The 136181-nt window shown below is 39.6% G+C and overlaps 1 long non-coding RNA gene across 1 annotated transcript; it reads left to right on the top strand.

Moving 5' to 3' along the window:
* The first annotated feature begins 24174 nt into the window (after nt 1–24174).
* Nucleotides 24175–113214, top strand: LOC138918197 (uncharacterized). Its single transcript, XR_011427218.1, has 4 exons — nt 24175–24270; nt 96346–96433; nt 101038–101135; nt 105898–113214. It is a non-coding gene; the product is annotated as an uncharacterized lncRNA (long non-coding RNA).
* The last annotated feature ends 22967 nt before the right edge of the window (nt 113215–136181 follow it).

The raw sequence follows: 136181 nt of genomic DNA, 5'->3' as shown, positions 1-136181 counted from the left end.
TCTTGGCTGTGGCAGTTTCTTAGACTTTCCTTGCTTTTGATGACCTTGAAAATTTTGAGGAGTACTTGTTAGGTATTTTGTAGGCTGCCCTTCAGTTGGGATTTGTCTGATATTTCTCTCATGATTAGACTAGGGTTATAAGTTTTGGGGTGGAAGAGCACAGAGGTGAAGCAACATTGTCTTCACGTCGTATCAAGGGTGTGTGTGACATGACTTGTCACTGTTGATATGAACCTTGATCACCTGCTTGAGTTGGTGTTTGCCAGGTAACTCCATTGTGAAGTTCCTCTCCCCTCACCTCTTTCATGTTTTACTCTTTGGAAGGAAGTCACTATGTGCAGCCTACACTTATGGAATGGGGAGTGATGCTCTTCCTTCTTTAGGATGGAGTATCTACATACATTTTTTTGAATTCTGCACAGGAGTTTTCTCTGCGTTTATTTATTCCATCATTATTTATATCACTATAGACTCATAGTATATATCTGTGAGTATATCACTATGGACTCATAAAATAGATTTATTTTATACTTTGGGTTATAATCTAATACTACTTTATTTTGTAGCTTAAATTGTTCAAGTTTTGGGCATTGGGAACTCTTTCAGCTGGTTTTGGTGTTCCTTAGACACACTCCTATTATTGTGGGCTTTTTGGAATACTGTTTTACTTTCTGGCTATTTTTTTGTTATGTAAGGATACTGTGTTTATTGCAACCATTGATAGTTCAATATATTATAAACCCTAAGATAAAAAAAAAAGAAATAAGACAAAATAAAAAACCCCCCCAAATACCTGAAATGTCCAAGTTGGAAAAATTATTCTACTATCTTGTCATGTTTTCCTTGGCCTCTGGCCATTCCTGGTGGAAAAGCCACGTTTGGGTCTCTGTTGCAACTGTGCAACTGTGCCTTCGTGGTGTGAAAGCTGCTGTAGACAATATGCAAATGGATGAGAGGGGGCTGTTTTCCGAGAAAACTCTGCTCATATAAAGTAGCTGGTGGTCTGGGTTTGGTCAGTGGGCTGCAGTTTACCAATCCTAGTTAAGAGAACTGCCTCTCCTGACCTGAGTTCAAGTCTTGTCATTTACTGACTGTGTGGTCATAGGCAAGTAATTTAACTCCCAATAACTTCCAACAGCCTCCCACATTCCTCAGCTCAATGAGGGTGTAATGACAGTATTAATTCCGGTCCCCTATGGTGTTTAGGATTTAAATGACATAAGTAGAACACTTAGCTCAATGCCTAGTACATGCCTCTTAGCTATTATTAGAGTAATTACATAATTTACTGCAAAAACAGAACTCAGGAAGGAAAGGGGGTGATATTAATAATTATGCTGGGACAAAGGTGTAAAGAGAGATGGTCCAGGGTCTGTGCAAGAATGTGTGGCCTCTCTAGCTATTGTTATTAGGACCCTCTCTCTCACCTGCTAATGCCTCTAATTTTCTGCAAATGTTATGTCCTCCTGCTTCCTATGGCAGGACCCAGCCCAGGCTGGGAAATTACCCTTTCTTCTTTCTTTGACCTCGGGAAATGACCTGATTAGATGAGTCTTGGACCATATTACTTGATCTGACTCAGCTTAGATACTTCATGTTAAATTGTGGTGAGTTTCCCCTCTAAGAATTGGCATTTTGCAATTAAACGTGATGCTTTACACGTGGTAGACTTTATGGTAGCAATTCTTTTACCTTTTTTCCCCTTTTGCTTGTACTGAAAATTTCTCAGCTCTCCTCTTGGATCTCCATTTGTCATTTGCTTTAACCTGTGGTTACCAATAGCCTTTTAGTCTTTGCCTCATGTGCCTGATCACCTTGTTCTGCCCCGGCTTCTCTACCTACTTACCCTTGTTGGGAAGAGTCTGTCATTTCCAGGAGATATAAGTCTTTTTGCTGCAATTGGTTGCTCCTCTTCTCTTGGCGTACAGAGAGGAAACAGAAGACTGGCTTAGAGAGGAAGAGACAGCATCTGCCATATTTGTCAGTCTTGACCCTGTGAGAGAAGGAGCTGGGTACTCACTAGAATGCAGGTTTCTGGGTAGCCCCTGACTCACTGCCTTAGATTCCCTTAGCAGTGATGCTCAGGAATCAGTGTTTCACCAAGTACGCCTGAGGATTCTCATGCACTTGCAAGCTGGAGAACCACAGCATTAGAGAATGTCTGAAAAAGGAGTGCAAATTACAAAAAGCTGTCTGGCTTTTATCTGGCATGTTATTTTGTGGAGAACTATCTCTGAGATCAAAGATCTTTCTTCCATGCCAGAAACTGTGACTAAAGCTCTGACCCAAGTGAGCTTTCAAGACATTTTCTCTCTGATTACCTTCATCTTTCCCTTTTCTCGACTCTCTGGTAGCCAAGGGAGGTTTGAAAGAGTCATCTCATCGGACAGGGAGAAAATAGTTGGGAATGGGGTTTCCTAGAGGCTTTGAAGGGGTGGGGGAGCAGAGGGCTGAAAAAGTCCTCCAAAGTGGGGGTGACTGTGAGGGTGATGGAGGGTCAAGGGTAGGGAAGCTGCATAGAGGAGAGTCCAGAGGGTCAGAGAAGGTGGAGTTCAGGGAGAGAGGCAGATGGAGTTGAGCCTGTCAACAAAGCACATGCTCACAGAGATTGAAGGACACGTTGAAATCATCCTTGGAGAAGTTTCTCTAGCAGGATTCAGAAGGACAGCAGAGAATTATCGAGGGTTTTATTTAAGGCAAACGTTGGTTAGTAATCAATAAATATTTGCCTAGATTTTCTTTCCATGGTATTTATTCAAAGTGCAGTTATTTTAAAATAGGAATTTCAAATACGTTTTGCGGTTTAACTGGCAGAGATTTTCAAAGTGTTTAAGTTGAATAACGTCTGTGTTCATGTGTAACAGCAATTCTTGGTCACATTTGTAATGAGTCCCTTACTCATGCATGTACTGGGCTAGGCGCTCTTGGGGAGACACCAAAAGCATAACCCCTTGTCTTCAGAGAGCTTTTGTTCTTAGAGGGCAATCAAAAAAATGCACACATGAAAAATGACGTGCTAATAAAGCATATGGGCTTGTTAAATGCCTCATCCTTCTCATAGGTGCCTCAGAGGGTTTGGCTTCTTGAATGAGGGGGTTTGGGATAGGCCTCAAAGGAAGAATATGATGAAATAAGGGAAAAGGAAAGCAGCATTTAGTTGAGTATATTGTCGAGAAGGTGTGGGGTGAAAATGTGCATGGTTGGTCTGAGGAAGAACAAGTTGCTCCATCTGGTCAACACTGTAGATTGTATCCGGGGAGAGAGGGAGATTGTGTGAAACATCAGCTTGGAGTCAGATTATAAAGGGCCTTAAAAGCCAGACTGCATATTCTGTTGAAGGTCCTAGGGAGTTATAAGTGATTTTGATATTAGAAGAGTAATATGGTAAAAATTGTATTTAAAAAACTTTTATTGATTATATTTTTCGGGGCGGATTGGAGCTTGAACTCACCAGGGGGAGGGAGGTGAGTTAAGAGGATTTTTGAGAATGTGAGTACAATAAGAATCTGACAAAGGTGACCGCTGTGGGAATGCAGAGAAGAAATGAAAGAAAAGACATTGCAGAAGAATGACCCGAGTCCCCGGCTCTGTGCTAGGGCCCTTGCATGGTTTACCTTATTCCATCCCCTCAAGAATTTTATGAGGTATCATTTTTATCCCTATTCTAGGAGTGAGGAAGCTGAGGCACGTAAAAGTTAAGTTACATGTCCAAAGACACACAGCTGGTGAGTACAGGGTATAGGACTGTGCTGTCCACTATGGTGGTCACTAGCCCCATGAGGCTATGTAAATTTAAATTAATTAAAATTAGATATTTAAAAATTAGATCCTCTGATGCCTGCACCACATTTCAAATGCCCAATAGCTAAATGTGGCTAGTAGCTGCGGTATTGGACAACACAGATCTAGGACATTTCTGTTAGTCCAGAAAGTTCTATCAGGCAGATTTGAACATAGGCATTCTAACTCCTGAGCTCATGTTCTTAAACAATTAATTCTACCACCTGCCATTAACAAAAAACTCTGGGGTTTCTAATTGGATAGCTAGACCGTTGTGGGGAGAGTCTGTTGGGACTAGTACAACATTTTAGTGTTTTTTTTCAATATATTAATGAACTTTATTATAAGCCTGTGATGTTAAGTTCTTTCCAGTGTGTTATGTTAGCTTAAATTATATCGGGGGAAAATAAGCTTGTATTAATTCAGGACAGTGTACCTCTACATGATAACAATACGCCTTAGTCTCCTGAGAGGTACAGATGACAATCTGTGTGTAGTTGGGGCCTCACTTCTAATGTGAAGATTCCATTTGGCAAATTTGCAGCTTGAAAGCACAGCATAATCATGGTTATAAGTCCTGTCCCCTCTCAGGTTTCTCCTTAAGTGGCTCTTCAGCTACGTTCTCCACTTTTAAATGGACTTCAAAAGCATACTGAAAAGATAAGATGTCTTCCTTCCCTGAGCGCAATATTGCGAAAGCAAGGATGCCAATTACATTGCTGTGTGATACAGGATCTGGGATATTGTTAAACTGTGGAGACATTTATTTCCTTATTTCAAATGAAAATGGAGAATCTCTCTCCTATTAGGGGGCATATAATTCCTTAGATATTAGGATAGTGATCTTGCATTGCCTGTAAATAGGCATTTAGCCAAAATTTTTTATCAACTCAAAACATTAGGTCTCAGGGAGGCTGAACCTTTTTCTTAAAGAGAGTGGCTGGGAGGGCCTTATCAGAATGTTGAGCGTGAGTTGTTTTGCTAGGTGATATCGTGCTGCCCCCTCTGGTTTGCATGTACAAGAATATTAAGCCTATAATAATTTTGGGGGGGGAAGGGTCCCCTCAACTGTGCTTTCTGCTAATTACTACAAGACAATCATGCAAAATGTTGAACTTCACGAATGTATTTTTGCAAGACTGGCTTCTCTGTTTTCATTACTTCTCTTCGGCACAACCCTTCCCCAAGCTCTTCAGACTGTACTACTGGGGTGTGTGATTCTTTGTGTAGCTTTGTAGCAGAGTTATAACAAGACCAGTTTATGAGTGCGAACTGTGAGAATGCTGACTTTCTACCTTTGGGAAGCTTCAAAACACTTCCTGAGAAATAACCTTTCTCCATCTTTCTTTCTCTCAAGGTTCAGATTATGTTCAAGTTTAAAGGTCACTTTGCAGTATAACTTTGGTTGAGTCCTGGACCGTCATTTAATATTTATCAAGCATCAACTTATTGACAAAAGTGAGTTGTGGTCATAAAAAAACGGACCGCTGTTTTGCCTTTGGTTTGTTTCTGGATTCATCCATGTTCTTTTACTCCCTCACAAACATGGGAGGTTTATTTGGGCCTCCACCTCATACTGAGAGGAGGGTCCTGGACTCAGGATGAAGACAGTATGGGGGTTTTCCATTTTGTTCCATGCCTGAAACTAGAGTTTTTATTAGGAAGCCATTGTTCAGAAATCTTGCAATGGATCTATTTTTTTTTTGTTAAATTGGCTTATATGAATATATGTAGTTGTTCAACTTAAAGAATTTTAAGGGGTTCCATTGTTTTGTAAGAAACAAAATAACGTGCCTGATCCTAAACAATTTGCTTTGATTTTGGTGGATTCAGGTGAAGAATAATGCTCTTCCTTGGTTGCTGATCCAAGGGAGACCCGGAAGACAGTCTGTTTTTCTGAGTAGTGGGAGGTGCACAGGATCCTTTCTAGGCTGTTAAAGGTATTTCCATCACGGGTCAGGATGCCATGCAGTGAGCACCATTACCAAACCCTACACTGCCATCTTGGAAAAGGAAAACAAGCCATGATTGTGTGTGATCTAAAATTTGGGGAGAATCAGAAAATTGGGAATCTAAGAGCTGCTTCATTGCTACCCAGAACAGTTTCCTTTTTCTTTTCTTTTGTACTTCTTCAGTGAGACTTGTAAGAGTGTAGTTTACTATACATCAAAATCTATTAAAAAATTTATCTACCTCTATTTCCCTCTGACATCCATTGTCTAACCACCAACCATTGAGAAACCCAGAGACCAGCAATGGTAACATTAGTGAAATTAGTTAACCCCTCAGATTCTTTGTCAGAAAAATGGGATGAAAATAATATTGATCTGATTGTGTGTGTATCAGTCAGTTGGGGCTATCATAACAGGATACCACAGACTGGGGGCTTAAACAACAGAAATTTATTTTCTCACATCCTTGGGGGCTGGAAGTCCAAGATCAAGGTGCTGGTGGGGTTGATTTCTCCTACAGAGTCTCTCCTTTGTTTGCTGACAGCCATGTCTTCACACGGCCTTTTCCTCTGTGTGTGTGCCTCCTTGTTGTCTCTTCCTCTTCTTATTGAGTCACCAGTCCTATTAGATTAGGGATCCACCCTTATGACCTCATTTAACCTTAATTATCTCCTTACAGGCCCTATCTCCACATACAGTCACTTTGGGGGTTAGAGCATCAACATGTGAATTTTAGGGGATATAATTCAGTCCATAACAGTGAGATTTGAGGATTAAATGAGGTCATATATGTGGAGTACTTATCCCAGCATCTAACACATAGTGAGCACTCAATACATAACACAACTCACTGAGTGCCTGCTACGTGCCAGGCACTATTCTTGGTGCAAGGGATACCACAGCGAACAGAACAGATGCAAATCTATGCTGTCATGGAGTTTGTATTGTGTTACAATTGGTTATCATTAGCAAAAACAGTAAATAACAACTCATAGAAACCTTATTTTGTGGTTTCCTAGAAATTTTTCGGGTGCTGATTGGCAGAATGTAGCTAGTACGCTATAGCAGAAGAAGGTTTGACTAAGAGTGAAGTTTTGCGGCTCCTCTGGCTCTGGCTTTAACTGTGGATCTTGACCATTTCTTAACCTTTTTGGGCCACTTTTCTTGAGCTACTCCCTTTGTAAAAGGAGTTTGGAGACTGATCTGGTCAATGGTCATTCTCATTCTCCAGAAACCTGTAGCAGTTCATGGGGACATTCACATTCAAGGTTATACCCAGCTTGGTGTTCATATTTCAGAAAGCATTTACAGAAAATGTTATAAGGGTCCCTGAAGTATTTTTCCTGTATGAAATGTCTGCAATTACTCTGATCTTTAAATCCATAGTTGGCATGGGAAAAATAAATCTCATCTGAAAGGTGGGTGTTCAGGATGAGAAAAAGAATTGGGTTGACGCTTTGACTATCCAAGCACATTAATTTTATTTTAAAATTCAGTGCTATGTTATTGAATTGATTGTATGTCACAACCATATTGAGCAGGAAACTAACTTCTCAAAAAGAGATTTCACGGAAATCCAAAAACAATAAGCATGAGATGGATATTTACAGGATGTCCAAATTTTCAGAACTTTGGCAGATGTGGATGTTTCCTGTATTAGGGGCAATTTCCTGTGAATGAATTTCCATTTAAAGTAAGTCCCTATTCCATTTGGTTGTTTCCCCCACCCATCCTTAGCCATCTGCATGGTCTTTTATGAATGGCATATATCATTTTTACAAAAGCCTTTTGTGTCTTCTAAGTTTCGAAACAAATTATGAAGCCAAAAATCTCTAAAGATTTATGATTTTAGACTAAAAAACAGCAGGTTTATAGGCTAATTTAACAGTTTCTAAGCTAGATCAGACACGTTCAGGATATCAGTTTCTACTTTAGGCTTTTGTTATTAGATCTTTGATAATTCTCAGCATCCTGAGAATTACATCATGCCTCTGCAGTATGACTAGGGACAAGAATTACCATACTTCTTTTCTCTAGTTCTGTATCCATTTTCAGTTTAGCTTCTTCTTTTCCCAGATTTCTTTCATCCCCTTTCCCACCTCTCAATCTCAATAAAATAGTAGATTCTCATAAATTGAAGAAACTAAAGGTTTCTCTAGTTAAAAAGTGAATACGGGAAATTTTTCGCTAGAAGGACTTTCCTCATTCCTAGTTTTGAGTATAATTAATCAGTTGATTTTGTTATTCTTGTTGTTTTAGTCAATTCCTTTATACACATTTATTGAACTCTGTCGTGTGCCAGACTTGAAGTTAAGCTCAGGAGGAATCAGAAAGAAATAAGAAGGTTCCTGCTGTGGAGAGGGCCATTCATGAGGAGATGAGATGTAAACATCTAAGCCCCACCTATCTCGCAAAGAGGAGCAATGGGAATAAAAACGTTGCCCAGGGGAAAGCTTGATGCATTTTTTGGGAGCTCATGGGAAAGTCTTCCAGAGGGGCTGCTATTGAGATAAATATGGTAAAAACTACTAGAAATCCAAAGAGTTCAGTGCTTGTTGGCTGGGCCTACTTCTTTTAAGCACTTGGCCATTGCTCCATTGTTATGTGCCTTCTGTGAGCAAGGTTCACATCTGGTCTGAGAGATGAAGCAGACGCTGTTCTGTTCACAAGGAGCCGGTGCTCATTTTCAAGTGGAGGCTATGAGTCTTGTCTGTAGGCAGTCATAGGAAAAAGCCTGTGGAATGGGCTGTTCTTGGCACCCTTCCTTTTCACCCTTCAGCTTCTTCACGGGGAGTGAGTATGGCTAGACACCAAGAAGGATTCTTCAAGGTGTCATGGGAAAGGAGGAAGTCACCTCTGTCCTCTTCTCCCCACTGGAGCCTCTAAGTCTTCTCGTTACCAGGGCCTTTGGCTCTGGGGGTCCGGGCTAGAGCTCAGGGGAAAGGAAGATGGGCATTTGTTCCTATAAGTGCACGGTGGTGATGTGACACTCCTGTCTCCTGGGATCTCGGGACCCTTCCTTGCTGAGCTCAGATGGGGCCTCGCTATTCTTCTCAACACAATGTGTTGAGCAGCCACTAATAGCTGATCATGAATTGGCATGTGAGTTGATTTTGGCTTCTCTTGTCCTAGAATTTTGAAAAAGGATTAAATATATGCTCAATTCACGGGATTCTAAATTGTGAGATTTTCCCCCTCCAATTTATGAGGGTAGAAAAACAGACAGGCTTAGGAGAGATGCCTCTCTCAGGGAGAAATATATTGGGTGGTGTGTCCCCACTGGTTTTCCTCTTGGGAACTCACACAGTAAGAGACTAAGTGGGATATCACTCCTGCTGATTTAAGGGAAACATAACAGATATTAGGGGCAATGAGCCAAGTCAAGTAGCTTACATATGGAAACATTTTAAATTTCCTTGTGTTCCAGGGCAAAAAGAAGTATTGAAGGGCCTTGCATACAGTTCTAAAATTTGAGTTTTTCCCTTCCCCACACATCGTTCTCAAGTTCCCAAATCCTACCCTACCTCAAGGCCCACTTCAAGTTTCACATTCCCCAGGACGCTCTCAATTGACTTTTCTCTCTCGGGATCATTTCTGCCCTTGAACTCTTGTAGTCTTATTCTCAGAAACACTCATCTGCACTTAATCATGGATTGTCCTGTGTCGTTGGAAATGTTTTTCACTTCCAGGAAGCATCCTCTCATTTCCTGAGGCAGAGGAGCAATTCCTCCCTGGAGAAGTCGTATTGTTGGTTTAAGACTAATGGTGGTAAGGATTTAAGTGAAGAAAGCAGAAATTGAGAGGACAAGAGTTTGTTATTTTAGTTACCTAAGACGTGGCTTTCCCAGAGGTGTGATGGGAGGAACTCTGCTCATATATAACAAGGAAAAAAGAGGTTCAATGGCCAAGAGTGTGGAAAAAAGCTGAGTTAGGAAAAATTTACGATTAATAGAATTAATAAGGCCAAGTTAATCATTGCTACCATCTATTGGGCACTTGCCATGTGGTAGGCACTTTGCTAAGTGCTTTACGACATCTCTTTATTGAATTTCCTCAACAATTTTATGAGGGAGAAATTATTTCATTTCCATTTTGTAGATGTAAAAATGGAGGCTCAGGGAGATGAAACAATGTGCTAAAAATTCACAGCCAATAAATGGGTGAGCTAAGAAACTGGACTCTGTCTGGGCCTAGTGCCAGGCTCTAATCACAAGATTGTTTTTTTAAACTTTGGAACCTCCAAAATCTTTTAATACTTTTAAATGCATTTGGAATCTCCAAGAGAAAGTAGAATAGAGAGCACCTCTCAAGCATCTTTTCAGAAACCATTTTTTCCCCTCAAATTATCTTGTGAGATTAGCATTCTGAGGAATACGTCTTGGGATAAGTAGGACTCAGATTTTATTATACATACAGTTTTGTCTTTATTAATAAGCTTTTATAGCCACTGTGTCATTTAATTCTCATAACTTTGGCACGAGGTACATTAGATATTATTATAGCCATTACATGGGGGGAAATTTAGATATATCAAATTCAAGTAACTTTCTCAAGTTTCACATTAAATCATGGAGGAATAGAGGTTGGAATATAGTCAATTAAAGGAGATCTAAGAGAATACAAAGTAAATTCTCACCATATTTACTGCTGGTTATGAGAATGTGGTAAAGATTAAGTGTATTTTGATAACAATAACCAGCCTTCACTACCTCAAAAATGAACTTGCATCTGTGTTAAGTATTTCCTCTTTCGAGAGTTCTGCCATGCTTTTGAGACATATTTGTATTAGAGAAGGGAAAGGAAATATTAGTGGAATGGAAATATTCAGTAGAGCTTGCTGATTAGGAAGATGTGAAAGAATGGAAGGAATAGACCCCTGATAAACACGGACTATATTTTGAAGAAAACCTTTCTGGAAAACTTCAAATGTGTATAGGTTTGGACTAAGGCAAATGTCTGTACTTGTACATTGTGTAAATGCTTCTTAAATCTGGTTGTTTGAGGAAGATACGTCAGTATTGCCTCTGTTGAATATTGCATGATGAGCTACAAACAAGATTCTCAAGCGATAAACTGTTGCTATAATTGATGCTTTGAAACAGTTTTTTTCCAGTATCATCAGTTGTATCATAAACTTTTGTCCAGGTAGTAGCGTGTTAATTGAGTGAACTGCCTTAGTCTCTTGCTCACACATAAATACACTTTGTTCAAGGCCAACTATTAAATCGTGATACTTGTTCACCATATTCATCTCTATGGATTCTTTTCCACCTGAGTTCAAAATAGCATCCTCATCATTGTTACTAGCATCCTTATATTTACCTATTTTTAACACCACCATTTCCCCATCACCCAAGGAAAGTATAACAGGTGTGTCATGGTTAAGCTCAGCATTCCTTCAATGACAGCTCGTTTTCACTTTATAATTTTTTTGGTAAGCAAGGTGGTTTGCTATCTTCTTTTTATTATGTGCATGGAGTCCTTCAAATCTTCACATGCAAGCTCATTTTCAGACCTTCATTTTCAAAACCTATGCCAAGCATTTGTTGATTGATCAACATTGTTCCAACATTAACAACCATGTAAATGGCATCCTTAAGACTGAACTCTTTAAGGAAATCTTGAATCTTTTAGTTTCTTCTTCAATATAGCAAGGATAGAATTTTTTCAAAAGTATTTGTACCTATTCTTCATGGACCATAAAATTCCTTGCTCGTGAGGCTTTGTTATAAATGTCACATTGTGGGGAAATAAACACCAATCACTTTATTTTTCACAAGACATTTGGGAGAGAGACACACAAACATAAAATTTTCTTCTGGTCCAACTTATGCCTCTGGCACAAAGTATTGTTGAATCTATCAGAAAAAGATTTCTCTGATTACCCTATGTTGTTTTTTCTTTTAACAACTTTATTGATATACAATCCATATATTATCCAAACGAATTTAAATTGCTCAATGGGTTTTAGTATATTCACAGAGTTGTGCAACCATCACCACAATCTAATAAAAGAACATTTTCATTATCCCCAAATGAAACCGTGTATCCATTAGCAGTCCCTTTCCATTCTCTTTCCCCCAGTCCCTGGGAACCACTAATCTGCTTTCTGTCTCTATAGATTTGCCTATTCTGAATATTTCATATAAATGGAATCATATAATATGTGGCATTTTGTGACTGACTTCTCTCACTTAGCATCATGTTTCAGAGTACAGCCATGTTGTAGCATCTTGGATGTTGGCTTTTGTCAGTTATTGCCAGTTTTTTCTTGCAACCATCTGAGGCATTGGTATATGCATGCAGAGTCAGTGTGTTTGCTGGCATTCTCAAGACCCCTTGTGTTGTCCATTGTTAATGTTTTTCTAAGAACACAGCACCAATTCAGAGCTGTTCCATGAGCATTGTAAATTTATTCAGGGCTAAGGTTTTCATCAGATAGTATCTTTGCAAATTTGTAAATATAACTTTCACAATGAGCAGGTCTTTGATTTCCGACACTTTACCCAAAGGCACGCGTTCCTTTTCTACAGCTGATATTTTGAATATTCACACTTACTGTTAATGTTCTACAAAGTGTATTCTAGCATATGTCAAGACCAAAAAACCAGTCAATGGCATATATTCATTTTTTGGTGAACATAAATCCATTCAACACTATCAAGATCTTTATTTTTTTTTATGCTTTGCAAGGTTTCCAATTTATTATTAGTGCTTGGTCATCATTATCACTGTAAAACTCCCACAACTTCTCTTCCTTTTTCTTTAAGTCATATAGATTCTTCACCATATTCATCAGTAGATGCCTTACAGACAGACCTTGGCTAAGCTTTTGTGATGACTATTTTCTGTGCTATTGCTCATGAGGCTTACTGATCTTCTCACTGTTACCCTGTGATGTGTATTTAGTTCTTTCTGATATTTTCATAGTGTAATTAAGCCAAAAGTTACCAAATAGCAAAGGACAGCAGAAAAGCTTATGACTGGCAGCGTCATTGACATACCACTGACACTTCACTTCAGTTCAAGTTGGGTTTCGCCGCAAAGGATTTTGGTGCTAAATTTAAGGGTAACAAGTCTTTCAGTTTTTAAAACTTTTCATTTCAGTTTTTCTAGCTTTATTGAGGTATAATTGGTAAGTAAGAATTGTGTTACGTTTAAGGTGTACAATGTAAGATTTGATATATGTGTATACTGTGAAATTACCACAATCAACACATCCATCATCTCTCATAGCTATTATTTTTTTTTGTGGTGAGAACACTTAAGATCTGCTATTAGTAAATTCCAAGTATACAAAACAGTATTGTTAACTGTAGTCATCATTCTGTACCTTAGACCCCCAGAACTTATTCATCATATAACCAGAAGTTTGAAACTTTTGACCAACATCTCCCCATTTCCCCCAGCCCCTGGCAACCACTGTTCTACTTTCTGGCTCTATGAGCTCAACTTTTTAGATTCCACATATAAGTGAGATCATGCAGTAGTTGTCTTTCTGTGTCTGGCTTATTTCACTCAGCATAATGTTCACAAGATTCATCCATGTTGTCACAATTGGCAGGAATTCTTTCTTTTTTATGGCTGAATAATATTCTACCATATATATATTTGGTATATATACATATGTATTTCACATTCTCTTTATCCATTCATCTATTAACATATACTTACGTTGTTTTCATATCTTGGCTATTGTGAATAGTGCTGTAATGAACATGGGGGTGCAGTATCTATTTGACATCCTGATTTCATTTCCTTTGGATACATATACCCAGAGTGGAATTGCTGGATCATATGGTAGTTCTATTTTTCATTATTTGAGGAATCTCCATTCTATTTTCCAGAGTGGCTGCACCATTTACCTTCTCACCAGCAGTATACAAGGGTTCCCTTTACACCCTCACACGTATCTCCTGTCTTTTTGATAATAGCCATTCTAACAGGTATGAGGTGATATCTCACTGTGGTTTTTATTTGCATTTCCCCGATGATTAGTGATGCTAAGCACATTTTCATGTACATATTGGCCATTTGTATGTCTTCTTGAGAAAAATATATAACCAGGTTCTTTGCCCATTTAAAAAATCAAGTTGTTTTTTGCTATTGAGTTGTATGAATTCCATGTGTGTTTTGGATTTTAACCTCTTATCAGATACAGGATCTGCAAATATTTTCTCCCATTCTGTAGGTTGCCTTTACATTTTCTTGATTGTTCCTTTGCTGTGCAGAAGTCATTTCAGTTTTTGAAACTTTTCAGGTTTCAGTATTGAGAATTAGGGATTGTGGCCCTATATTTCCTGATTTAAATGTTCTTTGTTTGTGCTCCCCAAGTCCTTTGCACACATCTTTATCATAGCACTTGGCACGTTGACTTGAAGCTATATGTTCACATATCTCTTACCTCTTTATGTAATAGCCTGTGAGGAAGCATGTCTTAATCATTTTTTTTCCTCTCTGCCTACTAATTAGGAGGCTCCCAGAAAATGGTTGGTGAATTGATGAATAAATATATACTTAAGGTTATTTAGATGTCCAGAAGAGAGGGACTGGTGTGGACTAGAGCAGATGGGGGAAAACTGAGTGTTAGAATCAGGTTGTGCATTTATATCAAGGTCTCTCAACTTCTGCACTATTGACATTTGGGGCCAGGCAGTCCTTTGATGTGGGGGCTGTGCTGTGCATCTCAGGATGTTTAGCAGCACCCTTGGCCTCTACTCACTGCATGCCAGTAGCATTCTTCCCTCACCTCCCATGTGATAAATCGAAAACGTCTCCACACGTTGCCGAGTATTCTGGGGAGAAAAATCATCACCAGTTGTGAACTGCTGATGTCCATAATCTTGGATTTGAGAGCTGTACACACATGGGTTGAAATACTATTCTGTCATTTACAAGGTGGGCAAGTTAACCTATAAGAGCCTCTAGTGTCTCATTTATGAAATGGGGAAAATAATAGTACATATCTCCTAAGATGATTGTGAAGATTATGTTGAGAACATGCAAAACTCCTAGCAGATAGTGAGAGCTCAAGAAAACATAGCTTTGGAACCGTATCAGTAGTACCTGGATACCCGCCACACTCAGATGTAGAGTGGGTGGATCTGCATCTATAGCTAGGGCTATTTCTGTCTATATGTCTACGTGTGTCTGTCTCTGCGTTTCTATCTCTGTGTGTCTCTGTTTCTCTCGATCTATCCTCCTTATCTCTCTCTCTGTTACTCTATTTCTGTCTGTCATCCCTGTCTATGTGCCTCTCTATTTCTATGCGTCTCTCTACCTGTATGTCTCTCTCTATGTCTCTCTCTGTCTCTCTTTCTGTGTCTATCTGTGTCTTTCTATGTCTTTATATATCTAAGTCTGTCTGTCTGTCTCTGTCTCTATGACTCTCTCTGTCTGTCTGTCATGAGGATATGAGAGAATACACCCATATGGTAGAGACAGTGAACAGTGCACTCTGACTGAAGAAGGCAGGGCCAGATTGCAGAGGGCTTTGCCTGCCTAGAGGTATAAAAGGGACAGAAGTTCCTGTTAAGGTAGTGGACTCTAGCCAAAACGTCTACACTTGGTTTGACAATAACTGAGGAAATAGTTACATTTTCTGATATGAGGATGATAATATTTCAGGAGATTTTGGAGTTGGAAGACATTAGGGTTATGGGGATGAATCGGGATGTGGTTGTAGTGATTTAGACATAAGGTGATGAAGGTTGGAGTCAGAATGGTGCACTTGGAATGGTCAGTCTGACAAATATTTGGAGAAAATAATGGCAGAACTTTGTAACTGACAGTGGAGGCCACGTGATAGAATTGAGAGAATGTGGGCTTTTGAATCAGACAGATTAGAGCTGAATGATTGATTCTGCCAAATACTAGTTGTGGGGTGTTGGGCAAGCAACTCCACAGCACTGAGTCATGGTTCGTCTCTAAAATGGTGATGATGATGTCTATCTCAAGGGACTGTCATGATGGTTTGAGACCTTCTGTGAAGTGTAGCAGGAAATATTAGGCACTCAATAAAAGGTAGCTATGATTTGTAGTGATCAACGGAGGAGGGAGATCAGAGTTGAGTTGTCTTGGAAAGTGAAGGAACAGCATAGACAGTTAGTAGAAGCAATCTGATTTTATGTGGAGCAGCCTAATTTAAATCCCATTGTAAAGGATAAGTAAATTTTCTAAAGCAAGGAAGGCTTCCAGCAAACCAGCCTTACATTCTATAGCACCGCTGGGCATCCGGGCACCCCAACCAGGTCATTTATAGTTTTTATGAGCTTAGATAGATTTGGAACACTTGGGTTTGCACTTGAATACAAAATCCAACCCCTCCAGGAGGCGCCGTGAAATACGACTGAAGAAATCCCTGATATTGTTTATACTATGGCGCGGATGTAGAACATGACAAATGAGAGTAATAGCTGGTAACCAATATTAGATCATGATGACAAGGAAATTCATTGTTGGGAGCTTTCCTATAAAGAACGGATAGTACTATCAATCCATTCTCTCAGTCAGAAAGTTACTTTTTGAGAAATTATCCTTTCCACCTCTCCTTTGCCTTTTCACGGTACCGTGGTTTGATTTAATGCCTCTCTTGATGCCTGCTTTTGCACAAAATGCTTTTTCTAAAATTCTCACTTTTCTAATGCCATGCCACTCATTGATGATCATTAATTCGTAATGCTGGGGCTTGTTGCAGTTTTTATTAGGCATTGTGATAAATTTTGTATTTGAATGTTTCTTGATTATGTCTGTTTATCTATGAAATTGGCATGAGCTTCACAGTGGCTTTTGGCTGTAGGCCTTGTATGGTATATACATAACAGCTTTAAAATCTACTCCCTCCATCTCTGACCTCCCTTTCACAATTATTTGCAGCCTTTTGCGTGGGATTGGGATAAACGTGATCTGGTGGATGGCTGTATTTTTCGCCGGCCCTACATTCCTTCCCTTTGCATCTGATAAACTGTACTTTGATTTTCTGTTGCAGATCCACTGCCAACTCCATGTTGTTCTGATTGTGCTATCAATCTTGATCCCCATGGAAGGGACATGTCATTCATTTTGGCCAGAATACTCTATTCTCCAGTCACAGTGGTTGGTTTATTGATGGGTATTTTCATTCATTCATTCGACAATATTTACTGAGCACCTACTGTGTTTTAGGTGCTGTGTACTTTTTCTCATTTTGTTTTGTTCTGTTTTTTGCAGAGGAAGATTAGCCCTGAGCTAACATCTATTGCCAATCTTCCTCTTTTGGCTTGAGGAAGATTCGCCCTGAGTTAACATCTGTGCCAATCCTCCTCTACTTTGTATGTGGGTTGCCACCACAGCATGGCTGCCAACAAATGGTGTAGTTTTGTGCCCAGGAACCAAACCTGGGTGCTGAAGTGAAGCGTGCCAAACCTAACCACTAGGCCACAGGGCTAGCCCTAGGTGCTGGTTTTTATTATGGATGCAACAGTGAACAAAATAGGGTCTCTGTGCTTACAGAATTTATATTCTATTTGAAGAAGACATAAGGTACACCAGGAAACAGAAATACAATAAAATGTCAGACAATGGTTGTATTCACAAATGTAAAAAGCATGTAGAGAGTCGATCGTGTAGGAGAGTGGGCAGCAATTTTAGAAAGGAGGTTCATGGAAGACCTCCATGGTAAAGTGACATCTGGTCTGAAGGAAGTGAGAGGATATCTTAGAGAAAAGTATTTTTGGGCAGGGGGAAGTGCAGGTGCAAAGACCCTGAGGCTGCAGCAAGGAAGTCAATGTGACTAGAATAGCATGAATGAGGGCAGAGTGATAGGGAATGAGGTCAGAGAGGTGGCCCAGGACCGAACTGTACAGGAGCTTATAGTCTATGAAGAAGATCTTGATTGATTGGAATTGTGATTGGAGGGTTTTAAATATGGCAGTGACAAGGGAGAGTTAATTAGAATGTTCCCTGAGATGTGATATGTGGATGCTGGGAGAGAAAAGAGACTTCTTTTACCTTTAGGATAATAAGCTTTGACGATGATGTAAGGTGGAGCTGCTTGTAATCCTCTTCCTGGCCACGTGGAGAAAGACAGTTATTGCACAAAAATGAAGGAACCAAGACAAAAAGGGAAATAGAAAAAAACTGAGATAGGAGAGAGACAGAAAGAAAAAGATCTCAACCAAGATGAGATCCTGGATCTAGCCATTCCTGAAGTACCTCTGCTTATGTGAACTGATACATTCAATTTTTGGTTTAACTTCTGTGGAGTGTGATTTCAGTGAGGTCATTTGTCACCTAAAGAGTCCTGAGTAATAATCATTGTTTTGATGGTGGCTATTATTAATATCCAATTTTTATTTATGACTAATAAAAAACCCACTATTTTCCATTATCTTGTTTGAGTCTCATAACAATATGGTGAGGCAAGCAGACAATAAATAATCTCTGGCATGGTGGTGAAGAAGGAGGTTGAGGGCACTGCACCAAGGGATTTGCTCAATGTTAAATAGCTAATCCTTGGCACAACCAGAATTTGAAAGAAAATGTGTGTGACTGTAAAAATCCACACTTTGCCCATTATTCTGTGATAGTTTAGCAGTTACTGTGCTGGCTTTAAAATATGTCCTCAAATTCTTTGATACTCCTGCTTTCAAGAGGTGGAGTCTAATTTTCCTCTCCTCCAGTGTGGGCTGGACTTAGTGCTGTGCTTCTAAAGAATAGGAAAAAAAAGAGCACAATGAGAGAGTGCAACTTTGGAGTTTGGGTCATAAAAGGTAGTGTGATTTCCTTGCTCTCTGTCGGTTCGCTCGCTCTGACAGCAGCCCATTGCACACCATCAGGGTGCTCAAGCAGTCCCATAGAGGGCCCTGTGTTGAGGAGCAACAGCCATGGGAGGAAGCTACTGCAGAAGCTGATGCTCCAGCCCTGGTCCAGCCTCTGAATGTCTACAGCCCCTGCCTACATCCTAACTACAGTCCCATCTGTTGCTGAGCCAGACCACCCGGCTAAACCACCCTGGATTCCTGATCCTCAAACATTGTGAGACAGTAAACATTTGCTTTGAGCTGTTGCGTTTTGGGGTAATTTGTTATGCAGCGATAGGTAAGCAATACAGGTAGCTTCTCTGATTTCTCCTTAGCCCTTGCTGCCCTCACTGACGAGATTGGTTTCAAGACTCTTTTCTGCATTTTAAAAAAGCTATGCCTTTTTCCTTTTGGTGACCACTTGGTGTGATTTCTGATAAAGATAACGTCAAAGATTCAAGTAGATGTGGCATCACTGTAGATTCCATTTCAGAAGTGGTCTTTGCTTCTGTAAAGAGGAGTGCTTTGACGACAATGATACAATTGAATGCCAACACGACAGATCTACGGGTTACCCCTTGTGAATCAGAACTCTGAGGAAAGGGCAGATACCCTGTCTTAGGTGTGGAGGTCTGCATGACGGATAATGTTATTAGACTGGTAGATTGGAGAAAAACTAGGTCTCAGTTTCAGTAAACACGTCATAAAAATTTGATCAATTAATTGAAACATTATAAATAATATGAATAAATGGAACTGATTCAAATATTTAACACAGGGAAGTGATATTATGATGCATTAAATAATACCTTGATGGGTTATTATGCAAATGTTAAAATTTATAATGTGAAAAAATGTAGCAACATGGGAAAATGTATGAAAATTCTACCAAATGAGTAAGCTGAAAATAAAATCATAACTATATTAAGATTATATTAATGTAACTATTAAATATAAATATGGATAAGAATATGAAATTAAAAGAAGTGACTTATTAGAATAGCAGAATTCTAGCTGTCTAGATCTCTGTACTTATAATATCACTCGTGAACTTTTAAAATGTTACATCCAAACTGGACTTAATTTTCCAGATGTGCCCTCATTAGTGAGCCCATTGCCTGTGATAACCTCAAACCTATGGTTTTATAAATGCAGTGTGAGTTTTGCATTCCCTGGTTAGCTGCAATTTGTATCCATACAGTAAAGCATTTCCTTTGGGCATTATCCTTGGGTTAAGCTCCTGAGATTTAACAACTGGGTTGCTGGTATCTGAGTATTTTCATGTGTGTGAAATCTATTTCATTAGCAAAAGAAGGGGATTCAATATTTTATGAATTTCTGGTCTAGGGTTTATGAAATTTGAGTTACCCTCAAGATTGTGGCCATAGTCATGAACCACTTATACTATTATTTATGCAGTTTTGTTTTTTAATTGAGTAATATGTTCATATGTTGCTCTTCTTTCTAGATGTAGCCTAAGACTAGATCTCACCCATGAAGTGTGAGGTGTCACTTCTGGGCCCAGCATTCTAAGAAGCATGTGTATGTTATCTGCTCTTTTACCCCTTCTGCCAGATGGAAGCAGACCCCAAGAACTTAGGGGGTGGCAGGGCCCGAGATGGAAGGAGCCTGCTTACCTAATTCACCAGGTTTATTAAAGCAGGATACTGATCAGGAACGCTCTCCACAGACTAGTACCTGAGCAAGAGGTGAACTCTCATTGTGCTCAGTCTACTGACACTTTCATGCTCGTTTGTCACAGCAGCTGGCATCACCCTTATACTTAAAAAAGGTAGCTACAAAAATAAACACTGCATGGGCCAGCCCGCTGGTATAGTGGTTAAGTTCACACACTCTCCTTTGGCAGCCCGAGGTTTGCAGGTTCGGATCCCAGGTGCAGACCCACACATTGCTCATCAAACCATGCTGTAGTGGCATCCCACATACAAAATAGAGGAAGATTGGCACAGATGTTAGCTCAGGGCCAATCTTCCTCACCAAAAATAAACAAACAAATAAATATTTGCAAAAAATGAAAAGAAAAATTCACTTTTATACCACCTTCCACCTTGAGTGCCACCCCTTATAAGTGTATTGCACATTGGAAAATACTGTTCTGGTGCTTGGATGTGCTGATAAAACGTCATATGAGCAGTTTTCTTTCTTGTTCCTAGGCTCCTGCTGCCAGTCATCTGGAGTATTCTTTTTCGCTTTTCTAATGTTTGTGACCCGCTGTTGAGATGTTGCTGACCTTGAAATGCTATCCCATCATGTCGGTGTTCCTTCTGCTTCTCGAGAGGACAGCAGTCAAAGCACAAACACTCTATTATTAATAAAAGGGAGTGACTGACAGGTCATGCGGTACATGTTCCTCCTGAGCGCGCTTTCCAAGTGGCAAGTTCTTTAATTGAAAGTGTCCAGCTCTCTATTATTCCAAAGCACCCGTGTGTTTGGTTGCCAAGCTGTAGTCACCACTTACGACCCAACATGCTCACCCGGCGGGTGGTGGCTCCAGAAGGAGCCTCCTAGACCTGCCCTGTTGTTTCTCTGATGCTCCCTTTGCAACTTTCAGAAAGGTACCTGAGGAGAAGGATTAAGGATCGGGAACTTCTTTCTCTGGGATACATGACATATTAATTAAGGTTAGTCATGTTAACTGCGGTGACATAAAAGTCTTTTTCCTGTTCCTGGTCGATGGCCATCTTTCACTCTGGCTTTCAGAGGCCAGGCTGCTTCTCTCTTGTGGCCCTGTTCCCCTCTGGGGCCTTGAAGTCCATTCCATTAGGCTGGTGGGCGAGTAAAGTGGATTGTGGGTGGGAGGCAACTTTCACAGTGATTCTGCAGTGAGCATTTTACAGAACTGTCCCTTCCAGCACTTGCAGGCAGACAACCAGGATGCTCTTAGACTGTCTTGTGAACCCTGTTTTGCTGTGCCAGGATCTCTGGCACAGCTCAAGTTCTGTGGGACATTTTCCCATCTGCTCTATTGTTCTAGAGGCCTCTCCGACTTTTCATTCTCATTACAGAGCTGCTGATGGGCCCCACTGAACTAAGCCTTGGCTGAGTTAATTATGATACGGGAAGTGCTTACTTATTTTATTAGCAACGATCAATTATTTTCTTTCGTTGTAGACTAAAAGTGAGTCTCTAATATGCATGCACTTGGCCCAATGATGTTTGTGGGCTCATTACAACATGCTTTCTCATACAGATGGCACCAGGCTGCAATTTTCTCTGTGCATAGGACCCACCACCTGCTCTTAGCGCTGGAGTTGGTGATTGGGGGTCTGTGTGGAACTGGCTATTGAGTGCCTGACAGAGAGAGTCTCATGGAGCCAACTTTCCTAATAGGCTTCCTTATGTTTGAATTCTTCAAAGTTCAGGAATCGGAGAGGACCCTTGGGAGTAAAGATCTTTTGAGTCTATAAGACCTAAGCTGTTTGATATTTTCTGAGACATCACTGCTGCCTGGCCTCATGTGACACCTTTCCACCACCATATCTGTCCTGAGATGTACAAAAAAAAAAAAGTTCTAAGCATGTTCTGTATTTGCTATCTTTGTTTCCTGAATGGTGCTTCCATACATTCCTTCTTGCTTCATTCTCTGGTCTCTCTTAGCTTGTGACCTTATCGATCCTTCTACAAGGTCGCTTAATGGTAAACAGCATGGGTTCTAGAACTGCTCAGCCAGACCAGGGCCACAGCTCAGTCTCACTGCTTACTGGTGTGATTTGGAGCAAGTTTTTTTTTTTTTTTAAACTTAGTTTCCTTATCTGTGTAATGGAGACAATAGTACTCACGTTATAGGGTGGTTGTCTAAATTAACTGAGTCAATGCAGGTAAAGTGTTTAGCACATATTGGGTAGTGACTAAATGCAGCTATTATTGTTGATCGTGTCCTTGCCTCGTCCATTATAGTTCTCCTGGCTGAGGCTTCTCTTGGTTGGAATTTCATCCCTCTGCTATTAGCACAGGGAATCAGAGAATGTTTGGAGTGGTAGCTTTCCTGAATCATCCCAGAACCTGGAATTTTCTTTCTACAATGCTTCCTCATTGGGAAACTTGACGATGGTGGAGATAAAACATTAATAATAAAAACAATAAGGGATAATCTTTACTGAAGGATAGTTATGTGCCAGGCTCCGCACAGGCACTTCGTGTGTGAATCATACATCATTTAATCCCTCTACAACTCTGTGGGTTAGGTATCATGATTTCCCATCTCACAGATGAGAAAACTGAGGCTAGACGGTTCACATAGCTTGCTTTAAGGGTCTACAAATAGTAGGTGGCAGAGCCAGAAAGTAAACCCAAGTCTTTCTGACTCTCAGATGACTGTTCTTAACTGCTATTGATACCATCCTAAAAAAGTGGGTAGGACTCATAAATCAGTCCTTGGTCTCTCAAAAACCATTTCACCTTTTCACCCTCTTGATTGTCACTGCACAGCATTTACTGTATCAGTCAGGAAACCAAAACCACCCAGGTATGTCAGATGGAGGGGATACAACCCAGGGAATTAGTGACATAATGTTGGAAGGCTGAAAGAGAGAAAAAGGGGACCCCCGAAGTGGCTCAGAAATAGTAACCACAGGAAGTGGTCATCACCCTAGGGAAACGGGATGTTACTGACAGAGCTGGGTGCTTGAGGGGGAGGGGCTGCATGCACTGCAGGGCTGGCTGCTCAGACTTGAGGCTTGCCATGTGTCTGGTACTCAGCCCACTCGGGGCCCCAGAGTGGGGACATTGTGGGGCTGGCACCTTGAATTCTGAAAGACACAGAAGCTATCTGATGCTGTTGGAATAAGGCCAATGTGAGCTGAACACAGGAGAGAGTCCCTCCCCAGCAGAACATAACTGGAGGCAGTGAACAAGGGCACCTGGGAAACAGTTTGCAGACTCCAGGCCAGCAGTGAACAGCAGAATGGAGAAAGTGGGCTTGGGCTGAGTGAAATGGGGAAATACCAGACACAACTGCTATTTCCATGCCTCGTGTGGAGGTCCAGGTGGACGTGGTGGTAGACATGGGCTTCGGAGGTCAAGTGGGCAGCTGCCTGTGAAGACAACGAACCTGGCCAGGGTAGCTGAGGGGAGATTTACTTTTCCCACTCAGCAAGCACCAAACATCCAGATAATTCGTTTTGTAGCAATTGCTATGATTTTAAGGCTTTAAGCCAAGAGCAATCTTTCAACAGAGGCTGTCTTTGTCTTTGTGGTCCTAAATGGAGAGGCACATCAGCCTACTGGGTCACTTCCCAGAGTAATTAGCTCTATTGAGCACTTTTTCCTTTTAGCCACAAATCATCCTAGTAAAAGTATAAGAAACTCTGTGGCTAGCCAGGGACTATGTTTAATTTCCTTGGAGACTTTCCTTCTCTTTGAATTACCCATTTACTCGTGTGAGAAAATGCTTTAGGGTGGAGGAAGAGCCTGGCAAGGAATAGGAGAGAAGAGAGAGCCTGCAATTCGAAATGCTGAGTGGCAATTTTGCCTCCACCAGGCTTGTCATGAGACTGATGAATGGTCCCCTCCAGCATGCTTGCTAGTGTTGTTAAAATCTCCTTCAGGTCCAAGCTGAGGCATACCTCACCTATCGGCATCGAGAGACGGTAGGTGGTGCTGTGGTGTTAAAGGATGATTAAAGGAGAGAGCGAGAATGCCATGGAGAAAAAACTTCATGGAGAAGCAGCGGGTTGGGGGACTGGCTTGCAGAAGGGCAAGATGAATATGCATTCTCATTCAGTGTCTTTCCGATTTAGGTGAGTATCTTCCCTTTCAGATCTGGAGTTGCATAGGAAAATCCAATTACAGATGCAAGCTACATTGGACTCTTTCAAATCAAACTGCAGATGTGTCGGTGGCATCCTGCTGACTGGATGTGCTGGCTGTACATCTAGCAATAGAAATTTTCTTTATTCCCTTCTCTCCTGGTTTTTCTTGCATTTCTTCTTTCTCTCCTCACTCCTCCCCTGCTCTCTCATTTTTCTTTTTCAGTCTTGCTTTTTCTCACACTCATTCAGTTCAGTTCAGCAAATTTTGTGCCTAGCACTATTTTCTGAGACACTGTAAGATATGTAACAGGGGATAAAATAACATTCTTTCTTTTAATAGAAAACAAATTACCATTTCTTTTGTATGTATTAAGTCTAGGAACTGTGCTAGGCACTCAGACTCATTTTATCTCATTTAACCATTAACTTATTCACTTATATAACCAATGTTCTTGAGCACTTACTATGTCCTGGGGGGGCACGGCCTGTGCCGTTGGTAATGGGGAGTCTAGAGCATTACAAAGCCACAGGCCTTTGTGTATCTTCTCTCTCCCTTCAGGGTCTGAATTCTCATGCTTCAGCCACGTATTTTACATGGCTTCCTCCAAGATCCCTGCAGCTCTGGAACCAGACTGCTTCGGTTCAAATCCTGACCCTACTACTTCCTAACTATCGGAAGTTGGGCAAGTTACTTAATTTCTCAGTGTTCCAGGTTTCTTAGGTGAGAAAATGGGATAATAGTTCCTACTTTGAAGGTTAGTTTTGAAAACAAAATGAGATAACACCCACACAAGTTTGGAACAATAACTGGCACTTAGAAATTACTCAGTAACCTTTAGCTTGAGTCATCCTCATCACCGTCTTCAAGTTACGACCAACATTATGGCCTTTGGAAGATGTAAGACAGCACCTTGTTCCCTTCTATGCCCCCAGCTATGCCTCTGAGGTCTGCATCAGATAAAAACGGAGTCGTCGGGGAAGGCTTCATGGAAGAGGCTGAATTATAGCTGCCCTTTGCTCTGAGGAAATTCACAGGCAAACTTCTGAACCCAAGAGGGTCATGCACTCTACAGAGAATCAGATGAGACTTGTGTTCTCTGTTCTCTGTCAGTTTCGTAGATGCACATCTTGCAAACAATTTCAGTGGCATCACCTAGACCTTGAAGTCAAGCACGGATATTTTGGAAGCATGGCTACACCACAGGTTCAGGCCCCCCAATTTGAGGTCACTCACAGCTTGAACAATCTGTTTCAGAACACCACAAGACAATATCAGAGAGTTTAGCAGGTGCTGTTAGTGCCCCACTCAGATCTTCTTTACCTCCCTGGGGATCCTCTCTTCTAGCTGCTGTGAGTGTTGTCGGCTAACGGCTCCTCTCTGCACTTCTTTCTTGAGATTGTCCTTGGCTCCTAGGTGTGCCAAGCCAGGAGATGTTCCCCTCAACCTCATCCTTCCCACACAGGGGTGGTCCTCAGCAATGACTAACTGATGCAAGCATATGATAGCCCAGTTGCCTTGCCTCTGGGTTGTTCAAACTCTGTGATACAGTCTGTGGTTCTGAGCTCCTGGTGCGATCAAGCTGAGATCTTTCCTGAAAGCACATTTTTGCCTACCTTTTTCCTCTGCCATACCCCATGTCCCTCACACCCCTATAGGTTTCTCCTGAGAGCACTCTTTCAATAAAGCAGTTGCACAAGAATCTCCATCTGAGTCTCTGCTGGAGGGGAGTCCTAAGTTGGAGAGGAGCTTAAGAGAGTCATGCAAAAGGTACAGAGTGAATGCAATAGATTAGGGAGGAGGGCAGCTATACTGAGGCGCACCTCCTTTCTTCCCTTCGCCTCTTCTGCTTCCTTACTCACTGTTCCTATTGTCTTGAGACATTCTGGTTGGTTCTAGATGTTTGGGACAGCTTTTTGGGGAGCTCACCAACCGCAAGTAGCATAAGTGGTCACCTTGGAGCCCTCTGATTTCAGACCAGTTTTTCTCTTGAGCTGCAGAAAGTTTCCCTTGTACAGACGATCCCTTAATAAGGCTGCTGAACAGTGATGATTAATGTATTAGGGTGGGGAGACCCTGCTGGGGCAAGCAGTTTCTTTTGACAGACAGAACAGACTAGGCAGATAAGAGAGAATGTACAGCATCACATCTTGGTGTTTAATTTGGCAGCGCCTAGCTCATTTTAATTACTCTGAAATAATTATCTCTGGTACACAGCTGGGTTTGTCTTCGTGTAACTTGTGAGTCATTCTTCCACATTTGAATAAATCAGGCAGGTTGAAAGGAAAGACTGGAGCTAAGTGACATGTAAAAGAGGTTCAGTGGTAAAGGTTCAGAAAATGGCCAACTTTGGACCTGAATGAGAAGATTGACTTGAGACGTTGTGTCTTTGTGTCTGAGGCAAATAGCACTAGCTATCAAAATCAGAAGCAGATGAGTCTCGAGTCTGTTTTGGGAGAAGACCTGTCAGAGCTGAGTGAGGGAGTGGCATTGGAGCTAGTGGAAAGGAACACCACCAAGGACGGACCCTGTAGCACTTTGAGAAAGTCATTTCATCTTTCAAATGATGTTTCCTTATATTATAAAATTAGAAAAGTTTCTTTGGTGCTACATCATCTTCCTTCCATACATGGCTTCTGTTTTTAGTGCTGATTTATCCTACCACTGCTAAGTGGTTAAGAAAATGGCATGTGGGTCATCTCTTCCCTAGTCATTGCTAAGGCAGACATTACTAATCAACCACAAATTTCTCTATAATTGGGCCTGACTATAGCCTCATAATCTTCACATAACACTTCTAGTAGTTACCTCAATCTATCTGAGTTAGCATGTTCATTGACATAATGACTTCTGGTTTAAAATGTTTCTCTTCTTTGGTGTTTGGTATTCTTCTCTGTGAAATGAGGAGTTTTTGAAGAAGATGATCACTAAAGACCTTTCTAACTTGATAATCCAGTATTTTAAGAGACAGAGAAATGGATCATCAGAGGTCAAATTATTTTGACTCCCATGTCTTGCTTGATGCTCTGCAGATAATCAGTAACTCAATTTGTAAGGCTGGGGCTGCTTAGGAGAGAGATGACAATCTGGCCAGGAGACCAGGGGTCCGGAAGCAGTGAGTATCCATGCTTTCATCCCCAATCCCCCCCGACCCTCTCTGGCCTTGTTCCCTTATCACACCCCTAACCTAATATGCCAACTCCCCCCCAGGGTCCCACATGGTCCCCCTCTGACAACCAGGTTACAGATGAAGGTTCCTATCAGAGTCAGGAAATGCCTCAATTTCCAAGTCATCTTGTGTCTGGATCCTGCATGTTTGGTTTCTCACTAGCCTTCCTGTCTGACCTTGAAATCTGTGAAATATCACTGGCCTGACCCTGACTTGCCATCAATGAAACTTATACTGTTCTTAAAGAGCTATTTAACTTTTAAATGATATAGTTAATATGTCTTCATGGCAGTAAAATTAGAAAATATAGATAAACCAAGGACAAAGTTCATTGTTAAAATGTGGTTGTATATGATCTGTCCAGACTTTTTCTGTGTAGGTGTGTATATTTAAGATAATGTTTTATGAAGATATTTCCATGTTTGTAAATATGCTCTACTCTATAGTTTAAAATGCCATCATTCTAATTCTTCTTCTTCTTGCACTTTCCTTTCATTCAAGTCAATTAATCATTTATTGAGCATCTACTCTGTGCTGGGTACTTATAGTCTCTGTGCCCCCATGAGCCCAGAGTCTGGTAGGGGCAGGCAGACATGAGATAACTGATTATGATTCACCTTGACAAGCTATAGTAGAAATCTATACAAAGTTTTATAGGAACACAGGTTGCTGAGTGCTGAGGGGAGCCTAGAAGGAAAAGAGATCTTTCAGGGGAGGAAGCTATCAGCCAGAACGTGTGAGGATGCATGGGCCTGTGAAGGAGCCCAGCTTGCTGAGGGCAGGGTATGCAGAAGGACATGGGGCGGAAAGAGAAGCAAGGGCTATAAATGTTTTGTCCGTGACTATGTCCTCTGTCTTGCAGCAGGCCATCAAATAATATTTGAGGAGTGAATCAATATTCCTAGTCCTGACATTGTCCTCATCTCCTTTCTGAACCTTGGCCTCAGCATTGAATTGAAGTGGGGTTGCATGTACCCCACCAGGTCTGGTGACTCAGAATGCCTGTGTGGCACACGTTGTCTATTTGCCTCCTACAGCCCTCTGGATCACAGCTCACCTGGACCAGTCTTCCATCCAAAAGCTTCTGTTTCTCTTTGCCTGTGGGCTTCTTTGGTGGTTTGAACGCACTTTGCCCACGGTGTCAGAGAATTAATGCCCTCTGAGGACAGCTGTCATCTAGTGATTTACTGGAGTTAGTTTGTAAATACCTTGGCTTCTTTAACGCTCAGGGGGATAACTTGGAGGTACCCTGGCTCCCAGACTTTCCTGCTGATATTAAGCTCCAGTTACCCCCCATAGTAACTTGCCCTTCATTGACTGTTTTTGTTTCTCTATTTCATTCCCCCCTCCCCTACTGGTGTGTTCTAGGATTCTGTCCCAAATAAACTACTTGCACTCAAATCCTGTCTCAAAGTCTACTTCTTATGAAGTGATGGCACCCTGTGACTCTATGGGGTAAGCCACAGACGGCTGACTGGTCTTGCTGTAATCCTGTCTTCAAATAACCTGAACCGGAACCAAGTTCACAAACTTGAAGTGTTTCCTTCCAGACTCTATTTCTTGACTAATGGCTCAAGATGCGCTAAACTAATATGCATCCCTCAATGGGGTGTTGCAAAAATAATCCTGTTTCCATGCATCGTAAGGTAACATAGATACCATCAAAGGCATTTGCTTGGATCTGAAGCAATAGTAAAGCCTCTGTTGGCTTCATTACTGCGTCTGCCAAGCTTTCTTTTATAAAAAAACAGCTCCAGAAGTGAAAATATTAGCATGTAACTACATCTTGGCTGGTTGGCAAGGAGTTTGCATTTGATTTCCATAAAGGATGTAAATTCCAGGGCAAGAAAATGGTTCAGTTAAAGAAACAAAGAGAGGAAAAAAATTGGAAATTTACATCTAGGACATCAAAAATCTTCAATGTGGTTTGTTTTCATGTATTTTTATTTGTTTCTGAGGCACATGAAATTTTAATATCCAGGACCTGTGTGAGGACAGGTTAAAAAGTGAAGGGTGTTCAGTCTGGTCTGGGAAGGACAGGATCAAAGCTTGTAAAATTAGTGTGTTAATGTGTGTGCATAAATAATCTCATTTCCTCTCCTCTAGCACTCTCCGAGAGAAATAGCATTCTTCCAGTTGATAAATGGGAAATGGAATGCAGCGAGCAAGTGTTGAAGCTGGGAATTAAATCCTAGTCTATGTGGTTCTGATGCCTGTGGTGCGTCCACCTTATTGAAGCAATTCCCTTAATACCTTAATAATGAGTTTTCAGATGTACATTCCTCACTGTTTGAAAGTGACGCCTTGGCATGGAAAAGAGACCAAAGTGGATGAACCAGTGCAACTTACTCCCATTTATTTAGTGTATTCATATTATGAGCATTTTGGGTCTTGTAAGCCAAAGTAAGAAATTTAGATTTTCTTCCAAGAGCAAAGAGGAACTACTAAGCTTTTTTGGAAGGGAAGATGGCCTGATCTGACTTATGCTTTAAAAGAAGGGCTGGTAAACTCTGGGAAGGTTTGGCTAGTAAGGATTTTTGGCTTTGTAGGCCAGACTATCTGTGTTGCAACTACTCAGTTCTGCCACTGTGTTATGAAAACAGCCACAGACAGTACTTAAACAAATGACTGTGTTCCAATAAAACTTTATTTACAAAACCAGTTAGCTGGCTTGGTTTTAAAAGATCACTTTGACACCTGTGTGGAGATTATAGAAGGAAAAAGATGGAAGCCTGAGACCAGGAAGGAAGCTATCGTAGTACTTCTGGTAAAAGATAATGGTAGCTGGCACTGTGGTGGGAATCAGTGAGATAAGGAGAGAGGATTGATTTGGGATGTATTTTGGAGGGGAGAGCCTAGGGCTTGCAGAAGGCCTGGACGTGAGAGTTGAAGGAAGGGAAACAAGGATGAGTCTTGTTTCTGGAGTTTGGACAATTGAGTCATAGATGCCATTTCCTGAGATGGTAAACACTGAGGGAGGGGCAGTTGCTTTACTTTCAAAGTCAAGTATAGATCTGCTTTTAGCATCTCTGGTTGGGGTTTTGGTAATGTTTATCTTGGCTAAACTGGAAAAGCCAAATTTCATGTGAATGGACTTTGAACAGGATCCTGTTAAAATGTCTTTTGATTGATTCCATGGGAGATTCAAATATGAGGGCACATCACATTACGCTTTGGTTCAGATATACTTAGACAAGTGTAACACCCCCACCCCACCCCCCCCATCCCAGCCCATGCCCATTGGGAGCCACTGGAGTGAAGAGATCCCAACAATTTAATACTGTGTGCCCCACAGCAGGTAGCACACTGCTATATTTTAAACATGCTCAGAATATGTTAGAAAAATTGAACTGTTAAATATGCTTTTATGTCCTATTAGAGAACATGTGGCTCTGATTGATACATGCTGGATTGGGGGTTTATGTTATCTCTGACTTTCTTTGTTCAATACATTAAGGGTAAATGTAATTACAACACTTCAGAGTATAATAGAAGCAAACGATTTCCTTTACTTTTCTTTCTCCTTGATGTGATTTTGTGTGTGTGTGTGTGTGTGTGTGTGTGCTGAGCTGAAAAAAATCCCTCTGGTGGTGCACAGAAATTCTTAAGGAAAACATGTATTCTGAGCTGTGCAATCCCCAGCTAGAGACCATGTACTGGGATATTTTTCTTCATATTTCAGAAACAAAAAACTGGGGGCAAAGTAAACATATTTTAAGAATTCCTGGGATAGCAAGACCCAGATGACTGAAGTTAGATCAAAGGATGATTCTTGAATATTGCAGTGAAATTCTGTGAATTTGTAATAAAATCCTCTTGAGTAGCGAGTACCAGCCCTCCAGCTCATGACGCCCCTGAGATCTTTAGGAAGGCAGTTATAGCATCAGATGGGGTATGTCTTCAAACTCAGACTATTCCCATAGCATAGTCTTCTAGAAGATTTTGGGTTCTGGTTGTAACTTAAAATATTACAGAGACCCTACGAGGCAGAGTCTCATAGAATTTATTGGCTGCATGAAACCCCATATTCCAAAGGAATCAAGGAATAAATGCTCAGTCCATAGCTGATGGAGAAAGAGAAGTCTCCACAAGTATTTTCTAAGAGAACTTTCCCAGGTTTCTCTCCAATGGCTGGCCCCTCCATCATCATGCTAATTCATAAAATAAGAGGAACAGGAAGAAAGCTTTCTGGACCAGCTGATGCAGGGACCTTGTCCACACAGTTTTCTTCTTTGTTATTGCAAATGGTCCATGACAGATTCCTTATCACCCCATGCTGCACACTGCGAACTCTGAAATTCCCAGAGTTTATATGCCAGAGTGTATGGAGAGACATATGCACTTTGGCTTCAACGCTTAATTCCCTGTGTTACACCATAACCCTGCTCACTAGGACTGTAAATGATCCTAAAGTCTAGAAGTATGTTTACTGAACAGATCTGTTCTCATATGATTAACTGGAAATGAAAACAACAAAGTATGAATTTTCTGCAGTGAGGTATAGCGAAGGGAGAACTGGAGAAGGAAAGGGGGTCAAAGTTGTTTGAAATACAGAACCTTCATATAATTAATATCAGACTGCTAGATGGTTAAAAATGTTATTTTTCTACCCACCAAAATTGAAGTTTGGGGAGTTGCATATTCATAATCATCAGAGTTTTAAAAAAATTGCTATTCTGAAAAAATATTCTCGGGCAGTGACTCTGAAAACCAGTTTTCCTAGCAATGTTGTCAGCTCCTGGCTTTTATGAGTAGATTTAAAGTTTCATGAATTTTGTGACTCTTAAAATTGTTAAATTGTTTGTGTAATTTATTTTAGGCTTAGATTAATTTTTAGCATATTTGGGGCCTGGTCACTTCTGTTAATTTACACGGTCATGTTAATTTCTTATTTTATTCTAGAATGGAAGAGTTCCCTGGGATTTAGCTACTAGCCTTTTTCTTCTTGGTCTATAAAAGGAAGTGCAGAACTTTATATATTTTGGATATTAACCTTTTATAGGATACATCATTTGCAAATATCTTCTCCCATTCAGTAGGTTGCTTTCTTGTTTTGTTAATGATTTCCTTCGATATGTAAAAGCTTTTTAGTTTGATGTAGTCCCATTTGTTTATTTTTGCTTTTGTTGTCCTTGCCTGGGGAGACAAATCCAAAGAGATATTCCTAAAAGGATGTCAAAGAGCATACTGTGTATGTTTTCTTCTAGGAGTCTTATGGTTTCAGGTCTTAATTGAAGTCTAATCCATTTTAAGTTACTTTTGTAGATGGTGTAAGAAAGTGGTCCAGTGTCATTCTTTTGCATGTGGCTGTCCAGTTTTCCCAGTACCATTCATTGAAGAGAGCTTCCTTTCTCCATTGTATATTCTTGCCTCCTTTGTCATAGATTAATTGACCATATAAGCGTGGATTTATTTCTGGGCTCTCTATTCTGTTCCATTGATCTATGTGTCTGTTTTTGTGCCAGTACCATACAGTTTTGATTACTATAGCTTTGCAGTATAGTTTGAAATCAGGGAGTGTAATATCTCCAGCTTTGTGTTTCTTCCTCAAGATTGTTTTGACTATCTGGAGTCTTTTGCGGTTCCATACAAATTTTAGGATTATTTATTCTAGTTCTGTGAAAAATACCATTGGTATTTTGAAAGGGATTGCATTGACTCTGTAGATTGCCTTGGGTAGTATGGGCATTTTGACAATATTAAGTCATACAACTCAATATAAAAAAAAATCTGATTAAAAAATGGGCAGAATATCTGACTAGACATTTTTCCAGAGAAGATATACAGATGGCCAACAGACACATGAAAAGATGCTCAATGTCACTAATTATCAGGTAAATACACATCAAAGCCACAATGAGATATCATATCACAACAGTCAGAATGGCTATTATTAAAAAGTGAAGAAATAAACAAGTGTTGGTGCAGATGTAGAGAAAAGGGAACCTTTGTGCAGTGTTGGTGGGAGTGTAAATTGATGCAGCCACTACAGAAAACAGTATGGCGGTTCCTCAAAAAATTAAAAATGGAGGGGCCAGCCCATTGGCATACTGGTTAAGTTTGCGTACTCAGATTTGGTGGACTGGTGCTCACAGGTTCAGATCCCAGGTGCAGACCTAGTGCCACTTGTCAAACCACACTGTGGTGGCATCCCACATAAAATAGAGGAAGATTCCATAGATGTTAGCTCAGTCACAATTTTCTTCCAGCAAAAATAAGAGGAAGATTGGCAACAGATCTTAGCTCAGGGCCAATCTTTCTCACACACACACACACACAAAATTAAAAATGGAACTACCTTGCAATCTAGCAATTCCACTTCTGGGTATTTATCTGAAAAAATGAAAACACTAATTCAAAAGATATATGCACCCCTCTCTGTGTTCATTACAGCATTGTTTACAATAGCCATGCTATGGAAGCAATCTAAGTGTCTATCGATAGATGAATGGATAAAGAAATGTGATATATATATATACAATGGAATATTATTCAGCCATAAAAAGAATGAAATCTTGCCATTTGGGACAACATGGGTGGACCTAGAGGGTATTTACTGAGTGAGATGTTAGGCAGAGAAAGACAAATATCATATGATTTCAGTTATATGTGGAATCTGAAAACAAAAACAAATGAATAAACAAAACAAAACGAACAGACTCCAAGAGACAGAGAACAAACTGTTGGTTGCCAGAGGAGAAAGGGAAGCGGGAGGGGCTGGCCCCATGGCCGAGTGGTTAAGTTCTGGGGCTCCGCTGCGGCGGTGGCCCAGGGTTCAGATCCTGGGCGTGGACATGGCACTGCTCGTCAGGCCATGTTGAGGCGGCGTCCCACATCCCACAACTGGAAGGACATGCAGTTAGGATATACAACTGTGTACAGGGGGGGTTTGGGGAGATAAAGCAGAAAAAAAAAAAAAAGGAAGATTGGCAACAGTTGTTAGCCCAGGTGCCAATCCTTAAAAAAAAAAAAAAATGAAAGGGAAGGGGGATGGGCAAAATCAGTGAAAGAGATTAAGAGGTACAAACTTCCAGTTACAAAATATGTCACAAGGATGTAGTGTACAGCCTAAGGAATATAGTCAACAGTATTGTAATAACTTTATCTGGTGACAGATGGTAACTAGTCTTATCATGGTGATCATTTCATAATGTATATTAATGTGAAATCACTAAGTTGTACACCTGAAACTAATATTGTATGTCAACTATACTTCAATTAAAAAAAGTACAGACTTAATCAGGTTATTTATTTATTTAAATGTATTATTTTTAAAAGTTTTATTATGGTAGGAACCACACAACATGAGATCTACTTTCTTAGTAAGTTTTTCAGTGTGCAGTACAGTATTGTTGACTAAGTATCATGTCGTCCAGCAGGTCTCTAGAACTTATTCATCTGGCTTTACTGAGACTTGATGCTGGTTGACCCAGGGGTTTATTTTATTGAGCCCACCTCACTTCCCACACAATGGTTTTAGTGTTTGGTCAGGATCTACTGGTAGGGAGGCTATCACCAGAGTCTCTCCCCTGGAAAGATGAATGCTGAGTCTTTAACAGACTTTCAGTACATTTTCTAAATGAGCTGTGAATCTGCCTAATCATATGTGTGTATATATGTTTGTTTGTATTTGTTTTGAATAAGTAATACATTCACATAATTTTTCAAAATAAAAATTATGAAGGATCATCAGTGAAAAGATTTTCTCTCCCCTCTGGGCCTCTTCTGCCCCTTCTTCACTACTCCCAAACAAAGGGAGCACATTCTTTGATGTCCTTCCAGAGATGTTTTCGTGTGTATGCAAGCAGATAAAATAATAGTCTCCCTGTCTCACACAGTTGGTGACATTACATATCCTGTTTTAGCCTTGTTTTTATTTTTTCCACTCAATAACAAGACTTGCACCACAGATACTTTCCATGTCAGTACATAAAGAGACCTCACTTTTTAAAAATAACCTTACATGGCTCTACCCTTAACTAGCCCACAGTCCTTCATCTTAGGTAGAAATTTATTTTGACAGAATGTAAAAATGTTGGCTTAAATCCAGATCTGTCTAAGCCATTTCTGTGGTCTCTCAATAAATACTTTTGCATGCATAAGTGAAAAGGAGCATGGTAGGGTGACCACTTATTAAAAAGGCAATGAAGTTAGTTTAGCTTGATTCGATTTTAGGGGAGCCGTGTTCTAGAAAGGGGTACTACCATTTTAAATGCTCTCAAACACTAAAAAAATATTGCTCATGGAATTTTTGCAGATGACCAAACTTCAGGCAATGGTCTCTCTAAAAGTCCTCCTCTCACTTCTTCCTCCTGGAGGCTCTCCGTCTCCACGAGTGTTCAGGGATTACCCATAGTGTGCCTGCAGAAGCCCGAGTGTGTGTTGCTTGGCTGTGAGCCTAGATCTGCTCGCCTTCCTAGCCACATGTGGCCTCCTCGGCTATCTTAGGTTCTAGTCCCTCTTCGCTGTAATTATTTATCTCTACTGCATAGATGATAATTTTCTGTTACAGCCAACAGATGTGGTTGAGCAGGATGTTCTCTGCGCAACTTTAAGGAGTGTCATTCACAATGTAGCACCCACAGATTAGTATGTTTATGCTAATAATATGTACTATACATATACTATATTATAAATAATATCTAAAATCATAATATGTGATTATAGTTATCACAAGTTTACGTACTGCACATTAATATGTTAATATATATTATATAACATATAATATACTTTTATATATAATTATGTATATTTAAAATACATATATTATATATTGTGTATAATACATATTATATATATAATAAAATATATTTATTATGACAGCTTTCCAGCAGGGGTTGTCAAGTGTCTTGAGAAAGGGATGCCTTTCTCCACTTGGCATTAACACTAAGTAAAGATTATTAGTGGCCCTGTTCTCTGTGGTAAAGATGAATGTTAGCAAGATAGGTATCGATATGCTATACTCCTGGACTGACTTCTATTATCATTTCTACCAAGGCTTCAAGCATGGAATGTAGCATCGTCTGGCTGTTCTTGCCTCACACAGGCAGAAAAATTTTACTTTATTGTCTTTAAAATATTTCTAAAGCCTAAGTTCATTTTCTGCTTTTCTGTTGTGACATTCCTATGGACCAAGGTAATTTTATGTTAATTTTATGTTATCTTCCCTGATAGCCCCCTTTGTGAATTTGTTAAAGCTGTGGGGACTATACTATGTGCTCGGTCCTATATGGAAGACTGGGTGAACTCTGTAGGCATCTGCCCTCTAGGAATTCATCAACAGTGTTGATCAATACTGCGATGTAAATAAGTATGGAGCGCATGCGGAAGCTGGAGCTGCATCTCAGCAAGTCTGCTGTTTGAGCTGAATCCTAAAGGATGCATCGGAAATTTCAAAAGGTGAAGAATTCATCTAAGGCAAAGATGTGAAGATCTATGACAACGATGATGAGCAATGTAACATAACTGCAGGGGGATGGAGGCAGAAGATAAACCTAATAAACTGAGCTAGGTCAGATCATAAAGGGCCTTGACTACTATACTAAATAATTTGAAGGCAGCAGGGGATTATGGGAGGGTTTTAAGTTGTGGTGTCATAAAATGAGATTTAAGTTTTGGATAGATGACTACCAATGCTTTCTGGAGAGACTTTGCTGCCAGAGTGCAAGAGAGAAAAGCTCAATCAGGGCAGGAACAGTAGAGGCAAACATAGGGGACCAATTCAAAAGACAATTTTAAGGAAAAAGAATGAGTAGGTCACAGTGACTTTAAAAGTATATCTACATTAAAAAGAAGTTAACTGCTTGAGTGGGTCCCCAAGAATCCACTTTAGTTTTTTCAGAATCTTTCACCTATCATATTGAGTAGATGGTTTTCAATTCTATTATCAGAATTTAGTTTTAAATGTTTTGTGCTATTTAGCCATTTTTTCTTTTAGAGATCATGTTTGAGGGATCACACCCAGTTTCTCTGAATCTTTTAAAAATACTATCCAAAGTCAACAATTTGAATAAAAATGTCAACTATTTTATGGAGTTAGACAAGTTGCTACTAAAGTTCATATGGAAAAACAAACATGCACAAATAAGAAAGAAAACAATGAAAAGAACAACTATGGGGGAGGAGTAAATGCTATAGCCATGAAAATGTACTCAGGCCCTTCGATAATTAAGACAGTATGTTACTAACACATGAACGGATAAACAGACTAATGTAATAGAACAGAAACTCCAGAGTTATAGACCCAAATATGTATGGAAGCAGGATATGACCAAGGTGGCATCTTAAATCGATAGCATAAAGATAGATCTTTAGTAAATGGTGCTAGAACAACTGGGTAGCTATTCAGAATACGATACAGTTAGAGTCATGTCTCACACCGTACACAAGACTAAACTGCAAATAGATGAGGAACCTGAATGTAAAACATGAAACCGTACAAGCACTAGAAGGAAATATAGGTGAATTCTCCTTTAATCTTAGTGTAGGAAAAATATATTTAATAGAAATATATCTGACATATAGCATTGTATAAACTGAAGGTGTACCACATGTTAATTTGATACATTTATATATCGTAATATGATTGCCATTGTAGCAATAAGAAGCACCTCTGTCGAGTCACATAATTATTATTTTATTTTAGTGCCTGGAATAATTAAGATCTAGTCTCTTAGCCAGTTTGGTTATAATATAATAATGTCATCTATACACACTACACCGTGCGTTAAGTCTGTAGGACTTATTTCTTATTTGTTGTGAGTCTGTGCTTTTCAACGGCCTCTGTCCTATCTTATCACCTCCATCCCCTGGTGACCACCATTTTACTCTGTTTTTACAAGTCCAGGCTTTTTGATTCCACATATAAGTGAGATCATACAATATGTGAGTTTCTCTGTCTGACATCTCAGCATAATGTCCTCAAGGTCCATCCATGTTGTTGCAAATGGCAGGATAGCCTTCTTTCTCGTGAATGAATAATGTTCCATTGTGCATGCATTGTGCATGTGTGTGTATGCACCACACCTTCTTTATTCATTCATCATTGATGGGCACTAGGTCATTTCCGTATCTTGCTATTATGAATAATGCTGCAATAAGCATCAGAGTGCATAAAGCACTTAGATATCCTGTTTTCATTTCCTTTGGGTATATACCCAGAAGTGGGATTGCTGGTAGTCCTATTTTTAATTTTTTGAGGAGCCTCCATACTATTTTCCATAGTGGCTGAACCAGTTTACAATCCCACCAACAGGGCACAAGAGTTCCTTTTTCTCCACATTCTCACCAACATTTGTTGTCTCTTATCTTTTTGGTGATGGTCATTCTAACCATGAGGTGAGGTGAGGTGAGGTGCCATCTCTTTGTGGGTTTGATTGACATTTCCCTGATGATTAGTGATGTTAAGCATCTTTTCACGCGTCTGTTGGCCATCTGTATGTCTTCTTTGGAAAAATTTTTATTCAAGTCTTCTGCTCATTTTTTTTTATCAGATTGTTTGTTTTTTTGCTAATGAATTGTATGAGTTCTTTACGTATTTTGAATATTAACCCCGTATTCGATATATGGTTTGTGAAAATTTTCACCCATTCTGTAGGTTGCCTTCTCATTTTGTTGATTGCTTCTTTTGCTCTGCTAATTATAACTCAATATCCAGAGGCAATAAAAGAAACAGTTGATAAATAGGACTACAGAAGAGTTTTTGCCTCACTAAAAACAACTTAAACAAAGTAAAAAGACAATTGAAAAATTGCAGGAAAATATTTGCAGCATATACCATAGAATGATAAATCTACTATATAAACATCTGTTAAAAGTTCAGAGGTAAAGGACTAAAAACCTAATAGAAAAACCTGAAAAAGCTATCAGCAATTTAAAAAAGACAGATTAAAATGGTCCTCAAACAAATGAAAACATTTAAAATATTCTTATAATTAGATAAATGCAAATTAAAACAACAACCCTGAGATATTATTTCTCACTTATTGAACTGACAAAAATGAGAAAATATGACAACACACTCTTTTGGTGAGATTGTGGGCAAACAAGCACTTTCTACACATTGCTGGAAAGAGTGCAGGTTGGTACATTCCTTCTGGAAGGAAAATTGACAATTTTCCAATTTTCCTTCTAGAAGGTATGCCTTTAGTTCTCAACCCCCAAATCCTAATCCTAGGCATTTTCTTTGAAGATACATCTCCAGCAATATGCAAATGCACAGGCATAAGTTTGTTCACTGCAGTATTGTTTGTAACTGCATAGTATTATGAACAACCCAAATGCTCACACATAGGAGACAGGTTGAATAAACAATGGTACATCTACACAGTTGAGTATTAGGCAGCTGTGACCAAAAACGAGGAAGTCCTTTATGAACTGATATGAAGTGATTTCCAGGGCATGGTATTAGTTGAAAAAAGTAAAGCTTATAAACAACAAGATTATAAATTATGCATGTTACTCTCATGTATGAAAGAAAGGAATATGAGAAAATACACAGGCATTTTCTCATTTGAGAAAAAAAAGGATAAACCAGCAACTAAAGAGATAGGTCACCTACAAGGAGTGGGTGGGAAAGGGGTAGAAAGGGGAGAGGAAATGGGAAGGGTGTACAGGAAGGATGAAGAGGGAATGACACTTTTATGAATATATCTTTTCTATAATTTAAATTTTTCATTGTAGTAAAATATACATAATATAAAATTTACCATCTTATCCCCTTTTGCAGTTCATTTGTAAGTACAGTCACGTTGTTGTACAACCAATCTCTAGAACTCTTTTCATCTTGCAAAGCTGAGGTAAGCACGTTTCTATTTTCTCCCTCTATAGATTTAACTACTTTAGGTATCTCATACAAATGGAATCACACAATGTTGTCTTTTTTGACTGGCTTATTTCACTTAGCATACTGTCCTCATGGTTCATCCATGTTGTACCACGTGACAGGATCTTTCAACTTTTGAAGGCTGTATATTAATTCATTGTAGGAATATACTACTTTTTTTTTTTAATCATTTATCTGTCAACAGACATTTGGGTTGCTTCCACCTTTTAGCTCTTGTGAATAATTCTGCTATGAACATGGGTATACAAATATCTCTTTGAGTCTATGCTTTCAATTCTTTTGGGCGTATACCCAGAAGTGGAGGTGCTGGATCATGTAGTAATTCTATTTTTAGTTTTTTTGAGGAATCACCATACAGTTTTTCATAGTCACTGCACTGTTTTATACTCCTACCAATGGTGCATGAGTGTTCCAATTTCTCTACATCCTTGCAAACCCTTGTTTTCTTTTTTGTTTTCGGGATTTTTTTTTTTTTTTTGATAGTAGCCATCCTAATGGGTGTGAGGTACTATCTCATCGTGTTTTTGATTTGCATTTCCTTTATAATTAGTGATGTTGAGTATTTTCATGTGCTTATTGGCCATTTATGTATCTTCTTAGGAGAAATGTCTATTCAACTCCTTTGCACATTTTTTTCTACGTATATATTTTAAAATAGCTTTTGACTCTCAGAACTATACTAATGTTTCATATATAATTCATATACTCCCCAAATCAACAATTAGAACCAGCCAGTACATAGGAGGAACCTGAGATGGAATACACCACCAGCCAATGAACCTATTTGTATTACAAATGAGTAACGTGAATGGGATGCAGATAAAAAGAACCAACATAAGTAAGTTTGAAAACAGTATCTGGATTAGATACTATAAAGCTAAAGACAGAAAAAAACTGTACATAGATGCTACAATCTAGTTAGTAAACATGTTTCTTACAGGGATATTGGTTAATAATTTCAAAACTACTTTGTGTGTATGTTAGAATTGGAATCTGAAGTATTAGTACAAACTCATGCTTTCTACTGTATTTACAGATAGATACTGAAATGTAGATGTGTATTAATGTGTGGGTTAGTTTACATGCATGGATTTCCTAGCTCTGCTCTCTGAGAAGGCCTGGATGCAGTAGCACCCCAGTAGCAATGAACACACCTAGTGCCCAGACCTTGGTTTCTAAACATCATTCTTGACATAAAAGGAGCTGGGGCTTCTTGGAGAAATAGTTTATTCCAGGGTTAGGTTAGGTAGAGAAAATATAAGACAAGCCTGTAACATTTTGTTGTGACAGAAAGTAAGGGAATGCTCACAAGAAGATGGGGACTTGTCAAAAGAACACAGGAACAAGCTGAAGGAGCTCCCAGCTGACAAAGCTGGAACAGCTGAGCAGAAATAAATAACGACAATATTGAATCATAACCCATAGAATAAAATGAATACTTATGAGTCCATACTTTTATGAATAATTAATAAGGTGCATAAATAGAGGAAAAGGGATAGCTTTTCCTTTACAGTAGAATTCAAATTACGTAGAAGAAAAGAAAGAAATAGAAAATCACCATTAGACAAATACTACAAAAATAATTATTGCGGACAAGATCTAATGCTAGAATTACTGGGGGAAAATTTAGGGAGAACAAGATTTCCATAGTCTTAAAGTATCTCCCCCAGTATATTTGGTAAATACAAAGGGAAGTATAAAAACTTTACTGTGGAGAAACCAGAGACACCAAGACAACCAAGTGAGGAAGGTAAACATCACTTGCCACAGGTCATATCAATGTCTTCAGTCCCTTGATGTGATGCACTGAGGACACAACAGTGTTCTGTGGTATGCGGTATGCAGAAACTCAGTCCAATCATGAGAAAACATCAGAAAAACCCAAAGTGAAGAATATTTGACAAAATAACTGATCAACACTCTTGGAAAACATCAAAATCATTTAAAACAAGGAAAGACTCAGAAACTGTTACAAATTGTGGGAGCCTAAGGAGAAATAGAAACTAAACATAATGTGAGGTCCTGATAGCATTCTGGTACGGAAAAAGGACAATAGTGGAAAAACTGGTGAAATTCCAGAAAGGTCTTTTTAGTTCATAGTAGTGTATCAATATTAATATCTTGGATCTGACAATTGTATTATGGTTATGTAAGCTGTTAAGATGAGGGGAAGCTGGGTGAGGAATAGAGGGAGATTCGGCAGTATTTCACAACTTTCCTGCAAGTCTAAAATTATTTAAAAAGAAAAAGTTAAAAAAAGTCGATGGTGCATATCTAACCTCAAAGTTCTATTTAGTTTTTTTGTTAACCAAGTACACCAGGAGCACCATATTGCTAGGAGATCAAAAGGGCATTGGAACTATAAGGAAATCGCACTTTTACCAGCCCTTCTGAAATAAATCTGCAGATAACTATAGGGGTAACATCGATGTTCCCATGTAGTTGAGTAGAGTCTTTAGGCATCCGAAAGTTCAAGTAAGTAAGATTTTGCTAGTGGCAGAGAAGCAAAAAAAAAAGAAAAAAGTAGTTAAAATTATTTTAGAAAGGATTATTGAATCAACTAGTTCTTTGAATCTTCTTTCAGGGGATGTCAATCTGAAGAGCATTTCTCCCTGTAGTTCAAAGAATTAAGAAGTAAGGCATCTGGGTTAGGGATGGGCTAAGAGGAAAGCAGATGAGAAGGACAAATCGGTGGATTAGCCTTCTTGTTAAGTTAGTAAGAAGCTTATTAATTCCATTTGTTGCTTGTGAAGTGCACCCAAAGAGCAAGCCAGCTGTGTGAACCTTTGTTTCCTTCCCGAGAATGGCCATGGGTTGACTGTTTAGAAAGGCGATTAAGGAGAAATGTTGAACCACTGCCTGTGGCAGATCCATGGTCCCAGCTGGTACAGTTCTCCAAAGCAGATTTCTTAACCTGTGTTCAGGATGACTTGATCCCTGTTGAAAAAGAGCCAGAGAGATAGTGGGTCATTTCTGAGATCTCTCGGAGATTCTCAAGTGCTATAGAAAGAGCAAGAGTATACCCAGCAATCCATGATTTGGTAGCTTCGGTTTTGAATCCCAGGTCTGCTTGTAATTCACTGTGCCCTGAGGCAAGTCACTTAGCCTCTTTGAATGTTAATTTGTACTCTATTAAATAAAGGAATTGAACTAGTTTTTTAAAGTTGAGATATAATTGATATATAACATAGTATAAGTTTAAGATGTACAGCATGTTGATTTGATACATTAATATATTATAATAGGATTACCAATGTAGTATTAGCTAATACCTTTATCATCTGTCACATAATTATAATTTTAAAAATATGTAAATTTGTTTGTGGTGAGAACAATTATTATCACTATGCTGTGCTCCAAGACTTATCTACTAGTTGTAGGTTTGTCCCCTTTAACAACATCTCCCCAATTCCCCCACCCCACAGACCCTGGTGACCACCATTCTACTCAGTATTTATGAGTTCAGCTTTTTTAGATTCCATGTGTAAGTGAGATCATAAGTATTTGTCTTTCTCTGTCTGACTTATCTTACTTAGCATAATGTCCTCACAGACCATTCATGTTGATGCAAATGGCAGGATTTCCTTCTTTCTCATGGCTGATTAATGGAATTGAACTAATTGATTGAAGAGGCTCCTTCAACTCAAATACTCTGTATTTGATCTGATCCTAGATTTTCCAAGTGTGTCTATTAAACATTATGTCATCACAAGAAGATCAAGGAGATTATGACTCGAGATTTGGACCTGAAATATTTTCATGGATATAAAGTGGGATTATTTGACCATTTATAAATCATATCATGGGTAGCAGAATTGCACCAGGATTATAACACAGCTCTGTCCTCTCAATGCTCACCCTTTACAAAATATAATGTTTCAAAACTGTCACAAGCAGTTATCCTGTAAAGCTCAAGACGATGTAGTATGGAAGAATGGTTTCCAAGGACTGATTTGTAGACAGTGCGCAGCTTTAAAAGAAAGAGATCTGCAAATTGCATACGAATTCAATAGTTTTAAAATGGGTCCTGGCCACCTATATTTAAAAAGTGTTCTTTAGGTAATTTGGATGCAGAGCAGATTAGTACATTCTAAGGAAGTGCAGAGCTTAAAAGACTTAAAGGCTAGAGAGGTCAGAATTGGTTTGCTGTGCTGAAATTTGCATTGGTCTTTGATACATCGGTAGAATTCAAATTTCATAGGTGAGGAAGGGGAGATGGTGTTCCAGGTGATGGAAACATCACGGACAAAGGTTATGAGGCTGCTGGAAAGGATGTTTTCAATATGAGGGATGCAACTGATCTAGAGAAGAAGAAAGTACACACATGGAGCAGTGGAAACAAGGTTGAGAGGAGGCTGCTTGACCCATTCATTCATAAGTCAAAAAGTACTTATCAAATGACTACTATATGCCGGTCACTGTGCAAGACTTTGATCAGAGTAGAGAGGGCATTACACAGTCTTTCCCGAGTTTAAAGCCTTTTGCAGTCCTCTGTAACTATTGCAGTCTTTAATGTTTACATTTTAGCAAAACTTTTTATTTTATAAATATCCTATTTTGAAGTTCTGTGAATGTTCTTGAAAAAGTTGACATTGCATCTTTCTTTTATATACATGTATGAAATGCCTTATAACTCCTTGCTTGTAGAGTACAAAAGATCTAGATGGTTTACAACAGTGCAGAAGACTTTATGTTAATCAAAATGTTTCTGCACTTGCGGCCTCATCATTTTGATACAACATTTAGAAAGAATACTTCTGCCAGAAATAATGTGCTAGCGTGTGTATATGTCTCTAATGTTTTTTAAACAAAAGAAGTTTCATTTGGATGCCTGAAGAAATAATTTTAAAAGCTTTCCACTCTCTTTCCCCCATAGGTCTACCTACTCCATCACTTTTTTTTCTGAGATTTACAGATTCTATTTCTGCAACACACAATTCACGAACGGATGAGCATGAGGAAACAGTTGTCAGTGTGTTGCTCTTAAGAGAGGAAACAAACCAAGGGGGAAATCTACCCCCGTCTTCTTCTCTCCCTGCTTTTACTTTTTCTTCTTACTTCCTTAATCTTTCCACCGCGGTATACCAGGGAAGATAGATGTTAAATAAATCTATTGTACAAATAATTTTTCATTGAAATTGTGAAGGTGCTACAAGGGGATTGCTTCATTGTGGCACAGCAGCAAATAACTTGGCATTTACCCTAGTTCATAGAAAAAGGAAGGGACAGTTAACTTGAGACCTGAAGCATTAGTAAAAGTTAACCAGAATTTAACAACACATAACAGCTTTGTTGAAATATGATTTACACATCATAAAAGTCACCCCTTTAAAGTGTAAACTTCAGTAGTTTTTAGTATATTTATATAGATGTGTAACCATCATCACTGTGTAACTTCAGAACGTTTTGATTACTCTAAAGCAAAACCATATTTACCTATTCTTTTCCTAAGATGTTTTTGTCTGGGTTTTGTGTTAGGGTAATAACCAGTTGCATAGAATGAGTTGTGAAGTGTTCCCTGTTATTTTATTTTATCTTTTAGAAGAGTTTGTGAGGGATTAACATTAACTTTTCCTTAAGTGTTCAGTAGAATTCACCAGTGAAGTCATCTGGTCCTGGGTTTTTTGTTGCGGGATATATATATATATATATATATATATATATATATATATATATATATATATTACATGCATTCTATTAATGTGATGGATCACATTTATTGACTTGTGTATGTCAAACAAACCTTAAATCCCAGGGATAGATCTCATTTGATCATGGTGTATGATCCTTTTAATGTGCTGCTGAAGAAGATTTGCTAATATTTTGTTGAGAATTTTTGCATCTATGTGCACCAGAGATACTGGCCTGAAGTTTTCTTTTATTGTAGGTCCTTGCATGGCTTTGGTATCAGGGTAACTCTGGCCTCAAAAAAATGAGTTTGAAAGTGTTGCCTCCTCTTCAATTTTTTGGAAGAGTTTCAGAACGATTGGAGTTAGCTCTTCTTTAAATATTTGGTAGAATTCACCAGTGAAACCATCTGGACGTGGGCTTTTCTTTGGTGGGAGGTTTTTGATTACTGATCAAATCTCCTTATTATTGATCATTTCAGATTTTCTATGTTTTTCATGATTCAGTGGGGTATTGAAGGTCTTGCTCTACTATTACTGTATTGTTGTCTACTTCTCTCTTAAGATCTGCTAGTATTTGCTTAATGTATTTAGGTGCTCCTATGTTGGGTACACATATATTTGTAATTGTTATATCCTTTGATGAATTGACCTCTTTATCACTATCTAATGACCTTCTTTGTCTCTTGTTTGTTACCACTTTTGAATTACGGTATATTTTGTCTGACGTAAATATAGCTACCTTTGCTCTCTTTTGGTTTCCACTTAGATGGACTATCTTTTTCCGTTGCTTCACTTTGAGCCTATGTGTGTCCTTAAAGCTGAAGTGAGTCTCTTATGGGCAGCACATAGTTGGGGTCTTATTTTTTAATCCATTCAGCCACTTCAGTGCCTTTTGATTGTGGAATTTAATCTACTTACATTTAGAGTAATTATTAATAGGTAAGGACTTACTAATGTCATCTTACTGTTTTCTGTCTACTTTGTGGTTCCCTTATTCCTTTCTTCCTCTCTTGCTGTCTTCCTTTGTTTATCGATAATTTCCCGTAGTGGTATGCTTTGATTCCCTTCTTTTTATCTTTTGTATATCTACTGTAGGTTTCTGCTTTGTGGTAACCATGAGGCTTACATAAAAGCGTCTTATAGATATAACTGTCTATTTTATGCTGTTAACTTTGATTGCATATAAAAAGTCTACCCTTTTACTTCCTCCATTTTACATTTTGAGGTCACAATTTACCTCTTTTTATATCGTGTATTTGTTAACAAATTAATTTAGCTGTAGTTGTTTTTAATCCTTGTGTTAAAAGTTGTAATATAGTTATTATTTGTGTGTGTGTGTGGGGAAGATTGGCCTTGAGCTAACATCTGTTGCCATGAGCTAACAAATCTTCCTCTTTTGGCTTGAAGAAGATTGTCACTGAGCTAATGTCTGTGACAATCTTCCTCTATTTTGTATGTGGGATGCTGCCACAGGATGGATTGATGAGTGGTTTGTAGGTCTGCACCTGGGGTCTGAACCCGCAAACCCCAGGCCACCAAAGTGGAGCACGTGAACTTAACCACTACACCACTGGGAAGGCCCCCTGTAATATAGTTATTTTTAATACTTGTATTTAACCATTTTACTAGAGGTAAGCTTTTAATCCAATAACAAATTAGAGTATTAGGGTATTCTGAATTTGACTATATACTTAATTTTATCAGTGTGTTACATATTTTAACATGTTTTCATGTTACTAATTTGGTTCATTTCAGCTTAAAGAACTTCTTTCATCGTTTCTTGTGAGTCAGGTGAGGTGGCCATGAACTCCCTCAGCTTTTGTCTGGGGACATCTTTATCTCTCCTTCATTTCTGGAGGTTAATTTTGCCAGATAAAGTATTCTTGGTGGCAGTTTTTTTCTTTCAGCACTCTGAATATATCATCCCACTCTCTCCTGGCCTATGTGGTTTCTGCTGAGAAATATGCTTATAGCCTTATGGAAGTTCCCTTGTAAGTGATAAACTTCATTTTTCTTACTGCTTTTAAGATTCTCTCTTTGTTTTTGAGTTTTGACAGTTTTATTATAACCTGTCTTGGATATGATCTTTTTGAGTTGAATTTGTTTGGGGAGCTATGAGCTTCATAAACTTGGATGGCCAACTCTCTCCCCAGATTTGGGAAGTTCTCAGCCATTATTTCTTTAAATAAGCTTTCTGCCCCCTTTTCTTTCTTTTCTTTTTCTGGTACTCTAGTATTTCACAGATTGCTTCTCTTGATGGTATCTCATATTGTACATAAGCTTTCTTCACTCTTTTTCATTCTTTTTTCTTGGTTCTCTTACTAGATAATTTGAAATGTTCTGTCTTTACTTCATAGATTCTTTCTTCTGATTGATCCATTCTGCTGTTGATGCTTGATATTGCATTTTTATATTTTTCAGTTCCAGAATTTCTGTTTGGTTCTTTTTTATGATTCTGTTTCTTTTTTAGACTCCTCTTTTTGAATTCTTTATTGAGTAAATTTCAGACCTCTGTGTCTTTGGGGTCAGTTACTGGAAGATTATTGAGATCCTTTGATGTCATCTTTCCCTAATTTTTTCATGTTCCTTGCATTGCTGTCTTTGCATTTGAAGTATCAGTCACCTCCTCCAGTTTTTACTGACTCACTTTGTGAGACAAATACCTCTATGAGCCCTGCTTGGGATTATGAGGTTTTCTCAGACCTTCCATGGGTACACCAGCTCCATGCTTCTTGCTCTCTCTTGTGGCAGAATTCTTAAACTTCTATGCCTTTTCTAGATCCTGCATTGCACCAATTTGAATAGTGGCAGCCTCCCTTTTGTTTTCCCAAGGGTGGTGCTAAATGCTGAAATTTGTGGTCTCTCCCTGGCCTGCAGATTCAGGCTGCCTTTCAACATGTGCTCACTAGTTGTCTGCCAATGCTTGCTCTAGCTGTTGTCAGGATCATGCACAGGGAGCTGGCTATGAGCGTGTGTGTTGGTGAGGCACATGGAACACAGGAGATGCCTGTAGGCAAGTTGGGGGAATCTGTGAGTGAGTCGCCCCAGTGGCTCGTAGGCAAACCTCCCAGTGGAGTCTGTGATGTAGTTAGTAGGATCCACATCCATTTGATATTTTCTGAGCCCTGAATTCTGTTCTCCTCGCTGCTTACTACCCACTAGTTGTGAAGCTCACAACTCAGTGCTCTGGGTGTGGTGAGAGAAAAATGGGACTCTTTGGCAATCCCCTGCACAGCTGGGGAAACTGGGCGCTCACTCACGTGTTCTTACTTTCCCCCAAGGGAGAAATCACAGGCTAAGAAGGGCTCTCTTGGCACTGAGTTGTGCTTCCTTGAAGGGGGAAGAGGTGATGTGGGTACCGTTAGACTGTTCTTCTTACCCTCTCCAATGCATTCAATCTTGGGTTTTTTTACTCCAACAGTGTGTTGTAACTTCTCCACTGAGCTCCTGGACTTCAACAGAGATTGTCTTGTCTGTGGGTGATTGTCTCAGTTGGTATTCTCCGGGTACTCTTGAACTGTAGCTGAAGGGGCTGAAGCCAGTTCATGAGCCACTTCAGGGCCCACAGACAGGATCAAAGTTTCTATGCTTACTACTTAATGCACAGATGGGTGAGATTCCACCTGAGTCGCTTGGCATATGGTGCTGGTTCCAAGAGCTTCCACAGAGCACTTTTGTTTGTGGATAGATGCCACATGTTGTTGTTGATGGAGAGATACAAATGAGTGACATCTTATTTGGCCATCTTGCTGATGTCACTTCTTTGTTTTTGAAAGATAGTTTTGCTAAATATAGAATTCTTGGTTGATAGTCTTTCCTTTAGCATTTTGAATATATCAACCCACTATCCTTTGGCTTTCATGGTTTCTGTTGAGAAATCAGCTGTTAATCATATTGAAGATTCCTCGTATGTGATGAGTCGCTTCTCTCTTGTTTTGAACATTCTTTGTCTTTCTATAGTTTGATTATGATATTTCTAGATATGGATCTCTTAATGTTTATTCCACTGTATGGATCTCTTTATGTTTATCCTCATTGGAGTATTTTTAAGCTTCTGGGATATGTAGATTAATGTGTGCTTTTTTCTTTTTACAAATTTGGGAAAACTTCAGCAATTATTTTTTCTATTCTTTTGTTATAATTTACTATTAGAATGTTAATGATATTAACAATTAATATTAATTATTAACATTATTTTTATCTTCTATTTTTATTTGCTATCTATTCTTTTATATTCTTCTATTATCTTCTTTCTGCTCCTTTCTCTCTCTCCTCTCTTTCTAGTACTCCCATTATACGTAGGTTATTATACTTGGTTGTGTTCCATAGATGTCTGAGGCTCTGTTAATTTTTCTTCATTCTTTTTTTTTTGTTCTCTTCTTCAGAGTGGATAATCTCAATTGCTTTATTTTATATTTTATTTATTCTTTATTCTGCCAGCTCACATCAGATGTTGAGCCCCTCTTATTGCACTTTTTAATTCTAGGATTTCTCTTTGGTTCTTTAAAAAAGTTTATATCTCTTTATTGTTATTCTTTATATGATGAGACACCACTCTCTCATATTTTCCTTCAGTTCTTTGAAAACACTTAAAATGGCTGATTTAAAGTCTTTATCTTGTAAGCCCAAATTTGGGCTATCTCAGAGGCAGTTTCTATGGACTGTCTTTTCCCCTATGTATATAGGCTATACTTTCCTGTTACTTTGCATGTCTTGTAAATTTTACAAAAAACTGAATATTTTAAATAATGTGACAACTCTGGAAATCAGATTCCTTTTCTCCCTAGAGTTTACTGTTTGTTTTTTTAGTGGTTTTCCTGAAATAATTATGTGAAGTCTGTATTCTTTGTCATGTGTGGCCATTGATTTCTCTGCTTGGCTAATTTAATGGTTAGCTAATAATTGGAGAGAGAGAGAAAGATTAGGCCTTCTTTTCCTGGGCAGGTACACAGCCTTTCACACGTGTGTGGCTTTTTAGATTCCCAGGACTGTAGCAGAGCTTTTCAAGGCCTCTGATGGACCTACCATTCCACAGCTTTTTCTTTTAAACTCTCTGGTCAGTTTCTTGTTTTTTCCCCAACTATTATTACCACATCAGGCAGATGGCATGTTAAATAATTGCCAGTGATTGTTTTTTACCCTAGAGAAAGTGCAACATGGCTGTTTGCACTGAGCAAGCTCTGAGTTGGGTTAAATAAAGATAAGCCCTGTGTATGAGGGTTTACAAGGAGGTGCCAGATAGGTGAAATAATGACAGTTCTCTGAAAATGGAGCTTTTAAGGAAGCTTCAGACCATTTTGTCTCCTCTGGTGGTTGCTAGGCTGCTGGTTTTCATGGTTACCTCAGTTGTGAGGCTGTTAGTTTTCAATGCTACAGTGGAATTGTATAGAGAGGCATGGAGATAGGCCAAAGTAAGACACCTCAAAGTTCACATTTTTTGTGTGTGAGATGCCACTACAGCATGGCTGGACAAGCGGTGCTAGGTCTGTGCCTGGGATCCAAACCCATGAACCCCAGGTCGTCAAAGCAGAGAGCATGAACTTAACTGCTACACCACCAGGCTGGCTTCAAAAAGTTCATAGTTTTTAAAACTGAGATTCAGCTACTTCTTTCAAATAAATTTACCTTGGATTGTTTCAGTAATTTCTAGAATTCAGAAAATGTTGATTTTGAGAATTTTCCCCAGTGTCCTCATTGCTATTATCTCATTGTTTTGGCGATCCTTCCTCAGCCATTCCAGAAGTTCTCTTTTTAAAAGTTAATCTAATTTAGGTATCAGGTGGGGAGTGCATTCCAGGCAAAAGCAAGAGTATTTGCAAAGGCCTGGTGATAGAGTGCTAGAAATTCTTTTTTGATTCTCAGCTTTGTCCCAGGTCTTCTTGGTGTTCTCTTGTAGAGCAAAGACTGGAAGCCTGAAAATTTCTTTTCCTTGACTTCCTTGCCAGCAGGATTTCTGTTTAGATTTCAACAATGAGAGATACTGTGTGGGATTTGACAAATAGAAGAGAAGGAGAAGCCATTGTTCTCTGGCAGTTATGGTGCACGGGGCATAAGTGTGGATAGACTATAGATTAGAGATTTGCTAGCAGATTCCAAGTGTTTTTCTGAGAATCACCCCTTCCGTATTGAAGGTAGTGGATACCAGGAGTGGTGGTTTCTTGTGATCCTTCCACTTCCTAATTTCTTAAATGCTGGCAGCAAGTTCCCCAACCTTTGCTCCCTAGTCCTTTAAAAGTTTATGTTTGTAATTCCCTGTATTAAATACTTTGCTGCTTAAAATATTTAGACTGGCTTCTGTTTTCTTACAAAACATTGACTGAGACAGATTTGAAGAATCTCAATGAGTTCATTGAACTGAAAGGAGGCCAGCATGGCTGGAGTTTTGAGAATATGGGAAGAGAGTTGTGAATTCAGACTGGAGGGTGCCAAAATCAAATTATATATAGTCCAGCTGATTTTATAAATGAGTGAAGTCTGGAAAAATAAGGAGTGGGTGGTAGGGAATAGGGCAAATTGGAGAGTATGAGTCTTATCTAAAGATGACTCAGAATTTTTCAAAGGAAGTAAGAAATCCAAAATTTTATGTCATATCACTTATGTGTAAATATTAGGTATATATTTGATTTTTACAAAAGAAGGTACTGGCCCAAACCATATTTCTATCTATTCTGTAGGTTGCTGGTCTTTGGACAGTGGCATATCAGGCAACATCTTTTAGGATGCTTTCCTTTTTAAAAAAAAACTCTGTTCTCCATTTCTTTTCTTTCTACCATTAACTCCCTCCTAGTCTTTGTCATTTTCCTGATTTCTCTTATGTAACACATCAGACTCTAAACCCAACCTAACATAAGTTAGGGGGGAAGGTGGAGTGTCTAGCAGAGTGGGATTTGAAGGAAAATACTCCTATTCATTTCTACCTGTTAGCCTTGCTTTGAGGCATATGCAGAAACTAGTTTTCATATCTACTTAACTATTCTTACATTAAAAGAGAATTTAAAAAGATGCTTCAAGATAACCTGTACAATAAAGGTGGTTTGTGCCATTTCTAATTCTTGCTCTGTATCTTTAGGTGATAACATAATGGAATTTTATTTTAGAGGTGAGAAAATGTGAATATTTTATATTGCTCCTTTTATTGCCAAAAATATATGTTAAGTTCAACATCCCTAAATGGCTACTAAAATATGATAGCCATTGAAAAGTGGGATTTCATGTAATTGAAGAAGACACATTGACATTTCTGGTGGGATGGTGAAAGCATAGTGGAAGTAGGATGCACTTAAGAGCCAGCAAGATCTGGGTCTTGACATCACTTTGCCAGGGACTAGCTATATGGCCTGGGAAGTTTCTTAGCCTCTCTGAGCTCCTGTAAATAAGGACAAGGAGAGAAAGAGGATTCATTAACTGATTAAAAATTTCCAGAGATTCCACTCTATGCCAGCTATTGCTCTAGACGTACTTAGTTTGCCTACATGGAATTAAGAGTCTAGCAGGGCAGACAGATGAGAAACAAATGAATTGTACACAATTATTTTATTATAGTTGTGATAAGTGCTACAGAGGAAAACAACAGTGTGCAATAAGAGTAAAACTAACAGAGATTGGCTGTGCACGGCAAATAAAAATATTCATGTGTGTGAGTGCAAGTTAATGAATGCTTTTTCTTGGGTTAGATTTTAGAGATGATATTTAAGCAGCATAGTGTCTTGAATATAAGATTTCAAGGTGTTATTTATTACTTAACAGTGCTGTGCTGATACCATTTTAAAAGGGCACAGAGATGATGCTGAGTAATAGTTTGGATGTGAGAGATACTATGAAAAAATGCTTCTGGTAATATACTCATTTTTAAGTTATTGCCTCTGACCAGTCTGGTCCTTACTTCTCTGCTCTCAGTGTTGGTGATTGGTAGGACACATTAAGGTTCATGATTAAGGAATTCCCATTAAATTCTCAGATGAATTCAAGTCAACACTAATGAATATGCTTAAGTGGTAGTAAAAGAAATCCTCCCCAGACAGTTTAAGCCACAACAGGTGCTCTGTATACAATAAACAGATCCTGAGCCCAGAAGTGGTGGTCAGGCCTCAGGAGAGACTGGAAATGGATGTTAGAAAGGTATGAATCATCAAAGGAGCATTTCTTTCTCTCATCTCTGCATTCTCTCCCATCTCTGCCTTGTTCTGTTCTCACAGAGCCCTTCTCTGCTTCTCCGTCTCTAGGTTACAGGAGGTTTCAACCACCACAGACACTGATTAACTCCTCTCTCTCAGGAGGGATAGTCTGATCAGCCCTGCTTTGACCAGGCACTTCCCCAACTCCAAATCATAGTGGCCAGGAGAGTGGGATCTCACAATACTACATGGCTCCTGCTACCTGGAGAGTAACCTCTGGGGTTTATTCATCTGTACAGTGGGAATAATAACAGTACAGGCTTTATCAGGAATGTTGTGAAGATTAACATATAGTGCCTGGCACTTAGTAAGTATCAATAAATGTGAAGTATTATTACTGTTATTGTTGTTGCTATTTGATATATTATTTCGATCTTTGCAAGAGAAGTTCTTGCTCAGAATCATTGGAACCATTTCAGGAAGTTTAGAATAAAGAAGAAGGCTTATTCTGTAACCAACTCTTATGCAAGTTTGGGAGTGAGCCCAAATGTGTCCTCATTAGTACAGTATCTATCAGTCTTAGAAACATGGCTTATGTAATTAAATTTGTTATACTCTTTTCTTTATCATTCTATTCACACAAACCAGACGGGAAGAATGCGAATAAGAAAGCTTATCATTATCAAAGGTAAAAAAAAATATTGAAGCTAGCTGCTTAGATGTTTCTCAACTTCCAATGAATAAAATGGGCATTAATAGTAATATAATTGTTGGTACCTGTTAAAGTATGCAGTTATTAAAGCAGTAATAAAAAGAAACTCATCATAGCCATTATATGATTTTCCCATATTTTAATAGGCATTTGCCTCTCCGAATAATTAAAACATGCCCATTAAATTCTCAGATACATAAAGTTAATGAAAATGAACATTTTTAAGTCAATAACACACTGGCTGAAAATGTTTTTGTCTTTTCTATTTTCTCAAGTTTTGGGCTGATCGGAAAAACCTTTTGAGTTATGAAGTCAGTCTACAGTGATAAAAAGTTCCAGCGTATCTGTGGTATTTCCATATTAAATAGTTAAAAATAGGTAAAATGATCTTTTGGCAATTAGGCAAAAATAGTCTTCGTTCTTCTTAGTAATAAGATGATTGTGAGCCAGGTCAGTTCGGCGAGCAGGTATCAGGCCAGGCCTGCTCTCACATCAGGGCCCCGGCACTGGTGGGTCCTCTGTCTGGGGCACTCCTTTCCTGGATATTTGAAGGGCTCACCCCTCCCCTGCCTCATATCTTTGCTCAAATGTTACCTTCTCCATGACGCCCACTCAGCTCACCCTGTTAAAAACTGCATTCACCAACCCAGCATTCCTCAATCCCCTTATCTTGCTGGATTTTTCCCAAAGAACTTATTACATTCTACTGTGTTAGACACCTTACTTATTTATGATGTTTATCGTCTGTCTTCACACTGTTTTTATCTGTTTTCTCTGATGTATCTCCAGTTCCTTAAACCATGCCAGGCACTGAGTAGACCTTCAATAAATATCTAATGTATGAAATATATAATTTATATATAAATATTGTACACGTACATATGTATATATGTTAGTTGGGCTAAAATATTTGAATGTATGCTTTTATAGTACTATATATATATATATATTTTTTTTTTTTTTTGAGGAAGATTAGCCCTGAGCTAACACCTGCTGTCAATCCTCTACCTTTTGCTGGGGAAGATTGGCCCTGAGATAACATCTGTGCCCATCTTCCTTTATTTTATTTGTGGGATGCCTGCCACAGCATGGTTTGATGAGCAGTACGTAGGTCTGTGCCTGGGATCTGAACCTGCAAACCCTGGGCCACTGAAGTGAGGCATAGGAACCTAACTGCTACACCACTGGGCCAGCCCCTGTAGTACTATCTTTTTTTTTTTTTCATTAACTTTCATCTTTCCATCCATCCTTCTATGAATATTTTCTGAGAACCTAATACTTTTCCCTGGAGCTCTGTTTTCCTCTGGGGTGGGGGTGGGAAGAGTAGAAAAGGAAGGAGGACATTATTCTGGTCTTTATTGAGCTTATGGTATAATTGTGGCAAGAGATAATTATTTTCTATACAATGGGATCAGAACTGTTAAAGAAGAAGTGTTGGATAGCATTGGAGAAGATACCAGAGGCCGACATAAGCTTAGGCTTCTTTGAGGAGGAGATCTGAATGATGGGTAAGAGTTATCCCAGCAAAGGGGTGTATGTGGGATTGAGAGGAGATGTGATGGATGGCAGATGTGTGACAGGCAGAGAAACAGCATGTGCACAGGCCTAGAGAGAGGCAGGAGAGAGTGAGGTGCTTTCAAGGAAAAGGAAGTTTAGTATTGTAGACTATAGAGCGAGAATGAGGAGAGCCACAGAGGCTAAGTCCTCAAAGACCTTGTAAGCCCCACTGACATGTTTAAACTTGACCTGAACCATTCATGGATTTTAAGCAGCTGGGAATGACGAAATGCAATTTCCACAGAGGGTGACTGCTCTCTATGTATGGTTCATCCTCCATTCCTCCATCTGTGAATGCCAAACATAATGCCTTGAGGTAATTGTTGGTGTCAAAGCTGTTACCTGACTGCCACTTTAGCATATATTTGCTGTCTTCGCCTGCCCAGAGTCCGTTTCTTCTTTCGCTGATCACAGCATCCAGGGTTTCCTTTGGGGGACTCTTCCCTCCTGCTTTCCGCTCTTATTTTTTCAGGTGGGGTTCCACTCCTGATGGAAGAGGTGGAATCTGGGAGCGTAACATATTAGAGTGCTAAATCTCCATGGATACAGTGATTGGTCCAGGTGGGGCAACATGACCCAGGCCCAGCCAATCATTGTGACTTCACCCTTCTCTAGCCTCAGTAATTAGTTCAAGATGGGCGAACTGGTTTAATTAAAGTGAATTCAGGAGTTACTGGAGGAAAATTTCTTTTTTTAAAGTGAATTTGAACCTTGGAGGCTTTGGTGGTCTGAAGCTGCGGGCAGCCATCTTGACACTACATGGAGCCTGAGAGTTAAACCAAGATGGAGAAGAGCAGAGGGCAGCATGGGGTTACTGCGTCTTGATGACGTTGCTTGAGGCCTAAATCAAGCTTTGCATAAAGCCAGAAAAAAACCTGCAATTTTCAGAAAAGTGTGAGTTATTTTTTGGTTTCATTTTCAGTTTTGCTTATGCAGTTTGGGTTAGATTTTTCTGTCTTTGCAGAGGTAAGCATCATGACAAATATAGATGCAAGAGATTTCCCTGCTATGGGCTCCCGTGCTGCAATTTGCTTAAATGAGGTGCTAACGGTGCTTGGTGACCGTTGATCAACGCTGGAAGTGAGCTGTTTCGTACACTTACCGCCAAACAACCCTTTGCTTTAAGTCGGGTACCTGCTGAGAACATTTCAGTATTTTGGCTTATGAAACTCCTTTTCCCTCTCTCCCCAACCACGGAATGCCCCTTGACCCCATCTTCTCCCTGGGTATCTGATTTTTGCCCATCACCAAGAACCTGTCTAGCTCAGTGCTCCTAAAACTTTAATTGGCATACATATCACCCAGGAATATTGTTAAAATATCAATTCTGACTCAGGTCTGGGGCAGGGTTTAAAGTTCTGAGTTTCTGACAAGAACCCAGGTGATGCTGGTACTGCTGGTCCATAGACCACACTTGGAGCAGCAAGGTTCCTGCCTACAGAAAGTTTGTTCTTTTCAGAACACTCTTGCCCTTGTAAATGTTCAATTCTGTTTCTGTTTCCCAGTATTAGTCATTTTTCCATATGCATGCTTTTCCTAACTAAGCGAACAAATATTTACTATTGACCTACTAAGTGCTAAGCATTTCACATGTATTGTCTAAGTTAATTCCCTCAACCATCCTGATTAGATGGTATTATCACCCTCATTTTATAGTTTAGGGAATAGACTCTGAGAGATTAAGGGATAGTTTACCCAAGGTTACACACAATCTTCTTAAAAGTTCTTGAGGGTATGATCTGGGTATGATTCATATGCCTTTAACTCCATAACAATACATCGTGCAGGGGTTGACATGTTAGGAGAGTTCAATAGACTCTCAACATTTGTTGATAAATAAAGACCTCTCCAAATCGTAATCTTAAGTATTTGTGATGATTTACAAAATACTCACAATATGACATCGAGTGAAAAAATCAGGATATAAAATGGTCAGTAAGACCATCCAAATTGTGTCAAAAGTGCATTTGTATACACAGGACAAAGGAGTTAGAAAAAAAATAAACTAACACCATACATAGTGGTTATTTTGGGGAGAGAGAGCTGGTAGTATAGGGTTTCTGCTTTTATGCTTGGCTGTATTTTTTGATTTTTGTTTTTTGCAATGAACAGCTATTACATTTATAGCCAGAAAAACCAATAAACCTAATTAAAGTATAATCAATCTATTGCTAGGATGAGGGAGAAACTTGTCCAGAGAGAACACTGGCAGCCACGTCAGGACTAGAAAGTGAAGGATGTCTGGCCCATTCTGGGGCAGTGATGCTGACCCATACATGTGGTCAGCCTTTTGAGGCAAGCCTAGTTTTTGTGTTAAACTGATTTCTAATTTTTGCTTTAAAACTTGGGAATGGCATTTATTATGTTTTAAACTTATTTTCATTGAAGTATAAGAAACCACGGGAAATTGATGTAGCTTAAGTATGCTTGGATTTCTGCTTAAGTATGCATACATTTCTACCAACCAAACACACCCATGTGAGCAGCACCCAGATGAAGAAACAGAATATTCTTGGCATGCTCCGAATCTCCTTGTGCCCCTTTCAATCACCCCATCCCACATGTCCCACAGCCCCCAGGGTAACCTCCATCCTAACTTTCAACAGTGTGGATTAGTTTTGCCTGTTTTTACATATAAACCTGGAATCATACAGAATACATTATTTTGTGTCTAATTTATTTTCTGCAATGTTATGTAGGTTAGATTTATCAATATTGCACATTCTTGTGGATCTTTCATTTCATTGCTGAATACTATTCCGTTGTGTGAATAAAGCACTATTTGCTTATTCTTGATGAGCATTTGAGTATTTCCAGATTTTGGTGATTATGTATAATGCTGTTATGAATATTCTAGTATGGATTTTGGACAATATAGTATTTATTTTAGTATGTTCTGACAATTATTTAAAATAGATTCTTGTTATGGATTTTGGTGAATAATAGTGTCCTAAAACTTTAAGGATGCCCAAAGAATTATTTAGAGAGCTCCAGAGATTTTGAGGCCATGTCTTTGAGGTAAGACTGGAATCTGTGTTGTAACCAAGTGTTTTGTGGATCACATTTTGAGAAACACCTTTATAAAAAGAAAGAGTATGGGATTGAGAGAAGACATAATTCTAATCTTGTTTTCTCCACTTACTAACACGGTCTTGGGGGAAATTATGTCACCTTATTAAATTCTCTACCTGTATTAATGCCTCCTCAGGTTGATTGTCTGGTTCAAATGAAAGAAAATATATGAAAATACTATATAAAGGACTCTGAAAGTAAGACATTATTTTTATCACCCAGAGCCTAACTATGAGGGTAAAAAGAGGCAATATGGAATTAATAACAATACCATATGCTGAGGTGACATGCCTCAGGTTTTTTTTAATGAAATTATACTACTTCTGTAAAAATCATGACAGCGCAGAGAAAACTAATTCCTATAGATAGTTGACTCCTTTTATCCCAGGGTATCAATGCCTTTTGGAAGGGGAATAATGTTCATGGATAGGTCCACAATATACTTAGTTAGTAGATGGTCAGTTTCAGCATGGTCAAGGAGGTGGGTAAGAATACCTAAAGCTAGACTAAATTAAAATATTGTTTCATAATCCTCTAACTCTATAACAAGATATAGCGCAAGACTTTACACATTATAGGCGCTCAATAAATCTGTATTGATCAGTTGATAAGTAATGAACCCTCCCTGATTCCTCATTTCCTGCATCTCTTCCACCCTCTCTAGGCTCTGCCCTGGTTGACCTTCTCTCAGAGTCCTAAATATTGCATGTTCATTCAGGCCTCAGAGCTTTTGCCCATACTGTAACCTTTCCTTGGAGTATTGTTCTCTTCCATTCTCTGCCCAGCAAATGCCTATTTATTCTTCCATCTTAACTTAAAGGCCACTTGCCAGTGGGGGACTTCTCTGGCCTTTATGTAGGATCTCTGGTTACATAATCTAATATCATCTTCATATCACCCTGAATATCTTGACTAGAGCGATTTTCACAGTGCTAACTTTTCATAGCTGATTTGTCATGTGACTATAAGCTCCATAAGAGCCAAATCTATGCTTGCCTCATTGACTGCAATATCCTCAACATCCCAGAGCCCAGCAAATAATAGAAGTTCAATCATTACTTTTTGTGTGCAGCTTCTTTTCTTTTAAAAACAGACCCATTGGAAGCTGTTGATAAGGATACCCAAGAGCATTAGTACTTCAAAATTGCTCTTAGCTCCATGCAAGAATGTCGTGCCCAAAGGACATATGATGTCCATTGCTGTTTCCTTTTGATACTTCACACTCTCTCTGTTTTCTGTTTTTTGGACTCAGAAGAGAAGAAGCTTATGTTTATGTTGATTGCAAATGTTTGGGCAGGCTTCAGAGAGTTGCTGGATAGGTATCTTCGCAAGTAAATCTTGCCTTTCATAATAATTTCATAACTCTTTCCAAAAGAAAAGGATCAGAACTAGCATTCCACTTAATGTAGAGTGACTCACATCAGGTCATGAGCTCACTGACTCACCCATGAATATACAGTTTTGTGTTTTGAACTCACAATGGCCACTGAGATCATAGCCAGAATGAAAATAATGTCAGAGAGGTATTGCTATTTGGGTCAGGCAATCAAAGCACCCTTTGTTCTTTGCTTTCTGTCATTTGCTACTGCCACCCAACCTCTGGCCTTTTAGATTGAGGAGTGGCAGAGGTGGGACTTATTAGTGGTAGAGCTCTGAGTTATCCATCAGTCATCCACCCACCCAACCACCCATTCATCTACCCACCCGCCCATCCACCCATCCATTGGCTAAACAGATGCAGAATCACCTATTGAGTTACACATCCCAGCTCTTGAGTTGGGAAGAGGCATTATCTATTTTGAAATTTCTTAAGTCCTCAAATTTGTGCAAAACGCATTGATAAAAAGGGTGGCTAGACAGGAAGAGAAGGAGCAGAAGTGTTGTAAGATTCGAAGGGGGAATTTTGACATAAGGCTAGGATGTTTGGGTTGAAAGGATATTTAAAATCACCAACCTTGCCCAGTCTTACATTCATTTGCTTTCTCACTCATTATTCATTTAGCTTAGTCGTTAGTTGCTCAGACTCTAGAGTTAGACTGCTTGGGTTTGAGTCCTGGTATCACCTGTTGCTGAATTCATGTAAGGGGTAAAGGTACGTGTTGTTTAACTGTTCTTTGTCTCAGTTTGCACATCTGTAAAATGGCAGTAATAATAGGAAATATCTTTGGCTTGTTGTGAGGATAAAATAAGATAATGTTAGGATAAAATGAGATAATGAATGCTGTGAGGATTAAATGAGATGATCAATGAAGTACTTAAGGCTCAGTGCCTGGCACATAATGAACAGTCAATACATGTTGTTTGTTATTATTCACCAAGAGTTTTAATGACCACTATGTGCCATACACTGTGCTGATACCAAGAAAAAAGTACAGTTCCCATGTTTGTGGAATTTCCTGTCTAATGACAGAAAAAAAAATATCCTCAAATGATTATCCAATATCCTAGAGTAGAGAACAAGTTGGACAAAGTGTGCTATCAGCTCTGAGAATGGAGCAACTATTGGATATTTGATTTTATATGGAAAGGGTGAAAGAGAGGAGTGGGAAATATATTGTAGGCAAAGAGAATTGCTTATAGAGGTTTAGAGCCCTGGAATGATCAGAAAAGTTGCATGTAGCTGACTTAGAGATGTTTGGGTGAGGGAACTGAGCAGGTAGGAGGGGACTTCACAGCTCCACACTATGGGAGGTGATTGTGGAGGGCCCTGCATGCAGGGCCGCATGTTATTACTGGTTGTCTCACTGGCTAGTTATCCCAAGGAACTCAGGGGTGGATTTGGATATTTTAACTGTTTTTCCAAATTGTTCTTTTTCCTTTTGTTATGTTAAGGAGATGTAATCACCAACCCTGAACCAGACTAGGTCTCAACACAAGAGCTTTGCCTATGACCTTTGCCTTATTTTTAATGCTAAGATCTCTCCAGGACGAGCTTAGGCCTTGTTACCATAACCTGCAGTGTGTGTGTAAGCATGTTTTCCAATTGAGCCTGTGCCAGTGAATGCCCATCTCTTCTTTTTGAATATTCATTCCCCATCCAAAATAAAGGTCCCTGCTTCCCTTTGTTCAGTAGTGCCATGACTCTGGAAATGATTCCTCATGGTCTCCTGTTTGCCACAAATATACTTTACTTTGTGAGACAACTAATTCTGGTGGAGCGTCTGATTTAACTCCCCAGGAGGGAACCCACTTCAGTTTGGGGACAGTTGCTCTATGTGCTTCTTATAATACAGGGCTAATGTTTTCAACATTTGTTCCTGAATGTATCTTGGGGTGTGTTTAGTAGGTCTTACATTGAACTTTGAGTTTGGGAGGGGCATTATGTTTATTTCAGTTTTTTTTTTTTTAAGGTTGAGAACCAAAATGTTCACGAGATGTAGCTATATCCTGCCATTGTTTTTGCTGTAAGTTAAGTGTCTGATCCAACTCTATCATAACTTTTGGCATCATCCAAGACCATTTTTCATGGATCTGTAAAAGCATTTTCCGTCCTAAAAATCAGAACAATTTAAATGGCACCTGCTATGTGCAGGGAATTGAGAGGGTTGACGTTAAGAAACACTGATATTTCTTTTTTCGCTCTTTTTTTTTTTTAGCTGAGTTCTCTTTCTCTTTACTCACTCTTCTATTTGCATTTCTCTTTTAAGTGCTCTTTCGTATTCTCTTTCTTCCTCTGCCACCACTCCCACTCCAAAACTCGTCCCTCCTCTAGCTTCTGTTAGGACTGTGTTCCCCACACCTTCTGGGGCCTCTGTGGAGTTAACTCAGGGCCAGTGCTGGTGGGATTCCAGAATTCACACTCCAGCTTCCACCCTGCCTCTCTGACCTGCTTTATAGATTGAGTTTCTAAGTAAGATTTTGTGTGGAGAAATGGTTCTGGGGTTACAGAAAGTTTAATATTATGGCCTTAGGGTACTGAGTCATACTTCATTTCTCATTTTCTTTAATCGCATCATAAATAGTAAAACAGATTTGAGTAGGGCCCTTTTCAAATAAATAAATTTGTGTCTGTGTTATTTTTAAAAAAAATTTTGTTACAGTTTTTCTCTTGCACTATTTCTTTACTTTAGTATTTTTTGCTTACTAATCGTGTTACTGGGTGTACTTTCTGTGGGGGAATGTGTTGAATTGGTACTTTATAATCTTTCTCTAATGATACAAGTGAGAACGGCATTCTTGAATCTCGCTTTTTAAAAGTTGTCACTGACTGTTGTTGTGAGACGCTGTGTACCCATGGCATATAAGGTTCAAATGGAAGAATGATAATATGTGTGTTGATATGCTTTTCACATGTTATATAAAAGGCACATTCCATAAGGTGGGCACATTCCCATTTCCTCCCTCTGCTGGGTATGAGGTGGGCCAACCGGTCCCACAGCTCACATCAGAGGAGATAAGGAGAATCAGAGAGGAGGAAGCAGCAATTTCGCATTTATTCGATTGCAGAACTCTGCAGCGAAATGATAACTCTGCCTTATTCTCTCACCTGATCCATGGTTTTTGATAGTTTGGTGGGAGAAGAAGGGATTAGAGTGGAAAAGAGTAAATATGATTCATTATGAGTGGGAAGATGGCTCCCTCTCCTCCTCCTTTCTTACTTATGCCGAATAATTAAGTCTAAAATTAATGGAGTGAGATGGAGGGAGCAGAGGGAAATGTGTTATAGAACTTTCTTTTTAAAATTGTGTTAAGCAGATAGATACAGTGCAAAATATTGTAAATGTCTCCTTGCCATTCTGCTGTTTACTTCTCTCAAGCTTAGAGGCTGTTTGAGTTTCCTTCTTTACTTGTATTTGAACCAAGCTATACATATGTATTACTTTTAAATCTTTCCCCATAAATCCGATTTGCAGACATTTTGTTCCTTTTCTGAGCCGTATTACATTTGTCTGTATCATTCTCGCCTTTAACACAAACTTATCAAATTCCATATAGGTCCTATTCTTCCCTTGTGCTTAAATATACCTCTAAAAATAGTTTTGATCCAAATATATTCTGTCATTGTCTCAAAAAAAAAGGAGGTTGGCATTTTATTTCTTTTTCAGTATAAATATATTTTTGGGGAGAAAGAATTCTGAATCTGATAAACCCAATTGTGTATATGACTTTGTGGTGACTTAAGTATTTCTTACAGTGAAATATAATTTCAAAGAGTTCTTTATATTCCAGAAACCAAAATGGTTCCTTCTGGGAATTTAGCCTAAGGAACTAAAATGCAGACAAAACCAAGTTGAATATAGAAGTTTGTTGCAGCAAAATTTCTAAAAGCAAAGAATAGGAAACATTGTAACAATAGGGTAATGGGGCTTCCAGGTGGGGTGTAATCCACTCAGTGTAATACAATGAATCCATTTAAATGAGGATTCTGAAGATTGTGCAGTACCGTTAAGAAACCAACATGCAACAGTACCTGTAAACTATGATTATAAGGGAGTAAAATTATGCTAGGGGAAAAATACTGGCAGGGGAATATGCTAAGATATTAATAATAGTTATGTGGCAGGAAAGCACTCAAATTCCCTCTGCCTCCCCAATTTGCTGAAGGCCTTATGTGCGAGGAATTACATGAAGTGGTTCCTTATACTAACTCTCACACTGCTTTCATATAACTGTAATGATCCCCCTTTGCAAATGAGGAAGTCTGAGGCTCAGATAGGTTAGGTGACTTTCTCAAAGTCACTTTCTGCAACTGGTGGAGCTGGGCTTCAAAGAGAAATCCAGATGTATTTTAATAAGAGTGCTGGAAACAGAACTAAGGTAGTAGTAGTTGATGTGGATTAAGGCTGCCCCAGCTAGAGAAGCCCAAGGTGACCTGGCCTACATGCCAAACTATACGACCCAGTGGACTTTTTTTATGGTATGAATTAGGACCGCCCCAGGGAGAGAAGCCCAGGGCATCCTCACCTACATGCCGATCTATATGGCCAGATTCGTATCTAAAGTTATATGACCACACAATAACCAGACCCCATCTGCACTGAAATCATTTAATGACTTTTTACATCATCTTTTCTTTTTTCCAGTAAAAATAAGTCACGTACCCATGCCTTATAAAATTAGCCCTAACCCTCAACTCAGGGCGGCAGCAGCAGGAGCTCTGACTGCCCATGGGTCCTGTCCCCATGCGGCAGCAGCAGGAGCTCTGACCGCCCGTGGGTCCTGTCCCCACGCACCAGCTCTGCCTGCCCATGGGTCCTGTCCCCATGCCAGCGGGGGCAGCAGCAGATGCTCTGCCTGCCCATGGGCCCTGTCCCCATGCCAGCGGGGCAGCAGAAGTGGCAGCAGCAGGAGCTCTGACTGCCCATGGGTCCTGTCCCCATGCAGCAGCAGCAGGAACTCTGACTGCCCGTGGGTCCTGTCCCCATGCCAGCGGGGGCAGCAGAAGCGGCGGCAGCAGAAGCTCTGACTGCCCATGGGTCCTGTCCCCATGCTATTCCACACTATTCTCTAAATAAAAGAGCACTACTGCCAGATCTTGAGAGTCTAAGAAATCTTTCTTTCGACTCCTCGGCTCACCAACCCCGCATCAGTAGTCAAGCATCCTGGATTCAAATGTCAGTCCTCCTACTAGATGGCTTGACCTTGATCGACCAGTCCTCATTGGTAAAATGATGGGGATTGAAATAGAACATCTACAGGGGGCCTTCTGGTGTTGAGATTCTACGGCATCTGGATTTCTAGTTTGCTGGTATGCCTCTCTTACTCAAAAAATAATATCATTCCCTGAGATTTGGATTGATAGTTTTTACTATAATTTCTCATTTTAGACACTACACATGTCAGCCAGAAGATGCATATCTCATATAAAGAGAAGTAGTATTATCAAGAGGCAATGTGGTTCATGTGCAAATCGGAGGGGAAAGGACTCAGTGAAGTTTAGACCCTTTTGCATTTATTTATCTAAATCAAGGAAGAGGAATGTGTGAGGGGTGACATGATTGATGTGGAGCTTCAGAGCTCTGGCTGCTGCTTGAGTATGGCTCATCAATTCCAGAAAAGCTTTCCCGGTTAGCTGGGTGCACAGCCTCATGGCAGGCAGCTGCCTGCACAGCTGGGGCACCAACCATCACTCATCATGTGGGATGCAATAAGAATGGCTCCTAACTGGTAATATGCATGCCCATCTGTTTAGATAACATGACGCCCTCGTGAACACTGGTCAACTCCATCCTCCTGTATTTCCCTCCACACTCTTCCCCCTTACTTTCCATCCACCCCCAGCCTTGCTTGTTTCCTCTTGTTTTCACTTGTCCTTTCTATCTGGATAGTACCATGCTGCTCTCTGCACAGGCTAAGGAATTGCGTGGTGTGCATCACAGTTAAAATGATAAAATCCTGAAGGCAGAAAAGAGCTGAGAATAGCATATTATATAACAACATATTTCACAGACTAGAAGGCTAAGATTCAAAGAGGTCACATCACTTTCCAATATTAACACAACTAATTTGTAATAGAGAAAATGGTTGGTGTTTCAGGCTTAACACCCTTCTCCTAATATACTTCTGGAATTTTCTACCAGTGACCCTGGTGCTCCTCCCAGTATATTTTTAGAATTTTCTACCAGGAGTCCCATAGTCAATGTTAGTGATCAAATATTAGCCATTATCCTCCAAGACATTTTCTAGAATGTTCTTGTGAATGGACAATACAGAAGACATCCTTGAACAGAACTGATAAGGACAGTATGTGTGCTGGAAATCTGCTGTATTGTTAAGAAAATCACTTGTAGGAGAGAAATGATCTCAAGAAAATGTTGGATCCTCTAAACACTTAGGGAAGAGCAGTTCACTCACCGAGCCAGAAGGCACTGCTGAAAAGAGTAAGTGAATGCATTCCTGGGAATGAGAGGGCCGGAATCTCTTTACTCCTTCATCCATCATCTTCTTTCTCATTCTCTCTTCTCCTAAGTCTTTTCTTTTATGCTCTCCCCTCCTCTCTTCTCCTTGCATCATTCTTCCACTTCTCATTTGTGTTCTTTTTCATTTTAAATCTCTTTGGGGTTGGAAAAGTCACTTCCTGTTTGGAAGTAGGGCTGAAAATGGATCCTGCATTGCAAAGTGTTCATGACACTTCCTGTGTAACACCATTAAACGTCCCCTGAAAGCCGCATAGGCCCAGCATCATCATCACTGTTTAATCCCTTCATCTCCATTATCTTGTAGGCTACGCTTTCATTTTCAACATCTCATTGAATTTCCAGAATATTTCTGAGAAAGGGATAATTATCTCCATTTGATAGATGAGAAGAATGAGTCCCACAGAGGTGAAACTGTGGTCTATGATTGTGAGATTTGTAAACATCTGAGATGGCCTTTGTACTCCAGGTTTGGGACTCTATCAAACTTGAATGCACATGCTTATCACTTGGGGGTCTTGGTAAAATGTAGATTGAAACTTAATAGATCTGAGGCAGGGCTGGAGATTCTGCATTTCTAACAATCTCCTAGGCAATGCTTGTGCTGCTGGGCTGCAGACCACCCTTTGAGCAGATGGCTTTGTAACACACCATGCAGTTTCCTGTCTTGGAACCTTAAATCCTTGTGAGGTAACTGGATTTCTCATGTAGTCCCAGATGTTGAATATTGCTTTTCTTTTGAGTAACTTGGTCAAGATCTATAGATCTACTTGAGGGCACATAGAAAAATCACAGGTACAGCCAGAACATGATTGGCTTTGTCATTTCACAATCATTGAGGGAAGCAGCTGATTCTTAAGACCTGAGGACTCCAGTAAAGGGTATATGGAGATAGGTGAGGTTAGAATGAGAAAGAATGAGGCTATCAGTTCTCATCTAGTAAGGCACCTCCTCTCAAATAAGAAGTGCCCCGAACTCATTCTCGTAGATTCAGTCCTATCCTCAGAGGAAGAGCTGCAGGAGAAGTGGCTGTGTGATAAATGCCAAGCCTCCAAGACTACCTGGCATCCCTGCCTATAAGATAAAGTACAGGGAGAAAACTCTGGAGGAAATGGCAGTGACTCAGCATGTGCTGCTCATCCTTATAATAGAGAAGGGAGAAAAGATGATATCCTATCAGGCCCTGTGAAGCAGTCCTGTCCTGCCTGAGTCAACACAAGCTCAGGGAAGCTCAACAGAAAGGAGTGAGAATAGAAACTAACACATATCAGGATAAGCCCAGCCTACCAAACAGCTCAGAGACCAATATTTCCCTTCCCACCATAGGACATTTGGTTTTCCAGACATTGAGCTCGTATATATAATACAGAGTCCAAGGAGCCCTGGGAAAGGCTTTCAGAGGAAGAAAAAGGATTTTGAATTTTCTTCTATTTTTAAACCATTTTCATAGAGGCAAGGCAGATTTGTAAGAATAGGGAGGAGTTCTGAGCTTTTTGTTTTCTTTGTAATCAAAAGATTACACGGTAGTTTCCTGCATCCTCCTGACTGGACCTTTGAGGGTGGAACCCATTAAGGGCCTATTATAAATCCATTTCTTTCCCATGCTCCATAATTCTAGCTGAGCAACAGAAGATTAGGTGAGGCATCTGGGTAAACCCCTTTCCCCACTCCTGGAGAACTGTTGTTTTCCCATTGAACTTAGGTGATGGAAAAAATTTTGTAAGATGAAAACAACCTGATGACCTTTGTAATCCATAAACCTGAGCATTCTAAACTTCTGAGCAAGCTCGTGAAAATGAGGAGTTGAGATCAGTTCAGACATGTCCACACAATGTGCTTTTCCAGCATTATCTCTAGCTGTTCCTCAACGTCCACCCTACACTATTCCTGTTGAAATAGTTCTTGTTCCTTGAACCCATCATATTCTTTCACATTTCAAGGTCTTTTTCATCTGGTGGACTCCTGGTCATTAAAAAATCCTAGCTCATCAAGTGCAGCTCTTATATAGCTGCTTTGGAAAAGGCTTTGGCAATGTCTTAGAAAGCTAAACATATACTTACAAATGACCCAGAAAGCCCATTCCTAGGTATTCACCTAAGATAAAGGAAAACACATGTCCACCCAAAGACCTGTACATGAATGTTCATAGCAGCTTTATTTATAGTAACCCCAACTGGAAACATTCCAAGTGTTCACCATCTGATGAATGGCTAAACAGATGTGGTACAGCCATACAGTTGAGTTCTACTCAGCAAGAAGGAGAAACAAACTACTGACACTTGCAACAAAGTAGACCAATCTCAGAAGCATTATGCTAAGTGATAGAAGCTAGACACAAAAGCCTACATGCTACATAGTTCCATTTATGTGACTTTCTGAAGAAGGGAAAACTACAGGGTCAGAGAGCAGATCAGCGATTGTCAGGGACTGGGGCAAGGGGGAGGGTCTGGACAGCAAGAGGGCATAAAGACACGTTTTGGTTGACAGCTGTTTTATATTTTGATTGCACCGGCAGTTACATGGCTATATGGATTTGTCAAAATTATCAACCTGTACATTTAAAAAGCATGACTTTTACTGTATGAAAATTGTTCCTTGGTAAAGACAACTTAAAAAAAATCTCGACTCACAAATCACCTGCATTGTTAGTAATTCCTTGACCTCTTTTAGACACAGTCAGTTGCAACCATAATGCTCCAGTATAGTCCTCCAGTATACCATTCATTAACTTAGACTTGGATGTACAAATATCTCCCCTGGGGATCATGCTAAAATGTAGACTTCAATTCACTAGATCTCTAGAGAGCCTGGAGATTCTGCACTTCTAACAAGTTCCAAGATGATGCTTGTGCTGCTGGGCTGCAGACCACCCTTTGAGTAGATGGCTTTATAACACCATGAAGTTGCCTATCTTGGAACTTTAAATCTTTGGGAGATGATTGGGCTGCCGTGTGGTCCTGGGTGTTAAATGTTGCCTTTCTCTTGAGCAACTTAGTCAAGATCTGTACTTCTACTTAAGTGCACGTAGGAAAGCCACAGAGTATGATGATATTTTTCTGTACCTCATTCCCCCAATCCACTATGAGCCTCTCAGAATCAAAGTCTGTGTGTTGTTCATCATTAGCTTTTTTGCACCTGACCATTGGCTCCTAATAGGCACTCTGAAAAGCTTTGTGGAATGGATAGATGAACACATTAACACCACAAATTAAAAACAGTGAAGTACTTTTTCCAAATAGTAGTAACTGGAAGAATCCCAGGCTTTTGAGCAGAATCAGAGTCAATTTAGTGCAGGGACCAAGTCAGGAGACCAGACACTATAATCAAGTGGGCATCAAAAGTTAACTGGCACTTGCCATCTGTGGGCCTGTGTGTTCCCTAAAGCCCTGTCCTTTTTCTGGCTGGAGCTGCCTTGATGTCTTCTCTCTATCTTCTGGCCCATTGCCTGGTATCCTGTCACTATTCTCATAGTCTTGTCAGTTATTGAGATATCTGTCTCGTTGTTGTACTAATAACCCATTTTCAAGCTGGATCTCCAAAGCTGTAGGAATAGCTGATGTTGCTATGCCTGGAGCTTTTTGCTGGACAGGTCTAAATATAAGCTGAATGGGTGTGGATGGTTGTTTAATGGACAATCCCTGGTCAAGAAACCTCAGTTCTAGACTTGGTTCACCAGTCACTATTTTTGCAATTTGGCCAAATCACATACCCTCTCTAAGCCTCCATTTCCTCATCTGAAACAAAGGGGCCGGGGTGAACCAGGTAATGGTAAAGCTCTTCTTCATCCATAAGAGTCTGAGATTTTTGAATCACAGTACCTTACCCTCTCCTGCCCTAAGCAGTATAAGGATTTTAAAACAGCTTAAATCCTCATTATTTAACTCGATAAAACCCAAGTCCCGGTGGTTGGTGTCCCTAGAATGACATACTCTTTACATATGAGAACTTGATTTGCCAAGTTACCCTATTATTTTCATCTCACATTCATGCCCAACAGATTTATTCAGGAGGGAAAGGCCTGTATGAAAATAATATCAAAATAAGGCCACTTGCTGGAACTTTTCTGGCCATGATAATTATGGACTTCAACCTTGCATGGTTTCAAATGGACAGCTGTGTGTAAATATTAATTTTTCTTTGAGGGCTTTTAAAAAAGATTTTCTTCAGTAGTTTTGTTTTCACAACACAAGCAAGAGAATTAGTGCTTCTGACAAAACAGCAATTAAAACGTGTGTTGCATCTCAGCTTGTAAAGTGACATGCAGTTTTTGGAAACGGGACATCGTTTTAAATGGAATAAATTTTCTTTGTTATATTATTGATTAGAACAGTTATGATCTCAGCTCTTCTCTTTTTTCAAAAAATTTCAGTTCAGAATCTTTCTCATCTTCTTTTGAGGTTACCTTTCTAAGTGGCCAAGATGTCCCTTCTTGTCCATTGCTCTGACTTATATTATCGAACAGATCCTAATTTTTCCAGCCTTTATTCTGATTTCTGCTCTTCACTTCTCTGTTACATGTTGGATTGTTTGTAGATCTTCTCACTGTATTTTTCCCTACCATTTGGTTAGGATGTGTAGCCAACATACTACTTGACCTCCAAAGATTCATGGTCCCCTTCCAGCTGGTTTCCCAGCCAGGACTACATTTCCCAGCATCCTTTGCATTAGGTAGGACTATAAGACTAGTTCTAGCCAATGGAATGTGGGTGGTAGTAGTGTATCACTTCCTGAAGGGATTAAGAAGCAGGTTTGCCTTCTCCCTGGTCTTTCTTCATTTGCCATCTCAATGGGGAAGGCCTGAAGGACTAGAGGAGGGTGGGGCCACAAATAGAAATGAGGCAGTTTTGATGCATAAAGGACCATGTTGGAGGCCATCAGACCTACCAACTTTGGGCTATCGATGAGAAGCAAAAGAATTTCTATTTTGTTTCATCAGTGAGGTTTCAGGGTTGTTCTGCTATGGCAGCTAACATTACCTTAACTAACACAAAATGTTTTCAGTTCTGTGTTTCCATCCCAGGTTTTTGTCTCCTGTTTTCAGCATGGTATCTTTTAGGACTTACTGGTTTGTTGGAAGATGGGGAAAATCTGATCCTTCCTAGTAACTTATAATACTAGTGAGGGACACACAAATGAGTCTTAGATCACTGGAGCTTTGGGGGTTTTGTGTTGGGAAATTGGTGGGCACTGGAGAAGCGCAGTAAGAGGAATTAGACAAGAGAGAATTTTGAGAAGGTGCCAGAGTTTACTGGGATGATTTGTTAGTTTTATTTATTGAAGAAAGGCCTAGAGGATTCAACATTGATGTAATTTTTAGGAGACAAGTTTGGATCTTGTTCTCAGATGCTTCCCAGTTTTGCTCAAGTTGAAAAGGCTGCTGGATTGTTTTGGATTTGTAAGGAGTGGGCTCAGGAGATTGTAGTGGATTTAAGGGAACAGCATGTCATGTGGGTACAAAACAGTGAAACACAGGATTAGGTAAGAGGGGAAAGACCTAGATTCTGGGTTTAGCTCTGCCTCTCTGCCTCTGTTTCACTGGTCTGGTTACTTAATTGATCTGTGTCTCGATTTCCTGATCAGTAAAATTGGTATAATAGCACTTTCCCTGTAGAATTTTGACACAGACCAAATGATAAATTGCTTAAGTGCTTAACACAGAGCCTGGTATATTGTGTCAAATGTGAGCTGTTTATCAATCTCTTTCTTTGTTTTTAAGCAAAATTGGTACATTACTATAAACTTGATCACTGCTGGGTCTTCAGCATCTAGAACAGTGCCTGGTACATAGGGATTCAACAAATAATGGTTATCTGAAAGAAAAATTATACAGTTTTTATTGTTTTTCTTTTCATGTACTGTTATATTGTAAGCATTTTCCTATAAGTTATTTGCAGAAACATGATTTTAGAATGGTTGCTGTGATCAATATTTAATAAACACATTTACAGCTCACATATCCAATTGTGAGCTTCTCTTTGGTGGTGTCAGCAGGTAACCACTTTTTCTAAAGATGCTGATGTTGAGCAGTATATTTTTGCAATTTCTCTTAGGGTGATATATCTAGAGCCTGCAGCATATTCTTTTGAACACTGACAAGGATGGCAAATTGTCAACATTTGCAGGTGAATTAGATTGTTGGAAATAGTCACAAGTCACTCTGGACCAAGTTGTTGTAAATGAAGAATAATTTGGCTTCATGGAAAAGTTAAGAGCCTAATGTTGCAGAAATTTAAAAATAACTCTGATATCAGAAAGAAAAGTTCCAAAATTTCATCGAGTAGAAGAATTCACGTTGGAAAAAGTGAGTAGCCACACAAGGTGGCTGCTTTAAGAAAAGATTCATTTGAATGTGTATCTTCCACTATTTAAAATCAGACCTCAGGTCAATGGAAAAACATTACATTTTAAAGAGATATTTCTTGGTTCAACTTTCACAAAGTTCAAAAGCCTCCAAAAATAAAAACACTTGGTTTGGCTTTTTGGCTAAAGAGCCTGAAGGAAACTCTGTTGAGAGTTGAATATGGAAAGTCTTCGTCAGTAATTTCTGGTTGCTAGAAGGTTAAATGATTGAGAAAATTAGAATACTGCTAAGTTAAGACTGTCAAGAATAGATATTTGGGTTCCTACTATTTGATATTTGATCCTACAGTGATTTGAAAGAGGTGGCGAGAGCTTTGCTTTCTGGAAAATAAAAACTTAAAGAGAGAATGGCAATATTATTATCAGTATGTAATGTCTTATAATAAATTTTAAGGGTTTGGAGAGAGAGCTGGGCCCAGTTCTCTCATTGCCTGATTCTCACTGCTGCCTTTAGAGGGGAGTAAAATTATTTATATTCCTGTAACACTTTCCAAAGAAATCTCATATACTGTATTCTATTTGATCCTCCCAACATGCTAAGTAGGCATGATTATCTCTGATTCTCAGATGAAATAACCTCAGGCTGAAAGAGCCTGTGACTTGCCTATGGTCACTCAATTAGTGATTGATCTGGGCCACTAAATATTGACCAACCTGGGACACTAAAAGAAGTTTGCAGTGTACTTCTCTTTAATCTATTTTTGTAATATCCAAATATTTTGATTTTTCGGTTTTATGAATCTGGCTTCAAAATATACAAAATGGTATGTAATGTTAACTGAACCATGTTTAGAAAAATAAGTAAAAACATTTGAGGTTATTGCTTTACTTGACTGCTAACTTTATCAAAACAAAAGTACTTAGATTCGGTAAACTGGAAAGGAAACTCACATAATATTTTTCATTTTATGATTGAGAGTTAACAGTCTTGTTGAGTTGGTTCTAAAATTTGCCTCCTCTCTAAGGTAGATATATTTTATTGTATCACCAAATAAGACTAATTCATTTTTTTTCACTGAAATTTTTGATGGACAAATTTAGACAATGGGATACTAGAAAATGACATTAATTTGCTCCATGGTTTTGCCCAAATGCAAAAGAAACTCCCCTTCTGACAGAAACCTTACGTTTCAGTTGGTGACACGTGATCGTGGGTGGGGGTGTCTTTTCAGCCTTACCTCAACTCCTTTGATTAATCTCTACTCATTCTTCTAAGAACACATACACAACCCAGTCATTTTGTGGGCATGCAGTACATTTTAAAATGTTGGAAATGGAATAGTATTTAAGCTTCTCACAGTAGAGGAAATGCCATTTCATTCTGGGAATCAATAGTTTTTCTCTTCAGGAGATGATTTTGATGGCAGTGGAAGCTTCCTTTCTCTGTTTCATAAAGCTGGTGACAACTGCATTCATTTCACAAGGCCATGTTGTTTTAAGAATATTAGGAGAAATTTTTCTTTCCTTGAATGCTTGGTTTGAAAACATCACCCTTTGACAGGGGGCTTCAACTGTATCTATAGTACTTTATTTCTTGGAAAATAAATCTGAAGCAAATATAGCAGGATTCTGGGATTAGGTAGATCTTGTATTAGCTACGTGATTGTTATATTTAAATAATTCCTAACAATTTGTTTGAAATGTTGCATTTTTTTCCTGCAAAATTATTATTATTATTTTTGCTTCAGGAAGGTTGTCGCTGAGCTAACATCTGTGCCAACCTTCCTCTGTTTTTCGTATTGGGATGCCACCACAGCGTGGCTTGGTGAGCAGTGTGGAGGTCCTCACCTGGGATCCAAACCCTCAAACCCTGAGTTGCCAAAGTGGAGTGCGTGAACTTAACCGTTACACTGCCAGGCCAGCCCCCCTAAAAAATTAATTTTCATTATAAAAAGTTATATTAACCCAAACATCCAAAAATTACAGAAGAGTATAAAACCTGTAATCTCAACACCTTAACAACCACAATGATTTAATATGGTGACAATTCTGATAGTCTAATAGTCTGATAGGTGTGTATTTGCATAATTTAATCAACATATATAAAATGTATCTTATTTTTAATTTAACATATCGTAAGCATTTCCCCATTTTTCTGCGTTGTTTTCAAAAATATCAATTTAAATGAATGCAGAAAAGATGTGTTTTGATTCTCTGTATCATTCCCTATTAGTCATATGATTTTCTGCTTCGTCACTCTTACAAGTAATGCTGCCATAGGCCCTATGAATACAGATTTCCCATTTCCTTGATTATTTTTTATCACCTTTATTTCCTCCTTCAAATGGCATATGACACTTGAGAACTTGTCTAAGCAACTGCCTTCAGGTGGAGGCCAGGTGTACTTGCTGTGCTCTCTGCTTACGAGGCTCTTCACCTAAATCACAGCAAGGCCAACTGCTCCTTGTAACTGTGGAGCTTGGCTCAGATGTCACTTCCTCAGAGAATTCTTCTCTGACCGCTTGTTAAGAGTTGAATTATGACCTCCTCCCTCCCCCAAAGTATGTTGAAATCCTAATCTCCAGTACTATTGAATGTAACTTTATTTGGAAATAAGGTCTTTGCAGAAGTAACCAAGTTAAGATGAATTCATTAGAATTGGCCCTAATCTGATGACTCATGTGCCTATAAGACAAGGGAAATTTGGGCACACAGACACACAGAGGGAAGAGAGCCGTGTGAAGACGGAGGCTGAGGTTGGAGTTATACTGTCACAGAATACCCAAGCCAAGGAACGCCTGGGACTGCCAGAAGCTGGAAGAAGCAGGGAAAGATCCTCCCCAGAGGCTGTAGAGGGAGCATGGTCCTACCAACTCTTTGATTTCAGGCCCCTAGTCTCCAGGACTGTGAGAGAATATATTTCTATCGTCTTACACCACCCAGTTTTTAGTGTTTTCTTATAGTAGCCCTAGGAAACTAACATACCCCTCTTCCTGAAGTAGCATCCACAACCCCCTTGCCCTACCATGTTGGTGTCTATCCTGTTATCCTGTTTTATTGTCTTCATAGCCGCTTATGAAATGCTCATGGTCATTCACGGGTTTCTGTGTTCATTTTTCATTTCGTGCTTAGCCTTGGCCTCGTTGTTTAATTTTTTCCCCCATGGACTGTAAGCTCCTAGAGAGCAAGGACCTTGTCTGTCATTCTCGGTTGTGCTTGCAAAACACATTTGTAATAATGAATGGTCAGTGAGAAGAGGAGTATCAAAGAGCGTGGTTTATGCTCATGTGGCTTTGCAGTGCTCCCTGGCCCTCTCTGGGCAGGTGGCTGGATACCTGCCTTTGAACTTGGAGCAACACTATTTTTGAAGTAGTAACCGTGGATATCTGAAAGGTGGATTCTGAAAACTTATTCAGTGCAGGTAACTTTGAGGCTGGTGCCTTAGATCAAGGAGCCAAAGGTGGCAAGAACAGGGATGAAATTATATCGAAAGAAAAGTGGAAGAGCACTTTCTTATCTCTTAGCTACTGGATCTTCTGTGACACAAAAATGCAGATTGAGACTGACACGGAGGCCTTTGTCCCTTTGCCTCTGTACTTTAGTGTGGTAGGGTAAGTAGTAATGACGATGTTTCCCATCCTTACTCAATTCCTTCATTTCTCCCCAGAGAAGCTCCTTGGAGTCTGTGATCTCACAGATAGAACTGAATCACCCTCTGTAGAAAGAGCAACAGAAGTGGACATCACGTGTGACCATCAGACTTCAAAGAAGGTGCTAGCCTAAGAGTGAGACAGAAACATTTTGATGTACTCTTTAAGCAAAGTTTCCTGTTCCTGAAGAAGATGTGATATATGGGAGGGAGAAGTAATGAGAGGGCAGGACGATTGTGGAGAGCCCACCCTCCTCTTCCCCACCAAGAGTTCAGATGTTCCAAACCTAATGTCAGGAAGCTACGTGGAAGTTTGGGTACACAGAGTTGTCCTTCTTCTTGAGAACCCCTGGCCACCAGTGGTTAAGCTATGTTTGTTGTAGGAGTTGACTCTCTTTTCTGCCAGACTCTCTGACTTTCCCATTGGACTCATGCTGGTATATTTTCCTTTTTCTTGCTTGCCCAGTTGAGAAGGGTATGAAGAGAAAGCCTTGCTGCTGACCGAGGTGAGAGTGTACAGAATCTCTTTGATATCATCCAGTGAGCTGCAACAACAGTAGAAACCACCACTGACATTATGTTAACTTTAACATATATTTTCTTAATAAGGTCTATAACGTTGCATACCAACATGCTGAAGGAAGTGTCAGTTATCATCTAAATAATACCTGGCTCATAGTAGGTGTTCTGTAAGTATTTTTCAGATGTGTGAATTGCTAAAGTCTGGTCATTATATTCTTGGAGTTTGTTATATTCTTGGGTGCTCTAAAAATGAGGATTGATTTGGTGTTGATGCAATCTCACTTTGGAATTCATTCCACTTGATAATGAATGGTGTGCATTTAAAAGGCAACTTCCCAGGGCATAGAGAGGGACTGAGGGGTATCACAAAGCCAACTGGGCAGCCAGGAGTGAGTCTGTGGTCTTTCAGTTCCATAGTCCAGTCAGATGAGCTGAATGTGAGAAACAAGGGACATTCTTACAAGTCATTCACTATAGAGAAGCCAGTCACACTTTAAAATTATGTCAGATCATGTCCCTCCCCTGATTAAAGCCTGCAATGGTTTCCCAACACACTTGAAATAAAACCAATGTCCTAACCAGGTTCTAGAAGCCTATGTGATCTGGGTCCTGCCTAACTCTAGCCCTTGTGTTATGATACCTTTTCACTTCAAATACCCAAAGTCCTCTTTTGTTAAACCAATCCCTCCAAAGGTGCTTGAGTTTTATGTCCAGAGAAATTGTCCACAAAATATTATGCTTACAAAGGTCCTGATCAGGGCCTTTCTGGTGGCTATTCAAGCAGGCTTGGCTCATTGTCATTTTGAATGAAATTTCAAAGACCATGACTCAGAAAGCATGTCAGTGCTGAAGCAGCTCTTGTTAAGAACTGTTCTCTTTCTAACGCTGGTGTTGTATCAAGGTGCCCTTCCAGGTAGATGCGCCAACATTCAAAGACTTGATAGAGACGAGGGAGAATCGAGGATTCACAAGGAGTCAAGTGCTGAGGGGTGAAACTGTTGAAGTGCATTTAGGTTCCTTCCCACTAACAGCTAATTCAGTGTTATGATGCACAGGATTTAACAGGAATAGTCCAAACAAGCTGTGCCTAAGGAAACAATGAAAGATTTCACCACTTAACTGGGAACATGAAACTGCTGTGACACTGATGATGCCTCAGAAGTAGCTGTTCATAATGACAACTGCGGAAGGCTTTACATTTAATTAGTTACTCCTCAGCTGGTAGAGGTAGCTTTATGTGGAGTCAGATCTGGTAACTAACTTTTAAACCATGATTTCAGGTATTGGGAAGGTCTTGCTTTTCCTGACCGAGCAAAATACTTTGCCTGCCTGCTCAGTGGTTTAGAAAATTATTTTAAGAGCAGACAGATTTATGATAGACCCATAGAATGAAATTCTATAGATTGAGAATGATCTAGATTTATATTTAATGGCATGAAAATATACCCAAGATATATTATTAACTGAAAAAACTAAAAGTATATACAGTTTTATAAAAAACAGCTTTATGAAAAAAATGTAGATAAGCATCTATTTTTTTCCAGCTTTATTGAGATATATTTGACACGTAACATTGTGTAAGTTTAAGGTGTGCTGATTTGATATGCGTATCTGTTACAGAATGTTTGCCACAATAAGGTTAGTTAACATACCCTTCATCTCACATGATTCTCATTTTGTTGTTGTTGTTGTTATGGTGAGAATGTTAAAGCTCTACTCTCATAGCAATTTTCAGGTATACAATACAATACTGTTAACTATAGTCACCAGGCTGTACCTTAGATCCCCAGAACTTATTCATCTTATAAATGGAAGTTTGTACCCTTTGACCAACATCTCCCCATTTCCCCCACCTCTCAACCCTGGCAACTGCCATACTACTCTTGGCTTCTAGGAGTTTGATGTTTTTAGATTCCACATGTAAGTGGATTCATACAGTATTTGTCTTTCTCTTTCTGACTGACTTCATTTAGTGTAATGCCCTCAAGGTCTATTTCTCTATTTTTGAAAGGATATAAAGGAAGTAAGCTTAACTCTTACACACTCGAATGTTACAAGGGGTAATTTCTGGGTCATGGAATCACCTGTACTTTCCTCCAAGGGCAGGTCCTGTTGGGCAGTGATACATAGAGATGGACGTCTCTTAAGGTAGTCATTTTCAAATTCTCAGTTTTATCAGTGGTGCGCTTTTTTCAAATCAAATACTATGTGAATGCCAAGATGTAAGACAGATGTGCATGGAATTGCTCTCACTGAAATGGAGGAGAGGCAGAGCAGATCTTTTTGTACTTCCCACCCCTGCAATTCTCCTGCAGTTGTTCCCAGGTACAAAGGGGTCTAGGGAGCACTACTTAGACACCATTACACTGGGGCTGTGGGGGGCAGGGTGGGGCGCAAGCTCTGGAGTTGGATCTTAAAATAATTAATTTAAAACCAGCCATCCATGTAATGAAAATCCCACTAGCTTGGGCTGCATTCCCTCAAGCATGCTGTGGTCGCAACAGTTGAGGTATTAAGTCAAAATATTAAACAAATGCCAAAGAATCCTTTACGGACTAAGACTTAGTATCTTTGTGTTCCTTAGGTGCCATGAAACTTTAATGTTAGAGTGGATAGATTTGAAGAGGCTTATGATCACAAATTCAGCAGGATGTTGTGTAGCTATTATGCTCAAGCACCAGACCTGTCACTCAGAAACAGTCGGCACACGATTATTCATCACCAGTGGGTGGGAGAGGACCCTAGTTTGAGCTTTTGAGAAACTACATAGAAAAGACTTTTATTTGCACAGCTTCCAGTATGGTGGCTGCTGAGTTGTTTTCCAAATGCTCAGAGGTCCCCAAGGATGTCCTTGCAGGGACGGGAGGACGTTGGTGTCCTGGACACTCTGGGTGCCACCTCCAGCTTTGAACAGATGAGTTGTGTTTCCATTTTACTATATTGCTATTCAATTTAAGGCTTCATTGGAAAAAGAAATATCTGCTGTAGAAAAGTACAAGTTTGAAAGCTACTGCTTAACATATCAATCGGTGTGCTAAAATTGGAAGTGTTTTGCCACTGGGTCAAGTGCTTATTTCTGTGAGCTCAAAATTAATCAACTTGAAACATAAATATTTTTGCCTGTGAGAAAGAAAGGGAAAATTTTATGAATTAGCCTTTTGCCTTACTTGTGATCATTTATATGCCACAAGTGAACTAAGATAAAATTATTGGTCTACTTTTTTCTGTTTTTAAAAAATTAATACTTTTTTGTAAATGGTAGAGAGCTTGAAAAATGTCGATATGCATAGAGATGAAAACATTATACACATTCCCACAGCCAGAGAAAACTACCATGAACATGATATATTTCAAGTCTGTTTTCTGTACGCTTATGTATGTGCTTACGTATTTGGCATTATAGTGTATGTAAAGTTTTATATTCTGGTCCTTTTGTTTTCCATTATATTGTGAGCTTTTTTCTCTGTCATTAAAAGTTCTGTTGTGTGGCTGTACCATCGTTTATTTTACTTCTATGTTTCTTTTGGACATTTAGGTTGTTTTAAATTTTTTACTCTTACCAATAATACAGGGTACCTCTTTGTAAATGAATATTTAGTAGTAGCTCTTATTTTCTATCAGCTGGAGGCCTAGAAGTATGATTACTGAGTAAAAGGTAGAAAGGAATACCTTTAACGCTCCTCACACGCACCACACACACACACACACACAGCCCAACTTCGTGCCACCTGTGTGCGTGTGAGAGTGGTATTACTGCTCCCTGCTCAGCAGTGCACATTAGCATGACTTTGGCTTTTTTTGGTAATTTGATCCATCCATTTAAGAAATATTCATTGAGCACCTATTTTGTTTCAGGCTCTGTTCCCAAAAAGTGGTGTGTGGCAGGAATAGACAAAGTTCTTGTTCTCATGGAACTTACATTCTAGCAGGGAGATTGACAATAAACAAATACATTTTTAATTTACACCAATAATTTAACAGGTGAAAAGCACTATTGCAGTAAGCTTTGGCAGGGTGGGGGGTGGTTCTGTTGAAATCTGTCACCAGTGATTTCTAAGGCCCCTTTCACACTCTCGGGCAAGATGTACTGTTCGTTTGGGCCACTGTGTTCTATTTTGGCTAAGTACATTCGTTTAGGAGTTTATTTGTTTTCTTCCACATAATCCCTTTAGGATTTGCAGTTTTTTTTTTATCATTGGTACCAAATTAGTGAGGCATTTTTAAAAGCCTTTTATCATTTCAATGATTATAATAATGTAAATGTTTTTCAGGAAAGCAAAAAGATTCAGTAGAGGAGAGCTATGATTACTTGAGTTTTTTGCATGCCTTTTTTCTCTGGTTTTGTTGTTTCTTTTCAATAGAGCTAAGGAGTAGAAAAGGAGCAATAGTATCTTCACACTGTCATTAGTGTTTGTCATTGTGTGGTCAGAAAAGAAAAATAAGATTTCTGAAAATACGAAGGGCTTCCAATATTCAGAGTGTGTGTACATATATTCAGAGTATATATTTAACATAATAGATGTAATTAAAGATCTTTCTCTTGAACTTGGTAGTAATGAGAGAGACTCTTACTGATGTTAGGGGTGTGTAACTAGTTTCTGCAGGTGCTCTTGTGCAAGGCAGAGAGGCGTACAAAGAGTTCTGGTGTGGTTAGGAGCACGCACTGTGGAGCCCGGCTGCCAGGTGCAAATCATGGCTCCACCCTGAACAGCTCTGTGACCTTGGTCAAATTACTCCATCTCTCTGGGCCTTAGATAGTCCCCATTTTATAGATTGTGAGGATTAAGTGAGTTAATATATGTAAAGTTCTTAGAACACTGCCTGGCCCACAAAAAAAAGGCTTAGTAAGGTTTAGTTATTATCCTTATTATCATCATTATTATATTGTTGTATCACTCTATCTCTGAGAACTGCTCTAAGACCTTTGGGCCAGATGAACTATGTATTCGGGTCACTTTCTTACTCAATTTTGCTGCTAAGCACATTCATATAATTAATCTGTCGTTCTGCTGTCAAAGTGCCCAGGAGATCTGATTTTTTTCTCTTTCCTGTCTTAGAATCTTCACTTAATGTCTCTTGACTTCTGGCTGCAATAGTCCTCTCCTTCCGTTTCCTAAGACAGATAAGTATTACACTCCGACGCTCACAGTCTTTAATCTGCCCAGCTCTCTTGGTTCAATACCCATCTGACGACCTCTATTTTGTAACAACAGTGACACCACTCAGTATGAAAGTGAGATCTTCTGAGATGATCTCCTCTTATGACTGGTACATCTCACAGGGTTGTACTATTTTGTGCACCCCACCAACATGAGCATCCTTTACTAGTTCTCTGTATATATCCAGTGGTTGGAAACATTTTGAAATATGAATTATTATTTAGGTTAATGAACTTTGGACATTTTTGGGAAAATCTCCCTCATCTCATGCTCATGATTACATTTCCTAGGTGTTTCTTTTTATTCCCCCTTTCCTGTCTTCTCACACACATTCCTTGCTGGAGAATTCTCCTTGGACATGTAGGCAGGTTGAGTTGGCCTGTGAACTGGTGATTTTCACCTTGACTGCGCGTTGGATTTATCTTACGAAGTTTAGAAAATATTATTGCTGAGTTCCCAGCCCCAAAGGTTCTGATTTACCTCTTCCAGGGAAGTTGTTGCCAAGGTGTGGTTTTCACTGTTTTAACAAGACTTCTAGTTGATCCTGATGGAAACTAAAATTTAAGAACCACTGATCTTGGGTACATGACCTGATCATGGGGCATTTTAACAGTTCCTGAGATGGTTCTAATTTACAGCCAATGTTGAGAACCACTGCAATGGCTTCCTCTGGATGACATAATCATAAGAAGTATCAACTTGTAAAGATTAGTGGAGCTTTTAATGGCAAGGGTTCTGTATAAAATAGAAGTAAAAATTTCATCCATTTGTAAGCTCCTAATTGTGGACCTATGGTAGGTTGAGTTACCAAATTGTCTCTGAATGAAGCTCAGCTTTCAGTTTTCTAAGGCAAGACAGCTTTACTATTGAGCTCTTGTGTCTTCTTCTGGAAAATTGTATATTATTGATAAAGCTTTGGCGTGGGTTATTGAGTTAGGCCTATTCTTGCATTTCACTGAGTTCATAATTAAGCCAGTTTATATGAAAGACTTGACAGACAAGACTTAGAGTTAAATGTATTGATTTGCATATTGATTTTCTTTGAATCTTGTGGTTGCCACTGTATATCACACCCGACTAGAATCTGCTTTGTTTTGATAAGAAAGATAATTCAGGCAGTTGGGTTTATTGCTTAGGCTGTTAAATTGCAAAATAAAATAAAAGTTGTCAACCATTTTCTTTTATGGCTGTTGGAGGAAAGGTTCATATTAAAGTTAAAGTGACTAGGCTGAATGTTGACAGGATGTATTTATTTACCCTGGATTCAATAGTTCTGCTCATCTCTAAAACATCCTCAGATCATTCTGTAGCAGTGACTCTCTACTTTAATTATTAATTTAGTTTTTTGAGGAAGATTAACCCTGAGCTAACATCTGCTGCCAATCCTCCTCTTTTTGCTGAGGAAGACTGGCCCTGAGCTAACATTCGTGCCCATCTTCCTCTACTTTATATGTGGGACGCCTACCACAGCATGGCGTGCCAAGTGGCACGTAGGTCCGCACCTTGGATTCGAACTGGTGAATGCCTGGCCTCCAAAGAAGAATGTGCGAACTTAACCACTGAGCCACCCAGCTGGCCCCAGTGATTCTCTACTTTAGCACACTTAGAATTCCCTAGAGGGTTGTTAAAACAAGGATCCTGGACCCCACCCCAGAGTTTCTGATTCAGTAGGTCTAGGGTGAGACCTGAGAGTTTGCATCTGACATATTCTCAGGTGACGTGACTGCACCTGGTGGTGGTGGTGGTGGTGGGGACACATATTGAGAACCACTGTCCTAAAGCATTTTCTATTATATTTCCTAGTGCGCTATTACATAGGGTGTATCTGAGGGAAAAAATTATCTTCATTAAGGTTACCCAGGAATATGTTTAGTCATAGGGAGTAGAAATATGTTAGAATAATTGCAAAATATTTGCTCTAAATATGAATTTCATACTCTCCTAATTCCATTTGTAGCTATGGGATCCCATAGTAACACACAAGAAACAGAGATCTATCCATCTCAGAGATTTGTAAAGCTTTTTGGCCTCACTGTGTTCACTCGCATAATGGGAATGTTCTTTGCAAAGTTGAAAGCCTCATTCAAAGGATAAGTATTTCTGGAAAATGTTAGTGTAGCACTGGGTCCATGATAGTACCTTTTTCAATCTCTTTCCAGTCCATATCCCGTAAGGATTTATATCACTTAGTGAATAGCTGAGTCTATTTTCTGGGTCCTTGGCATCTACAGCTAGAGCACCAAAAATTACGTTGTAAAAATTTCCATTCAACTGAATGCTTTCAGCTTCTGGATGCCCAAGAATACCATTACAAGCCCATACATCACTTAACATGTAGCATTTGCACATAAAAATTCTAAGACACATAATTTAAGAAAGAAAAAAGGAGATCCCTATATTCTACAACCTAACTCCAAAGAGCCTACAAAATAAGGCACTACCAAAAGGAAATGCACAGTGCTTCCAGAACCACTGAGATCCCATGTTAGAGAAGGCAAATATCCATCATAAATGTGCTGCTCATGAGCTTTAGTTAAGGAAATACAGAGCTTGGAGTAAAGCTCACAGAGAGAGAGGAAGGACTATATATCCCACTATGGTCTCTTGCATTTCTGCATGTTTCTACATGTCTATGTCTTGCACTTAACTGTTCCAGACTAACTTTTCAAGGGTATTTGTGTGGTAAACAGCTTTGGAAGATATAGTTTCCCCCTCTGGAGCAAAGGGCAGGCATCTGTATTGCCCCTTATAAAAGATTTGGGTTCCCTAAGTTCAGCATGTGTCTTCTAAAATGCAACCCATCGCATGGGCAGGTGTCACCTGACCCACTTCACATCACCCTGCTGGCATTGGGGCTCAGGGAAATGGTACAAAAATGCTGACACTCTGGCTATTGCTATTGCTATGAGTAATAAATGGTCCTTTGTCTGTGACCTTGGAGTCCTGTGTCTTCTACCAGCACCCACAAAACTGTGGCAGGCTGACTTGTTAACGTGCAACTAGGGAAAATATCAGACCCTTCAGTTCTTGGCACTGCTTTCCCTCAGTTGAGTACCCAGCACGGTTCGGTTCAGTCTTTTATTACATGCTCTCTTGGAGCTGTATTCTTTTCCTTCAGAACAATTATTTTTGTCATTGTACATTATGTTCATTCATTAGTAGGAGTATTTGATTTATATTTATCTTCTCCACTAGACTTCATGAAACAAGGGCTGTGAACTTTAATTTATTTTGTTCACTTTTGAAACTTGACTGCCCTGCATAGAGCTTAACTAAATTTAGTGAACGAATGAAGGAATGGAGCCTTCTTTGGTTAGCTCTTCTTGCAAGTTGGATTCCCTGGAAAGAGACTCTGAGACAGAGATAAGCATGCATGATGTTTATTAGAATCAACACATGTGGAGGGAAGAGAAGAAAGCAGGACTGGGCAAAAGGATTCACTCTCAACAAATTCCCATCCAGTCTCATGCGGAGCTCCCTTCAGAGTTGTCCTGAGTTGAGGCAAGGGGCCAGGACCTTTATAGCCCCTCTTCAACCATATGTGGGATGTGACCTTCCCTGGGTAGGGGGTGCAACCATGGACAAGGCCATTTTCAAAGAGGGCTGATTGTCAAGGGCCATATTCTGGTAATATTCCAGCATCTGGGGGAACAATTCCTTCATCACTGAGGGGAGCTCTGGGAGGCATATCACACAGTCCACCACAGCCCCCTTCAATGTTTATGTTCTTGGTCCAAGAGTAAACCTAGAAATGACCTTCCTCTTACTATTGTTTTGTGTGGCTCTTGTGAGCTATTTAAGGGTGGGTATGATATCTTATTCATTTTTGCAATCTCTTGTTTATTTCAAGACGCTCACTCTGTCTCCCATGGAGTGTTAAATGGCGCATTGATACTGCAATGCTTGTTGGGTTTTGATATAATAATCTGCTGTTTAAGAACCGCGTGATTGGAGTTCCTTAAGACCCCTGTCATACGGAGGAGAGTTTTTGACATAAAGGGGGAAGGCCTTGAACATTCACTTCTTATTTCTCCTTCACAAGAGCTCTGTGCTCCAAATGCTTTAAAATCCTCAGAGAATATCTGGTTCTTTCATACGTTTAAGCTCTTGCATGTGCTATTTCCTTGGACCAGAATGCCAATATGTCTATCTTTCTGCCTGCACTCTCTTTTCTCTCCATTTCTAAGAATACTTTGGAACTCAGCTCAAATGTTGCATCTTTTGCAAAATATTTTCTGAGTTTCTCCCCTGACTCTCCCCTCAGGCTTGTTTGTGTTCTCGGTGTTTTGTAGAGACTTCCTCTTAGCACTTTTCAGTTTGCTATAATTTCTTTAGTGTCTCTCTCTATTGTGGGACTGAGAGTTTCTTGTGGGCAGAGGCTATATTTTATTCATGTATCCTCAGACTTCATCACAAGGCCTGGTACCAGTGGTGTGCAGGAGCTGGCTCATAAGGACTTGTGACTGCCAAATATTAAATTTTAAGGAATTTTGTGAGTAGGTTGTGAAATACAGTGATTAGTAAAAATTAAATTACATAAAATTATAATTAAATAAATTATATCAAAAGACAAAGCAAATAAATACTACCAACTCACCTCTTCCTAATTGTTTTTCTGCCTTTGCTGTTATCCACACTCTTGAAGTCATTTACATCTATGTTGTCTGTAGTGGGGACGTATTATATAGTGATCTGCACTGAGCATCTCTTCCCAACTCTGTGTTCCGTCACATCATACTGGTAGCTTGAAATTGGCTATGATGGAGGAATTTACTGTGGTAACTGGCAAATGATACAAACCAGGGCTCTACCTCAACCCAAACTGGTTGTTGAACATTTACCAGCACACCACTGCCTGGCACAAAGGTGGTACTTGATAAATGTCAGCTGAACGTAGGGGAAAGAGATTTTGGAAAACTTCACTTGGAGTGGGCCTGAGGTTGGCAGCTATGGAGGCCCAGATGCAGATTTGAGGAAGCCCATGTGAATCTGGGACTGTTAAGGATTGCTCCTAGGGGCACAGTGTCATCGTTGGCCATTTTGATTTCTGTTCTCATCGTACCTGCCATATTTTCTTGCACTAACCAATGTGTGGGACCTGATGTGTTTTAAAATACACTCTCCAGGAGTTGCCACTTCATATTCAGTTTCTTACTTCAACAAGCTGGTGTTACCTGAGATGGAATATTAACTGAGAGAAAGAGAGATTGGTTTTTTTGTGTTTATTTTTAACTAAAAGCTCAACACACAGGCCCTGAGCGACTGCATGAAATTTTAATTGCAAATAGGATGCATTTTGATTGCCATATGGCCGTATCATGATGTACATTGACTTTTTCTGAACTGCTAAGTGTGAATATTCTAAGATGACAGATGTGGTTCGTGGTGCTGTTAGGTCACTGGAGGGGGATGTTTTCCTAAAGTTGAGATCAAGGGTTGCATGTGCGGAGCCAAGTGAACTGGGGAATATGAGCAATTATTTGTGATTCTGCCCAAAATGTCAGGGTCTGAGGAAGAGGGGCTGGTGCCAAAGGCTGAAGTGGTGGCGACTCTGTTTCATTTAAAGATACAGGGCTTCTCTGTCCTCCCCTATGTTGGACTAAAGGAGATATTTTATTTTATTTTTAAAATGAAAAGAGATTTTTATTTTCTTATTATAATATAAATTCATACTCCTTGTAAAATAAAATAAAAAAGACAATACCAGAAGAAATAAAGAAGAAAGCAAAAATAAATCATCCAATATCTTATCACTTCGAGCTAACTCTTTAAACGTTTTGGTATTTATCTCTCCAGAGTTTAGATATATCCTTGGCCCTACCAGTCAAAAAGATTAGATTGAATTTTATTTTCCACAACTTATGTTTAAAAACATTAGATTTCCTTGCAGTTCCTACATGTAAAATAGCATTTTAATATTTTGTTTCTTGGCACACTAGCCCCATGGCGATTCTGATGGTGCTTAATTCCTCTGAAAGATATAGTGCCTGATTTGAGAGATTTTCAAGCTAGTATGGAACTTTCACTACCTCTGGTTTCATTGGAAATTAGAGCAAATTGAAGAGGACAGGACAACGTGGGGCCCAGTGGTCCTTGAATGTTGCAGAGTTCTTCTGAGAGGGAAATGAAACTGGAAATGCGGGATGGGGTTTTATTCTTTGGCCCATTCATTCAACAGACGTCTGCAGCGACTCTGTGTCAGGCACTGGTGTCCAGAGATGAATAAGATGCAGCCACTGCTCACATTCTAGTAGTGGACATCCTAGTAGTTACACAGCTGTGTAAACGAATAAAGTATGATGGGCATGATAATTGCTATTACAGGGATTTTAAACAGAAATCTATGGGACCCCAAAGGATACAGTGATTAACTCTTCTTGGGAGGCACTAAGGGACTATATGAGTTAGATCTTTTTCTCTTCCAAGTGAAAACCCAACATAAACTTTAGCAAAAAAGAGAAAAGAATCCAGGGACTCAAATACTGTCATTAGAAATTTGCCTCATTCTCCTTGTCTTGACTACTTCTTGCCTGGTGAAGGCTTTATCTTTCTGCAAGCTCCTCCTATATTATGGCAAAATGGTCTACATAGCCATAGGATGACTTTTTATCAGATGTTTTATTCATACCTCTTTCTGAGTGTGGAGGAGCCCTGGAGAAAAGGTATTCTGGTTCAGCCGGTGCCACATGTCCATCTTTGAGCTAGTCCTTATGTCCAGGGTGATGCCATTCTCCTTGTCCGGGCTTAGGTCACATGACCTCTCCTGTGGCCTCCCTTGAACCCTATGTACTTCGAGTGGGGAATAGATGTGTCCTGAACCAGGGGAATGGATGCTGGCAGATGTCCACGGAGGAAGGATTCACCTGGGAGGTGACACTTGGCTTGCCCTTTGCAGGATGCGTAGTCTCGTACCAGGTAAAGGCTTTTGAGTGTCAGGGGATTGATGTAGGTGGCTGCGTTAGGGTATGCAAAAGAGAAGGAAGTTGGGTTGAGGCCAAAAACAGAGGTGACACGAGTCCAAATTGTGAAAGGCCTTTCAGACTACACCAAGAAATTTCGATTTATCCTGATATGAAGATGCTGATGGAAGTTTTTAATGTGGATAAATGATATGGTTAGCTTTGATGTTTAGGAAGACAATCTGGTGAAAGTATGGGACATGGATTTGAATGGAGAGAATCTGTATTTTTCAGAAAAAGATAGAAATATGTTGGCTGAGAGTGGTGCACTCTGGTTGCCAGCTCCAAAATGGCGGCCTGGGGCACCTGGCTGAGGATTGTGGGGGAAAGAACGCCAATGGATTAGCAACGTTTGCCATCTGAATGGGATGGAGGGTGGTGGCATACAGGCTCTGTATTCGATGATCCTGATCAAGCTATGGCCAATGAAAGATTATTAAAGTTTTCCCCCTCTTCCTTTTCTTTCCAAAAAGGATAAAGAAATTCTTAACAACTTACAAAGCCCTTATTATTTATTTATTTACTATTACTGTCACCATCTTATTATTTGTTGACAATAGACTAGAATAAATCATCTTTCCATATGGCTTGCCTTATACATCAATGAAACAATGAAACGTTACTATTTGCTTCAATATAAATGTAACAATTTTTTTAGAAGTTGGAAATTCTTGCTTGAAAGTGTCTTCCTGAGAGAGTTCTGGAAACTGAACCTTACGTGATATTCCCTGTGGTCATAGCCGTCATGTGCCCCCTGCTCTTGGGTCTTGGGTTATAAATTTTCATCTCATTTCTCTGAGCTTGAGTTTTAAGGCATAATAATAGATGGTGGTAGATGGAACTGCCACTTTTTGGTTTTCTGCTCTTACTATATGGATGGATAGATTAATTTATAGTGCTATTAATCTGTTACCCTTCACCAGCCACAAATTCAATTTCATACATTAAGGTGTGACTCTAGAGGGGATAGGCTAAGGACAGATCTCAGGGCATGGGTAACAAGTTATTAAAGTTGGAGATGAATGTGTGAATGACTGTGAGGAACAAAAGTAACTCATGGAATTTTTTAAATGACTATTTTAAAATAGACAGCCAATTAGTACCCTCTTTAAATCTATGAAAATAAGAAAGCAGTGCAATCAGATTGTTTGAGATCTCACCCCTACCTTACTTTTGAGCTTCTTCTCTTGACATCACCTGCTTCTACTTTAAGCCCCTGAAATTCCAAATTCTGTTTACAGCTCCTTTGAATGTGTCATGCTGTTTCAGAACTGTGTGTTTCCGTTCATGCTGTTGCCTCTGTCTGGCATGATTTTCTTGCCCATTTTGCCCACTTAACATTTTCCAAAACCTAATTCATTTGCCATTTCCAGGAAGCATTCTTCGATGCCTCTCTCCCTTATTTCCTTCCTGTACCTTATGCAAACTTCCATTATTTCACTCATCCCACCGGACTCTATTTACTTGTTTATACAGCTGTCTGCTCTACTTGACTGTGAGCTTGTTCTTGATAAGGATCATATTCTATCGTGGTATCCTGGTATATAGTGGGAGATCAATAAATGCCTGCCAGATTGATTTCAATGCCAATGTCACAGGTATCTCAGAAGACTCTTATAAGCTGAGTATACAGCAAAAGAAAAAGATTGAGATTAGCTCCACTCTCCCAACTTTCTAATGCCAGAGGCATGGAAGACCTCAATATGAAAAGATTTCTAATTCGAGATGTTTCAGTGGAGTCCATTTTCCTTTTAATTTATTTTTGGCTCATTTGAAAAAAGCACAGCTACTTTTGAAATGGAACAGTAGATCAAGGGTGTGTTATTCACTTAGGGAAACGTCTTTCTCTTCCTAAGTACTTGGGCACATGTGCTGTCTTTGCTTCTCTTGCAGTGGCGGCTCAGGGTCAGCGCCTTTCATCTCTGATGCTCTGTGTGCAGCCTCCAGCGGATCACATTCAGCTTGCTCGTCTTGGCAATGTTTTATTCATTAAAGTGTTACCAAATGGAAATTATCTTTTGACTGTTAACAAGCTGTGCTAACACGAACCTCTATAAAAAATGAGTTAGCTCAAACTAAGGTGCGAGGATAGAGCCGTTTATCTCTCCCCTCCTGACTTCAAAATAGGACTGGGGCAGAATTCTTCTTGGGGATACTTCCCAGTAATCAGAGAACTCTTCGCCGATCACCTGTGTAAAGTAGCTCTCCATGCCTCTCCATCCCTTTACTCTGCTTTATTTTTCTCCCTAGCACTTATCACCACCTGGCATATTTGTTTGTTTATTGTCAGTTTCTTCTACTAGAATGTAAATATGAGAGCAGGGAATGTATTCACTGCTGTTTCTGAGCTCCTAGAACCACACCTGACTCAGAGAAGGTGCCTAATAAATATGTGTCAATTGAAAGGGGGTGTGCTTATCACCACTGTTCATAGAGCCCTCACCATGTGCCGGGCAATGTGGTGATCATTTGGCGTATATTATTTAGTGTCCTTCTCACACCATGCAACCAGTAAGGTATTCTGCCATTTCCATTTACCCTGAAGGAAATGAAGCTTAGAGGGATCTAGTAAGTTGTCTAAGATTTCACAGCTGTATAACTGGTGAAGCCGAACAGTGTTAGATCCGAGCAGTGTCAGCATTTTTAACCAGTGTGGTGTTTGTGATGGGTAGGTTCAGGTTTGTGAATCAGTCATTGGAGTTAGGTAATGTTGTTTCTTGTGCAATATTCTGTCATTTGGGGTCTTGGGATTCCCTGTGTCTCATCCCATGCCATTCAATTTAGTCTTTTACCCATAAAAACAATAATTTGCTAAGATTTATAATTTTTAAGGTTTTAGGAACTATATCAAGTCTTGTACCTAGGTGATCTCATTTGATCCTCACGATAATCACACAGAGGAGATCTTATTATTCCCCTGGCACAGATGGAGAGAGGAGATTCAGATGATTTAAATGACTTACCCAAAGCCACATTGCTGATAAATAGCATAGCTTGGACTTGAACACAGGCTTCTTGGTTTTGGTGCCCATTTGCTGACCTATAACCCTTTACTGTCTAACTGGAAATTCCCTATGCGATATTTTGTATACAACCAGAAGAAAATAATAGTGCAATCTTAAGCTGTATATTAAGAAATTAATGTCTGTGCAATGGAAAGGAATAACCTTGGAGAACTTTGTGATGGTTGGGCCACACATGGAGAACTGTGTCCATGTATTGGTGCCACATTTTAAGGAGAGACACAGAACCAGAGAGCATCCTATGAAGGGGAGGACAATGAGGAGCTTAGGATTTGAAGAATGGTTGAGCAAGGTAGAGATGCTTGCCTTGTAGAAGGGAAAACATAGGCCAAGGAAACGTGATGGCTGAGAGACAGGATGTGAAGCGAGGTCTGACGGAAGAGGCTTCCTGTTTATTGGGAGGCATTATATCAAGGTGGCTATAAACTGAAAGCCTGAGTTATTGTCTGTGTTTACATCCAAGCTTATCCTCTTACTGGCTGCTATCCTTGGGCAACTTATTTCATCTCTGTCTCATTGTCTTATCTGTTAAATGTGGGCAAGCCTACTTCCTTCATTGTGTTGAGATGAAAATTGAAACAGTGCATGAAAAGCCCCTAGCACACTGCCTGACACATAGTAAATGCCCAATAAACATTGGCTATCATATTGTTAGACAGCTGTGGCTTCAGAGAGAGATGTCTGTGATGGATTATGGCTCCTCGTGTGCCAGTGCCCTTAGGGAACCCTATCAGTTATCTAGTTCAGTAGCTTCATTTTGCAAAAGAGATACCGGAACCTCAGACAGGAGAAAGTCAGGGCTTGAGATTATATGGAGAGTCATCTGCGGGACTGAGTCTATCACCCAACTCGTCTACCGCACGCTGTCTGAGGTTTCGTCATGTGGCTGGTGGCTGTGCTAACTGTCAGCTCCAGTTCAGCAGTGGGGAGTGACACGCCGTAAACAGGGAGTGTACTCTTGGTTAGACCCAGGGTCACCGCTCTGTCGATGCCTAAAAGGGTTCTGGGAAGGAGATGGGTAACACAGAATGGTATTAACCCCTCCGTCAGGCTGTCTTGCTGATTCCACCACCAAAAATATCCAGAGTCTGACCACTTCTCTCCAGCTCTCTTGCTGCCACCTTAGTCCTTGTCACCACCATCTCTCATCTGCACAACTGCAGGTCTCCCAACTGGCCTTCCCCGCAGTCTATTTTTCTCCTACAATGGATTCTCCATGCAGAAGCCAGAGGGATCTCATGACATGTAAATTCAATCATGCTTCCCATCCCCACCCTGCTTAGCATTTTCTAACTGGCTTCCTCTTGCACTTGGAACAGAATCCAAACTCCTCATCATGGCCTGCCAGACCCTATAGGATCTACCCCTGCCTTTTTCTCTGATGTCATCCCCATTCACACTTCTACTTACTCGCAAGTTCCAGTCACACTGGCATTCATCCTGTTCCCAAAAGTATCCATCTAGTTCATACCACAGGGCCTTTGCATATGTTCTTCCACCAGATATTTGAATGGATGGCTTCTCCTTATCACTCATATTTCAGTCTAATTTTCCCTTCCTTAGAGAGGCTGTCTCTATCTCTGGTGGCCCTGTTCTCCTTTCTCTCATTCCATTATTCTTATGGCACCTACTTTCTGAAATTATCCTGAAGTCATGTGTTTTTCTAACTAAATGTCTTTACACTGGGGCCTTTGTACTTGTTTCTTGCTATATCCTTACTCCCAAAATGGTGTCTGAATGAACTCCTTGTGAATTAGGGTTTACTGCACCACAGGGAGTTTGTGTTCATAACACAAATACAGAAAGTCACATCTGGAGAAGACATTCCGGACCCAAACTCAATCTTTCTAGGGATTTAATTTCTCACTCCGTCAGTGAGGATAAAGCTAGGTGCTTTTAAACTCAAGATACACGAAGGTAGTTATTAATGTCTAGGAGGACATTTCAGCTAAACATAAGGGAGAATCCACAAATCAGCAGCTCAGAGTTTGAGGTGAAGGGGGAGAGGATGGGAGAGTGGTCCAGGGGGCACTTATTTATTATCTCCACCAATATTTGAAAATCCACCATTAGCTTCTTGCTCCAGACTTTCAGTTATATGTTCCTTCCCTCTTCTCCCTTTCTGGGATCCTAAGGTGGCAAAAAATATGATGAGCTTGGTTGCTGGCACCTAATCTTGCCTAGGTAATTTCTAAAGCAGGATCACAACTTCTCAGATGTCTTCAGGGGCCAGAGCGATAGCAGAAATGCAAGAATTTATATGTGTCAGAAAGTAGAGAGTCATGGGGCAGGTGGAGAGCTGGAGTGCATATGCCCACTGCAAGGTGCCCATGTTAAAAAAGAAACAAGTCAGTGGCTGGATTTGGTCTTTGGCCGGGAACTTGAGTCTCCCATTTTAAGAACTCTTCTCCTTCTGATTTTATGACTAAGCAGTTTTTTTTAACCAGTCAATACCTTTTGGATGTGTAGGTTTCCTTTATACAAGCACTTATTCAGTGTCTATTAACTTAGGATTTTGGTCCATGACCAACCAAACTGACACGTGTGAAGAAGTAGGCTGGGATTTTTTTTTTAAGTGGAGAGACTCCTAATTGCCCATCTTGTCTCCTTCCTTTACCTAAGGGCTTGCCCTTAATACAGTGTGGCTAATTAATCAGAGTTAAAGATAAATTGTCTGCTATTTTGTTGCTTTCTCATTGTAATGTGAAAACAGCTGCAAAGTCCCAAAGTCTCTGTTTTCCTAGTATTATTTATGGATCCTCTGCACAGGTGTTCTTGTAGAAGTATATTTGAATAGAATATTTGGAAGTACTACCTAAGGCTATTTAAAAGAGGCTGTAATGTACCTAATTATTTCTAGTAACGAAATTATTATAGGAGCATGTCTGTTTAAAAGAAAATTAAATTATCCATTATCCAGTGATCAATTGGGAAAAAGTATATCAGAGAAATGATAACAGTAAATTTGTTCACTGGGAAGATTCAGAATATATTTATTTTCCTGCTCCATGGGTACCCAAGGTAGAAAATGTAAAGATTGGCTAGAACTGTGGTTTATAATGACAAATTCACATCAGGTGAGATTTATACTAGATAAATTACCTAGCTATGAATCCAGATGATTTGAAAGTGAATTAATACTCATTGGCATGAATCAATTTCTGTTGGGGATTGCAAAGGCAACGGAAAGAGTCTTTCGTGCCAAGGATCAACACAGGCCTTAAGCAAGTCATGGGCTCTCTAGTAAACAACTCCTATTCTCTGTAGAGACAGCTGGTTCTAGCAGGAGACTTCTGAGGTCCAGTGTGAGTTATTGACCCCTTATAGACTTGTCCCCAGGGTACTACTGTAAATTTAGCTCAGTTTGAGAGTAACTGGGTTCTAATACCTATGGGCTGTTGAGTAGCCTGTGTGAAATGGCGTGCAGTGTCAGGCCATTAGCATGTCAACATGCTGTACATCAACCAACCCTCTTTTACCACCTCCTTTCTCCCTCAAGGTTTTGAGACTGGGAATGAAGAGGTGAAATTAAACTGGCCTTTCACCCCAGGAGTTCTCTCTGTAGACAAGTTAAGGCACAGTGACAGGTAAGATAAACCTTTTGGGGTGTATATCTCTTCTCCTGACAGAAGTCTTCAGCTTTAAGATCTGTCCCTTTTAGCATCTTTCATCTGTATCATATGTATATGATATATATAATATAATATATATCCTTCTTGTTCCTTAGTACTAAGTCTAGATACTGAGAATGTTCAGATGGTTTACCATCATAATAAAAGTGTGTATACACACACACGCACACACACACATATAGATTTATTTTTTTGGAACACTCTAGTACCTCATCCAGGAGTGCTCTATCTGATGAGCACTCCTCTTTTGAGCCCTGGCTTAGTTGTCAGTCCTTCACCACCTGCATTAGAATCAGCTCAGGAGCCCGTGAGCTGTGCAGATGTTGGAGCCCTGTCTCAGACCCACTGAGTCAGAATCGTCACGGGGGAAGGCTCAGGAGTCTGCCCTGGGAACAAGGGGACATGATGGAGTTTGTCTTCCCTCCACGGACACTCATCTCCTTCCTTTGAGAGGGGCCCACATTGGATGAGATTTTATTCCTCCTTACATTTTCAATGAGTCATGCTGGGGCTAATGGTGTTGTTGACCGAACGAATGCATGAATGCATTTCTAGTTCATTTGGTTCTATCCCTGACCCTGGGACGTGAAGTATTGAGAGAACGCTTCTTTGGTTTTAAACAGCAAGATAACACAGGAAAGGAGAATAAAACCAGCACTCTTTAGGAAAGTTCAGATTTGAAAATGTGACACCTTAAATGGGCTGGCCATTATTTTTCTTTAAGCGCAGTTAGGTGAAATGGCACAGTGTGTGGCATATAGTATATCTTCAATAAATATTTGTTGGACAACTAAATAAGTGAATTAACAGAGGACTCCTGTTACTAAGGGGTAGTTTGCTGGGGTTTGTGAGGGAGTGTCAATGTTTTAGCACCTTCTTAGGGGGCATGGTGCTATGGAGTGAATGTTTATGTCTTCCCCACATTCTTATGTTGGGGCTCTAAACCCCAACGTAACGGTATTTGGAGGTGGGGTCTTTGGGAAGTAATTAGATTCAGATGAGGTCATGAGGGTGGGGACCCATGACAGGATTAGTGCCTTTATAGGAAGAAATACAAGAGAGGTGATCTCTCTCTCCGCCATGTGAGGATATAGTAAGATGTCTGTCTGCAAACCAGGAATTGAGCTCTCACAAGCAACCTTGACCTTGGACTGCTAGCCTCCAGAACCATGGGAAATATATATCTGTTGCTTAAGCCACCCAGTCTATAGCATTTTGTTACAGCAGTTCGAGCTGACACATGGTCGTGTGTGAGGGAGGGTTTTCTGGAAAGATAACACCACTCCGTGAGTCAGGGTACGTGTCTGTCTTTTTCGTAACTGAATCTTCAGAGCGCAGGATAATCCCCGTCCTGTAGCAGGGGCTAAATAAAGTTTGTTGAATGAATGATTGCTGTAAGTCTTCAACCCAAAGGAGCAACTGCAATTTGCAAGATTTCTAGATCAGAATGATAGGAACAGGCTGGTGAGCAGCAGAGGAAACTCTGTCTCCTTGAAGCTGACTTGTTTGCTCAGAGCTCTGACTGGCCCTGCTCCCAGCAGCCAGCCTCCCCTGCAGGCTCCGTGTGGGTTACCCCTGGAACTGTGAAAGGAGACTTGAAAGCAAGAGGGAATGTCAGGTGAATTATAAGACAGGCCAGGCCAGGAGGGCTTCACAGCCACTCTAATAGGTGTGAGCTTCAGGGACCTGTGGCTTTTCTGCCAACTTGGCTCCAGCAGTCACAGGGAGCACTTTGTAACCTTCCTTCTGGGGACTCATTAGTGAGGGGAAGCTGCCAACACAGGGCAGCCTCTCCAAGAAGAAGGTTAATTATGGTGGGTGGACAGCCAGGGAGCACAAACAAGGAAATGTTTTGGAGTAAAATGTTAGCAGATCTATGTGGGAGTGACACCACTGGCAAATTCTAAGGTCAGCCTTGGTCTCTTCATCTACAAAATGGGGCTAATAATGTCGGTGACATCTGTCACGTGAGATTGTGAGGATGACTTGGGCTAATGTACATGGAAGCACTTTGTATATTAACGTCCTATATAAATGCTAGCCTATCCTATTTACTTTCTGGCTGTGTTCAGTTCAACAAGGACCTGCTGTATTGTAGGCTCTGTTTTTGGGGAAAATTTGGATGTCCTGGTATCTAATTACTCCCTGCAGTATGAAGTAGAGAAGCGAATGTTTTAAGAAAAGAACCAGCAAAAAGTGCTGGGGGCTCAAAGGAGGGAAAAGAAGGTCCTTTCGGGGAGGAGTTAAGATGCTTCATGGAGAGGGCAGCAATGGAACTGGGCCTTGGAGACTGGGCAGGATTTTTACAGGCTGAAGTGTAGAGGAGAGGGGACATTTCAAGGGGAGGGACCACCAATAAACAAGGCCAGGGGGTTGAGGGACGATGGAACACAACTCGAAAGTGGTGGGAAATCCACGTAGGGTATCGATGCGGGTGCAGTAGGAAACGAGACTGGAAAGGCAAGCTGGAACCAGATTCTGGAAGCCCTTGAGGCAGCTGCAGACCTGATTTGACAGAGAAGGGGGCCATGAGAGGCAGTTGAGGAAGGATGTCATCTGACTCATGCAGTACTCTAGGAAGAACGAAACATTGCAGTAGGGGAAGACAGGATGCTGAAAATGCACATTATGGTTTTCATCAATTCAAGGGTTATTTTAAGCCAGAGAAAAATGAACAGGCAAGAATACTTTGAGATTTCAGACCTACTTCTGCAAAGGGATGAGGAGCAAACTGCTTTCTGATAATGATCCAAGATCAGTTCCTGCAACCAGAACAAGTTCCTTCAAGAGCCAGGCCAATTCAAATATAGTAGAATCCCAGGGCAGAGCGCTTCACCATATTGCCAGGTCAGTGAAATTGTGTTTCTCCTGGGAAGATGGCACTGGTTTTGATAGCACGATAATAACTGTGAGACTTGCTCCTCACCCCCGTGTTAAAATGGGGGTGTCTGTGGCTTCAATATTACCCAGATTTTCTAATTTAAGAATAGACAGTTTCACAGAAGACTTCATGTTACCTGCATAAAATATAAATTAAAAATTAATATTTTCTGGTTTTGTTTCTAATTATAGAGCATCTTTTCAGTGCAGGAAGTTTGGAAAATATAAAGGCACCATTTCAAGATAACTACAGTTAATATTTTCCCTTCTGCTCTTCCAGCCTTAAAAAGGGTATGAATAGTGGTTGTGTATGTAAATACACAGATATGTTTGTCTGCATATACATCTGGATATGTGTATATTTATATAAGATACAATTTTTATAAAATTTCATAACATAATTTTTGTGTCTATACATACTGTCGTGTAAGTATTTACATATATCAAGGTATACATAATTATTTTTTGTGCTCAGCTTTGTTCCTTTTGAAGTAGGTTACGCACAGTTTCTCATGTCACAAAATATTTCTGGTAGTATGTGCTTTGCTGTTCAGAAAAGCGAGGTCCCCCCAAATCCTGTAAAGTCTTGACACTAATTGTGCTTATATTTGTATAGAATTTTTATGTGTATCATCTCTTGATATAGGGATTGTCATTATTCCCACTTTATGGATTAGGAGGCTAAAATTTCAAAAAGTTGAAACTCTCTCGAGGTTGAATAGCCAGTAACTTTGCTATCGACAATGTTTGCTGTGAATAAGCCTTCGTATCTGAGATCAGGACTCAAATTGTCAAGCAATTTATGGCAGTGGTTAAGCACGTGGTCTTTGGAACACACTTATTGGGTTCAAATTCCAGTTCCACCACTTAGCTGGTCAAGTTTCTCAAGCTGTGCGAGCCTCTGTTTCCTTACCTGTGAAATAGGGAAGCTACTAGGACCCGTCTATCACCTGGGTGGTGATGATAAAGCAATGCGTTAATTTGTGAGCTCCTTTTAGACTATGCCCGGCTCATGGAGATACTGTCTATATGAAGGCCAACTCTTATTAAAACAGATCTTTTTCTACCATGCCGACTGTCTCTTTTTATGTGACTGAACCTTAACCTCTTGAGTTTCTTTCTTTCTTTTTCTCCAGGAAAGGTGATTTTATATAAGACTCTAATAAATGTAACAAAAGAAAGTTCATCCAAGGAAGGAATATGCACAGCTGTCACCTCTCTTCTGAGAGGGCTCCTTTTTCCCGCAGAGCTAAATGAGCATTTGACTAGATGAGAATATTTGCAGTATTATCTTTGTGATTTTTGCTGAAGCTAGAAGCTATACTGCTTGTAAGTTTTGTATGGTGAAGGATCAAACTATTTTTGGGGGCCAGGTTTTGGCTTGTTTGACTTCTGGTGTCACCCCAGCTCCTGGCTGTGTTGCTGACACTGTTGGCTAAAATTCCAAAGTGGAGGCAGCCTCATTCCTTTGTTAATCAGGGTGTTTAATGCAAGGGCTAATGATGTGGTATGTAACCACACTGCAGTTGTTAAGCCACATGGCACTTGCTTGCTGTTATTTATGGTGAAGGCATTTATGCTCTTAGTTTCCTGAAGCACTGAGCTACATCTGAAATGATGTTTCAAAGTACTTTGAGAGGCAGTGGTGCTAGCTTCATGTTCTAATCCAACATTCTTAGGTCTAGCCTGTGAAGAGCATGGGGAAAATCGGCACCGGTGATATGGTTTGAATCAGAATGCACCATGTATTTGTGCCTGCACAGAACAGGAAAGAACTGTAAGTACTCACCTAGAAACAAAATGTTGTCATCAACTTTTCAAGAGATTGCAAGGGTATCAACCAGAGCTCTTATGTTGAAAAGATGGTGAAAATGATATTTTCTTGGCTTCTCTTTATGTGGATGGATTTGGCTTAAAAAAAACAAACAGAATTGAAAGCACCAGGTTAAAAAATCTGGGGTAAAATTTTATATTAACAATAAAAGTGAGAGCTGTTGTCTATCAAACTTCCTATATGCTAGGCACAGCAGCTTTAGGGGCAGGCCAGACATATGCCCAGATGCCAGTTCATAAGGAGCGTGGGGGACATACCTCTAGGTGAGATGAGAGGAGAAACTGTTTACCAGACGTCCCCATGCAATGAGTGTTGTATGTGTTGCACCACTTGGATCATATATGTACACATAACCTATCATATGTGTCACTTGCCCATGAGGGAAAGTGGTACCCTCAAGGGGCTTGTTCAACTTCATAGGGCTGATATTAGAAATATTGAACAGATGATAGGTCATGGATGCAGACCAAACAGTTCAGCTATCAGTAGACACCAGGATGGTCACATTGGTGCTTATCAGGTAAACACCTTCCCTGGTTTTCTAGAGCAGTAATTCTCAACCAGGGGAGCAATTTTGCCCCCCTCCCCACAGGAGACTATTGGCAACGTCTGGGGACATTTTTGCTTGTCCCAATTGGTGGAGGATGCTACTGGCCTCTAGTGGGTGGAGGCCAGGGATATTGCTGTGCATTCTACAATGGACAGGGCAGCCACTCCCCTCCCTACAACAAACAATTATCCTGCCCCAAATGTCAAGAATTCTGGTGTTGATAAACCCAGCTCTACAGTGAGTCTGAGGCCAAAGTTGAATTCCTTGCAAGAGGAAGCACTGGCCAGCAGGGTCCTCTTCTCCATCCTCTCAATGTGGCATTTAGCATCTCTTCTGAAAAAACGTTAAGCAGATATTTAAAGAATGTAATCTGAAGGAATGCTAATTAACTAGCCTGTATAGGACACCCTATGTCTTGGTCTAGTCCTGGGTAGGCACTGTGCTAAGCATTTTAAATGTGTTATTTTATTAAATCTGATAAATGGCCCTACAAGACTGAAGGCAATAATACTATACTTCAGAAAACAAGAGAGAAAAGTGCAAACCTCTGCTTTTAAGTGAATACCTCTCAGTATTATTGAGAACCAATAACATGGCAATCAATACCTTATAACATGGTTGGTTTTCCAGAAGATAGAAATAAACCTTATTCTATACCCAGGAAGGGACTAGGAAACTGATATTTTCTTAGAGGCACTACAAAGCCATAGATTTAAAAGAATTGACAAATGGCATTATTTCAAGCCTGGTTATTATGGAGAGAATGAGCTTGTTAATCCATGCACGGAGTGCTTCCTGCCATGCAACCTCATGAGAGATGATACATTGCCATGTGCAAAGAACTATAACTTTTCCTTTGTGGTTTCCATCTGTGTGGGGACACAATACCCAGGGAACATAAATCTCCTGAACCTCAGGACCTGATTTGTTAGCTGGGCTGGTATTTCCTTATCTGCTTGGTTGATTTTGTAGGTCCAACTGTAGGGTCTGATATTGATCCCACAGACCATTAGTTTTGAAATTAACCTGGGCTCTGTTCTAAGTACGTTACACATATTAACTCATTCATGCATTATGAATATTTTCATTTTATGGACAAAGAAACTCAGATTCAGATGCCAGGGGGATAATTGCCGCATGTCAAGTCAGGGCTGAGCCCAGATTTGAACCCAGAGTCCTTCCATTATGATGTGCAACCCCTCTGTTCCAGTGTGTGGGGGCTTAGCATGGTTGAATGTGGGCTTTGGACTAGGCTAGAATCCAGGCCCTGCTACTTTGTTGCCATATATTCTAACCTCTTCAAGCTACAATCTCCTTATTTTTAAAATAGTAAAAAATATACCTCCAGTATTATAGTAAGTACAGTCAATCCTCCTTATTCATGGTAGTTATGGTCTATAAAGTTGCTGCAAACAGTGAAATAGTGAATATGAACATGTGGCTCCTGGGGAACTGCAGGGTTAGGTTCCTATGAGCCTCTGGTCACAACATTTTGCTCAACCAATCAGTACATAATCTTGTTTTATGTCTGTTTCTGATTAAAGCCATCTTATTTAATATATATTGTTGACTCATTAACTTTGAACTCATGACCAATAGCACTATAACTCATGCCTGAATGAAGCTTACCTAACATAGGGATGTTTTCTGTAAGGCATATCACACCCTTCTGGCACTTGAGAACACTAGACAGCGTCAGCAGTACAGTTGGGTCATTTTAAGCAGTGAAATCACCAAGAAATTGTGAGAAATGTGATACTAAATAGACTGGGAAAAGAAAAGGATACTTGTTTACATATGAGAGCTGAGACAGGAAGGCAGAGCATCGCCTTGTTTGACCTTAGCTGGTAATGTGCGTGTCAGGCAACTCAAATTTTTTGCTGCTCTGCGCATATCTACAAGTGACTGTGACGGCACCCTGAGTATTGATTTTGGAGATATGAATAAATTTTAGCAAGTAGGTGAATTTGCATATGCAGAATCTTTGAAGAATGAGGGTGGATTCTGTATAGCTCCAGGGTTGTAGTATGTATGAACTTAGGTACGTATATATAGTGCTTAGCATGTCACCATGAGCACATGCAGAGTATTCAACAAGTGGCAACTATTTTTGCTATCTTAAATAAAAGTATGCCAAGAATCAGGTCCCTTTTGGGTGGTTTTGTGCTGGCCCTCTGTGGACCAGGAAGCTTCTGTTCAAGAGGAGACGATGAGGCTATAAGAAGCAGCCTTTAAGGAGACTCCGCTTGATCTGCATACTCTCTTTATTTCAGGGTGTGAAATAGGGCAGCCAAGGGGTGGAACATATTGGATTTTGGGGGCTATATAATAGAATAAGAGAAGATGGGAAGGGTCAGTTCAGCCCTCCACCTCTCCCAGCATCGTAGGATTCCTTCTTTATATTCCAAAGTTTTAGTTAATGCTAAGGCATGATCCCCAAACCAGCATGCAGCATGAGCATGACCTAGGAACTTGTTAGAAGTAAAATTCCCACCCAGACCTCCTGAATCAGAAACTGCGGATGGGCCCAGAATCTGTATCCAACCACTGGGTGATTCTGAAGCAGGCTAAGATTGAGAATCGCAGCTCTGGTCTAAACCCCCATTCAGGTTATTGAGTTCTCTTGATCACTGAGTACTTTCCAGTCTATGAACCTCTGTGAGACAAGTGTTCAGTACTCCTTTTGTGATGGTTAAAACTTGCATGGATTTTTCTGGGATTGTCTGGGGCCTAATCCTTTTATTAAAAAATGGCTCCTTGTTTGGCTTATGATAATTTCTGAAACTCCCTTATTAGGTTTCAGCTTCTTATTTAATGGCTCACAGTAGAGCTTCTTTTTTATTTTGAATTCATTTTTATGCAAATGCCTACAGCCTCCAGAAAGATAAAGCATGCGTGCGAATGGATTTGTCTTCCTAGTTCTAAGGCGTATGGTTTGTCAAGGTTTTCCTTTCATTTGCAAAAAGTTTAGACCATTTCGTGTTTCTATTTTCCCCATCTGTTCTCTAACCAGAGTTTCTTCATGGGTGTTATTTGCTAACTCAGACTTTCTAGGTTGATGATATTGTGATGATTTTGAAAAATCTCCATTTTTGTCAAGTTATGTGTTTATTCATTTGTTTCACAAACATTTATGAGACCACACCCGATGCTGGGCATTCAGCTAGATGCTGGAGAGCCATTGCTGAGCATAATAACAGAGATGGTCCTTGCTCTCATGGAGCGCACCTGCTGGTGGGGCTAGATGTTAAAGATGCAACATAAAAGTGATTAGAGCTTTGGGACCTGCTGTGAAAGAAGCACACGAAACTCTGAAAGAGTATGCAATATAAATAAAACCTAGTCAGGAAATGTGTCCATGTGTATTTGACATTTGAATAGACTTTTTAACAGATGAGTAAAAATTAACTAGGCAAAGGTAGGCATGGGTGGGGAGGGCGGGAAGTGTGAATATGTGTACAGATCTTCAAGAAGAAATCAAAGAGAAGGAGGGATTCAGAAAGTGAAGTAGAGAGTGGAGCAAGGAGAAGCTGGTCAGGTAAGCAGATGACATTTGCATGGCTAATACAATGCAGGGGATTGTGGCAATAAAAATTCCAGCCGATAGATCACACAAAGCACCTTAGGAAGCTAATCTAATATTCTTGGAGATCACTGTGTTGGAAGGGAAGGTGGGGGTGCTACTACCCCCATGGCCCTGTAGGATTGATGAGGAATTTAAAGGATGTATGTGACTATTTGAGGAATGTTTGTTTTTCAAAGACTTATGGGACAGGTCTACCTCATCCACACACTTAGATTTCAGTTATTTAAAGTCAGCAGTCATGAATGGTTGATGTTTCAACACAGTTTTCTCCATAATATCTCTTTCCTCTCGATAATCCGGTCCAGCCCTCAAGCTTCAAATACAGTCGACCTGGATTACATTTGAGGGGAGTGAGTTCACTACTGAGAGCTTGCAGTGTTGATATAGTAGCCTCTCGGGCCTAGCGATTTTTTTTTTTTATTCTGTGCCAGTAGGAACATTCTCACAGTCATAAACCAAATTTGTATTCATTTACTCAACTTTTAAAGGAAAACATTTTCAGTAAGTTTGGGATATAAAGAAATATTTGAAATATCATATTCAAGTCTATGTTTTGTTTTGCTTTCTAGGATGAATCATTTGAGGAAATGTCTTGAGTTCCAATCATTCATCTTTCCATTGTTTACTAAATAGCAGAAAGGGCGTGGATAAATTAAGCGGATTCTTAGGAGGTCAATTTCACTGGACTTCTGGATGACTTTGGGTCCATGGTACTTCGCCTTTCTGAGTTAAGTAACACAGCAAGGGGAACAGTTATGAGTCGGGAACTGGACAAGGAAGAAGATGAAGAGAGTGATTCTGATATTTTGACTTTGAGGTACCATGAAATATTCAAGAATGTATACCCCATAGGCATTTGGGTTCCTATCTGAGAGAGACTACTCAGGAGAGAGACTGGTTTAGTAATTTCAATTGGGAAAATTTAATCATATGGATGATATAGAAAGTCTGGGTAAAGGATGAGAACTTGGATAAAGAATGAGCCAGTTGAGGAAAAAAACAAGGGTATAAATGAAGACATGCACAACTCTGGCATTTAAAGCAGGGAAGGAGGAAAAGGAGACGGCGGAAGGTTACTGAGAAACAGCAGCTGGAGAGGAAAAAAGAAAGCAGGAGAATGTGTGGGCTCCTTAACCCATGCTCTGCTGGCTTCCTCCTACCTCTCTGACTCATCTTTGTCTGACAAGTATTTTCAGTTGTTCAAGGAGACAGCTGTCAAGGAAAATGAGGACAGAGCAGTATTCGCTATGTTTAGCAACAAAGAACCATCGGGAAGTTCCTTGGCAAGAATCCTTCCGTGGAATCCTTTCTTCCTCCCTTTTCTTTTTTATACTTTCTATTACAAAAATTTTCAAATGTACACAAAAGTGGTAGGACAGTATAACAAATGCCTACAAACCTACAATCTAGTCGCAACCATGACCATGCTTTTTGCATTCTTGTATCCTATTATTTCATTTTTCAAACGTTAGTGTCTAGCACAGAGCCTGGCTCTTTAGAAGCAGTAATTAAATATTTGTGGAATAAATGTAAATGAATCAACAGTGTGTAGTGTACTGTTAAGGGGTGCAAACATACAAACAAAGGTGCATTTCCACCCTCAAGGAGTTTACAGTCTGGTTGGTTGGGGCAGACATAAGGCCACAGGAGTTAGGTCCAATAAGCAAGGGCTTGGGTTCCTTTGCCATTATAATAGTTCCAGGGAGCATTTCTATATTCCATTCACTCCTTGCCCCAATGATAAGTGAGGTGCAGTGGAACAGCACAGTCTGACTGGACTTCCATTCTGACTCCAACCTTTCCCTGCTGTGAGATTTTGGGCTACTCATTTACCTTCTCTGAGCCTCAGTTTCATCATGAAATTTTCATGGTGAGATGGAAAAAGAAATTAATCCTTTAGAATTGTTTGAGAATCAAATGAGAAGTGGATGTAGAGCACTCAGCCCAGAGACTGACCCAGGGCAAGTGCCCAGTAGATGGTAGCGACCATCATTATCGTCATCGTCATCTATCAGTCTATTCTCCAAGAAGAATTTTCTGCTCTTCTAGTCTGGTTCCCTCCTGCTCCCAAGCACACTTTCTTTCATGTACCTTCCCATCACACACCTCATCCTCATTTTTCCTCCTCACCTTTCCAGTTTTATTCTTCCTGTCTTGGAATGTTGTTGGAGTAAATATGTAAGCCTAGCTCCAGTCTGCTTAAAGGCTTTCCCACCTGAAACTACCAAATGAGACATGGCTTTCTGTCCTGGCATTCAAGGCTCTCAGCAGCACAGCCCCGCCCCCATCTTGGCAGTCTGACTTCCCACTGCTCCTGAACAAGTCTCCAGGCTGCACCGCTCGTTGTTCCCTGAACACACACGTTTGTGGGACCTTTGTAATAATAATCCTTCCACTTGAAATCATCTTTCTGCTCATTTACAGCCTTTACCATGGAAACCCTACCCATCCTTCCTGTTTGGATATTACTTCTTCCATGAATATTTGCCAATATTCCCACAATTGAGTATGGTAGCTCCCCCCTCTGATATATGATACCCTTTGCTTCTCTCCTTGTCTTTATCATATTTTCCTTTATATGAAGGCATATCTACGTATCATTCTATATTACGTAAATGTTCTCAGGATTAAATATTGAAAATGAGATGACATGCCTGAAAGTACTTAGTAAAGCATAAAGACTGACAAATATAAGCTCTAACAGCAATGACATAGAACATTAATCAGTACTAATCATGCACCCCATCTATAAAGACAAGGCACACAGTGTCTCAGTCTTTATAACAACATTATGAGATATGTGTAAGTACCACTCATTTTTGTTTTGTAGGCAAGGAGACAGAAATCTAGAGATGTTAAGTGATTTGTCCAAGCTCAAGTAACTATTAAAGAGCAAATCTAGGATTCAAACCCAGGCCTGTCGGACTCCAGGGTGTAAGCACTTAAGTGATCTCTTAGACTTGCTTTAAAAATCATTGTAAGTACAACTTTGCCTCAAATTAGCTAAATGACCTTTCTATTAAAAGAAATATATATATTCCTATAATTACAGTGAGATTAGCCTCCTTTTTTTCAGCTTAGATATCTTCTCATCTGCTGTAATTATCTACTTTCCATTGTTAGTGAAGACCTGGCTAAATGAAGAGATTTGTTGCTACTGAAATTGAAATGAACCTGTGTTAAAATTATGGCAAAGCACCTACCCCGGGGCCTGAGATGAAGCCATTAATATGAGCATCTTATCTTATTTCAGAGGATTTTCAACTTGAATTTCCCAACTGGAGTGCATTAACAGAGCTGATCAATGCCCCAATCATTAAAAACAAAACATTGTCTTTGCACATGGGCTTGCTTGCTTTTTTGTTTACAGCTCATTTATAACTTGTTTTTTTCAGGGAATGGGTGGTAGTTGGGGACCTTGGGCTGCCTCAGGAAGAGACAAACGGTTCTCTCAATCTTGGTTAGTGTTATGTCTTGGGTGAAAATTTCTACCCATTTATTAATTGACACTTAGGGATATTTCCTTAGACTACCTTCTCAGAAGTGTAATTACTGGGTCAAAATCTATGGATTTAAAGTGGCCTTTATTTTTATTTATTTTTTATTTATTTTTCCAAGGAAGATTAGCCCTGAGCTAACATCTGCTGCCAGTCCTTCTCTTTTTTCTGAGGAAGACTGGCCCTGAGCTAACATCTGTGCCCATCTTCCTCTATTTTATATGTGGGACGCCTGCCACAGCATGGCTTGCCATGCGGTGCCATGTCTGCACCCGGGATCCGAACCAGCAAACCCTGGGCCACTGAAGTGGAACGTGCACACTTAACTGCTGCACCACCAGGCTGGCCCCCACAAAATGGCCTTTATTTTAAAAACACATTGTAAAGTTGTTCTCCAAAATGATCACGTTAGTCATTACTGCAGCTCACCAACATATGTCCCTACTCTTCTTATCTCCCTCTCTGTGCTTTGTGTGGGGCTGTATGACAAGTTCTAGCCAATGGGTCAACAGGTATTGTGTCAACACCTATCAATCGTGTATTTGCGTGGAGCCATATGACAGTTCTAGCAGAAGTGACAGGTAGCACTTCTGGGATGAAGGATTTCATGGCCATTGCAAGACTCCCATTGCCTACCCCACCCAGAATGCTTTTTCCTCTGCATGGGGACTGATAATATTGTTCTGTCAGCCTGGGTACTGGATGAAGAACCATGTGGAACAGAGCCCCTGGCCACTTGACCCATGACAAACATGGAATGTGGGGGAGGAATGGACTTGTTAGGAGAAACCACTGAAATTTAGAGTTATGTGCTGCAGTCTAACCCAGCTTATCTTGACCACTATGATGGTTGTATAATTTAAAATGCCATCAGAAACATTTTTTAAATATAATTTTGTAACTAGGTATTACCTTGGCACGATTAAAAAGTAAATGGCAGGGTTACTACACATAGACACCTCTCCATCCGTGTCTCCATCTGCTCAATTCACCTGAATTCACCAAAAATGACATTTGTTTCTTTGGTGTTCATAAAGAAGTTTTTAATGTGTTTTTCTTTATAAAAGAGTTTATGTTTTCTTTTTTTTTCTTTTACACAAAAGGTAGAGTACTCTACAAACCTCTCTACACCTTTCTTTTTAACCTAAATTATATTTTGGAGATCTTCCCTATCAATACACAGAAAAAGCTTTGTCATACTTGTACAGCTGGACTGTACTGACTCATGAATTATCCTAAATTAATCACTCCCCTACTGTTGGACAGATTGCTCTTAATCTTCAGGCATTGCAACAATGATGCAGCAAATAAACTTTATCTTGGGTAATTTCATGTATGTGCCAGTGTATCTTCAGATAAATTTCCAGAAGTGGAATTGGTGACTTCAAGGGTGTAAGCATTTGCAATCTGGTTTAGTATTATTAAATTTCCCTCCTTATAGATGGCATCAATTTATGCTTCCACCAGCAACGAATGCAAATGCCTGCTTCCCCATAACTTCATCAACTTCTTAACATATTTGAAAGTTTTCTTCGCATTGGTTTGATATATTTCTTGTTCAGTTTACTTTTAGGCATTTTATCTTCCTTGTTGCTATTGTAAATGGAGTGTTTTCTTCCATAGTATCTATCTCCTAACAAGTTGTTGTTTTTATATACGAAAACAGTTGGTTTCTAAATTCTACATGCTCTTAACTTACTGAATTGTCTTAATGCTTGTAGTAGTTTGGATTTTCTACATATGCAATCGTATTGTTTGAAAATAGTGATAGTTTCCATTATTCTAATTTTTTCTCTTGTCTAATTTCATTGGCTAGTACAAAGTCAAATCCACGTGGTGATGGTGGGCATCCTTGTTCTGTTCTGGAGTTTTATTAGAATGCTTCTACTGTGTCACTGTAAAGCATGACACCAGCTTTGGGACTGAGAAATATATTTTATCATATTAGGAATGTATCCAGCTTTTCCTGTATTTAGAAAAATCATGAATTTCCTTCATGAATTGTTGATTTTTATCAAGTATTCTTTTGGTGTGTTGCTGGGTTCTTTCCCCTAACTGTTTCTGTAGGATTTTAAAAAAATAGGATTTATTTTTTTAGAGCAGTTTCAGGTTCACAGGAAAATTGAGTGGAAGGTATAGAGATTTCACATACACTCCCTGCCTTCACACTCTCAACCTCCCCCATTATCACCATCCCTGCTCTCCCCCAACCAGAGTGGGGCATTTGTTAAAACTGATAAACCTACATTGACACATCATTATCACCCAAAGTCCATAGATTACATTAGGGTTCACTCCTGGTGGTGTACATTCTGTGGGTTTGGGCAAATGTCTAATGATATGTCTCCACCATTATAATATCCTGCAGAGTAGTTTCATTGTCCTAAAAATCCTCTGCTTCGCTATTTGTCCGTCCCGCCCTTTCCCCTAACCCCTGGCAACCACTGATCTTTTTATTGTCTCCATAGTTTTGTCTTTTCCAGAATGTCATATTGTTGGAATCATACAGTTTTAGCCTTTTCAGATTGGCTTCTTTTACTTAGTAATATGCATTTAAGGTTCCTCCATGTCTTCTCAAGGCCTGACAGTTCATTTCTTTTTAGTGTTAGATAATATTCCATTGTCTGATGTACCACAGTTTACTCATCCATTTATCTGCTGAAGGACATCTTGGTTGCTTCCAAGTTTGGCACTCTGAATAAAGCTGCTATAAACATTTGTGTGCAGGTTTTTCTGTGGATATAAGTTTTCAACTCCTTTGGATAAATGCCAAGAGTGTGATTGCTGTTAAGGGTATGTTTAGTTTTGCAGGAAACCACAAAACTGTCTTCCAAAGTACCTGTGCCATTTTGTACTCCCACCAACAATAAATGAGAGTTCCTGTTGCTCCACATCCTCATCAGCGTTCACTGCTGTCAGTGTTTTGAATTTTGGCCAATCTAATAGATTTATAGTGTTATCTTGTTGTTGTTGTTTTTTTTGAGGAAGATTAGCCCTGAGCTAACTACCACCAATCCTCCTCTTTTTGCTGTGGAAGACTGGCCCTGACCTAACATCCATGCCCATCTTCCTCTACTTTATACGTGGGATGCCTACCACAGCATGGTGTGCCAAGCGGTGCTATGTCCGCACCTGGGATCTGAACCGGCGAACCCCGGGCCACAGAGAAGCGGAACATGCTAACTTAACTGCTGCGCCAGTGGGCTGGCCCCAGTGTTATCTCATTTTAATTTGTATTTTCCTGATGATATATGATGTAGAGCATCTTTTCATATGCTTATTTGCCATCTTATGTTGGATTTTTATATTAAGAGTAATAATATCTGTAGATTGGTGTGTATATAATTTTTAGTTGTTCTATAAAAAAAGAATTTGGAAGTTTTCCTTTTTTTTTATTAAACAGTTTAAATTGATTTGAAAATGCTCACTTTTTAAGAGTCTGTTAAAATTCTCCCTCAAACTCATCTGACTCTGTTTTTGTTTTTGTTTTTGTTTTCTATTTTTGGGGGGGCAGGGAGCACGAGTAACAATTTGAGACCTACACCTATTTCTTTAAAAAGAATCTTTTTGAGGGAAAATTGATCTGTTTAGATTTTAAATCTCCTTTAGTTTTGGAAACAATTTTCCAAGAAAATTTTCAGTTTTACCTAAGTTTTCAAACTTTCATAATTTTTAAAAATTCTGTTCATGAGGTAATATACTCTTTATTATTACTTATTGCCTGCGTTTTGTGGAGTTCCCATTTTTCTTATTAGGTTAGTTAGTGGTTTGTTTTATTTTACTTTTGAAGAATGACCTTTTGAAATGTTTTAGAATGCACTGATTAGTTCTACTGTTTTCTGTTTATCTCCTTAGTTTTGCTATTTTTTGTTTGTCATTTCCTTTTATATTTTTCAGATGTTTAAAATTTTTTTAGTCATTTGTCTCATATCATTTTTTACTCTTTGTTTTTTAATGATAAATGCATTTACTGTTTTAAATTATCCTTTGTGTACTGCTGTGGTTGTATTCTGCTATTTTGAAAAAGAAATTGTGCAGCTTTAGTTTGCGTTCCTCTTTAAAGTGTTAAGAGCAGTTTATTTAACTTTTTAACTTTCTGATGTTATTAATTTTTAATTTTACTATACAATGAGGGAAAATTGTTTTACTTCTTCCTTTCAGAATTTAACGAGATGTCCTTTGTGACTTAATATATGATCAATTTTAATGTTTAGTGGTAAAGAAAAGGTATATTTTCTGTTTTCAGTAGTTAGTATTAGATATTTTTCAAATATTTTTGCTTTATTAATTATTCAATTAAAGTCTTCTATACTCTTTCTTATATTTTTGACCACTTGATATGTCATTTATTGACTGATAGAGGTTAATTAAACTTATCTATTTCTACTATGTGTTTTGTCTATCGTTTTTTATATCCCTCAACTTCTACCTTATGAATATTGCTATTTTTTGGTTCATAGATATTTGTAATTGTTTTAATTTTATTACGAATTGTCCTTTTATATAATAAACTGCCCATACTTGTTATGTTTAACACCTTTGGATTATATTCTACCTTTCTGCTATTACAATCAGAAACTTTGCTTTCTTTTTGTTTGCATTTGTCTGGTATATTTTGCCTGTCTTTTAATTTTTAACCCGGATCACTTTTTTGGGCGATGAGGTGGTGATTTTCTTACTTGTATTAAAACTATTTTCTTTAGTTCATTTCTCACTCTGGCCACCCAACTCTATCCTTCATTGGAAACAAATATACTTAAAGTCTCTGTGGAATATTATTATTACTGCTGCTGCTACTGCTACCATTACTACCACTATGGTTATTTTATTAATAGTGTTATTAATTGAGAGCCAGCCCTGGTCGTCTAGTGGTTAAGATTCCGTGCTCTTACCACCAGAGCCCGGGTTCATTTCCCGGTCAGGGAACCACACCGCCCATCTGTTGGTTGTCATACTGTGGTGGCTGCATGTTGCTGTGATGCTGAAAGCTATGCCACCTGTATTTCAAATACCAGCAGGGTCACCCATGGTGGACAGGTTTCAGCAGAGCTTCCAGACTAAGACAGACTAGGAAGAAGGACCTGGATACCCATTTCCTAAAAAATTGTCCATGAAAACCTTATAAATAGCAGTGGAGCATTGTCTGATATAGCACCAGAAGGTGAGAGGATGGTGCAAAACAGACCTGGCAGGGTTCAGCTTTGCTGTACGCAGGTCACTTGGAATTGACTCTAATGGCAGTAACAGCAAATTATTATTTGAGACGCTTGCTTTATAATAGCATCTCAACCTTTTTCTCTTAATTTCCTATTTATCCTTCTGAAATCTATACTTGTTTTGGAGGGTATGGGTATCTGGGTTCCCCTCAATGGGTCATCCAATAATAACAAGCAAGAAAAATATTAGAGATATTCAAAAGCAATTACTTGGGACAAATAGAAAAACCAAAATAAAGCCTTTATGTTGGTGTTGGGCCTTTCAAGTTGCTTCCCTTAGCGGGGATGATGTCAGATCTTTGATTTATAAACAAAAGAAGATGTTCAAGTTTTTCTGTCTCCCTGATTCGTTCCACTTCTCCTTGAATATCATGTTACTTTATGATTCATGTTTGGTCTCTGTGTTATTAGGCCTCTATAAACTTAACTCATTAGGACTCCTCAGTAGTAGCTAGCATAAACTTCCTTTGGTGATGGTTGGTAAAATTGTCCTTTGTAGACATTAATTCATCTGGTATGAGAAGCTGAGATTTTACTGAGCTAAAACTGTAGCTAAGAACACTGAATCTGTTATTCAAGAGCATGTGATCTAAAAAATGCAAAAAAGCTAGAGATTTTATGGGAAAAAATGCACTGAGAATATCTTCCTTGGTTCAGATTAAAGATATTCTCCTTTCAAATTTGTCTTGTAAAATGTTTCATGGCAAACTATGGGGATACATAGTTTTTCCATTCCTGTAATTTAAAAAGATTTTCTGATTCTTCCATAGCCAGAATGCTCACAGCAGCCAATTTTTATTCTTTGTGAGAATTCTTTCAATTTAAATATTTATATCCATAATCACATTCTGATTTTGACATATTAATGTGAGTGTTATATTAATTTTTGATGTTTTCATCCTTTTTGTCATTTAATTAGTTGTTTCTCCCTAATTTAATTAAATACATACTGTCATAAGACTAATTATATCATATCTCTGAGTGGTTCGATCTGTGGAATGACTTTAAAATGTGTTGTACTTGCTTCATTTTGCCTGGAGGAAAATCACTAAAGGATACATTACTATCTCAGCAAATATAAATTATACTGAGTTCTTCTTCTAGTTCCAGCTTAATTGGCTTGGTGGCGATTAATTTGTAAAACGAGATTTCTTTTTTAAAAATTATTGAGGGAATGCAAGTTGTAGAATCTAAAGATTGTTTTTAGAGTTAATAAATGTTGTTAACTAAGCTATTTTGGATGTCTGACACTTTGACCCTCCCCTAGAGAATGCTGGGACATCTGTGTTTTGTTCCATTCTTCCCCAGTTTTCAGTTAGCTGAAAACTGTCAGTGGAAAATGTCAGTGGAAAAATGGATCTATTATTTCAATTTCCTTTGATTCCGCAATTTTCCTTTAAGTTTTTAAACATATACATGCATGCATTCACACATACACATACACACGCACACATGCAGTGTTAAAGCAGAGTTTTCAAAACGAGTGACCAGCTATGGAATGATCCAGCCTTAGAATCTAATCATGACTGTGTGGCTCTGAATTTGCAACATTCTGAGAAATTTCTTTGACTTGTCAAAACTTTAGATTCTCATCTGTAAATTGCAGTTATAATACCAATCTTACACAGTTGCTCTGAGGATTAAGTTAACTAATTTATGTAAACAGACCATATAATACCTGGTATAGAGGCTAAACTCTGTAATAAGTACAGTGGGATTGCTGTTAATCATTTTTACTGTTATTAATAAATCAAATTTTGAAACAAAATGGAAAAATCACCCTTAATTCCATTCTTTTAATAAAACAATGTCTATTTTTTCATATTATTCACTGGTGTGTTTTTACAAATTCACGTTATAAAATTTATTTTTAAAATTTACAAAACATTTTATCTTCAGAAGTATTTGAGGTAGCTTACATGATTGCTCATTGTTAATTGAGAACAAAAGCAAAACACAAAATTATGCTTTTTATCAAAAGCATTGTCCTTGTCTTGATTATGGTCGTAAAAATGACTGCATAATATTTTATTGAAAATTGACATTTTGTAAGTTAATTAATAAATCTCTATGCTTGGATGTTTATCAAGCTTCATTTTTTTATCAGTGAGAAAATATTGGAGTCAGCCCTGATGGCCTAGTGGTTAAAGTTTGGCACACTCTGCTTCAGTGGCCTGGGTTCAGTTCCCTGGCGTGGAACCATACCACTCATCTGTCAGTAGCCATGCTGTGGCAGCAGCTCACATAGAAGAACTTACAACTATACACAGCTGTGTACTGGAGATTTGCAGGGGAAAAAAGAAGAAAAAGGAGGAAGATTGGCAACAGATTTTAGTTTAAGGCAAAACTTCCCCTGTAAAAGATACATACGTAGGTAAATAAATTGCATTAAAAAAAAAGAAAATATTGGAGAAGCCTATTTATTTTTCTTGCAATGAATTATCTCCTTAAATTTTCTTGAGAAAAATTACTGATTCAAAGGGTATAACACTTATATCACTTGATATTATATTGCTGCATACTAGCTCTGGTTTTTTAAAAATTATTTTATTGAGGAATTAATGGTTTATAACATTGTGTAATTTCAGGTGTACATTATTACATATCAGTTTCTATATAGACTGCATCATGCTAGTCTAGTTTTTATCTGTCACCATACATATATGCCCCTTTACCCCTTTTGCCCATCCCCTACCCACCTCCCCTCTGGTAACCACTAGTCTATTCTCTTTATCCCTGTGTTTGTTTATCTTCCACATGTAAGATAAATCATGTAGTGTCTGTCTTTCTCTGTCTGGGTTACTTGGCTTAATGTAATACCCTGAAGGTCCATCCATGTTGTTGCCAATGGGACAATTTTGTCTTTTTTATGCTTGAGTAGTATTCCATTGTATATATATATGGCACATCTTCTTGAAGGGGACTTGAGTTGGTTCTACATCTTGGCTCTTGTGAATAAAGCTGCAATGAACATAAGGGTGAATAAATCTCTTTGCATCATTGATTTCATGTTCTTTGGATAAATACCCAGTAGTGGATAGCTGGATCATATTGTATTTCTATTTTTAACTTTCTGAGAAATCTCCATACTGTTTTCCCTGGTGGCTGCACCAGTTTGCATTCCCACCAGCAGTGTATGAGGGTGCCCTTTTCTCCACACCCTCTCCAACATTTGTTATTTTGTGTCTTGTTAATTATAGCCATTTTGACAGGTGTAAGGTGATATATTAGTGTAGTTTCGATTTGCATTTCCCTAATGATTAGTGATGTTGAACATGTTTTCATGTGCCTGTTGGCCATCTGTATATCTTCTTTGGAAAAGTGTCTGTTCACGTGTTCTACCCATTATTAAATTAGGTTGTTTGTTTTTTTGTTGTTGAGTTGTCTGAGTTCTTTATATATTTTGGAAATTAACCCCCTGTTGGATATATGATTTGCAAATATTTTCTCCTAGTTGGTTGTCTTTTCGCTTTGTTCATGGTTTCCTTTGTTTTGCAGAAGCTTTTTAGTCTGATATAGTCCCATTTGTTTATTTTTTCTTTTGTTTCCCTTTCCTGAGTAGACATGGTATTTGAAAAGATGCTGCTAAGACCCATGTCAAAGAGTGTACTGCCTACATTTTCTTCTAGGAGTTTTATGGTTTCAGGTCTTACCTTCAAGTCTCTAATCCATTTTGAGTTAATTTTTGTGTATGGTGTAAGAAAATGGTGTACTTTCATTCTTTTGCATGTGGCTGTTCCAATCTTCCCAACACCATTTACTGAACAGACTTTCCTTTCTTCATTTTATGTTCTTGGCTCCTTTGTCAAAGATTAGCTGTCCTTAGATGTGTGGTTTTATTTCTGGGCTTTCAATTCTGTTCCACTGATCTGTGTGTCTCTTTTTCTGCCAGTACCATGCTATTTTGATCACTATAGCTTTGTAGTATATTTTGAAATCAGGGATTGTGATGCCTCCAGCTTTGTTCTTTTTTTCTCAGGGTTACTTTGGCTATTCGGGGTCTTTTGTTGTTCCATATAAATTTTAAGATTCTTTGTTCTACTTCTGTGAAAAACGTCATTGGGATTCTGATTGGGATTGCACTGAATCTTTAGATTGCTTTAGGTAATATGGACATTTTAATTATGTTTACTTTTCTAATCCATGGGCATGGAATGTCTTTCCATTTCTTTATGTCTTCCTCTATTTCTTTCAATAATATCTTAAAGTTTTCAGTGTATAGGTCTTTCACCTCCCTGGTTAAGTTTATCCCTAAATATTTTATTTCTTTTTGTTGCAATTGTAAATGGGATTATATTCTTGAGTTCTCTTTCTGCTAGTTCGTTATTGGTGTGCAGAAATGCAACTGATTTTTGCAGGTTGATTTTGTACCTGTAACTTTGCTGTAGTTGTTAATTACTTCTAATAGTTTTCTGGTAGATTATTTAGGGTTTTCTCTATATAGAATTATGTCATACACAAACAGCAAGAGTTTTACTTCTTCATTTCCAATTTGGATACCTTTTATTTCTTTTTCTTGCCTAATTGCTCTGGCCAATACCTCCAGTACTATGTTGAAAAGGAGTGGTGAGAGTGGGCACCCTTTCCTGTTCTCAGAGGGATGGCTTTCAATTTTTCATGGTTAAGTATGTTGTTGGCTGGGGCTGGCCCCGTGGCCGAGTGGTTAAGTTTGCGCGCTCCGCTGCAGGCGGCCCAGTGTTTCGTTGGTTCGAATCCTGGGCGCAGACATGGCACTGCTCATCAAGCCACGCTGAGGCAGCATCCCACATGCCACAACTAGAAGGACCCACATCAGAGAATATACAACTATGTGCCGGGGGGCTTTAGGGAGAAAAAGGAAAAAATAAAAAATCTAAAAAAAAAAAAAAAAAAAGTATGTTGTTGGCTGTGGGTTTGTCATTTATGGACTTTATGCTGTTGAGATTCTTTCCATCTGTGCCCATTTTATTAAGGATTTTATCATAAATGGATGTTAGATCTTGTCAAATACATTCTCTGCATCTATTGAGATGATCGTGTAATTTTCATTCCTCATTTTGTTAATGTGGTGTATCACATTCATTGATTTGCAGATGTTGAATCATCCCTGTGTCCCTGGTATAAACCCCACTTGGTCATGATGTATGATCCTTTTAATGTATTGCTGTATTCAATTTGCCCATATTTTGTTGAGGATTTTTGCATCTATGTTCCATCAGCGATATTGGCCTGTAATTTTCCTTCTTTGTGTTGTCCTGGTTTGGTTTTGGTATTAGGGTAATGCTGGCCTCATAGAATGAGTTAGGAAGTATTCCATCTTCTTCAGTTTTTCAGAATAGTTTGAGAAGGATAGGTATTAAATCTTCTTTGAATGGTAGATTTCTCTAGAGAAGCCATCTGGTCCTGGACTTTGGTTTGTTGGGAGATTTTGATTGCTGTTTCAATCTCTTTACTTGTGGTTGGTCTGTTCAGATTCTCTATTTCTTCTTGATTCAGTTTTGGGAGGTTGTGTGAGTCTAAGAATTTATCCATTTCTTCTAGATTATCCAAGTTTTTGGCATAAAGTTTTTTTATAGTATTCTCTTATAATCCTTTGTATTTCTGTGGTATTGTAATTTCTCCTCTTTCATTTCTAATTTTACTTATATGCTCCTTCTCTCTTCTTTTCTTAGTGAGTCTGGTTAAAGGTTTATCAGTTTTGCTTATCTTCTCAAAGAACCACCTCTTAGATTCATTGATCCTTTCTGTTGGTTTTTAGTCTCGATTTCATTTATTTCTACTCTCATTTTTATTATTTTCCTCCCTCTGCTGACTTTGGGCTTTGTTTGTTCTTCCTTTTCTAGTTCTGTTAGATGTAGTTTTAGATTATTTATTTGAGATTTTTCTTGTTCATTGAGGTAGGCCTGTATTGCTATGAATTTCCCTCTTAGCACTGCTTTTGCTGCATCCCATATGAGTTAGTATGTTGTATTTTCATTTCTACTTGTCTCCAGGTATTTTTTTATTTCTCCTTTGAGTTCTTCAGAGATCTACTGGTTGTTCAGTAGCATGTTGTTTAATCTCCACATATTTGTTCCTTTTCTACTTTTTTCCTGTAGTCGATTTCTAGTTTCATAGCATTGTGGTTGGAAAAGATACTTGATATGGTTTCAATCTTCTTAAATTTATTGAGGCTTGCCTTGTTTCCTAGCATATAGTCTATCTTTGAGAATGTTCCATGTGCACCTGAGAAGAATATGTATTCTGCTGCTTGGGGATGGAATGTTCTATGTATCTAGTAAGTCCATCTGGTCTAGTATTTCATTTAAGGCCACTATTTGCTTGTTGCCTTTCTGTCTGGATGATCTATCCTTTGATGTAAGTAGAGTGTTGAGACCCCCTACTTTTATTCTGTTGGTGTCATTTTATACTCTTAGGTCTGTTAGTAGTTGCTTTATATATGTTGGTGCTGCTGTATTAGGTGCATATACATTAATAGGTGTTATGTAACACATTGAGCTTCTTTATGACAACTATTTTGAATTCTCTATCATTTAGATTGTAAATTTTTGTGACTTCAGGATTGGTTCCTGGAGACTTCTCATTTTCCTTCTGCTCTGAAGTGTTACTGTAGTTCTTCATGGTGTTTGATGAATTGATCCTTTGCCAGCACATTTGGGGTAGTATCAAGTTGCAGATTCCACCTGCCACCACTGGAGGGAGCAAGAGCTGTGTTTTCTGATTAGATCCCATCTGCTGGAACTTGTATGGGTAGGGCTGCTCTGCATTTGTGCAGGCTGGCCCCAACCATTCTGCAGGTTGCACTCACATGGGCAGGGCCTCTATGCTGGGCAGGCAGGTCACGCACCATAGGAGAGGGTCTCTGTGCTCCATGGTTTGGTCGCTCTCATGTGGGCAGGTCTGCTGTGCTTGGGCAGGGGCCCAAGTGAGCTGCTGCACTAGGCAGGATGGGTGCCTACCTGGGGGCTGAGCTGCCACTTGGTGGGTCCTGTGGGCTGCTGTGCTCTGTGGGCAGGGTACCTTCTGAAAGGGCAGGGCACCTTCGAGCCTGCGCTGCACTTGATGGGCAAACACCTTCCTGGGGACTGAGCCACTGCCACCCAGTGCAGAGTGTTCCAACTGACGTGGCTGCTGTGGCACAGTAAGTGCTCTGGCAGGTGGGACCACAACTCCAAAAGCATTAGTGTGACCTGGGCCATGCCTACCTCCTCCTACAGTTGCACCTGCCACTGTCTGAGAATCCACAACCTGGCTGGCTGCTGGGGGTGTGGTTTATTCACCTAGTTCCACTGCCTTCTGGGGATCCAGTCCATCCACCTTCAGATACATGGTTATGTGGATCTCTCAGACATCCTGTTGTGCTGTGCAAGGAATCCTTTGCTGGTTAATGAATGTCCACTTAGTTGTAACTTAAAAGGGAGAGACAAAGGGAACAACTTACTCTGCCATGATGCTGATGTCACTCTCACTAGCTCTGATTTTTTAGAAAAAGTTATAGTAGTCTGACTGTGTCAAATGCAACAAGAATTCTTGAGTAATATGGCACCAGTGTTGGAAAACTTTTTAGAGTCTTAACAGACCTTTTAACCCACATTAGGGGTTGTCCAGCAGCCATTTGGCTCTTAATCTCACCCTATTGGATGCAATTAATTCAGCCCATTGGATCCTAAACTCAAGCTGAGCCAATCAGAAGCCTTCCCTGGGAATTTGGATTTGAAACAAGGGGAGAGGTGTACTCTGAGTGACTGACTGATAGAATGTATACCAGGGACCAGAGAAGCAGAATAAGTTAGTCCTCAGAGGAAGAGAGAGAGAACAAAAGAAAGCAGGTGCATAAAAGGAGTGAGATCAGATATTGAGAGAGTGTTTGAATACTTTCCAGGCTGTGGTTCCAGTTCCTTCTTGAGGCGTCTATGATCTTTATAGTAAATTCTTCTGTTTTGTTTAATTAATTTGGGTTCTTTTCTATTTGCAACCAAGAGCCCTAATTCATACAGTGCAGCATATGATAATGGTCCTATATGCAGCTAAAATGAATAATTTCCAAGATGACATGTGAGTGTCTATTTAATACTATATTCCCCTCTGATTGAAATCCTGTCATTAGAAAAGAGACAAGTGACATTTGTTCTTCACCTACCATGTAGCAGATATTTTCAAGAAAATATTTCACTAAGCCATCCAATAATCCCATTGTGATGTTAGCACATTTTTACAGATAAAGGCATTGATGTATAGAAAAATAAAGAACTTTTCTAAGGTTGTACAGCAATTAAGGGAAACAACCTGAAAGACTTCTCAAAGTTGTAGTTATGCTAGAAACTTCTGGTGATTTGCATTTAATTTGTGGAGACCTTAGGAATTTGATTATACCTGGAACTGCTGGTTATCTGGGTTTTAGAATTCCATTCTCCATGTAAACTTGGTTTCCTCCTCTGCTGAATCAACGTTTAAGATCACCCAACCAGATGATTACATCTCTTTTCCTTATTCTAAATGGAGTTTTCTTTTTGAATGGTAAATATTGTATTTACATCACTCTGCCTTTCACCCCTGCTTCCCAAACTTCAGTCTCTTTGCCACATCTCTGCACCATTGCTATAATACACTTAAGCCTTCAACAAATACCCCACTTTTTAAAAACAGGTAAACGTTTTGAAAAACACTTTGTATGACAATATACGTAGAAATCCATTATCACTTCCCCATCCTGTGTAAATTCATGCAGAGGCTCACCAGGAGTACCTGGGTAAGCTTTGTGAAACCTTGGCTAATCTGCATAGTTTTTTATTTTAAGCTCCAATTTTAGCTTTCACAGATTTACTCACCTCTCCTTGATTTCTCCTTTTTTTTTTTTCTGGATTTTTATTTCCCAAAAGTGGATCTTCATAATTTAGTGCATAATTAGCAATGGTATATTTTCCCCTTCATGAGATTTAGATTTATTTCCATAACTGGTATGATCTTTTAGGGTATGATCTGTTTTATTTTCACGTCTTTAAGTGTTGATTCACATGGGAGTTTTCATTGTATCTGAAAGCTGCCTCTGTGATGATAAAGAGCTGGCCAGCTTAAAGTAGATGCGCAGTGGATGTAGTTGTGACCAGGAGATCTTAGAGTGTCCATCTCATTCTTATCCTCCTTCCCACTCTCATTGATCACACCTTAGTTCAAGTACCAGTCTCCATTTTATTTATCTAGTTTCTATAAAAGACTTCTTTAGCTAAAATATCTTTAATCATTCAAGCATTCATTCATTCATCAACTATCAATTAAGCACATGATATGTGCCTGACTCTGTACTATGTTGCTGGGTACAGTGGGAAAAAATAGACATGGCCCCGATCTGATGAAGATTACAGTCTACTGGAACAAAGATTTATTAAGCACACAAATAATTATAATATTTTGCTAATATCTCTTTTTTTTGTGTAACGGTTCTCAGTAGGTTTTCATTTTCCATAGAATAGAGTTTATAAGGACTGTTTAGCCAGAAGTTGAAAGTTCTCTAAAGCATGGCGCCAGTCTCACTCTGCAGTCTTCCTTCCATTGTCTAGCGTCTCCATGTTGCAGAGTGTGGAAGAAATTTGATGTCACCTCACTCAGTCCCTGAGCTTGGAACTGAATCTTAAATGCCACAAGTGTAAGCAGATGAGGACCCTCAAAAAAAAAATTTCCTAGGTCTTAGATTTCAAATTCTAATTAATTGTACTTGGAAAATTATTTCCAAGTACAGATTTTGGCCCTTATAATTGTGAGCTGACGTTGAACTTGTTTTATTTTAGGCTTTTAAAGCAGATTAAACTCATGTTAAATTAGGTTTTTCTTCCCTCCTGCTGCTGTTTGAACATAAATCTTTAAACAATTCATCCACACGGACTCTCCGACTTCTGGGCAAAGGGTCTATTCTTTCACTGCAGTGACCAGTGGTTGGTTTTCATGAGCCTCCCAGTTTTCCACTGATGAAAATTTAAGCAGCTTAAATCTTTCCTACAAATTACCAGGTCATTTAAAAATAAATTGGGCTCATTTTAATCTAATTCCTAATGCACAACTGCTTGGGGAGTTATTTTCAGCTCCATTTGTTGCAGTTTGCAATTATCATGCTCCTTTTAAAGAAAAGAAAAGTAACAGGACTGTGTTTTATGTGAATTACCAATGATCTTTCAAAGCAACTCATATTTAAGCTGAGTAATGGGAGGAGGGAAAGACAGAATGGGTAATGATGCAGGCTTGAAAAGGCCCAGCAAAAAATAGAAATGGTGAGAGGAGGTAGTCCAGGTGCTAATATTTTACTTTTCTTGGGTCATGAAGGTTCCAGGTCTGCAAATAATGGCAATTAATGTAAGTTATTGAGAGGAATCAATTTTCTGATTCCATGACTCTAAAGATGCCAGCAAAATTTTACTTTGGTGATTCCTGATTCCGAGACGATGGGGCCTGTGTACTTTGTTTCTGAAACGAACAGTGTAATTCAGGCATTGATGAAACCAGAAGAATTGCTTTGACTCACAAGCCCCAGATTACAAATGCAGAATTGATTTCTTACTCTTCCAAGTTCTGTATCTTATAACAGTGTGGGAATTACAGGAATCATTTCCTCAGCTCGAATGGAAATGTCTGTCTTCAATATCCTGCGTAGTATTGTTAGGTTCACTGGTTTGGATGCAAGGTGTAAATCAAAGATTATGGGAATTCAAAGGAAGAAAAGATGCTGTTTGGTTTGGGAAGGAGGAGGTGGGGTACTCTGAGAAGTCTTCATGGCGTAGGGGGCATTGATAGGAAGGTTGATCAAATTTAAGAAGGTAGAGGTATGGGTGCCTTAGACATTTGGATCAGCAGTGGTAGCGGAGGGAGAGTAAATGATATGTTTAGAGTTTGGTAAGAAACTATTTCAGACGTGGTGGGGGGGCGCTGGTGGGGACACAGTAGTGCTGCAGGTTGGTTGGGCCAGATGGTGGAATGCTTGACCAAGTTGTGTGGATTTTCTGCTGTAGGTAGCAGGGAGCCATTAAAACAACTTGAAGAATAAAAGACTGAATCAGTTAAGACAAGATTGGGAATCACTTTTATTCCTTTAAACCTTTCTGAACAAATACCATTATGTCGTTTGCCACTTTGACATTTTAATGGCAACTTTTAATTTCCTTCTCCCCCCAATTTAGAGTGAACAGAAGGAGCTGAACTTCTAAAATAATATTGACATATGAGCTAGCTTTCTACAAACATAAAAGAGGATAATTAGCAAACATATGTTTGATTCAAATTTAGGTTAAGAACACTCACATGTATTTAAAAGTGGATACCTTACCATTTGGATGGTAAATAGCTAATAAAAAAATTCTTATTCTGTTTCATACAAGATTGCCTAAATGCCATATAATTTTCCCTATATGCCAGAGATGATAATGACGACCATAATAATACTGATAGCCAACATTCCAAGCGTAAACTGAGCACTTTACATGTAGTGGTTCTTTAAACCTCACAACTCCGTGAGGTAGATGCTGTTATTATCTCTGTCTCACAGATGAAAAGACTAAGGCACAGAGAGGCTGAATAATGTGGTGGAGGCCACATGGCTAGTGAGTGGCAGAGCTGGGATTTGAGCCAGCATTTTGGCTTCCCAGTCCACGCTTCTAACCACTTTTCCAGGCTGTCTCTCCTCGTGTGGTAGGGATTATAATCCAGGCTACAGAAACACAGAAACTGAGACACAAGAAGTGTAATGACTTACATAAGGTCTCCCAGCAGCAGGAAAATATGGGGTTGCTAAATGTACTTCTGTCTTAAAAACAATAGTGTCTGAAATGAGTGACCCTTCTTGTGAATTGCAGCAAGTGAAAATTTTTGTATCTTTAGTAACCATCACTCTGTTGGAAATTTGGGTAAAGCTAGATTAAGTACATGTTTGGCAGGATGAGTGGACAGTTAGAGATGAGGGTTGGAAATCAGTGGCACACACCAAGCTGGACAGCCGCCATTAACAATAGCAGTAACAAGAGAAAGATTTCTAAGATCCCCCCCACCCAGGCCTGGAGTAGTCTGTCTGTTCAGTGGTCTTATACCCCAGGCAAAGTTCTAACAGAGCTTTTTCAAAACAAACTGCTATTCATCTATTTTTCTGTCTCTTTCATTCCTTTTTGACTGGGTTTCTCAAGCTCAGCGCTGTTGACATTTTGGGCCAGCTATATTTTGTCTTGTATCAGGGAGCTCTCCTCTGTCATATAGGATGTTTAGTTGCATCCCTGGCCTTTCCTGCTAGCTGCCAGTAGCATCACCCCAGTCTTGACAATCACAAATGTCCCCCGACAGTGCCACATGTAACCCTGGGGAGCAAGTCATCCCCAGCTGAGACTCACCTTTCTCCCTTTACCTTTAAGCCCAGGTGGGGACCAGTCCCCATCTTAGTCACCACCCTTAACGTGCAGGGTACACTCCCTCCTAGGTTAGAACAGAGGTTTTTAACCCGGGGTCCAGGATCTCTGGATTTGCTAACTAGGGTCCACAAACACTTTGAAATTATGTACCACAGTTTTGTGAATGTGGCTTTTTCTCAGAAGAGTCTTACCTTTCAAAACATTTTCAAAGAGGGTTGTGGCATATTAGATGGATGAGAATATTCACTTTGAGGTAGTGCTATGGGCTATACGTCAGAGAATTTTATCTTGAGTAGGCTGCTCTCTCTCTGTCTCTCTCTCTCACACACACATACACAAACTTAGGCTAACATATACTGGCCTGGATACTAACATTAAGCAGACACAGATTACTAAGGATCAAATCATGTCCCCAAGGTGAGCCAGGACTGCTTAAATGAGGAAGCTGTTGTGCTAAAGTAGTAATTTGTGGGAGGACATGTTTTTTCTGCAGGAGTCGGGGAAGGCAGGCGCTGGTCCTCTCATGGTGCAGGCAGGGGAGTTGGCTGTTGCCATGCCTCATGGGGAGAGGGCTAGGGACATTGTCTTGGTTGTTGTTCTCCTGTAGTCTGGAAGATTACCATAGAGAAGAGCATTAGTTCCAGGGAGTAATTCTGAGCAGTGGGAAGAAGTGGATACTGCAAATATTTTATTCTCTGCTTCCCATCAATGGCTTGTTTCTAGACCAAACCCTAAAATTTTTGAAGTAGAGGTGATGGATTTTACATACAGGGGAGGTTAAAAGGTGATATGGGTAAAAAAATGAAACAAGATAAAAACTCCAGAAATTGAAAAATGTAGAAGGTTAGTAGAGGCTTATAGATGTCCATTCACACTCAGACGGTCCTTTCCCTCAGAACTTAAAAATGGATGGGATCTCTTGCATCAGCTGCATTTTGCATCTTTTGTTTTTCTGGAGTGGGCTAAGGAAGGTGGCCTGAATCCTTTTAAATTTTGGTTTAGATTACCAGTCCTCATGATGTGATCTAAAGCTGTGATTCTGAAAGTCTGGGCTATTGTCCACTGATGAGTTTCAGGGGTCTTTCATGACTTGACAGAGAATAATCCAAATATATGTCATTTCTTCAGTTCTTGTAAATAAAGGTCTTGCAATTTTGTGGTTCTCAGTATTTATATACAACCAACGACTGCTTCCTTGTAACCTGCTAAATGACTTATGAAAAGTTTCTAAACTGTGGCATCTACCTGACCTAGGCCTGAGCTGATGGGGGCGTTTTCTCTGGGCCGTAGTGATTGATTCAGGGATGGGCATCTGACCCAGTCAGGGCTATGGAGACCTAATAAGGACTCTTCTAGGACTTCAGGGCAATAGACCTTTGCTCTTCCCTGTCGTCTTCAAAGCTAAGAGAATGTAAAGACTGTAGCTGTTGAGCCATCTTCCTACCGTGAGAGGAAATCCTGTTTGAGAATGGAGCCAGCTCAGAAGGAAATAAGGAGGAGATAGAGAAATGGTCCTAGTGACCTCATTTGATCCTCCATATCTTGATATGCCTGAAGCAAATCCCATCCTTAACTGTCAGTCATAGAAGCTGATAATTTCTCTTTGTACTCAATCAGTTGGCATTCCGCCATTTACCACTAAAACATTTCTAATGGATCTGTCTACTGACTTGCCAATCTGGCTGGTGCCATGATCTTGTTGTTATTATTTTTAATCCAGCTGGTTCTCCCTTCTCCTGGGAAAGAAAACATGGCCTTGGGGTGAGATAGAACTGGGTTCAAATTCTGATTCTTCTACTTATTAGTTATATTACTTTGAGAAACATATTTAGCCCCCAGAGACTCAATTTCTTTATCTATAAAATCGGGATAATAAATCTTACCTCATAGAGTCGTGAAGAGCATTAAATAGAATGATATTAAAATTATTAAAGTTTTTGTTGCTTTCCTCATTCGTTTGACCCTGGTCCTCTAATTTTTCCTTTTATACCATTTCCATAGACTTATCTCACATTTTAAAAGCAAAGATTAAATAGACACAATTAAAAAAATGTTCACATTTAAGTGATCACTTATAACGATTTACAGAGTCTCATTTGAGCCTCCAAAAGCTTTGTGAGACTATAGCAGATATCCTGACTTTATAGATGAGGAGAGTGAGAGTAAATGAGGATAAATGTCTTAAATCCACAGCTGGGAAGTGTGAGAGCTAGGGCTCGGACTGAGGTGCTCTTAGCATTCTTTTTATTTGTATTTTTAACTGCTCCACAGCTCTCCCAAATTAAGTAGGAAGAACAGACATACATGATGGAAAATGACTGAAGCAGATTTCCATCATCCAGAGAAGGAGAGTGAAAAAATCAGCCTGAATGATGGGAGTGAGACTGGAAGCTTGAAAAGTCAGAATTACCTGCTGGTGTCTCCAAGCTGTTTGAAACCCTCTGGGAAAAGAGCACAAAGGACAAGCTTACTCCATATTAAAATTCTTCTGATATAAGTGGGGGAAAAGGGCAAGAGGACTTCCTGTCATTTTCTCACTTTAGAAGGATTGCTTTTAATTCCATTTGGTTGAGTAGATGAGTTAGAAACGCCAGGTAGGAGGCAGATTGGCAGCTCCCCGATCACAGGTGACCCATCAAAGTCACCAGCCCTTGCTGTTCATGCTTCTTTCTCCCTTTCTCCCACTCTAAAGATGCAAGGTACCCTACAGCATTCTGGGAAATGCCTGACAAGGTGGGTATAATGTTCTGTATGGGTTGTAAAAAGACTTCTGTCTTTTCCATAGGATTTTGCAACTATAAAACTTGGGGGCAACTTTCCAGCTGTTTTATTATGGGAAAAAAAGGCATGCATGCAGAATCGTCTATTCTATCAGAGATAGACATATTGGAATTGTAGGTGGGCAGTTTCCCTGGCAACATTATCCACCTGAAAGGCTAGTCCTCCACTCATTTTAACAGTCATGCACGATGCCATTAGGGGACCTGGAGATGTGATGTGTTTAAACCCAGAATAAAATCAGAAACATTATTGCCTTTACTCCAAAATAGAGGTTGAGAAATCCAAGAGAATTCACAGTAATCTACTCATTAATATTTCCGACACTGTCTCATCTATTTCCTATTCTATTTCAGAAAACCATGGTGTCACACTGGAGTGTGAATCCGTAAATAGCAAGGATTCTATGGCAGACACATACTTTTCAATATTTTTTAAATTTATGGGCTTTCTTCACAAACATTGAACATTCTCATATTTCTGAGCAAAATCGGAGCAACTTGGGGTGAGGGAAGTAAAATACTAATGGTTGCTGCAACAAAATATTGCCTCAATGTAATATTAAAGTCAGCCCAAGCTCACTTCCATCTTTCTGGACTGGTCATATCAAGGATTTGAAGGTCTGAAAACATAATGAGACCCCCACCTCTCTCTTTTCTTTCAAATCAAGTGATTTTGGTTGAAATTTGGGCCGCTATTTTGATTATTTCTATACTTTATAAATCTTGGTTGGAAAGCAAGGTTGGGGCTATTGTTAAATCTTGTTTGAGTCTATTTTTGAGGAATGCTTTAGATACTTGTAGACAACTTTACTGGGCATGTAGTTATCAAGTCATGGTAGTATATTTTTATTCATATTCAGACTTATGATATTACTATATTTGTGTATATAGGCTAATGATAGTTCCCAAGGCCATACACAGAGCTATTTTATTCAAATTCCAGAAGCTTGTCAAATTTGAGAAAACATTCTGCATCTATGAAACCTACATTTTGGAGCAGGAAAGTTGGCATGCATGCATTTTCTGGAAAGGTTGTGTTGAAAGTCATTTGTGGAAGACCATGGGCCACATGACCATCGTGACATCAAAGGTTTAACTCCAATCTTTTCCCTTTTGCTTCCTTGGTAACTGACAAACCCAGGGCCAGAGAGAACTTGAGTTCTCATAGATGGTGTTCCTGTCCTAGATGTGATGTGGACACCAGTCATGGGCTCTGTCTGTACCAAATTCCATTTGGTTTAATAGACGTGTTAAAACACCAGGGAGGACGCAGGCTCAGCAGTTTCCAGGTTACAGTATATTGGGGTTTCTTTGAAGTCACCAACCCTTGTTGTTCATGTTTCTTTCTCTTTGCCTCCCTCTCTACAGATACAAGCTACTCTATAGGATTCTCCGAAAATGCCTGAAAGAGTGGATATAATGTTTTGTGTGGGTTGTAAAGACCCCACTTTCTCTACAGGACTTTGCAAGTATAAAATTTTTGAGAGCAGCATTTGTCTGGATAATGATGGAGTCCTTAGATCGGATCCAAAACTCCTGGGGAAGGAATTGATGAATATGTAATTGTGCAGGGCATAGTTTTTGACATCATAAAGTAATATAAGGCGCAATCCTTGTTCTCAGTGTGCTGGTCATCAGGTGGTAGGGGTGGGGACACTCTAAGAACTGGGGTCAGTGCTAACCAATGGTGAGTTTGATGACTATGAATTGTGTGCAGCAAAAAGCACATAGAGGGGATAGTGGGAAATATGGCTGGGGAGTTTGGTTGGGGCTGAGTTTCAGAAGGCCATGAATGAAGGATGAGACCTTAGACACTCATTTCTATAGAGAATGGGGAGCTTTGCATGGGTTTGATAGAAGGCACTCACAATTTCCGGCTGGTATTTTAGGAAGATACATGAGGTCAGGGGAACCATCTCTTTTTGTGCTCACCTTGCATAGAGTCTGGCACATAGTAGGAATATGAAAATTGGGTGAATATGTGAATAAATGAGTGAAACTATATTGTAGATGAGATGGAGTGGAAAGATTTATTGGGAAACTCTTGTAACAACCTAAGGATGAGATGGGAGCTTGGGTTGGTGTGGAGGCAACTGGAATGGAATTTTCTGGGATACATATAAGAAGCAGGGATTGGTAACAGGACATGGAAGTGAAGGAGAGAGAGGAATAAGGGAATAAATGAATGAGTGAAGGAGTCTAAGGCTGAGAACCAGATTAGGAGGTCTTATTGTTCCATTTGACAGAAATGGGAAATTTTGGAAGAAGACCCTATTTGGGCTTAGGCCTGTGACATTCGAGCCGATGACTCTGTTGGCAGGCTGGCATAGACAAGACTGGTGGTCAGACAATGGCCATGCCTGTATGGGGACTCCTCTGAAGAGTGATATTGGTTGAAGTCAGGAGATTGTAATCTATACAGCTCACTTAAATTTGGTTCTTGCGGCAATGCTCAGCTCTAGTAGGAACAAGATGACTGTGTAAAAGCAATAAGGCCGATGGGGATTGACAGGGTGTTCACATATGCACAGACCAGAGAGAAGAAAAGCAACAATGTCCCTTCCCCACTTTAGACTACACAGATGCTATCTTTTTAGGCCTATAGGGGTAGGGGCAGGGGGCAGAAAGTTGGAATCTTATACATCTGAATTTAAACCCAATGCTGCCATTTCCTGTGCTTTCTGAGAAGCAGTATAACCCAGTGATTAAAGACATAGACTCCAGAACTGGAACATCTGAGTGCAATCTTGGCTCTATCACTTACTAGCTGTGTGACTTTTGGCAAGTTACTTGAACTCTCTGTGCCTCTATTTTCTAATCTGTCAAATTGGGATAACAGTAGAACTTTCCACATGGGGTAGTTTCAGGATCAAGGGAGTTTTACAAGTAAAGCACTAGTGCTTTGTAAGTACTGGGTAATGATATTATTCCTCTCTAATTTAGGAGAATCAGTAGTTTGAATGATATTTAACAACTAGAGATCTCAGTATCCTGATCTGTAAAAATGGAGTTGTTAAACCTAAAACAAATCCACTTCTCTCCTTTTCAAGAGGATTAGAAGTTGCATTCTAAGGAGCTCTGGCCTTTGTTTCATATGTTTACTTGGGATTCTTTGTGGCTTATATACGTCACCATATGAGAATTCATTTCTTTTCCCCAGATTCAGTGCTGATAAGCCAGTACCCAGATGAAATAGGTCTTTTGACATCTCTAATATGAACACCGTATCACCAGGGTGTTTGTCAGGCCTATTCACTTGCAACTGAAAAAAAATCAAGCAAGTATTAAAAAGAGAATTCGGGGTTCATGCCCTGAGAAGTTGGGGTCATTTCAGCTCCTGGCATGGCTGGATCGGGAAGTTCCAATGCTGTCATTGGGGTTCCATCTCTCTTCATTCCATCCCTCTCTGCTCTCTACGTGGGATTCAGATCAAATATACATTTTAGAATGTTTCTTTACCAGTTCAAGGAAGGAATATGATTGGCTCTGCTTTGGTGACAAGCCCCACTCTGGAATCAATCATTTTATGCAGAGTAAAGGTGTGCTGTGATTGGCCAGGCCTGGGTCATGTGTCACTTTTGTGATCAGGGACCAGGTCTGTGAGCAGAAGTCAAATGAGGGCTTCCGGGCAGCCTGAAAGGATATCTACTATAATCCATCATACCTGTTCAGCCATCTACCGCTGCGGGCTGGGAATATCTTCGTCCCTATAGTTGGCTCCAGAAACCATGGCAACATTGTTCTTTTTACTCTTCTTGGTTTGGTTTCTTGTCAGTTAAAAAAAAAAAATGAAATGTCTTCCAAAATTCAGCACACCTTGAATAGCAAAAGGAACACCAGATTGTGGTTTGAGCTGGACCCCGAGGCTTGGATGTCCAGAAACCTTTGGAGAACTGGGGCCAGCTGATAGTGCTTGGAGACCACCGTAACTTGCCTCTGCTCTTCCCCCAAATGCCGGCTCTAGATTGCTTTTCCCACCTCCTCCGAGCACCATGAAGACCAATAAATTAATTTTCCCAGCTATTTTAATATCCTTATGTCTAAGGGATTAAGTACTTCCCAACAATGCTTTCCTTTGCATTCTTTCACGCATAATTCCAAAACAGAGATAGTTTCTGTTTTAATTCTAAGCAATTAAAGCTATTTCCTCGACCCACCCCCTCCTTTTACTTCTACTTCTTTTTTTTTTTTTTTTTTTAAATACACTGTGTACTTAGGCAGTGTTAATGTGAGTAATTTTGCATTGCTTTGAGCACATGGTTCAGATCACTCGAAATTCTTCCCAGCCCCATTCTTTGTTCTGGATTTCAGATCCTCTGTGTCTGATGTATTATTCACTGTATGATTCTCACAGAACAAGATGCATTATTTACCAGGTTGTAGGATTTCTGAAACTCCACAAGCTTTCTTGTAAATTTGTAAATAGCATGCTGGGCTAGACTGGATTGCTGAGTATGGCTTGCACTGACATCATGATATATGCATTTCTTTATTCTCTGGATGGTATTTTGTTTCCAATCCTTGCATATTCTGGCAAGAGAAATTTCGATGCTTTGTATATTAATAAGGCCTATCAATTCTATCCCTGTGTAATTCCCAGAATTTATAGATTCAATGATATTCAGCTATAGGCGTCATAAACTAAACCGACTATGTGCTGTGCCTGAATTTCATTGGGTTGAAGCCACTCTCCACAAAAGCCTGCAGGAGTTTGTCTACCACTGGAGGGCAGTAGGGTGATGCATCCTGGAGCTGAGAGTTTGTGGGCACTTTTGTGTTCTTACCATGTGAAAAGATTGTGCTAGAACTCTTTTTTTAAAGGCTTGCATTCTTTGTCATTGAACTGTGAGAGGGTTAGGACAGGGTGAGATGTTGGTGCTCATGCTAATTCCAGGTTTCTGTAGGTAATGGTGTGCTGGTTAAATGAAAAGCCCTTCTTTGTAACATTTGCTAATTTCTGTGGTATAAATATTCCCCTCATGGCTGATCTCAAACTACTGATTTGATGTCACTGAATGTGGAGTTGGGAAGAGATGTATACAGTCAGCACGTGTAAGCCAGCTCTAGCACACCACTATAAGCTATGGTCACTTGTCATTCATAGTCTACACTATCAGTTTTGTTTTCAGATGGACACATCTTAAGTCTTCCCTAACAATCTAAAAACCAGAGAATGCATACCTGATACTTTTTGTCTCCCCACTCTGCATGCATCACAATGCTGTAGACATTTTAACTTTTTGAATCAAAAACTTTTTATTGAAGAATAATGTACATATAAAGAAATGTACAAATTATCAATTGAATTATAATGAATTTTCAGAATTAGTGTAGCCAGCCCCCTAGAACAAGAAACAGTACATTACCAGCTCCCCAGAAGCCCCCATGTATCTCCTCCAGTCATTAACCTCCTGGTGTCCTGAGTTCTAACTCCAGAGATTCATTTCATCTTTTTGTGAAATTTCATGTAACTGGAACCGTATAGTATGCAGTCTTTTGTGTCTGGCTTCTTCGTTCTGCAACATGTTTGTGTGATTCATTCATTTTGTTGCAGATTGTTGTACATCAGTCTCATTGCTGTGTACACTATTCCATTGCATACACATACCATAGTTTATTATACATTCTACTGTTGATGGTCATTTGAATTGTTCCCAGTTTTAGGCTTTTAAGAATCGGGCTACTATATTCATTCTACTATATGTCCTTGGTGAATAAAAGTAGATGATTCTGTTGGGAATATGCATAAGAGGCGAACTGGCAAGTAATCTGGCCCGCGTGTGTCATAAAGTTTTAGATCTCAAAGACATTCTGATCTGGGGGACAAACATAGATAAATTACTGTGGGGCCACAGTCAGACTGAGGTGGGCGGAGGATGGCTTTATGTGACAGTAAAAATACTTAGCGAGCTGTAAACTTTGGGAAGAAAAAAATCCCTAGGCAGGCTGAACATGGATGAGGACCACGGTGATGAATTGGTGATTGTCCAGGGCAGTGACTCAGATCCACAAAATCCAAGATGGTGAATGGAAGTTGGTGGAGCATGACTTTGGGGAATCTAGGAAGTGTCACTGTGTGGGACATTTAGGCAGATGAAAGATTAGAACCAAAGAAGATATTCAAGAACTCAAATTAACATTTATTGAATACCTACTATGCACCGGACACTGTCCTAGGTGCTGGTGACACTACAGTGATGGAAATGTAGTTGTGTTTTCAAGGAGCTTATACTCCAATTACAGAGAGAGACAAATAGCCAGACAATTACTGGTTTTACAAGCGGTACTTCGATGAGGGCATTCCAAGGTGCCCTGGCAGAACAGAGGAAGGGTGTGTCATAACCCAGCCTAGGCTGGGGATAAGGAGTGGACAGGGGAATGGTTGGGATAGAAGAGGTATGAAGGCTCTTTCCTGGGGGAGATTGTACATGAGTGCAGATCTAGAGAATGAGTGGCATGGGGAGGGAGGGTTTTCCAGGCAGAGGGAACAGCATGTACGGTGGACCAGAAGTAGAGTTAGGATGGTGAAGTAGTGGAATGAGGAAAGATGTACAGTATGGTTGGAGCCTAGTGTAGACAGAGTAGGCAGGGAGAGTGATTAAAGATGAGACTGGAGTGGACGTAGAGTCAGACCAGGGACGGCTTTTGTGGTTATTCTATAAACCATGGCAAGCTGTTGAAATTTTTAAGCAAACTTGGCTGTGCATTCTCCCGTTTCTGGTGAATGGAGCAGCTGGAGGCACCTGGCATAATCAAGGTATGGCTGGTTCCCCTCAGGGTAGAATCTTGACCTTAGGAACAAGGTTGCAGCTCACTTAAGAGAATGGAGGTCAATGATCAGAGTTTTGTTTTCACTGTATGCTGGTAAACCAGCTCTCTGGGGGGTAGTGGGAGCTCTGATTTATTGTGTTTGTCAGTTTCCATGGGGTAAATATTCCTAACTAGCTTGCAAAATTCCTGAAAACTTAACTATTGGCTCTTGCAAGCCATATGAGGCTGCT

The sequence above is a fragment of the Equus caballus genome, chromosome 16 (assembly GCF_041296265.1).
Source record: "Equus caballus isolate H_3958 breed thoroughbred chromosome 16, TB-T2T, whole genome shotgun sequence".
Taxonomy (NCBI): Eukaryota; Metazoa; Chordata; class Mammalia; order Perissodactyla; family Equidae; genus Equus; species Equus caballus.
This window is presented reverse-complemented; position numbering and strand designations above follow the sequence as displayed.